This window comes from Rosa rugosa, chromosome 7, assembly GCF_958449725.1.
Source record: "Rosa rugosa chromosome 7, drRosRugo1.1, whole genome shotgun sequence".
In the NCBI taxonomy this organism is placed as follows: Eukaryota; Viridiplantae; Streptophyta; class Magnoliopsida; order Rosales; family Rosaceae; genus Rosa; species Rosa rugosa.
The window spans coordinates 13,146,753-13,290,931 of record NC_084826.1 but is presented as its reverse complement, the minus strand read 5'-3'; the positions used below and the strand labels follow the sequence as shown (position 1 = coordinate 13,290,931).

The 144,179-nt window shown below is 39.0% G+C and overlaps 6 protein-coding genes and 5 long non-coding RNA genes across 23 annotated transcripts; 5 read left to right on the top strand and 6 right to left on the bottom strand.

The window, feature by feature from the left end:
* Positions 1-9,169: 9,169 nt before the first annotated feature.
* LOC133720492 (phenylalanine ammonia-lyase 1) lies at positions 9,170-12,467 on the bottom strand. Its single transcript, XM_062146823.1, has 2 exons — positions 11,892-12,467; positions 9,170-11,058 (listed from the first exon to the last, which is right to left on the bottom strand). Exons 1-2 carry the CDS (start codon positions 12,326-12,328, stop codon positions 9,312-9,314), a joined length of 2,184 nt encoding a protein of 727 aa, XP_062002807.1. The 5' UTR covers positions 12,329-12,467; the 3' UTR covers positions 9,170-9,311.
* A 33,285-nt stretch (positions 12,468-45,752) lies between these two features.
* Positions 45,753-52,360, bottom strand: LOC133722873 (uncharacterized). The gene is made up of 6 exons (XM_062149731.1): positions 52,273-52,360; positions 48,513-48,675; positions 48,199-48,279; positions 47,889-47,945; positions 47,574-47,687; positions 45,753-47,468 (listed from the first exon to the last, which is right to left on the bottom strand). Exons 1-6 carry the CDS (start codon positions 52,358-52,360, stop codon positions 47,429-47,431), a joined length of 543 nt encoding a protein of 180 aa, XP_062005715.1. The 3' UTR covers positions 45,753-47,428.
* Positions 52,361-54,871: 2,511 nt separating this feature from the next.
* On the top strand, positions 54,872-58,068 carry LOC133722872 (uncharacterized). Its single transcript, XM_062149730.1, has 4 exons — positions 54,872-55,577; positions 55,771-55,848; positions 56,406-56,644; positions 57,958-58,068. Exons 1-4 carry the CDS (start codon positions 54,872-54,874, stop codon positions 58,066-58,068), a joined length of 1,134 nt encoding a protein of 377 aa, XP_062005714.1.
* An 819-nt stretch (positions 58,069-58,887) lies between these two features.
* LOC133723338 (uncharacterized) lies at positions 58,888-59,531 on the bottom strand. Its single transcript, XR_009852937.1, has 2 exons — positions 59,370-59,531; positions 58,888-59,257 (listed from the first exon to the last, which is right to left on the bottom strand). It is a non-coding gene; the product is annotated as an uncharacterized LOC133723338 (long non-coding RNA).
* Positions 59,532-60,323: 792 nt separating this feature from the next.
* LOC133721517 (ethylene-insensitive protein 2.1) lies at positions 60,324-68,592 on the bottom strand. 2 transcript variants are annotated; one of them, XM_062148153.1, is made up of 8 exons: positions 68,285-68,592; positions 66,548-67,602; positions 66,184-66,270; positions 65,979-66,089; positions 65,677-65,895; positions 64,743-64,925; positions 61,806-64,637; positions 60,324-61,046 (listed from the first exon to the last, which is right to left on the bottom strand). In XM_062148153.1, exons 2-8 carry the CDS (start codon positions 66,794-66,796, stop codon positions 60,663-60,665), a joined length of 4,065 nt encoding a protein of 1,354 aa, XP_062004137.1. In that variant the 5' UTR covers positions 66,797-67,602; positions 68,285-68,592; the 3' UTR covers positions 60,324-60,662. The 2 variants fall into 2 exon arrangements, with proteins under 2 accessions (XP_062004137.1, XP_062004138.1); XM_062148154.1 differs by having other exon boundaries at positions 64,743-64,922.
* Positions 68,593-93,017: 24,425 nt separating this feature from the next.
* On the top strand, positions 93,018-97,474 carry LOC133720887 (synaptotagmin-3-like). Of its 4 annotated transcripts, XM_062147370.1 has the most exons (13): positions 93,018-93,227; positions 93,514-93,612; positions 93,728-93,784; positions 93,869-93,992; positions 94,179-94,297; positions 94,567-94,668; positions 94,762-94,836; positions 95,265-95,341; positions 95,444-95,696; positions 96,125-96,550; positions 96,731-96,868; positions 96,953-97,108; positions 97,243-97,474. In XM_062147370.1, the coding sequence occupies exons 1-12, from the start codon at positions 93,114-93,116 to the stop codon at positions 97,079-97,081; spliced, it is 1,713 nt and encodes a 570-aa protein (XP_062003354.1). In that variant the 5' UTR covers positions 93,018-93,113; the 3' UTR covers positions 97,082-97,108; positions 97,243-97,474. The 4 variants fall into 4 exon arrangements, with proteins under 4 accessions (XP_062003354.1, XP_062003355.1, XP_062003356.1 ...); XM_062147371.1 differs by having other exon boundaries at positions 93,728-93,778; positions 96,953-97,474; XM_062147372.1 differs by having other exon boundaries at positions 96,731-96,827; positions 96,953-97,474.
* Positions 97,475-97,607: 133 nt separating this feature from the next.
* LOC133720888 (29 kDa ribonucleoprotein A, chloroplastic) lies at positions 97,608-99,947 on the top strand. Its single transcript, XM_062147373.1, has 5 exons — positions 97,608-98,022; positions 98,140-98,241; positions 98,733-99,044; positions 99,151-99,258; positions 99,676-99,947. The coding sequence occupies exons 1-4, from the start codon at positions 97,660-97,662 to the stop codon at positions 99,214-99,216; spliced, it is 843 nt and encodes a 280-aa protein (XP_062003357.1). The 5' UTR covers positions 97,608-97,659; the 3' UTR covers positions 99,217-99,258; positions 99,676-99,947.
* A 2,050-nt stretch (positions 99,948-101,997) lies between these two features.
* Positions 101,998-104,656, top strand: LOC133721311 (uncharacterized). Of its 5 annotated transcripts, XR_009852160.1 has the most exons (7): positions 101,998-102,056; positions 102,136-102,291; positions 102,495-102,567; positions 102,745-102,808; positions 103,619-103,681; positions 103,773-103,857; positions 104,362-104,656. It is a non-coding gene; the product is annotated as an uncharacterized LOC133721311 (long non-coding RNA). The 5 variants fall into 5 exon arrangements; XR_009852161.1 differs by having other exon boundaries at positions 102,004-102,291; positions 102,495-102,546; XR_009852157.1 differs by having other exon boundaries at positions 102,004-102,291.
* A 10,387-nt stretch (positions 104,657-115,043) lies between these two features.
* On the top strand, positions 115,044-115,935 carry LOC133720308 (uncharacterized). 2 transcript variants are annotated; one of them, XR_009851799.1, is made up of 4 exons: positions 115,044-115,080; positions 115,226-115,336; positions 115,460-115,576; positions 115,880-115,935. It is a non-coding gene; the product is annotated as an uncharacterized LOC133720308 (long non-coding RNA). The 2 variants fall into 2 exon arrangements; XR_009851798.1 differs by lacking the exon at positions 115,880-115,935 and having other exon boundaries at positions 115,460-115,858.
* Positions 115,936-130,677: 14,742 nt separating this feature from the next.
* LOC133723349 (uncharacterized) lies at positions 130,678-131,719 on the bottom strand. 2 transcript variants are annotated; one of them, XR_009852946.1, is made up of 5 exons: positions 131,686-131,719; positions 131,318-131,390; positions 131,123-131,221; positions 130,864-130,996; positions 130,678-130,771 (listed from the first exon to the last, which is right to left on the bottom strand). It is a non-coding gene; the product is annotated as an uncharacterized LOC133723349 (long non-coding RNA). The 2 variants fall into 2 exon arrangements; XR_009852947.1 differs by having other exon boundaries at positions 131,325-131,390; positions 131,686-131,714.
* A 2-nt stretch (positions 131,720-131,721) lies between these two features.
* LOC133723348 (uncharacterized) lies at positions 131,722-135,156 on the bottom strand. Of its 3 annotated transcripts, none has more exons than XR_009852945.1 (6): positions 134,976-135,156; positions 134,721-134,838; positions 134,222-134,413; positions 133,350-133,423; positions 132,729-132,825; positions 131,722-131,841 (listed from the first exon to the last, which is right to left on the bottom strand). It is a non-coding gene; the product is annotated as an uncharacterized LOC133723348 (long non-coding RNA). The 3 variants fall into 3 exon arrangements; XR_009852943.1 differs by having other exon boundaries at positions 134,222-134,363; positions 134,976-135,153; XR_009852944.1 differs by having other exon boundaries at positions 131,753-131,767; positions 134,222-134,363; positions 134,976-135,153.
* Between the last annotated feature and the right edge of the window lie 9,023 nt (positions 135,157-144,179).

Here is a 144,179-nt window from a genome sequence, read left to right as displayed (position 1 = left end):
GTTCATGGTAACAAAAATATAAATATGGAAAGTTACCACTGTGGGTTTCCATTTTCGGAAACCCGGTAACTCTCCCTCTCTCTTCACCCCCGACCCCTTCCCCTTTCGGCCCGAACTGGTTCACCTTCGATTTCTCCCTCCTCCGGCCGACCCACGACGGAATCCGGCTATCCCCGAGCTCGTCTCCTCCCCCTTGACACGTTGGCGGTGGTATTTTGCGAAGATTTGGCCGGAAAAGCCTGATTTCGCGCCGGGAAGGTAACGGGTGCAGTTTGCTATTTTTGCCGATTTCCGGCGATTCCGGCCTTCTCCGGTCACTAGACCGGCGTCGAAGGTTGGGTTTTTGCTGGAGATTATTTTCCCTAAGGTCTTGCATTCCAATTTGCAGTGTGGAGGCCGAATCGACGATTTCAAATCCTAGGGTTCTTGAATTTTTCTGGAAATTTTTCACCGGCTAAATTGGAGCTCTTCCAGGTAAAATTGGAACTTCTTGTAGTTGAGAAAGAGGTTGGGTCTGTTGAGTAGGTGGTGCTGCCAAAATTTGGTGGCCATTGGTGGTGGTTGCCGGTGGCGCGTGGGCCCCACGTGCAGCCACTGTGGGTGGCGCGTGGTGGTGCGTAGAGCTGAGTTTTAATTACTGTTTTGGCTCCATAAATCCTTTATTGATTGTAGAATTTTATACATGAAGTTTGGACGAAATTGGAGGAATTACGAATTGAGTATAATTGGTTAATTATCGATTTACGTGAATTCGATCGCCGAATTTCTTTCGAATTCACCTTAGAATTTATATAGCGATAAATGAATATTATTGGAGAATTACGGATGGATTCGATGTGAATTAAGGAGTTGGTTTTTTTTTTTGAAAGGTTTAAGGAGATGGTTTTTGAAGGGGGACGTTATGAATCTCAATTTCTAATTATCGTAAAGTTAATTTTCGTCCTATAAACATATTTTTACGAGTGCTATTTGTACAGGACGAGAGGAGTCCCCATACGAGGAAAATACCGAGCGACGTTAGGATTGACTATATACTGTGAGTGGACTTTTGTTTTAAATAACGATGCATGCATTTATTTTGAAATTATTGATTGATTTGTTTTATCGATTTAATTATCGAGCATTTTTAATTTGGTTTGGATTATTAATTAACTTGGTTTGAACGTTTGAATTAAGGTTCATTATGCTCGATTTGAGAAATATAATTTATATTGATATTCGACGAATTATTTTCTGAGGTGGTTTTCGGAATTAAATATATTTCTATTCGTCGATTTGAGATTTCTGAAAGATTTTCAAAATGGAATTTCGTTGGAGATATATTTTTCTTATTTGTTTATCGACCTTTGGTTTTGGCATTGGGAATGCCTTGGTGATGATTTTGGATTTATGATTTGACCTTCGGAGATTAATTTTGATTTATCTCGGTTAAGATTTTGAGAAAATTTTGGCGTGCGGGGCCACGTCATTGGAATATACTTATTTTTCTCGTGAGATATTGGGGAAGTCTTTTGAATTCTTCGGGATTTTTGAATGTTTTTCTTACCATACCGGGATCCAATTACTAGGTCTCCTCCTCACTTACTTTGTGTTTGTGAGTGGCAGTTGAGGTAGTTTATTCTCCTCCTCACGTGAGTGGTAGTCGAGGTTATTAGTTCTCCTCCTCACACAATCTATGTGTGGGTGGCAGTCGAGGGTAGAGCCTAAGGGCTCCTATACCCGTATGGTGAAATCTCTCTTCCCCATATTATTTATTTATTTACTTTAGCCAGCGGGGCTGGATCATTTCTTTTCTTACGCCCTTTTGAAGTTAAGGAATTATTAACCTTTTTCAAATCTGCATGCATAAAAATTTAGATTAAAAATTAAATGTGGGAAAGCATAAGTCCATTTATTTTCTTTCTTTACAATTACTTATTTTTGTCCACTCACGCTAACGTTTTTCCATGCTTTTCCCCTGGGCCCTTCGGTTTCAAATGCCCAGTTCACAGCGTAGCTGCTCGGCGCTTTAAGAGTGAGCCATAGTGACCGCACCTGCTTCCGTTATCTCATATGTAGGTTACCTGTTTAACCTACTAAACTTTATATAATTTCTGTTTTAGTTTGCTCTGACTACTATGGGAATCGTGACCCGGACTTGTAATGGATTGTATTTGAGGTCCATGACCTAACTTCGGTGAATTGTTGTATTTTTAATTTGTGGAGTTTTCGTTGGACTTTAAGTTTTTAAATTATTATTTCTATCTTTGAGCTTGAGTCGGTTGGAAAATGGGAGCAGGGTGGCTCCAGAAGGATACAGTTGGATTATTAGAAGTGTATTCGGTTTCTTACAGGTTTGGGTTGCCTACTTTTAGGGGAGGTTCTGCCGAAATTTTCGGTAAAATTTTCTTTAAAAGTGGGTCCCGCAGGGCCACTTCGGATTCCAGGGTGGAATCCGGGGCGGGTCTTGTCACCGGTGTTCCTGGGCTTGCCCGTCCTTGGGTACTTTGGAGGGGGTGGCGGGGGGATCTGATCCTTGCACTGATTGTAGATGTCCTCATATGAGGCCGTGAGGACCGTGAACACTGCATACCGCTGTGAGGACTCCGCCTGCTTGTTGCGGTTATCCCCGTGGGTTGGGCGGTTGCCCTTGTTGTAATGCTGGTCCTTCTGCCGCTTGCTCTGGTGGTGGCCCTGCTGCCACTCCCGCTTCTTGTCAGGTGGCGGTGTTGAAGGGGTCTTGTTAGCGGTTTCCTGATGACTGGGGGATGGCTGTGATGATTTTGTTGGAGTTGTTGGTGGCGGTGGGGTTTCTCCATACGTAATGAATTCCGCCTGGGCGTGGATGACCGCCTCACTCATGATGTGGTCGTATGCCGCATTTGGGTGATTGTAGTTGAGGTGATAGAGGAATGGCCCCCTGAGAAGTCCCTTCCTGAAGGCCGCCGATGCCATTGTTTTGTCTAGGTCGCGGCACTGAGATGCTGCCGCCCGCCACCTTGTGACGAAGGCCTTCAGTGATTCGTCCTCCCCTTGCTTGACGCTGAACAGTTGACTTGTGTTGTGGTGCCCGGCGGACAATAGGATGAACCGGGAGAGGAAGGCGTGTGATAGTGCATGGAATGAGTTGACAGACCCCGGCGGACACTCAAAGAACCAGTTCATTGCCTCGCCATCCAACGTCTCGCTGAACAAGTGACACAAGGTGGCGTCATCGAATCCCTTGTTGTTGGTGACTTTCTTGAAGGTGTCCATGTGGACAAAGGGATCAGACATTCCGCCGTAATGCGCCATCTTTGGGGGTTTTTGCAGACGCTGGTCTGATAGCTTGCAGAATCTCAGCGGTGAATGCCCCAGGTCTGGAAGCGAAAAGTGGATTCTGGGTTGGCGCTGGGGCGCCCGACTCCGCCCGGGTCAACCAGTTGGTGCATCCTTTCCAATATCTGGGCGGTTGCATCGCCGGCGGTGTCAGCCCGGGTACTCCGCTGGACCTGCCTGCGCCTTGGCGCAGGCGGATTGCCCTCAGTTCTTGCCCTAGCCTCTGAACGGTTGGTATGCGGCAGTGATTCCGCCTCCTGCTCAATCATTAGTTGGGGGATGGGTGGTGGTCCCATTCCCAACAATTCAGGTGGGTTCAGCGGTACCTGCATTTGTATGACTGGCCCTGGTACCAATGTGCCAGTGCCGGGTCGACTACGCCTGGTGCTGCGTGACTGCTCGCTTTGTGCTGGGCGGGCGGTGGGCTCCAGAGTCCTCTTTAGCTCTTCAAAACATGCCAAGAGCGTAGCCACCTGTCTTTGGGCCTCAGCCTTCTCCTTACGCTCCTCCTCACGCTCTCTGTTTGCCTTATGAAGATCCGCCAGTGCGATCTCGTACATAGTGACGAGATCTTGGCCCGGCGGGCGGCTGCTGCTTGGGTTTGCCTCGCCGCCGGGGTTGTCCGGGGTTGTAAATAGTGCGCGGTTAACGCCTATCGCTGGGTCGGAGGGCTGGGGAATGGCGGACTGGTCCGCCCGTTCCTCAGCGTTTCCTCCGCTACCGTTAGTCATGGTGGATGGGGTGGGATGACCTTTTGTTCAAGGGTTCCCACAGACGGCGCCAATGTTAATGTCTAAAAGTTCGGCGGTAGCTGAACCTTTGTTAACGCTAATCCGGTGGGCGGATTGATACTTGTATTGCTCTCAAAGCTTCCACTACCTGTCAAGTAAAATACAGAGGGTCAGAGGGAGACCGCGCCGGGCGGTCTTCAACTCTCCGATGCCTAAGTTAGACAATGTATTTATGTTGACAAAGTAACAGTAGGTAAGTATTGAATGCGTCCTTAATGAGGAGAGAGGAGAGAACCTTTTATAGGTGAGGAGGAGGCTGACCTCCTCCTTGTTTTCGATGTGGGACTGATGTGCTTCGGTTCCCAGTTTCAGAAGCTTCTGATGCTACTTTGGCGCGGCGCGTCGACGGTGATTTGGGGGTGATCCGACGCTGAGGTTGTAGCCCGCCTGGCGGTGTATCTGTGTGTCATTCCTTTGGTTGGAATTAGTACCTTTATCGGTACAATGAGCGTGGCCCATTATAGCTAATTATGCTTGCAAATGTACATGTATGTACAAATATGAAAAAATAAATAAATAACAAAAACAAAGAACATTATCAACATTTTTTTTATTACATCAACAACTGAGAATTACAACAACTAATTTTTTGTGAGTTGAACTCACGACCTCCCATTTACAAAGCGGAGACTTATGCTACTAGACTAAATGGTATTGTGCACAACACAATCAATGTTAGTCCAACACAATTTTTAAAATTTTTTTTTTTTAATTTTACTTTTGTTTCAATTTTTTTGTTTTTCTTTTTTGTTTAAATGATTAAAATATTATGAATTTATCCTCACATATGATCTGCATATGTATTTTGATTTGTCAAAAATAACATTTCGACTAACATTGATCAATTCAGCAGACCAAAAGGACGATATTAAACATTTTGAAACCATAGTGTCAAGATTAACACTAACTTCAAATCACAATAACCATCTATAACGTTTACCCAAACCATAAGGACCATCATAACCTCTGGATATTAAATTATACGGCCAATGACATGTGTCAAGTTACTAAAAGTGGCTTTATAAGAGCATCTTTAGCGGACTCTCTATTTTGGCTCCTTAGCCATTTTGGAGAGCATGTTTAACTTTTTATTTATTTTAGCAGCTGCACCAGACTCCTAAATGGCTTTCCATTATAACTTTTAGCTATCTCGCTCCTAAATATAAAGAGCGAGATGAGGTTCTTTATAATTTAAAACATTCCTTTTATGTTATTTTATGTAATTTATAAATACATTTAAACTATTTAATATTCATTTAAAAAATAATATAAATTCAAAACTAGCTAAAATAGAGAGCACTGATGCAGACATATTGCTAAAGATGCTCTTACATTTCATTGACCCTACAAATTAAATATCTAGAGGTTATGATGATAACCTAATGAATGTAGAAGAAAAAAAGGAAAAAAATTATAACGTGAACCAATTCCCCAATTATAGCATTGTATTTAAAAAAAAAAAAACTACATTAAAACCAATCACATTAATGTTTTCATAAAAAATAAAAATAAAAAACAATCATCAGAATAAGTTATTTTGTGCAAAAAAAAAAGAAAAAACCTATTGAACGCGCTACACGCGCTTGACAGTTTCCAAAGCTCTTCATGCTCCGTCCAGCGGCGCATCTTCAAGGCGACATCGTCGGGCGGGCCAGTTTTGATGGTGGTCTCCTCCCCTTTTATCTTGGGCGTCGGTGTGTCTGCACTGGTGACCGAAGAGAGGGGTTTCAGTGGCAGGATCTTAACGCTTCAGATCGGTCTCGATCTGGGGCGATAAAGGCTGAGAGCGGTGGCGATGGTGATTGCTGGGTAGAGAGGACGATCTGTGGAGGGGTTTGCATCGGGGTGTGGCTGCGGGGAAGAGAGATCGTGATCCATTTTCTCCTGGCGTCGTCGTGGACCGGATCGATCAGATCTGTTGCGACTCGGCTCACCGAAGGTTCCAGGTCTGGCATTGCGACGTTAAGCGACGCTCATCCTTCCGGAGGTGCGGCGCTGAGCGAAGCTCTGCTTGGCGAGGGTGCGACGGTGGTTTGGCGATCCAGCAGCGGTGGTGATGAGGCGGCGACGACGGGTCGAATTGGGGCGTTGGGTTGGGCCGGACTCTTAGGCCCATGCAGTCACTTGGCCATTTTGCTTGGGTATTGGGCCTGGGATACTTCTTTGGGCCTGAAGTGGTTGATTTTTATAATTTCTGTTTTAATTTGTTTTCTTTTAGTTGAATGTGGCTTTATGCCTGAAATAAGTCCCTACCGAATTGTAGTAGGGCGACATGGGCTCTGTCCTAGACTGCACACCTTGTGTGCCTGTCTGCTCTGGTTAGGCGGCGAGTTCCTTGCTTCGTCAAATTGTCGCAGCCTCCCAGTGGCAGGATGAAACTTAGTGTCACCGAAATTGTTTTTCGGTGGCAACATAGTGGGAAAGCTGATAGTAATAGTACATTATGGCTCCACGTGAGCAAAATCTTTCCAGTATGTCACCATCTTTGTAAAGCAAATAGAGTAGCCAATGATGCACTCTTCGCTAATTGGTGCTTGTTAGAATACATATTTTTTGTAGAGACTCTCGTTATTATCTCAGGTTGTTCTCTTTATGTTTATTGTGATATGGGGTTTAGGTATCATGTCTCCCCCATGTATTCTGAGGTTTCATTAATGGTCAAGGCTTGAGGACAGCCGTACCGGCCCTATTTCAAAAAAAAAAAATATACCAAAAAAAAAAAACACAAAACAAAACAAATTGATACCTGCTCATGCGTGTGTTAAGATGCTAATTTTATTTTAAAAGATTGTTTTTATGTGGGGCAACCCAAAAACAAAAAATTTGAACCGAAATTTCAAAATTGAAGTATTTTGGATACCATAAGGGTAAGTGGAACATAGATGAAAAGTTGTCATTGTTGAGCAAGGGAAGGACCACATTGATGGAAGTGCCGGTATTTAAGATTTTTTATATTTCTTTTTAATATAACCGTAAACTTTTTTTTTTTTAATAGAAATTTATATCATTAGGATCAATAACCGGCAAACTGCCAATGGCTAGAGTCTAACTGTACTTACAACAAGATAGCCGGCAAGAAAATCCGGAAACCCTATTCTAAGCAAAACAGGCTCATTTCAAGTTGATGATAAATTTGCTAGAAATAGCGAACTTATAAACAAAGAAACTCCATGTCTTATAGGGCAAAATCATTGACTAGCATCCCCATTGGTCAGACGCGCAATTGCAGTACTAATAGAAAGCCACTTCCTAACAAACAATTAGGAGCACCTCCTTATTGATAAGCCGCTTGGAGGAAATGCCAATCTTATTCCAGATAATTACCAACTCCTGCAGAAGTCATGATCCGCAAATGATTGATCATGGATCATATATCAGCCCAACTGCCCAAGAAGGTCCACCTCTAAGACCAGGCCCACCCTCACCACTAAGTGATAAATGAGGGTGGCAAGACACCCTCCCTACTAGCCCACAACATAGAGCCCAACAACTCAAGCTTGAGCCCAGGCCCAAACCTGAGCAAAATGAGCAGAAACCCTAGTATGCTTCTGCCCATACATCACAGTCGCTGATGCCGCAAAATTTTCCTGTGGCCGACACTCCAGCATCGCATCTCCTTCAAGCTCCGATTCCTCAACCTCCCTCCGGCACCAGAACCCAGTCAAAAGTAGGAACTAAGAACTATTTCCTACCAAAACTGGCCAATCCAACTCCCAAATCGCCCTGCACAGTGGACTAGGGAGATCTAAGTCGATCGCCTGCACAAACTACCTACACTCGAAGCTGGCTGGATTCTTCCTTTCAGCCCGATGCTTACCGCAATCCAAGCCCGACATGCACCAAGTCTTCGAGTTTCAAGCCCTTGCCTCCAAACACATGTACGTTGCCCACGGACGGCCCAGCCACTGAAACGACCACACCACCACGCTCTACCCTCGCCAGCGAACAAAGGCTACCTTCACCAACGAACAACAGCCAATCGCTACCTTCACCGGCGAACAGCAGCCAAAGCAACCCAGAAACGCTCCACACATCGATGAGGGCGCCTAGGAACAGCCTCATCCGACCTAGACCAATGAAGGACCACGGTCAATCACCACCGATTTACACAAAACCCTAGGCTAGGGTTTCAACTTTTATTTCACATTACCTTAATATAATGGTAAACTTCAGAACTATTGGTGTGAAACTATACGTAGGATACATTGAGAAATTGGTGAGGTGGTTGTACCATCTGTTTATCTCAAAGCAAGTATAAAAAGAAAGGCTAATCTATAGTCAAATTATCTTAAAAAAGATTATACTGAACATAAGTACGTAGACAAGTAAACCAAGACTTATTCATCTCATGCTAGAGAAGATATGGATCGCACATTAGTGGACATGCCATATTTTGTTGCTTTTGTTCGAATAATTTACTCATAAGAGGTGGGTTTCTCAGGACGTTATTGAAGAAGACAAGACCTGATCGAGCAGTCGATCAGGATCAAAGCACAGCAAACTTCCACTACATTTTTATTTGAACATCCACTACATTGGGGCAGAGACCCGGCGGCATATATACTATTGTCAATTTATTTTTCTTTTTCAAATTTAGCAAAATTTTGTGTTTGAGAATCGGAGCTCGACTCTTAAAGGCATGACTCGTGAGAAAAGGGTAAAATCGGTAGAGGCCGACTCCCACGGTCCCTCTCAATTATGTTCTTAAATATGATTGCAGATTGCCCCGTCTGTAAATATGGTGAAGAATCTGATGTGGGATTTTGCATTTTATGATTGTCTCTTTCTGTCACTGTAGTTTGTTTCCTAATGGATACTTTGATCTTGTAGTTGTAGCCAGGTTTAGAACTAGTATTTGTTCTTTTGGATGTAATCAATTCCTAACCTTATCTCTGTATCAAAGCCTGTTGATCACAAGAAGATAGATGATCTTTGTCAGAAGAATGAATATAATTTATGATCTTTATGGGGGATCAGAGATCTGAGAAAAGAGACAGAAGCATTCAATGAATCTTTGGTCTGTTTGGACGCTACAAAAGTTACTAATTGACAAGGAAGTGGTAAGTGAGAGAGAAGAACTATTCAGATAAACAGATGGTTTTACATTTTATTAGGTATTATAGTCACACGATTAAAGCTAGCAATCCTCATCAAGCTTAAGACTATGGAGACAGAAGAAGTTGAATAGAATGACACACATCACAAGAAACGGGCAACGAAAGGCTAGCAGATCGGAAGAGGTTCACCGTTCCAACCACTGAGGCAATTGAGAATCGGATCAATGATTTTCCCCTGGCACATAGCTGTGAACACCTTGTCACATTCCTCCCCGGGGGACCTGAACTTTTCGCCAGTCAGGAACTCTCCCCCCAACTCCTCCCTCACAAATTTGTACAAAGGATAAGACCTGCACTCGATGATTCTGTTTGGAATCGCAGCATTCCCGCTCTCGTATGCGGCCCTAGCGCTCTCAACCTCTTTAGGCAAAATGGTCTTCAGCTCTTCCTCAAATGCCGAAATCTTTTGGAAAATTGAAGTGTTTGCATTCTTCTCATTCTCACCATTTGTCAACGCGTGTTCAACAAGCACTTGCCTTAGCCTCTGCATTAAGGGATATGTTGCGCTGCAAGGATCATCAATGTAGGCGAAAAGGTACTCCCTTTCAACAACCATAAGCAAATCCTTCTCGCAGAATCTTGAAGGGTGAAGCTCTCCATTAACCCCGGTAGTCAAAAGCCTCTTGGCCAATTGACTCACAGTGTTCTTAACCGTGCTCTTCAAGTTCTCCTCCAAATGCCTCAAGTCAATAGCTTGGCAAAGCGCTACCATAAATGTGGAAGACATGAGCTTCAGTATGTCAACAGCTTCTGCGGTTTTTCGTGACGAAATCAACCCCAAAGAGTTGACATCCTGGTTGTGCTGCTCAGCACTCTGGACATGGTTAGTCACTGGATTTGCGAGAAACTGAAGCTCAGAACAATAAGATGCCATGGCAATCTCAGCTCCCTTAAAGCCGTAATCCAAACTTGGGTTCCTCCCACCGGACAAATTGGACGGCAAGCCGTTGTTGTAAAAGTCATTGACGAGTTCCGAAAACTGAGCAAACATGAGCTTCCCAATGGATGCAATAGCCAAACGGGTGTTATCCATGGACACTCCAATTGGCGTACCCTGGAAGTTGCCACCATGCAATGCCTTGTTCCTTGAAACATCAATCAAAGGGTTGTCATTTACAGAATTAATCTCCCTCTCGATAGATTTAGTTGAAAACCGAATCACTTCAATTTGTGGACCGAGCCATTGTGGTGAGGTCCGCAGAGCGTAACGGTCTTGTTTAGGCTTCTGAAGAGGGTCCTGCTCATGTAGCTTCTTAGCAGCTTTAACGTAATCACTGCCATCCAAAATGTATTCCATAATTGCAGCAGCCTCAATTTGACCAGGGTGGTGCTTTAACTTGTGTGTCAAGTGGTCTGTAAACTCGGGCTTCCCTTGCATTACTTCAGCGAAAATCGCAGACAAGATTTCGGAAAGCAAGGCCAAAATGTTGGTCTCGAAAAGAACCGTGGAGGCCAAGCCAGAGCCAACAGCAGTACCATTAACAAGAGCAAGTCCTTCTTTGGGCTGCAATTCGAAGAACCCTGAGCTGATACCGACTTGTTCGAAAGCCTGAGCGGCATTGAGGGTCTCGCCTTTTGGCCCGACTGCCTTGGAATTGGGGCGGCCAGTCAGTAGTCCGGCGATGTAGGACAGCGGCACAAGGTCTCCGGAGGCGGTGATCGTGCCGCGGAGAGGCAAGCAGGGAGTAATGTTGTGGTTGAGAAACTTGGTGATGGCTTCTAAGATTTCGAATCTTATGCCGGAGTAGCCTTGCAGGAGAGTGTTGATTCTAACGAGCATGGCTGCTCTTGTTGCAGAGTGAGGCAGGGTGTGAGACTCTGTTCCATTGCCAAATACTCCAGCATTCAAGAATCTAGACCAAGAAACGAAAAAGCTCAGTTCATAATTCGGTGGATCCAGAAATAATAAACCAAATGCATTAATGCGTATGATTGCACATAAAATTGATAGAATAGACAATACTAATTAATGGATTCAAATCCGAAAGGACCAGTTTAATTAACTAGAAACCCAGATCTGATCAAATTCCATTTAACTAGGTGTTGGAAATCCCAATTGATTGTACTTGGTAAATTCCTTGAACCTCCAAGTACTACTACTCATGACGTGTGTGTGTGTACTAAGTTTGCCGCCCTATGCAATCTTTTGAGGGCCAATTCTTAGGTGCGGGTAGCCGCACCACGTGTACGGTGCGGCTGCCCAATCAAATTTAAGAAATTTTTGTCTTTATTTCGAAATTGTCCCTGGTTTTTAAATGTGAAATACCCAAAATACCCCCCTGCTAGGGGAATGATTGGCCTGCCGCACCGCCACCCCCACGCAAGAATCACTCTCTTAGGTGACAAGCAAAAAATCCCAGGGTAGGGAGATCCGAAACTTTCCTCCCCAGGTCCACAAGAAACTACTCAGTTTTAATCAGGTCCATGTACATTAATGAGTAAACTATCTATCTTGCTTACATGAATTAATTTTTAAATATACTAAAGTGACCCTTAATGAGTCGATAGAAGATAAATTATTTTGTCAAACAGTAACTCCTGTATTATACCATCAAAAAATTAATAAGTGATGTTATTAGGATATAGTAAGTTTTACAGACTAAATTAATTTTTTGAGAACGTAACATGTTAAAGTGACGAAACAATCATTTTCAACAGGGTAATAATCAATCAAAAGGTAACTTACCTAATTAGCTCTTTCTGAAGAGCAGCGCCTTGTTTGGTTCGTCTGTGGGAGGTTGCACCGAACCCGGTGGTGACACCATAGCTGTCCGTACCCTTGTTCAGGGACTCCATGACCCAATCACTACTGGCCTTCACACCAGCCCTGGCCGACTCAGCCAGTTCAACCTTGACACCAGAGTCATGGTTGGCTATAGCTGCCACCTGAGAAATAGTCAAGGATTTTCCACCGAGTTTCACCACCGGCTTCTTGTACTCGGCCACCATGCGCTTCACTTCATCAAGGTGGCTGCCTGCCATTGACTCCGCCGCCGCTCCCCAGTTAAGCGGGTCCGAAACAGAGAGCTCTGCTTTGAGGGACTCTGTTTTGACGCAGAGATCATCCAAGGAACCGTTTTGGATCCCATTCTGGTGGTTTCCATTCTGGGTTATGGTCTCCATGTCAGTGAGAATATAACCCAGAAGTGATTGAAGAAATGGGATTCAGGTTTCGAGAGAGGAGAGGAGGGAGAGAGAGAGAGAGAGGGGAGATGAAAACTTGGGAGTTATGGTGGTTTTCTGAGGAAGTGGAGGGAGGAGAGGTGGGTGCTTAAATAGATATATGGGGGGGGTGCGCCAAGGGAAACGTTACAACGGGGAAGAGTGAAGTGGTATTTTGGTAGGTGAGCATAAGGGTGGCAGAGAACCACACGAGGGTTGGTTGAAAATTCAATGTGACCGTGAGATCGTCAGCTGATCCAGCGGTGGTTGCCTTGCTACGTGGCTGTCCGAGGTGGATGACTAGAGGACCTTTTACTTGTTGGTTGCTTTGTTGCTTGGTGCAAGAGTAGGAGACGACAGGGGGAAGTGGTTGGTGGGGATTGGTGTGAGAACTAGAAAAAGGATTTCTTTTTTTTTTTTTTTTTTTAAAGTATTTGTAGACTCGTATTAGTACGTAATTACCAAACAGGGTTAACTATACTTTTTGAGAAAATTTCAAGAACAGTACATGAGGTATCGGTCATTCTAACCTTTCGTGAATTAACTTTCGAAACTATCAAAAAGGTACATGAATTTCAAATCTCGATCTAATTTTGGTGCATGTCGTTACATGCTCTGTTAATTAATGTGTTTTCTGTCAAAATTTTTAGGGTAAATCCGTCTTTTCAAGGATGATGGAAAAAAAAACCCAACTAAATTAAGCACCCATCTCTCTCTGTCTCTCTCTCCCTCGTACTGACCGCAACCACCACACCACTTCGGCCGAACTGCCACCATCAACTTTCTGCCAGCCACATTACGCCTCGAGGAGGCAGAAACCCTATAAATCGGATCCATACCCAGATCGTAGGCAAACGAGCCAACCCAGATCGAAACAATCTGATCCGAGCCACGACACGCCGCCCCGACCTCGTCCCCATCAGACCGCCTCCGAATCTGCAACTGCACACCACCCCGTCGGCCGGGCATGCAATTAGCTAACCAATCCCAGCCAACCCCTGCGATTTCCCTCTCCCTCACCTTACCGACAGTCACCGCGATCTCCCCAATCCGATCTATCAAGGAGCTCGGTCTCGCACCAGACCCACACGGGGTCGACAAAGGTCTGTCCGACGATGGCGGAAGGGCTCGCCGCCAGATAGGGAACAAAACTCACTCTCTATTCTCTCAGGTGCGTGCAAGTGCGTTCCACTACAATGAGTATTTTGTGTTTTCCTTTCTTGTACTTGCCCAATAGAGCAGCGAAGAACAATACAGGGTAGTTTGGTTTGGTGGGTGTGGATTTGGAAGTGGAGGAGATGCGGTAGTCGCAACATGGAGGAAGAAGGTGGTGAGGAACTGTCGAGCTATGTAGTTGGGCAGAAAGATGAGAGCTTTGTGGTCATCGGAGCTTTTCTGGGTCTGATTGAGAAGTCAATCGCTGGTGCAGTAACTACGATGTCGTAGATGGAGAAGGTGGTGAGGAACCACTTGGAGGCTGTCTCCGATTTGGGAACGACATCGTTGCAGAGTTTGGAATATAATTGATCAAGATTAGGAATGTGGTTGAAGGTTGAAGCTGTGGGGATGAAGAAGAAGAAGAAGAAGAAGAAGAAGAAGAAGAGGGGAGTGAATAAGGATTATGGGTTTGTAAACGAGTGGTTAGGGAAATTGGAAGAGCGCTAACCCTAGATTTGGGCGATGGAGGAGAAGAAGATGATGGGGAATTGGTTTCCATCACTCTGCTAGCAATGAAGGAGAGAACTAAGAGATGAAGCCTAGGAACTTGAAGAAGTTCTTAGCTGTTGAGAAGGAAGAGAGAGAGAGAGAGAGAGAGAGAGAGAGAGGAAACTATAAAAATACTATATTACCCTTTAATAAATGAATAATTACATAAAGTTAACGGAGTCCGTAACGGCATGTACTCAAATTGGGTAGAAATTTGAACTTGATGTACTGTTTTGATTTTAACAAAACTTGATTCACGAAAGGTTAGAATGGCCAATACTTCATGTACTCTTCTTGAAATTTTCCCATATTTTTTATAGGATAAATTTCTTCTATGGTACTTGAGGTATATGATCAATTGGGGATGATGACAGTTGTGCCCCCATTTGCAGAAGGAGTGATCGGCGACTATGTGCCCAGGATTGCGGCAGTGCGATTCCTGTGGCGCCGAGCTACTGCACAAACTAGGGGTGGGCATTTTGTACTGAAAAAGCGGTTACCGACCCGAACCGCACCGAAAAAACGGTTCGGCAATCGCACCGAACTAAAACGGTGTCTTTTTATGATCACACCGCACCGAACAGTATAAAAGCGGTTCAGTTGCGGTTTCGGGTCATAAACCGCCCGATTTAAACCACCCACACCGAATTTATTTTAATTACATTTTATTTATTTATTATTTCTCTATTGATGGAAATGTTGGTTTTCAATATATAAGAAATCCATTTTTGATTAGGTATTCAGTTTTTAATAAGTTGCTATGTTTGCTTGACCATTGATATATATATATATATGTGTGTGTGTGTGTGTGTGTGTGTGTGTGTGTAATAAGTTGCTATGGTCTTTTTGCAAGTTTCTTGATATTTGGGTGACATTTGCCGATTTGTGTGGACTCTAAATGCATTCAAAATTTATTTATGCCTTATTGAAATTGTTAAGTAAAAAAAAAGCCTGATTTTGGCTCTCTCTTTCTAGTTGAAATTAATAAATCGCTCCAAACCGAAACCGACCCGCACCACACCGAAAAATGGTGTAATCGAAATAATCAGTTCAGCCCTTTTGTAATGCGGTTGCGGTTTGATATATAAGGCCAACCGAAAAAAACGGTTTGGTTGCGGTTTGGGCCTCAAACCGAACCGAACCGCACCACGCCCACCCCTAGCACAAACCAGCGAGAGCAGCAGGAGGAGATGGTACGATGCATTTCTTCTCATCTGGAATCAAGGCTTGGGGGCCCCAATTTTGGGTGTCCAAAGCAAATGGAGGGCCAAACCTTTTGGGCTTTGGAAGGTGTTTGATTCAACTCTCGGCCTGTGGCTTTGGAATTGGGCTTTTTTGTGGACCAAACTGATGGGCTCTGGCCCTCTCGAGTTTCAGATTTGGGATCCTGGAGGATTGTCCAAGCTAACCAATTTTATGTTCTTTACATTTGTAGTGGGGCCTATGTACTGTGACACTATGTTTTTGTTTCATAATGTAATAGGCTTGCAAGGAATAAGTGAGCGCGAGTGTACAATGAATGGACCTATTGCTATGTACCACCATGGTGTCACCATAACTTCTTATTTGTCTAATGTCTATCTACATGATGACATCAGAAGGGTATGTAATGGTCATTTTGGCTTGAGAAAAATGAAAATCGTTGTGATTTGATTTTAAAAAAATGATCAATTGGATAATTTGATACTTAGACGTCTTTAAAAGAGGATAATTTGATACCTAAACTTAAGCTCCGTTTGACTTTTTGGTACTTCTGTTAATTTTTCAGTTAAATGTAAGGATAAAATTGATTTAGAATCTATCCATAGAAATAAAATCAAATAAACATGAGTTTTTTGGGTTGATGACCATCAGCCCTAGGTTTTCGTCATTTTCCTGGGTCCTTTGGGAGCAAATGAACATGAATGAATGTTTTTGGGTTATGTTGAAGATGACATAATTGAATTTTATGTTTAAAAATTTAGTCGTCGTGATTTGAACACTCATGAGAGTATTTTTAGTGGATCAGACATAACTCAGTGGAGTAGTCTTATGAGTGTTCAAATCACGATGACTAGATTTCTTAGATATAAAATTCAATTATTTTATCTTCAACATAACCCAAAAACATTAATTCATACTCATTAAATGATGAAGAACGGTCATCAACCCACAAAACTCTTTTTTTTTTTTTTTTTTTTTTCTTTTTACATATATTTTAAATTTCAATTTTATCATTACCTTTAACTAAAAAATTAACAAAAGTGTCAAAAGGTCATACCTCAGGTACCATAGAAGAAACGTGTCCTCTATTAAAAACTATCTACCAAAGTGTCCAATTGATACATCAGGTACCATAGAAAAAACTTACCCTTTTTATATTGGATTATCTTGAGATTAACCCAACTTTGTATTGTTGGATTAGAATTAGGGTATGCTGGAGGTTTGATTTCTTGCAATATAACCACAAAAATATACCGAGTTCTTGGTCAGGTCCACTACCCGACCTCAAGATTTAGGCAAAGAATATCCTTTTTTGTTTTTGAATAGAAAACAAAAAGGAGTCGGTCAAAACTATGGGATTCATTAACCATTTGAGATTAACATAAGTGATAAGGGAAGGTAGAGAGTTGGATTATGTTCAAGGTCATTGGCTTTGTTTCAGGGTACTGTTTCCATTTTCATGTTGGCAAGGGTGCAACAGGCAACACATAGTAAGTCTATTTAGCATCTGCATCAGGGCCTTCGTGTGGAAATCAACTGGTTTCGTCAACTCTTGCAATTTTGATTCATTGTTGGTATGCAGGACAATTTTTACAAACTGGTGATGTGACGGTGGTGGCTTGGAAATTTGGCCATAGAGCAGCAAACTGGAATAATAGACAACAACAATCAGTGTTAGGCGATGGGAGTAAATATAGCACATAGCCTAGAGGCTATCGTAATAGAATTCTTATTTTGATGATGTTACATCTAGGCCTGGGAATTCAAAGCCGAGAAACTGATACCGATCCCGTCCGATCCGAGCCGAAACCGATCGGCTTGGTATGAAAAGATAGTTCTCCGGCATCCCGACCCGAACCGTACCGAAAATTATGTAAACAGGTCGGCACCGGTATGGGTCAAATACATACTGAATTATCATAGCCGAGCCTAAACCAGATCATGACCTCCGGAGCTCCGTTGCTCGTGGCGGTTCTGTCTCAGATTGAGTCGCTGGGATTCGTGGTGAGCCATGGATACGGTTTGACGGAGACGGCGGGGGTAGTGGTGTCGTGCGCGTGGACGTGGTGGAGCTGCCATGACTGGTCTGAGACCAATTATTGAGGGTATGAACATGGGTTGATTCTTCTGCTTCACCTTCTCCTTCTTCTTCAACTAACAATTCCCACATCTCTTTGGCCCAAATCCCAATCCACCTTTGCACCTACAGCAGACCCACCTTCTTCCTTGCTCCAATCCACCTCTGCACCACAAACCCAGGAACCCAGTTCACTAAGTGAGTTCAACGATGAAAATGTGGAAAACCCAGATCGTGAAAATGAAAATGTGGAATCCGATTGGTACCGAAACTATACCGAACCAATCGGTTTCGGAACCAATCGGTATCCTTGACAAAATTCCGGCATCCCGAACAGATCCAAGCCGACTATAAAGTCGGTACCGGTGTCGGTATAGGCCCATTCCCGAGCCGAGCCAAACCGATCCCAGCCCTAGTTACATCTGATTAGATTTGGAAATAGGGCTCAATTCTTCACCCTTGCCGGAATGAAGTGACCCTATTATGGATGTAAGGCCTCCGGGCAAATTGTAATATTTTGCTTTTATTGTAAGAAAATTTCTAGAGTTACATATCCTCTAAGCAAATAAAAAATAGTACCACGCTCCTTCAATCAATTAGACATATCCTCAATTACAAGGTTGTTGAGCTATGAAGGCTCTATTTAATTCTTTTCCAAATCTGATTCCTTCTGCGTTTAGGCCATGTTTGGTTCGTGGAAAGTAAGCATCAGGAAAAAATATTTGTTCATTTCTTGCGTTTGGGATACAAAAGGAAATGAAATATTATCCTGAAGGAAGAAAAAATGAGGGGGAAAGTGGTTCATTCCAAACCTCAAATGAATCATTTTCCCTCATTATTTCCTTGCATCTATTACTCACAATACATTTTATTTATTTTTTGCATTAATTACAAACATTTTAACAATTTTTCTAATAACTTTCCTTATGTTATCAAACATTGGAATGAAAAGTTCTTAGGAAATTTCATTTCATTTCCCTTTTCACAGAAAAGACAAAGGAATTATTTTCCTTTCCGTGAACCAAACGAGATTAGAGCTTCCTTGGCTAGATAATGTACTACTTGACTACACTTTCTTGAAATCTTCTTTAATTAAAACTTCTCAAGTGCTTTGGGTTTCATGAGAACTTGTAAGCAAATTGTTGAATAATAAAAATTCAATGATGAAACATCCATATACTTTGATACACATAAATAACTAGAACATGTCCAATTTGCTTTCTTTTAATGATGCTTGATGGGTTTATGTCGTTATGATTATGAAAAAACTGAGGATTCATTAATTACAAGTAGAATCAAATTTGAATGCAAGACTTATCCGAATTATTAGGTTAGTCTTTTATGAATCCATCCTGTTTCTTTGACATCATGATCTTCATCACATGCATATCATATGTATTCTAGTCTTTTAATGAAGAATATAAAGGTCACTCAAAGTCTTAGATGGAAATGGTTTAGGCCTAAAAGGATGGAAATGGTTTAGGCCTAAAAGGCTATGTACACCGATACACATTGATGATTGACCAGTATTAACACAAAGCAACTAATTAATTCAATCGCCGCTAGAGTAGTTTTTTCGATTGAGGCCGCTAGAGTAGCTTATATCACCAAAGAAAAGAAAAAAAAAATGAATTACAACAAAAAATTTTAAAAATGGAGTAACAAGGATAACTTATCAAATTTATTTTCATAGTCTAGGCATAGTTGATGAAGTGACATACCAGAATGATTTGAGGTACATATCAGAAAGTGAGGATAGTAACACTCACCATCCCCTCATTTTGTAGTCTAATTCCTGAATAAAATAAAAGTACTTATTTTTTGGGTAATACTTAGATTATGATTTTATCAAGCTTGCAAAATCATACTCTCCTTTTGTAGTCTAATTCCTGAATAAAATATTAAAGTACTTATTTTTTGGGTAATACTTAGATTATGATTTTACCAAGCTTGTAAAATGAATATCATTTTTCATTAAAGGAAACATATGTTAAAGTTTAGCTTTCAGCCTTTCAGGATCAGAACTTTCATGATCAAAACATATGTTAATTAAGAGTTTAACAATCTTATATTCACAATTTACAACCAACTTAACTTCATAAAATTGGCCACTTGTCAAATAATAATTAGTAAAATACACTTATTGTTTTTTTTCTTGGGGCATATGTGCGAGATTCATAAAACAATATTATACGTCTACTTCCACTCATTACTCTAAACCACGTTTGGTTTGCAGAAAGTAAGTATCAGGAAAGGAAACTTATTCCTTACGTTACCAAACATTTGGAAATAGGGCTCAATTCTTCACCCTTGCCGGAATGAAGTGACCCTATTATGGATGTAAGGCCTTCAGGAAATAATATTTTGCTTTTATTATTTAGGATTAAATACTTGTTACTCCTCAAACTTTTTCCTGAAAAACAGTTTAGTCCCTCGCCTTTCAAATTAAACTGGATAGTGCTTATTCTTTCTAATTCTCACACAACATGTCCAAAACAGGTATAAAATGACTATTCTACCCCCAAGATCCTTTTTTTATTTTTTTCTCTCTCTTTTTCTAATTTTTCTCTCTTTTTTAATTTTTAATTTTATATTTTTTTTTTCTGGTTCTCTCTCTCCCTCTCCAAGACTATTCTACCACCAAACCAAGCGCCTCTTTTCTCCTTCTTTCTTCGTTCTTCTCTGCTCTTTCTTTTTTCCCCCTTCTTACTCTACTCCATATTCCAATTTAATTTAATCTGGAGCCAATCCTCCCCACAAAATTCCCCCACCTCTCCAAATTCACACTCCCAAATCCAAGAGTAACCCCATACCAAAACACAGTAACACACATTGGCCACCTCTTCTCCGCCAAGGCCTTCTCTGCATGCCTGAGATCGTCAAAATGGACGGTCACGATCCCGTCGCAGGACCTCTCCGTCTGAACCCACCTCACCTGGCCGAACGCCTCCTCAGACAGATCCGAGAACTCTTTGAAGTCGTGGACTGTCGTCGGATCCAAAGCTTGGTGCTTGGCGGCTCTGCATGTACTCCTTTCGCACCGGAGAAGATGAAGGGTGAGGAGTAGTGGCGCTGGAGCTTGCGGTGTGCGTGTGGGGATCGGGATCGACGTATGGTCGTGATTGGCTCGGGTTTCGGTCTGGATTCGATTGGTGATGGTGGTGTTGTGAGATGGTGGCCGGAAGTGGTTGTCTTCGATGATGGCAGAGGAAAAGAAGAAGAAGAGAGGTTGAGGGAGAGAGAGAGAGACCGTGGTCTAGTCCTCTGCTGTGCTCGGAGACTTGAACTTGCGGCGGCTATCTTACTTGGAGATTTGGATTGCTTGGAAGAGTCTTGCAGCGGCGGCGGAGGAGGACGAAGAGACTTGAAGGCTGGGTTCGAATGTTCGACTAAGGGATTGAATTTGAAATCTGGAAGGGGATTGAATCATTTGTATGGGATTGAAGGCTGGGTATGAGTGTTCGACTAAGGGATTGATTCGATTGAATTTGAAATATGGAAATCTAGGGTTCTATTATTCGAAGCTAGAGTATAGAGGATCGGGGACAATTGAGAAAATTAGCAAAAGTGAAAAACAATACCGTATATGAGGATTTTCCGATCTTGAATCCTGGAGTGCAGCTCGGTCCTGGTTGGAAATGGGATCGGAGCTGGAATTGGGGAGAGAGAGAGAGAGCAGAGACCAAAGACAAGAGAGAGAAGCAAAAAAAAAATTAAATTAAAAAATGATTAAAAATAAAAAGATAAAAAAGAGAAAAAGAAAAGAGAGAAATAATAAAAAAGAGGAAGTGAGGGGTATTATAGTCATTTTAGACCTGTTTTGGACCTGTTGTGTGAGAATTAGAGAGAATAAGGACTATCCAGTTTAATTTGAAAGGCGAAGGACTAAACTGTTTTTCAGGGAAAAGTTTGAGGAGTAACAAGTATTTAATCCTATTATTTACAAACTTTTTAACAATTTTCTTAATAACTTTCCTTACGTTACCAAACATCGGAATGGAAAATTATTGGGAAATCTCATTTCCCTTCCTATGGGAAAGACAAAAGAATTACTTTCCTACTATGGTGAGCAAGTCAAACCCACTATGGTGATATATGAAATGGGTCTTTCCATATGGGAGAGTATAAAGCATGCACGGGGTCGCAACCATGAGGGTCAGGTGGATGATTGCGTCATAACTGGGAATGATGTACATTGGGCTCCACCCCCAGGTGGAAGTCTAAAGTTAAATTGTGACGCATCGATGACTGCAAATGGAGAACAGCTGGTTGGGATCGGCATTGTATGCCGCGATAGCGATGGGAATATGGTAGCAGCTATGGGAGAGAGGGTCGCTGGAAGATTAAAGCCATGTGCAGCTGAGTTGTTCTCTGTGATGAGGGGTGTTGAATGGGCTATGGAACGAGGCTGGACTGGCCTCGTGGTTGAAACAGATTGTTTGGAGGCTGTGAGAATGGTAAATGGAAGTGATGAATGCCTTGCAAGTGAGGGTACTATTGTGGAGCGAATCAGAGAGATACTAGGGGCATTGGATATCCACAATATTCAGTATGTTCCTAGAGCGGCAAATATGGCGGCTCATGCTGTTGCTAGAGTTGTAGCCCGGGGTAATGGGCGGAGTAGTTGGTTAGGGGTTGGGCCTTCTTGGCTCATGGATGTCATTGGTAATGACGGACCCGTAACTGGTTCTTTTTATAGGGAGGAGAGTGGGGAGTTCTTGTCCACCACCGGTCATTCCCATGTTTTGTAGTTTTGGTCAGTTTGAATAAAACTTTTTCATTCTAAAAAAAAAAAAATACTTTCCTTTCCATGAACCAAACGAGGCCAAATTAATTGGCTATCTTAGTTGCATTGAAGATGAGTGGTCCAAAAATCCAATTAATTGTTTACACATGGAAGTTTGTCAAGTAATTATACTGAAGACAAGATTCCATAAATTAGCTTGTCTACTCAAAAACTGGTTTGTCCGTTCACTTGCAATTTGCAAATAAATATGTGGAACATGGCAATTTGAACTCTCTGGCAAAAAATGAACGACTTAAAAATTCGATTCCATGTTCAAAGAATTTAAAAGATATATAAGTTCTGTTGAGTGGACTGGCAAGTTCTATGGGACACAAACCTTTGAATTGGACCATCGATCCATTCACACTTGCTGGTTTGTTGCTGGAAAAAATGAAAGACTTGAGGCATGCATCAACAACTAATGGTTGTTAGTTCTTATCTAAAAACTTTTACAAGGAAAAACAAAAGAAAGAACAACATGGATGGTTGTTTGGTCCTCTAAATATATCAAATAAATTATCAATAAATGAATTTAGTTTGATAGAGAGATAAAAAGCTTTGTTTATATTTTAATATTTTGTAGAGATGATCTTTTCTTGATTATTTATTGATTGGACGGCTTGAATTATAAAATTTTATGTTTTGAATTAAAATTTAAAAAATGTTGAAAAGAAAGGTTGCTAGCTAGTATCCCTTTAAATCCCCAAGTTCTACAATTCACATAGCATGCCATGTCTATTTAGTCAATTAGGATGTAATTACTTGTCGTCACATGTAAAAATACGACTGGATCCATCTAAAATCGTTAAAATTAAACTTGTTTGACTCTGATGACTCTTATCTTAACAAGTAAATTTTTTATTTTGAAAAGTCTTTAAAAGTGCTATAGTACTCTTGCGTCACACGTTATAAGAAAGAAAATCGTTGAAAAGAGATTCTCACGATTTTTTGGTCAAGTCCTACTCCTTAGTGAGTTAGTGGGGATTGTTGTTGCCACAAACATATTAAACATTTGCCAATCACGTCAAGTCAAATCTAAGGAATCGTCATGACTCACGATTTGGGGGGGTCAATATATGTGTGGAGAGACGCCAAAATAATGTTTTGTATGGAAGAATTGACTTCCCAGTCGTCTTCATTGTGTAATAGTCTTTAACTTTGCAAATCATGCATGTAGATTTGGTTAAGCAGATGATACAGTGGTTGGAAATATGTTGTTGGTGATCATGCATGGTCCAGCATGGATACCCCAGTACTGTTTGGAAAAACATGTTTCTTTCTGGTTTCTTAATTAAACTATGAGGTTTTTCCATTTGCTGAAGTGAGGCCAAAAGAAATACCTAACCTCATCCGCTAGTACTACTAGCTAATATACAGAGACTGTTGGCTCACTTGGCTGATGCATGCCCAAAAGCCTGTAATTAACTAACCAATTCATTTCTAGCCAAAGAAACTAATATATATATAAACTCATTTCTAGCTACCCTAATAAAGTTAGTACGTTTGTCTCGGATTTTCATTACAAAATGAAATTTACAAATGTTTTCCCAAGGAAAGAAGCGTGTTTGGATGAGGGAAAAAATGATTGAATTTAATTGCAAGTGAGAATTTCATAATTCCTAAAAGCTAATTCCCTCTAGAATATGTATTTTGCCCAAACTCTAGGTTACTTGATCTAGTTGTAATAGAGTTTTGAATTAGAGATATTCTCGGAGATATTCATAGATATCCAATTAATTGTACGATTATCTTTCCTTGTACAACTCTGATTCTATGTCTTGTAATCCTCTATATAAAGAGGCCCCTATTATCAATGAAAGCACGACTCAATTCTCTCCCAATTCAGTTTTCCTTAAACACGTTATTAGCACGACGCCCTAACCCTAAAACCTAATAGCCAAAACACTAAATCCGAATACAAACCATGAAATTAACCCTTTCGGCCCCCGCCGCACATCTTGAAGCCCTCGACACCAGGAGTCCAGAACCGGCCGAAGAACAACTAGAACCGGCCGGAAACCTACCGAACCGGCCACCAGAAGCTCCAAACACCCGTAGCAAATACTCTACCGGGTCACCACATTTCGGACCTCCGATTGCTACCAAATTTTGCCAGCATCGGTGCTTTGATCCCAGAATTCTGGAACTGGAAAAATTTTCTCCGGAACCGGCCTAAAAACACGTGAACCGACCACTTGACTGCTGCTGCACCTTGAACCGATAGAGAGAAGAAACGAAAGAAAGAAGAAAGAAGGAGGCAGCCCAGAGAGAAGAAAAGAAGGAGGCGACCCAAGCATGTGACGCAGCCCAGAAGCCCACAGGCCCACTAACGTCAGCCGCCCCTGCCACGTCAGCAACCCGGTGCCACATCAACTCCAGCAACTTTTCCGGCGACCTATTTCAAAGTATTTTTTTACTAAAAGTTCCAGTTTTTTTAGTTTTTATTCAATTTCTCTTCTTTTTCTCAGGGACTTGCAAACTCCCTTCTTCTACCCCCCTTTTGTCATCATAGAGGAGACCTAATTAAGCCGAACTATGGGGGTTCGTGCTCACTCCAAGCTTGGAGCTTGTAGAATCCTCCAAACTTAGAGTATGTTGAGAAGTTATGATCGACCACAAACACATCATTGTTTCGATCTAATCCAATTCCTCTTGGAATCTGATTTCTTGAAAGCGACTACGCTCAGAAATCCCTAATTTCTTGGAAGCAACTACACTCAGAAATTCTATTGTTTTCGTGGTAGCCTTTTTTTTTGCTCCAAAACTAACCCTAATTTCTTGTTCCCTTTCAGGATGTGTAACCTGAACAAACTAGATTTCATTCCATTGGGAACAACTGGCTCTGGATATCACAAGTGGGTTCGTAATGTCCGCCAGCATCTCAAGGCCGATGGAATCTTGAGTATGGTTCTCGAGCCAAGCCAGGACGTGCTAACTGTTGAGCAAGATCAAGCTTTGGAAGCAAATAGAGCAACCTTAGAGGTAAATAAGGCGAAAACCATCATCCTAATGACTCGTCATATGGATGATTCGCTCCAGTACGAGTATATGAATAAAGAAGACCCCAGAAGGTTGTGGGTCTCACTCAATGAAAGATTTGGCAATGTCCGTGACTCCCTACTTCCTGATCTATAACTGAGATGGTGTGAGCCCCGGAAAAATTATCGAGATAAGGTGAGATCGTTTGGAATAATTTTGACAATCTCGGTAATTATTAAGGTCTTCGGGAATAATTATTGGGATTTTTCACAAGGTGGAATCTTCAAATTTTGGAGTCTATAATAAAGTACGCGACGTTACGAGTCTGTGAGAATTTTCGGGGAATTTTTCCGACACCGGAACTATTTATTTTGAATTTCCGAAGTTTAGGAATTATGGAAATTTATTTTAAATAAAAAGAAATGCTCTGGCGTGATCTGGACTGTTAAAAGTCCACCGCTTGATCAGCACCGTTCGTTTTAATTGAAATCAGGCTATAAATAGCCCTTTGATAGGATCAGCGTCCCAGATTGTTCCAGAACACATCAGAAGCCTCGACCCGTTTCTCCAGCCCGTCGACCCGGCGACTGAACCCGATCGGAACTTCCCTCGTCCGGCGACTTCACAGCGGATCACCGGTCATGCTCGATTCATCTTCTCATCGTGGTTCCTCCTCTGGTCACGGATCGTCCATGCATGGAGTAAGGAGAGAGAATCGAAGCCCGAAAGCTTCGGGTTTTCCGGCGAAGCTTCTGCAGTTTCTGGCGATCGTCGGGGTTGCATGAGGTACCGAAATTGATCCCCTCATCATGGTCTCCACGTTAGTCTAATTAGTTTTTCAGTACGATCGATTTTGACTGTTTTTGGTTTGTGGGTTGTTTCAGAGTAGTAACTGATATCACAATTGTGAAATGGAGTTATGTTAAAAGAATAGTTGTGAATGAGGAGAAATGGTCTAAAATATGTATGGGTGTCCATAGTAAATTCGACAGAATTACTATGTGATGCAAAATTCGAGGAAAGGAATAGAAATTGGTCGATTTTCTAATTTCAAGTAAAGTATCGGGTAATTGAGATTATTTGTCAATGTAGTTGTGATTGGTCAAACCTTGGTCAAATCGGTCAATGTTGGTCAACTCCTTGTCAAACTAGGAAAGATTGATCGGACCATTATTTTACTGTCGAAACGTTAATATTTATCCAATGAGATATTGACGAGCAATATGTCGGAATCTAGGACTCCAGTTACCCGAGGAACGGAAGGTTCGTGACTCTCGGAGTACGTGAAGAAAAGCATCGGAATCCAGGTTGGGGATTCGGGACTCTCCTCGATTAGCGGTTTTATTATATTACGCTTTTTATTAAATGATGCATGTTAAGTCTGTGGTTTGGTTATGTTAAAATGCAATGCGTACTAACCAAACCGTGAGAGATGTGATGGCTTGAGAGCGAAGGGTGGCTCTGACTTCCTTGGGTTCGATCCCAAAAACCTCCGGAGGGTTAGCTACACCGGTCGGACGGTGCGCGATTGCAATGACGACCCGATCCGTGTGTGTAGCTAGGTAGCGGACGCTCTCGCTACGCTTACCTAGTTATAAATTAGTTTGAGGTAAGGTCGTGTAGTGGGTCTATGGGACCGGCCATCAGGTAATACTTGGATTTGGCGCCGTATTTATTTAAGTATCATGCATCGGTTTTCGAGTTGAAAAATATTTTAAAGTTTGTCGTTCTTTAAATGACATGGTTTTGAGTATGTTTTTATACTGTGGCCACAAAGCAATATTACATTGTTTTCAAACCTAGTCGAGATGATTTCCCAATGAGCAACGAGGACGAAAGCTCACCCCTACAACAGTGTGGATGCAGGTACTGTGCACTGGTGACGGGATTGACGGACGGAGCAGGGTGCGCGGAGATAGCTTCGGTGAATAGTAGTAACTGAATTCAGGTTCCGTGTCTAGTCTTGAACTCTTCTTAAGAGTCGTTAAATTTGGAACTTGTTAATTCTTATTTCTTCTTGTCTCGAAATGTACCAACTCTTGTTTACCCTAGTGGTGATCTAGAAGCACTTAGACGAATAAGTTCGATACTTGATTCTAAAAAGTTTTCACCTCAAAAAGTATTTCGACGTTTCCGCTACGCGATTTACGAAAAGGGATTTAACTAAAATGCCTTGCGAGTTTTTAGGATGTAAACTAAACATTCAATTTATGTCTTAGAGACACGCGGCACTGTGACGTGCTCAAGCTGATGAGGTGCAGTTTGGGGCGTTACAGATGGCATAACCTCTGCTTCTGTGATTTCAAGACAGTTCTTGACTACAACTCGGAAGCACTTCGCATTAAATCCTTGATGGAATTCTGTGGAAAAGATATCACAGATGCGATGTTGATTGAGAGGACTCTTTCTACCTTCCCCGTCTCTACTTTGATGGTTGCAAAGAACTATCGAATCAATGTTACTGCAAGACGGATCACAAGGTTTCATGAGCTCATTGGAGCTATGAATGTCGCTGAAAAGCATGACAACATCCTTGTGATAACTATAATTTGAGACCCGTAGGAACAGAGCATATTCCGGAGTCAAATTATAGTCGCGCCCCTAAGGGAGGGCGCCAAGAGCGAAACCCTAAATCTAGGGACAATTCTGGACGTTCTGGTCCATATTCTCGCTCTATTGAGGTAGGTAACCGCCAAAATAGGCAGACACATAACCGAAAAGGTCAACGTGGAAAGAAAGAGAGAGGCTGGCCATGTTGGTGGCGCCACCAACATTAAGAGCCATCCTAATGACGCTTTCAAAGCGCCTCAATCAATGGAGTCTGAGCACAGAGATGTATGTTCCCGATGTAGAGTGTCTGGTCATTGGACACACATTTGTAGAGCTCGTGGAAATATTGTCACCGCCTACAAAGCATATTGTGAGGCAAGAGAAGCTCACTATGTGGAACAATAAGATCAAGAAGATGATCTAGAGTGAAGGGTTGAAGACTTCAAATCTGGCTGGGATCAATAAATGGCCAATTCTATTTAAGTCTTTATTTTTCCAAGAGATGTAATAGGCAATTGCCATATACTTTGTAATGAATGCCATTGGTTTAGTTTTTCTTCACATAGGCTCATCTAAAATGAGTATGATGTCTAGGAAGGTTTTGAGAGATAAGTGGTACTTAAGCGAGCTTTGCTTCACCGACATCTCTCTACTCACCTGGTCATATTTATTTTGGAGTTACCGAAAGAAGTCAAACGACTACCTTTGTTTTGCATTAGCTAGCATTTGGATTAGATTCTCCTAATGGTTAAGAAACAATGATGTACTCCGTTAGCTTATGAATACAATTTCGAGTTCTTTTCATTATGACTCCATTTTGATTCTGAGCATATTACTTTGTGACTACGATGGCTGGGTCATCAGTATTAGTTCAAGGACATGGAATAGCCCAAGTTCCCCTTGCCAAATGGTACCTTGATTACTGTCACAGAAACTCTCTACGCTCCTAGGGCAAATCGCACTTATGAATAGCCAACGGATTCCATGTAGAAACGCATGTAGAGAACGAAAAATGAGTTCCTTTGCAATACCTCTAATGATTGCATCTTAGAGGAGTTTATGTGTCTCTCTAGTGGACTCTATGTCACTATTCGAGCTATTAAATCCAATCAAGTTATGAGAGAAGATCTCTTGGATTTAGAGACATATTGGCTTTGTCACGACAGGATAGGTCATCCTGGTCATGATATGATGATCCGTCTATTAAAGACTTCACACGGACATCCATTATCTCGAGCGAAACGAAGCATGAATCACAAGTAGATTCGTAGACTAGTGTGACCGCCACCGCTGCCTCTAGCACTGCCGTCGTCCACCACCAGCCTAGTGCTGGCACAGTCTCTATCCATAACTCCATGGATGGCGCCCATCATGGTGATGGCGCCCCATATGATGCTGTAATCACCAACTTTGCTTCGAATAGCGTTTCAAACGCTTAGGCCCAACTAAAATCCTCATTGGTTGCTTCTAAGGCCTCTCGCTCATTTTACAGAACCCGTTCTTTAGGGAAATTAGGACTGAGACCATCCTATGCAAAGGATATGACAATACTCATTCTGTTCTTACATAGAATCCGTGGGGATTCTGTGGACTGATTCAACCAACTTGCGGACATTTAAATATCTCATGATGTTGGTTGACACGCAAACACACTGGTCACGTGTTGAGCCATTGTCCACCTGTAAATGCTGCTTATACTACACTCCTAGCACATATCGTATGACAACCAACTCACTCCCCGAATCATCTTATTCCGTCAATTGGACTAGACAATATTAGAGAGTTTACAACGAAGACTTTCGATGGTTATTGCATTGGGACTGATGTTGGACATCATATTCCCATGAACACACCCAAATGGTCTCGCGGAAACGACTATGATGGTAGTCAGGATATTGGTAATGCGCACCCATCTCCTTATATCCACTTGGGGTGATGCAATATCGCATGCAGCTATGCTAATTCGTCTATGACCCACCGCCACTCAATCTACCTCTGCATTACAGCTAGTAACTGGGTACAAGTATCGTACTTACGTATATTTGAGTGTGCCATTTATGTGCCAATTGCGCCGCCACAACGCTCTATGATGGGTCCTTACAGATGAATGGGCAACTACGTTGGATTTGAGACTCCAACAATCGTCCGCCACTTAATGCCCTTGCTAGGCGATCTCCTTACCGCTAGATTTGCGGGTGTCACTTTGATGAGATAGTCTTCCCGTCGTTAGGGGTAGATAAGAACACAGATGTTCAATAGGAACGACAAGAATTGTCGTGGTCTGTCCCTACTATGTCTTATCTCGATCCCTGTTAAAGTGACGAGATCACACATATATGCTGCAAATATGCCTGCAAGGATGGACATCCCTAAGAGAGGACGTAACGCCACCCTACATGGAAGTAGGCATGGCACCAACGCCATAGAGAGTGGCACTCTGGCGTTATAGGCCATGGCCCCAGCTAGGATGCATGGGAAGCCCGTGGGTTCGAATGATACTTTGGCACAACCCAATCCTTGGATCATTGACACTCAAAATCCATCACATGAGAATCTTCCTAATTATGGTTATCGTTGGGGGACGCCTCAACGTCAGAACCTATTCCTGAGAATATAGAGCTCTTTGAAAATTACACTTGTGTACATGAGACGTGGGATAGAAACTCCATCATGATTGATGATGTATTTACGCACTTCATAGCGCATGAGTTTATTGAGTCTGATGATATCGAACCACACTCCGTTGATGAATGAATGCCAACGTAGAGAAATTTGGCCTAAATGGAAAGATGCGATCCAGGTTAAGTTGGATTCTCTAACGAAGAGGAAGGTTTTTGAGCTAGTGATGCCAACACCTCCAGACATAAAACTTGTTGACTAATAGGTCTTCATGAGAAAGCATGATGAGAAAAAGAGATGGTAATCTCGCCTTAGGGTGAGGCTATTGCCACCCTATAATTTTCTTTGTTCACCCTACTTGCTCATTACACCCTACATTTTAATTTCAATTATTAGATTTACTTATCCAACTCATTTCTCTTTCCAGGAATATCCTCCATCATATGACAAATCAAATTAAAAAAGAAATTTTGTTTAACGAAAATTTCTCATTTAATTTATATCAATTAAAAAGACGTCCTAAAATATATTAAAGTTTCCTAATAAAATCATAATTTGATTTACTTCCATTTTTTTATTTTTTCCATTCAATTTCAATGTTCGTTTATTTCAATCCATATTAAAAAATTAGTAAGTGCTACTATGAGAAATGAAAAAAAAAAATGATTTTTTTTTTCGTGTTTTAAATTTTTTACTTTCAGTGTTTATAAAGGTATTATAAAGATTTTGATGAAGTTAACACTAATGATTTTGTGAATTGAATAACGAATTAACGATGAGGACGCAACAAAAAGATAAAAAAGAAAATTGTAATAAATTGAAATTTGGATGGAGAAGATGAAGATTAATGTTATCAGAAGAGAAATTAAGTAGTTTTGTATTTAATTAGTTATGTATTTAGTTTTCCTTAAAGATTTAAATTTTAGAAAATTAGTGTACTTATTAGTCATTTTGCATTTGGGTAATATAGTCTTTCAATAATTCAAATATTTGTAGGGTAAACAAAGAAAATGGTAGGGTGGCAATAGCCGCACCCTTTATAAATTCCTATGGATTTTATAATTTTCTCATCCAGACGCATCCTAAGGCCCCGTTTGTTAGCCAGGAAATCAAATCTGGAATGTGAAATAGTTTCCCATTCCATTAAATTGTTGTGTTTGGTTAAGTCATAAGTCTGTAAAGGAAAGTAAAATAAATGAGTTGACCGGAGTTCAATTCCATAAAAGAGACAGAATAGAAATACCATCTAGGGTGTGGAATTTCAATTCCTTCACTCGATCAATGGAATTGAAAATTCTTGTTTAGCCCCTCATGAAATTTGGCCAATTAATAATTCCTATCTCCACTCATTCATTTTTAATCTTCCAATTTAATTCGATTGGGCATTATTGGAAAATCATTAACAAATTAATTCTCTCAAACCATTTTCTAATCTCAAGTCTTGAATCCTTCCAAACATCACAAATGAAAATGCTAAATCAAGTGGGTTTGGAGAAAAAAAAAAAAAAAAAACTCAAGTGGGTTTGGAGAACGCACCTGGTGTCGTTGAGCGAGAGTGACGCTCCGTCTGGCGGCGCGTCCTTGGGGCGTCGTCGTCGGACGGGCCGGTGATGGTTATGTGCACTCCGGCGAGGGTTTCTGGCTGAGACGTGGTCCAGGGCAAGTGGATGGTGGCTATCTCCCGAGTTGGACAGAGCGATCTCGATCTGCCCTTCTAGGGTTGTGGGCGAGCGCAGGTGAGGAGCAGCGGTACGACGCAGTTAACCGGCGGCGAACTCTGGAGCCATCAAAGTACCAGAGATCTGGACGATGGCAGCGACTTCAAGCTCAGGACAGAGTCGATCCCAACAGGGATCTGTTCCGCCTTGGGATCCGGTCGCTGTTGTCAGAAGGACTCAATCCGTGGTATAGCGATGCCATGCGGCGGTGTGGTGTGGCAAGGCGGTGGCGTGGTGTTGCGTTGCGGCGGCGAGGTGGAGCGAGAGTATGGTGGCGGCGATGGCTGCCTGGGGCGCTAGCGGTCTTTACTAGGGAGAGTGGTGTTTGGGCAAGGCCTTTGGTCTTGGGCCCTTGTTGGTTTTGCTTTGTTTTCTGTTGGTTACGGTTTAGTTGTTCTATTTGTTTAGTTGTTTTGTTGACAATAAGTCTCTACCATGTGTGGGTAGGGCGAAGTGGGCCTTGTGCTGGTCTGTGCACCTTGTGTGCCTTGTCTGCTCTAGGTAGGTGGCGAGTTCCTGACTTTGTCAAATGGTCGCAACCTCCTAGTGGCATTAACGTGTCTGCTCTAGGTAGGCGGCGAGTTCCTTGCTTGGTCAAATGGTCGCTACCTCCTAGTGGCAGGGTGAAACTGAGTGTCACTGGATTTATTTTCCAGTGGCAACATGATGGGAAAGCTATGCGTATGGAAATTATGCTATGCTGTAATCGAGTTGCAGATCGAGTTATCTTTCCGTTGTGTCACCGCTGTGTCAAAGCAAATAGAGTCGCCAGTAGAGCGCTCTTTGCTAGTTGGTACCTAATTGAATACAGTTGTTTAGTAGAGACTCATGATAGTATTTCAGGATGTTCTCTAGTTGCCTATAGTAATCAGGGGTTTTGGCTCAATGTCCCCCCTTTGTATTCGACAGTTTCATTAATCAATGCTTGATGGCAGCCGCACCGCCCTTTATTCAAAAAAAAAATGAAAATGCTAAATCAATTCCATTCCATCATTGAAAGAAAAATTAGTACAATTCTTTTTCCCACCATAACATTCCGGTCAACCAAACGGGGCTTAAGAGAAGAACTCTAAAAATTACACTTTAGAGCAATATTCTAAAAGTTGTTAGGTGGTAGGCGGGTGGTGGGGAGGGGTCTAGCCTCTAATTGTTTATGCGGGGATTAGACGGGCGTTTAGGCAAATATTTTTATTTTATTACATAACATATAAATAAGTGTCTAATTAAAACAAATAACTATAGTTAGTAATAATTGATTGATAACATGGAAAAGAAGTTAAGTATATAATAAGTACTTACAAACCACGTGGTGTGGTGTGTTGGTCGAGCTGCCTAGTCTGGAACCCCCAGGTCTAGAGTTCGAATCCCAGCTCCATCCCGTGGCCAACAGATTTGAGGGACCTGGGTTAGTTAAAACACCCAATGGTTCGTGCGTCTGCGGTGCAGTGATTAGTCTGGCTATGCTGGGATACACTGCATGGGTGTGTGTGTTGGTTCTATTGACGTCTTCCACTAAAAAAAAAAAAAAAGTACTTACAAATCAAAAGTTAATTTGTAAGTATTTATAAAAAATAAAATAAAAAAATATTTTGAACATTTAGCTAGGATATGCTCTAAAGTTAATTTGCCTTTAGAGCTTCCTTGCCTACACACAGCTTAGATTAGTCACCTTATAGCGCCTTAGCGGTCGCACAGAGGAATTTTTAGAACACTGTTTCAGAAAAAATTTAGGTACATAAATTGTATTATTTTCAAAATAAAAAATAGTTACACTAATAGTGTCTCTTTAGGACTATGAAAAGACGGTAAAACGTTCTACTTATGCAACACTACTTGTCAATTTATAATTATCTATTTTGTCTAATAACATTTCAATACTTCAACCAGTGGCGGATCTACATACTGCCTTGGGCGGGCTGGAGCCCGTCCGAAAATTTTGAGCCAAAAAAAAAAATTAGATATATACTTAGTTTTTTTTATTATTATTAGGTATGGTCCAGCTCAAGCCCGTCCTGTCCTAAACCCACTCCCAACTCCACTACTCTAGTCGTCCAGTTCAGTCGACCTCTCCACTTCGTATTCGATTCCTTTTCCAGTTCGTCGCCTCCAGTCCTCCAGCACTCCTCCTCCTCTAAACTCTAGCAGAGCTCCGCTTCTCCACTTCAAGTCTCAGAGTCTCAGAGATCAAGAGTTCAAGACATCAATAGTTCAGTCGACCTCTCCAGTTCGTATTCGATTCCTTCTCCAGTTCGTCACCTCCAGTCCTCCTCCTCTAAACTCTAGCAGAGCTCGGCTTCTCCACTTCAAGTCTCAGAGATCAAGAGTTCAAGACATCAATTTCGTTTAATTGAATGTAAGATTTTGTTTAATTGAATCAATCCAATTTGGGGCAATTTCTAGGGTTAAGGATTGATGTGAAATTCAATTTCGTAGGTTGTATTGGATTGATGATTTCATGGATTGAAGAATGAAGGTTGTCTCTTGGTCTGGAAATCTGGTATGCAGCTCTGATTTCTCTCCGACTTCTTGGTTCTGCAATTTCTGGGTTCTGCACTTCTGCAGTTCTGGGTTCTGCACTTCTACAGTTCACTTGACTTAAATCTGGTATGCAGCTCTGATTTCTCTCCGTCTTCTTGGTTCTGCAATTTCTGGGTTCTGCACTTTTGCAATTTGCAGTTCACTCGACTTAAATGTGATGTGGGTTTAATTGTTTAAATGCAAATATGAGTTTCTGCTGTGCAAATGTGCAATTGTTGTGGGTTTAATTGATTATTTGATTTTCAGTTGAGTGAGTTGAATAGAAGATTCTCAGACCAAACATCTGAACTTCTTATACTTAGTTCAACCTTGGATCCTCGTGATAACTTCAGTAATTTTAAAACTGAAGGTGCATGCAATCTTGCAAAGAAGTATTATCCTGAAGATTTTGTTGATAGTGATATGTTTGCTCTAGAATTAGAGTGTGCATATTATGAGAAGGATATGCGTAGTGATCCAAAGTTCCAGAATTTGGAATCCATTTCTGATTTGTGCAGAATGTTGGTTCAAACAAGGAAGTCAGAATTTTTCCCTATGCTTTATAGATTGATTTGTCTAGTTTTGACTATTCCTGTTTCTACGGCGACCACTGAAAGGGCATTTTCAGCTATGAACATCATTAAGAATAAACTTAGAAACAAGATGGAGGATGAGTTTCTTGGTGATTGTATGGTCCTTCACATTGAGAAAGAATATGCTGAATCTATTGACAATGAATCGGTGATCAAAGAGTTTGAAGCTTGTGGAACTCGTAGAGTTAGATTTAGTTAGTTTAGGTTCTTGTATTGCATTGCACGTTTATTTTGTTGTTGATTTTGTTTTTTATTTTTGTATAGATATGCATTTGAGGGGTAAGGCTCACTACGTCCCCCCCTGACTAGATGTACATTTTTTTTTAATTTATAAAATTCTCTCGCACCGTCGAGATTCTCCATAATATATATATATATATAAATTTTTTTTTTTTTTAAGAAATCCAGCCCGTCCAAGGTTTCAATCCTGGATCCGCCACTGACTTCAACATAGCATTAATTTCATGATTAAGATCGTGAGTCAATGATACTTTAGCAACTATTCTCAAGCCAAAACATAAAAACTCATTCACCAGATCGTTTTCCCAAAAAGAAAATGACGTACAAGTGTGATTTATGAAAGCTAATGAAAGTATTGCAAATCATGTCTTAATAATTAGTAGTATGTTACATTTGTGGGTTTCGTCTCTTTAAGACAGGCGTGGGTGGTTGGGTATCAATTAATGGAGAGGTTATGGTAAATTCCCTAGTTGCATGTAGCATCATGGACCTAACGAAAACCCGTAATCAAAACATGCATATAGTGATATAGTAGAATTGACCATTTATAGCAGTGAGAATCAGAACTTGGATGGCCACAGTTCTAAACTAAATTGCCAACCCACCAAACCCTCAGAGCTTCCTTCTCTTTGTATTTGCACAATTGTCGGAGGTATTATTGGTAGTAGAGAAAGAAGAGCTTAATTTGAGTTTAAGCATTTCGATTTTTTTTTTTTTTTTTGTAGCGAGCGAACTAGGCTGCTGCATGCCGCCACCAACCCTCCACTACTATCCTTTAGTCCTTTTCTTGCTTTAAGCTAGCTAGCGTGCTTACGTTGGTGAACAAAGTTAGAGGCTGCGAATTGACCAGCCCACGTCATATGATATACTAGGGTTTTGACTCTATATTCCCTTGTTCAATCTAGGCCTGGCCGCCTGGGCACATGTCGAACCGGTTCAGTTTTGGGCCTAAACTGAATCCGAACCGCATTAGTCGGTTGGGCAAGATTTGAAACCGACAACCGAAATCTAACGGGCTAGGCTGAATTGATCGGTGTAACTGAATTCTGGGTCAGGTCGGTTCCGTTTTGGTTCCATTTTGGGCCTAAATACTTCATTTTTAGGCCCAAAGTTCTATTCTTTCTAAAGCCCAAATTTTGTTACAACATTTGTTTCAGCCCAAAATGGCTGTTTTCAACACCCTGCAAACTGAAAATGCACAAACTTGGGTTTTCAACACTCAGCAACATTCATATAATCACACAATCACACTGTTTACATAACTCTACAAGACTACAACAACCTGCTAGTGGCAAAGTATTCAAATTTTCAAGTTTTCAACCTGTAAATGTTCAAACTAATGAACTATGTTCTCAATAATCAACATTCAACACTTAAACATAATAATCAACATCACCAAATAAACACAGATGTAAATAAGTAAGTTCATCCCATCACAGTTCAAAGTTTAACGCATAAACATAACCAGCAATCATAACTAGCAGTCCAACACACATCCAACAATAATTAAAATTGAAAATTAACGTAATAAAAACTAAAAAGTTGTAGACCCTCATGAGACATCTGCAGCATGCGCAACATCTTCAGTTCTTCCTTTTTCACTCCTCAGAAACAGAGACTTGTGTAACTCCAGACACATCTTCAAAAATATATAAACAAGCAGAAATCAAGCTCAGATATTGAAAGCAACAGTTAAACAAAATTCCAGAAATTCACAACAATCTAACACTTAAACAGAAATGAAAAGTTCCAACTACCAAACCTGATTCAAGCTTTTCCAGTTCTGCATAGAGATCAAGCTCAGTCTTTGTTGGCTCTTTGTACAGTGTAGACACACTGTTTTCCCTTAGCAAGTAACTGCAGTAGACTAGACATTCCATCATTTTGGGAGTTAAGCTTGCTCTAAAAGGACCGATGACCCTTTTTCCAAGAGAGAAGGCACTTTCAGATGAAACTGTGGTTACAGGAACAGCAAACACGTCTCGTGCAATCTGCAATAGAATGGGGAACCTAGCTGCATTTTCTTTCCACCAAGCCAATAGGTTGAAGTTTGGGTTTGCAGGGTCTTCGGCAACTTCAAGGAGGTACTTGTCAACCTCTGTTTTTATCTCGACAACATCTTGTTCTTGTCTCAGCTTCATGAAACCAGAAATATTGTGAGCATGGTTGTCCTCCTCCACACTTACTGCATTTGCATAATCCATTTTAGGCATAGTGGCCTTAATTGAAGCTTGGGCAGCTTCTGGATCAGCCTCAGCATATTCCTCGTATAGCTTTATAAAAGTGGCTTTGACCTCATCCACCATCAACTGCACCATTGCCTTGTCTTGCTGCAACTTGGGGAAGAAGTAGCTCAGATATAGCAACTTGTATCTCGGATCCATCACAACAGCAATTAGGCAGATCTTGTTCGTGTCCTCCAGCTTTTTCCAATACTTATCAAACTTCTTCTTCATTGATGTCCCAATGTTCACCAAGAGAGGGTCTAAACTTTGGATGCATTTATCTAACTCCCCAACAATGGTACACATCCAAAGAAGGGCTTGATTGGCTGTCACAACTTTGGTGCCACTGAATTGAATCGTTGCATCATAGAAAATCTTCAAAAACTTTACAAGTCTTGTTGCCTTCTCCCAATCAACAGAACTAGGAGGCCCATCCCTTTTCTTCCCACCAACTCTTTCTTGAAAATATCCCTCAAACTGTGTGTCCTCATCCTCTTACCTCATAAAAGATTTCTTAAACTTCATGGCAATATCAAGCATGAAGTAAGTTGAGTTGCACCTGGTGCACACATCCAAAGGAACAATGCCACCCATATGCTCTACCTTTTCCTGAACTGCAGCCTTTCAAAATTTATCCAACCTTGAAGGAGACGATCTAATGTATTTAACACAGTTCCTAATTGCATCGATGGAGATGTCCAACTCCTCCATGTCATCCTTAACTATCAAGTTAACGATATAGAAGCAGCACCTAATGTGCAAAAAGCTACCATTCAACACAAGCTCTTTCCAATTTCCTATCTTATCCCGCATATAATCAAGTGCAACTTGCCTTTTCTATTCCCCATCCTATCAAGCATGACTCTACAAGCTTCCCAATTGTCTTGCCTTATGATTAGGGATGACAACAAAGTTAAGGATACGCTTATGCAATACCCAATTGTCATTGATAAAGTGGGCAGTTAAGACCATATAATTGATATTTTGGATCGAAGTCCAAGTATCATTGGCCAAGCTCACTTTCTGAGAATAGGTAGCTAAGATATTCCTAATCCTAGTCTTCTCACATTGATACAGATCCCATATATCTCTCCCTATAGCCCTACAAGAAGGTGGACTAAACTGCGGCTGAGTTACCTTCATGAAGCCTATAAACCCTTGTCCCTCCCCGAAACTAAACGGAAGTTCATATCTAATAACCATCCTAGCACATGCAATCCTAGATATATCAATATCAAAACCAAAAGCTTTCAGGTTTGCACCATTTTCAACTAAATCAAATGCTAGGAACTTCTGTTTTTTATTTTTTATTTTTTAAGGGAGGTAGAGAGGACACTTCTTACATTCATAGAGCATGTGGTTCCTCATGCTTATAGTCTCATTTGACTTCGAGTGCACAAGGTATGTCTACAGACAGTAATTGCACTTGGCTCGAGGTTCTCCATCTTCGTACCATCAGCATTCAGAAGCTTTGTGAAATGATCCCAAGCAATGCTCTTGTTCTTTCTCTTGCTTCCAGCATCAGCAGGAGGAAGTTGACTTGAAGTATCAGTAGCAGTGGATTGAACAACTTGAAGTTGAGCAGCAGCAGCAGTTGGTACAGTTCCTGATGCAGCTGCAATGGGTGCAGTTCTTAATGGTGTGCTTGCTGGTGTAGTTCCAATGCTACTCCCGGTGACATCAGTTGGTGTTGCAGCAGGCTTCGAATTGCCTTCCATCCTGAAATTAGTGAACACAAAAGATAAAACCCCAAATCATAACATAATACTATTTCTATGAAAAATACCATTTATCGGTATTTCAATCGAAATATCGGGACGGGGCATCTGTTCTTTCTCTTGTTCTTAAATCGATTGGAACGGAATGATGAATCTATTTCTTGTATCTTCAATGAACAAGCAAATCAATGAACACAGAACACTATTGAAAGCTGAAACCCTAAAATTGAAAGTTTGAAACCCTAGAATTGAAATTTCATTCACTTGAACTCTTGAAGTGCGATAACAATCATAACATCAACCTAAATTAAGTATTGAACATTTGAACCCATATATATGAGGTTAACAACATGAATGGAAATTGTAAAATGAGAGACCCAGATTGAAAAATGAAACATACCCTTGAAGAGAGAGTGAGCGGTTGAGTGGTTGAGCCGGATTGATCGAGCGGTTTTCAATTTTTCACTTTCAGAGACTCAGAGAGATAGTTGAGAGAGAGTGTAGTGAGTCTGAATGAAATGAAGTGCAGCCGAGGGGGAATTAAGGGTAGGGAAAATATGTGACCTAGGGTTGTCATGTTATTCAGTGTCATAAGAAAATCTAAGCGTATCAACTATTGACACGTATTTATAAATATATATAAATTCGGTCAGTTCGGTGTAAATTCGATCGGAAAACATCCCAAAACCGTTTTCAAACCGTATTCATTCGGTTTCGGTTCGAGTCCAACACCTTTTTTCCTTCTTCTTTTCAGTTCAGTGACCGACCTGATATTTTCGGGGCGGTTCGGTTGGAAAACCGGTTCCAAATCGGATGTGCCCACCCCTAGTGCCACTTCAATCCAATACCAAGATTCCAAATTTCCATTCAAGTATTCGATCCAAGCCTTCAACATAATCCTTCTTTTCTCCTTTTCACTTTTACCTTGGACTGCAAAGTTTACTATAACCTCCTCCTATGCAGGCGTCTCTCTGTGTCGTTAACGTGTCATCTTTATGAATTTCTTTTTCTTTATTTCATTTTTTTATCTTTAAATTTTTTTTTCTTTTAGTTTTTATTTATTTTTATTTTTATTTCTGTTTTAAGTTTGTAGAGGTGCTTTATCCTACTATGGGGCTGCTAGTTGTTTTTGACAAACTTATTGAATGTTGAGAGGCTAACGTCAGATTCTTAGAGGTGGACTCTGATTTTGTTAGAGTTTCATTTTGTTGTTAACTTGTTATTAATTGGTTAGTAATTAAGCCTCTATTTTTTTAAGTTAAGGTTTTAGGGTTTGTTTTACATATAATTTGCTAGCGGAGATCTTACCTTGTCATGGTCTCACTGTCGTGTCATGGTTATAGTATTGTTCTTGAGGATTAACTGCTTTATCATCAATGTGTTCTTATTTTTCATTGTGTTGGTGAGCCGTCTTTATATAATCTGAAACTTCTGGGGAAAAATGTGGAAGAGAGTGGAGTTTGTCTTGATATTGATTATGACGATGTATCGAAACTCTTGAGATTGATTGTTTACTTGTTTATCTATAACTCGTGGAAATGAGTGATTATAGTAGTTAGCCTTATTGGCTCATAGTCTTTGTAACTGTTGTAACTATATTAGAAAACGAGTGATTATTGTGGTTAATGTTTAGACCTTATTGGCTGATGGTGTTTGTAATTGTTGTAATTATGTTAGAGACAACGTGAATTTACGATGTCAATCTCATCTATGAAATATTTTTGATTAAGGAATAAAATTTATTCTTCATTTTAAAATAAAAGAATTAAATAATTTGAGAACTAGGAATTTATAAAAACATGTGTTTCATACTTCCTAGATTGGTACCAATTTTTTTTTTTTTTTTTGTATGGAGTGAGCATTTTCTCATTTTCCTTTACAATCTTCACTTTGGAACTCAAATTTTAGAATTTTCTGCACCTTAAATTGAGAATCTGAACCCAAATATGAAGCTCGATCACATTTTAAAACTTAAAATTTTAAACCCAAATATCAACCATGACTTGAGAACTTAACACTTTAAACTTAGTATCTCAAACTGGAGTACTCTAGTAATTATCTGACAGGACCCGCCTCTAAATGATTTGATGAAGGTGAAAATAGAAACTTATCTTTTATAGTCAACTTGACTAGTAAACGGGTAATTATGGGTACGACGTGTAACAATTCCCCACTTCATAAAAATTTCATTCTCAAAATTTTCACATGCCATACAAAAAGATGGATATAATCACCATACCTCTCACGCAACAAATCAATTGGATCTGACAACCTAAGCTCTGATAGTAAATTGACAGGACTCACCTTAGGAGAAATTCTACAAAAAACTTGGCAAAACTTCCCCTAAAAATGGACTACCCAAACCTATAAAACAACTCAAGACTCCTATCACACAAATCTAACCTCCAACTCCAGAAGCCTACCTGCTCCCATAATAATAACCAACTCCAACAAAAATACATATGGGTCACTGTCCTTAAATCTCGATCATCAAATTCAATACGAAAAAGTAATACTGATTAAAGTAATCTATTTTAAGCCAAAAATTGATAATACGGAATAAATATCTAGCACTTCACCTGTAGCTCTCACCAAGTGATTACTACCCGAGCTACCTCATTCGCAGCACTTACCAGATGGCCACTAGGATCATATCACCAGTTGTACTCATCAGACGATCACTAGGATCATGTCACCAGTTGTACTCATTATGTCACCAGTAACACTTATTAAATGGTCACTAGGATCATGTTACCAATATCACTCATCAGACGGTCACTAAAATCACATCACCAGTAGCAATTATCAGGTGGTCACTAGGGTCATGTCACCAGTGTCACTCATCAGACGATTTCTATGATCATGTCACAAGTAGCAGTAATCAAGCAGCTACTAAGATCAGTTTGCTAGTAGTACTGACCAGGCAGCCACTAAATGGAAGATGCTGAAAGGACTAATTACACTATACACTACTTAGTTTAGCTGAAATATGTATAGTTTACTGCTGGCTAACCCATAAGAAATATAGTATGACTAAAGGGTACTGCCAACTAGTCGTCTCATGTCATCTGGAGGAAACTGCCAAACAGATGACTCATCGGATAGTAGTGCTGACCGGAATACTCTTCTCACTCTGGTTAGAATATCTGAATACTACTGCTCACTAACACAACAAATTCGTAATGACTAGAGGGTGTTGCCAACTAGTCGTCTCATGTCATCTAGAGGGTACTACCGACCAGATGACGTATCGGAGGATACTACCGATCAGAACACTCTTCTCACTCTGGCCGGAATATTTGAATACTACTACTCACTAACGCATACAAATGAGTGATAACTATAGGGTACTGCCGACTGAAATACTCTTCTCACTCTAGCTGGAATATCTGAATATTCTTCACTTTGGCTGGAAAATCTGAATACTACTGCTCACTAACGCATACAAATAAGTGATGACTAGAGGGTACTACCGCCCAGATGACGCATCGGAGGACACTGCCGACCGGAATACTAGGAGGCGATGGCTAGAGAGCACTGCCGATTAACCATCTCATGCCATTTGGAGGGTACTACCGACCAGATTATTAGGAGGTAGAGGTTAGAGGGTACTGTCGATTAACCGTTTCCTGCCATCTGGAGGGTAATGCCAACCAGATGATGCATCAGAGGATATTGCTGTACCAGATTTATATTCTGGAGGATACTGCCGACCAAAATATTACTTAGAAGGTACTGCCGACCACATAAGGCATGCATGCACTTGATAATATAAACCTCCTTAATAACATTCACTCATAGACCTGAATTTTTAACTCCTCATAAAAAAAAATCTTACATCTCAATGGGAGAAATATAATCATAACTCAAATCACATAATTAATATTCTCTCTTTTACTCAAAATTTCAATCCGAAGTATTTAGTGAAAAACCATAACTCATAATTAATACTCGAATCCAACATTGCAATCGGATATAAAATAACGCTAAATTAAATCACAAATCATAACATTCATCTCCTATCGGAAATAAACTAAAATCCATAGTCTAAATTCAAGACAAAATCTCTTTAATTAATTTGTTATAAACCTCAAAAATTCAAACCCGCCTCGGAATTGACCCAAACTTCAATAGTTCTGTTAACTTAATAGTTCAAACAAACTAAGAAAAAATCACGACGATCCAACGGTCGGATCATCATGAAACGAAATCCTTAATCCCCAAAATTTTAAAATTCTGATCGCTCACGAAATGTTCTCTAATGACCATGAAAATCATATCAACATGTTCGTAATACTGAGCTCTACTTAAGCTAACATAGGTGGCCAGAGGAGGCTGCACGCGCCTTCATGCGCTGCCAGAAGTGGTGGCGTGGGCGTCCCAACCCCAAATCCCGAGTTGGAATTTATATCAAAATCTTCCCAACAACATAAACAACAATATCTTCAACAACGGTAAAGCTAGAAAATGAACAAGGGATCGGGACATCACCTCGAAAGTTCCGGCAGCTGAGAATTCAATCCCTCAATTCTCCGTGTTCAGTGCGAATTGGAGTACGATGCAAGTATCACTAGAAGTGTGAGGAGAAGGTCTTCAAAGCTCAGGTAGTGGTGCTGCATGAAACCGACAAAAAATTAAAAATCGGTAAGGCATCGATGTCGTGTGTGTGATTATGTCGGCTTCTCAGCCTCGATTCTCTCTATATGCTTTGAATCATTCTAAAACAAGACCATGGATCGACAGGGGAGATGAAGGCCATCAATTTCCGACCAACGACTAGGTTGGTGGTGGTCGGAAAACTCAGAATCTGTTGGGTTTCCATTCAAGTCGAGTCGGGTCAAAAATTTGGGTTGCACAACTCTCTCTAGGTGTATCATCAGATTAAAGGGAAGATGCCCTAATTAGTAAAGTCAGTTTTGCCCTTTACAAATTCCGAAAAACTCTGACGTAGAAATAAACTTTCGTAGACCGTAACTTATTCATACAAAATCCAATTTCAAGGCACCGCATGTCCATGAACTCGGTGTAAAGTCTTCTACAACTTTAATGAAAGAAGTTTCCTAAAGAACTTAGCCGAAAGATGTCCCGTAAATGATTTTACGAAGGTGAAAATAGAATCTTATCTTTTATCGTCCAATTGACTAGTAAACGGGTAATTCTGGGTACGGAGTATAGCATCATCCTAGAGAAGATTTTGCTTTTAATTTCGGTTTGCTATAGAATAGGAAGGAAAAAAAAAACCCTTTTCGACCAAATAATTAGTGGAACAAAATATATGAATTTCTTTTTTTCGATGAATGGAATAGATGAATTTCAGGGTTTGCTACATTAGTCCATTCCCATTTTTATTCTTATTTAATTCTATCTACAGTCAAGCACGGCCTCCTTTACACTAAAATGGCTCGTCTCCTCTTTTTCGTCCTTGCTCTAGTTCTCGTCTCTTCTTCTGATGGCAGTGGTGGGTATGGGGATGGCGGCGGCATGTTCAGTGAAAGCAGCCTTGGCTGGTTTCAGGCATACGGGTGGTCTCGACCTCCCTTATTTCTTCATTCTCTTTCTGCCGGTGGTGGATCTAGGGTGGTGACGAAAGATTTTCTGGTTTTGATTCCCCGAGATGGCGACCTCTCTTCCTTCTCTTTGGGCTGTTTAGAGCTGGCTGGGTGGGGGTTTACTCTTGAGGCTGTTGTCTACGGCAGTGATGGTGTCTGGTCTGATGCGATAATGATCAGCTACGGTGATGCTAGCAACGGTCCAAGCCATGGCGGCGGCGTTTACTGTTTGGATGAGCCAACTCGTTTTCAACGGTGAATGTTATGGTGACTGGTCAAAGGAGTTAGCAGGCAGGGCGCTTTGGTTGCCTGTGGGAGGAAGATCGAAGCGGTTGACGGTGACCTGGTTTGGAGGGATGGCAGCTAGGGTTTGTTTGGGTTCTTTGCTATTGATTTTTGGCTTCTGGGCCTATTTTTTTTGTTAGGGTTTTCTTTTTTTGTATCGGGCTAGCAACTAGCTAGGTTGGTGGGCCGGCAATTTTTATTTTTTATCTGTTCATTGAGCCTGGGGAAGGCCCCTCCATGTAGGGTGATTTTTCGGGTCTTTGAATAATATCGGGGAACACTCTTGACCGCGTTCGGAGGCTTACCTGGTAGTATCAAGGTTAGTGTTTCCTTGGAGCTTATTCCCATGGTTACATTATGTTTGAGTAGTCTAGGGCTTGCTTTAGATTATTCATTCATGGCTCTCTTATGTCGTTGCCCAGAGTCCGAGTGAATCATACTTGTAATGTTTCCTACTTTACTATCAATGGACTGACACCCCTTGCATTTAAAAAAAAAAAAAAAAAAAAAAAAAACCAGCACTGCCCTCTTTCTTTTGTTTTGTGTCGTTTAGCCATATATAATGTCAGCTGGTTTATTAATCATATTGTCTAGTATAGACAATTCTAACAAACAAAACGATTATGCAACGATTTGTAGAGAATAATCGAGCCCAAAAACTCTAAACCACATAGAGTTTTTCTAGTGAGAGAAACTCTGTCTTCTCTCTAGCAAACCCAGCTTTCCCCCTCCTCCCCCCCTTTCTTGCCAGATCTAGATCACTCCGATCTGGATCTTAGGCTTGAAAGTCGAGGGAGATATTTTCCCTCTTCGTGAGGCTTTCCCCTACTCTTCTTGTGGTAGCTCTCCGCTGCCTCGGTGGTGGCAAGTATGATTTCCCTTTTACCTTTGCTTTTCTTTCCTTCCCAGATCCCCTCTTCCAACCCTTCCTAATCTTTCATTTTCAGCATACCCATCTCTACCATTCCTTAGTTCTTCTATTTTCTTCACCCTCCCCACCATCCCTCTTCCTTCTCATGTCTTTTCCATCATTTCTATCTTTACTTCTTCTTTCGTACTCTTTGTCTCAAATCTCTAATTCTTCATGGTTAAGATGCACATCCTCCTCACCCATCGGACTCCACTTCACCGATAGCTCCTTGGTCCATCGAAGCTCCGTCGTCGGCATCGCTTGGATTGTTTGTTTAAACGGGGTTTTCCCATTACCACACGTAAACCCGTTAAATACGGTAGTGCAACAAGGGTCTGCACGGTCTTCAGCTATCTGTCCCTTTGATCTCTCAGCGGATCACTCTCCTTCTCCTCTTCTCTTCTTCTTTTTTTCTTCTATTTTGGTTTCTGTGTTTGTTTCTGAGGATGTTTTGTATGGTTCAGAGATTTGGGTTATGGAGATCTTTCGATGGGTTCTATTCTGCTGTTCTTGCACGGGATTGTTTTGGTTGGACTCCAAGTTTTCACCGGCCGATCTGGTGACGTTTCTGTGTCACCTTTGGGGTTGGCTAGTGGCAGCATCGTTACTACGTCATCTCTTTCCTGGTAGATCTGCACTGTGGTTGAAGCTTGTAGGGCTGTTTGTTTTTGTCTGTTGGTTTTTTTCTTTGGACCCTTTTTGGGTCTTTTCCTTATAATGTAGTTCTAGTTTGAATAAAAATCTTTCCATCACCAAAAAAAAAAAAACGATTTGTAGAGAATTGTCAACATTAAAGACAAACAAATAATGAAGAGGATCTTTTTATTATTATTATTTGGTTTCTTTTGTACACACCACAAATTTATTTTCTATATGCATCGAGTATATATGCATTGAGTATGTGGGATTATCATTTGTAATGATCCTTTGCCGTGTCATTGGTTGGTGAGTTGTTAGGAAAAGTATTCAGCGAGAAATTTTGAGATTGAAAGTCAAACCACCGCATGGTAGTATCATGTATTAATCTGAAATCTGAGAATAATTGCTCGTATTTATCTGAAGTTCTGAACAGGCGTGTGACGCCGTTTAGGGCTGGGCACGGTCCCAGACCGGCACTGCTTTTACAGGGACCGGGACCGGAACCGGCAAAGCTAAACCCGGACCGGACTTGCAGATGCAGAGAATGGGGACCGGCCTAAACCCGGACCGGTAATTGTTTTACAGGAACCGGGACCGGAACCGGGACCGGCATTCTTAATTCGGGCCGGGACCGTTGTTGCAAATAACAGGGACCGGGATAAACCCGGACCGTGACAAAACATGCCCGTTTTCGGGTTTCCGATTCCAATTGATTTGTGGAAATTTGAATTCTGTATAATTCGGGTTCATGCATTTGATTTCCTCACGAGTTGGGGTGCCGAGTACCTACATACAGAGAAAAAAAAAATGCAAACTCAGTTGAAATGGCATAAGCTCAGTGATCAACTTTGAGTTGATAAACTAACAAACACAAGGCCAAAGAAAGTTTACCTTAATAATCTCAACAAGCTGATCAACTCCACTCTCACCTGGGAAGAGAGGCTACAAAGGCCAAAACAGAGGGTAAAGAAAGGACTTGGAAGTTGGAAACACCTCTGATAAAACCTAAATAAATTAAGTGAAATTTCTTATACTGCATAGAGAACCTGAATCACCCATGCTTGAACAGGAACACAAGAACAACTATTCATTTAAAAATGTATAGGGGAGTTTGTGGATTAAATGAATCACCCATGCTTTATATATTGTTCTATCACCAACAAAATGTTCTACTTTAAGATATGAAACACTGGGAGAAGGGAATACCAGAACTTTTGCACTTCCAAAATCACACAACTTGACTTGATGAGTATGGGGATTAACCTGAAACAACGAATTGTAGTGGTAAATATAGCTGTTATGACCAAACTGAAATTCTAAGCCTTCACAGCAAGCCCAGTAAGTAATCGCTCCTAACTCCAATCCCTAATCAAGAGCACAATTGCTACCAGAAAGATCGAAATCAACAGGCACAATTTTATATCTGTATGAGTGCAGAATGGGGCACACCAAATTGAAGATCATGACTTGATAATCCAGCAAAATTGAAGGTCATTCTAGAAGAGGAAGTACTTACCGGCGCCGGAAATCAGCGGGATGCTGCTGGAGAAGGTCGTGGCGAAGCTGAACACGACGTCGTCGTTTTGGCCAAGCAAGCCGTTTACATAGAAGAAAACCCGGATCCAAATCAATGAACAAGTTCCACTGTTCCAGTATCAGTATGTAAAAGAAAAATAGCTGATGAATATGTACCTGAATGAAAGAGAGAAAATGGCAGAGAGTGAGTGATGAAGAATCAAGAATGTGAGAGAAACCCAGTTCATTTCAGAACATGGGGGTTGTCTGTACTATGTGTACTTGATAACTGATAAGTGATGAATGCGAAGTACCTGGGACAGAGACGCAAGAGACCGATTGTGAGAGCTGAGAGCTGAGAGGCAGAGCCGCAGAGGTGAGAAAGATTGTGAGGGAGAGAGCCAGAGAGGCGGCGTCGCAGAGTTGAGGAAGTGAGGAACTGAGGAAAAACGATTTGGGATTTTAGAGTTTAGGTTTACTTACTAATCCATACTAACACAATGGACTTCGGTTTTTTCGGTCCACGCAGTCACCGCAAGTCAAGAACCGGGACCGGACCGTCACATTGAGTACAGGGACCGAACCGGCCAAGCATTCAAGCAAGTCAAGAACCGGGACCGAACCGGCACACTGAATATAGGGACCGAACCGGCCCGAAATCACTTATTTTTAGTCTAAAACCCGACCCGAACCGGCCGGTCCGGATCGGTTCCTTCCGGTCTTTCGGTCTTTCGGTCATTTATGCCCACCCCTAACGCCGTTAACATGGTCACCTGATGAGAAAATAATACATTATATATTTTCATGATGTCCCTATAAGATGTTTTCTTCCCAATCAAAATCGATTGTTATAATCCGCTTCATAAGAATACGGAATGAAATGGCATAATCAGTAACACTTCTTTTTCGTTTTCTTTCCTTTCAAAGCCAAACACTGGAGTCCACAATATTAATTTGGGAATAGGAAATCTAAAGTAGAGGAGGCAAGGCGATGCCTTATGCCCTTATCTTAGGCCTCTTTCTAAACAAAAATGCCCCACTCCATTCAAGTAGCAAATATATACTATACTAGCATAATCTATAAAGAAAAATGTACAACGTTCTAATAAAATTTGATCACTCTCCCCATTTATTCTTTTGGAGTTTTGGAGCTTTCCAGGGGTCATTATGGGCCGGGCCAGGGCCGCCCCTACCTTAAATTTTAGGGCTTAGGGTAGGGCTTAATCAAAGTCAACGAAATTTAAAGTCGGGCCGAGGTTTCAATATGTAAGCCCTTACCCGCCCTTAAAGCCCTTCTCGTAAGGGCCGGGCGGGGCCGACACTCCAAATAGGGCCAATTATAGCTGACAAGGGCCGAAATGGCCTTATTTTGTTTGACAAAAAAAAAATAAAAAATACATTATCTTTGTTTTGGCAAAATGTGGCTCAATAGTTGTATGACTTGTATTGGTAGGTAAATCAAGACTCATTTTTTGTTGTTGACCCTATTTAATATATCGACCCTAGAGCTTTCTTATTGAATATGATGAGAGAGACTTTCGTACGGCACCCGCACCACGTGGCAGTGCGGTGGCCCAATCAGTGCTCAAGCAGGGGGGTATTTTAGGTATTTCACATTAAAAATAAGGGGCAGTTTCAGAAAAGAGAAAAAAAAATTCTTTCTTCTGATTGGATGGGCCGCACTGCCACGTGGTGTGGCAGCCCCTATGCAAGAATTTCTCGAATATGATAGACTTTTAGCTTTAGAGGATGGCCTACACTCAAATTGTCAAATCATGACTAATAACTAATAAGTTCGAATTGAATTTCTTGTTTTTGTAGATGAAGAAGATGGGATGGAATTTGCAATATGCACGTGTTAAAGCATATGCATTCTCCTATAGGATAAGCCTAAATCTCAATAGCTAGCATTGACCTTTTCCCCGGTGGTTCTGATATTATCTAGTTATGGAATTTATGGGGATAATTTCCATTTATAATATGCATATATTTTTGCCTTTTTGTTATCCAGATCTCTCTACGTAATCCGTAGTTGAATAGTGGAATAATTGTAGGAAAAACTTAAATAAGCTGGATATCCATGTTATAAATAAAACCTACCTACCAAAACCAACCTCATAATTAACAAAGCATGCATCACACCATCCCTTCCACAAATTCCACTTACCACCATACGTCTAATAATTATATGGAAGCGAAGTAGGCTACGCATGTGAGTTTGATACAAATACAAATGGTTTAACAGTGCTAAAATTATCAGTTGTGTTCATCAAATTAATATTGAAATTTAAGTATGCTATTATTATTATTTTTTTTAAAACTGATATAGTTATTGAATTTCCCGCTGATATACGTTATATTGTTGTATCCTTACTGTTTAGATATTAAAATATTGATACTTATATATATCGTATAAATTTGGTGACGATTGCATTATTATTGCGACAGCAATTATCTATTAAAGCTTATGCATGCCCTTTTGTTCATGAGATCGAAGAGTCTTTACTTTTCTATTGTGTTATGATAAAAAAAGCGCCAGTCTCGCTCATCGCTATCTTCCCATGAACACAAGGACGGAGCTGGATATAGTGATATAACCAAAAGGAATTTAGGAAATAGGAAGAGACGACCAAAGGAGAAGGAGTGGTAGATTTGGAAGCCATGCATGCAAGGTCGACTATGCATGGGTCACGTGGCTTGGCGGCCTTGCCTACCAGGCTACCATACTTGCAAACCAAACAAGGTCTTGGGGGGTCGATAGCACGTGACTAGTACACAGGACAGTCTGATGGGTCAAGCTAGCAGCTCATTTCGTTTCTTCACAATACATTATTCATGGATGGCTCTGAAAATACCAAGAACACAGGTCAAGCTCACCCCATTTTGAAAGGAAATTATTTCATAATATCCGATGATAATTTATCATGATCTTTCAAATTAAAAGGATACATATCTTTATTTCAATAGGTGTCTTTAGGAATTAGCGTGTCTCTCAAAGAGATAATGAACAGACATATTGATTTACTTAGAGTCTGTATAAATCCATAGTCATATCTCCTCCAAAAAACATCATCATATACATATCAATATAGAGATGAAAGATCAAGAGAGTCAAATCACTGAGATTACGGCCCACAGATCTGGTAAACTCGTGATCGATCAAGTTCAATGTCGATATGTATACGTTGTTGGTTTCTGAAAATAGCTATAGCTAGCTACCTACAGCTAGCCCACAGATATTGACAGGGGGTGAAGGTCGAAAGGAGGTCGATATATACACATAAGTATACAACCAATATATCTAAACGATGTCACTCAGATGTGGATGGACTGGAGATATTTTCAAAAGATTTCCATGAAAGATATATAGCTAATCCATCATCCATGTTAGTTTCAAAGGCCAAATGCCGAAATGATCAAAGAAAGGCTCATTTTTGGGAGTCTTCCTATCTCGGATGTGGTTACAAAACATCAAAAATCCTGTTTGTGCGTTCTGGATAGGCACTTATTTGATGAGATGTGCTCATCTTGGATGTAATATTGGAAATGTTTATGTATTTATACTTGTTCCCTACATTCTCTACTTCCGATGAGCTAATATCGCCTAATCTCTTATTTCTTAATTAAAAGAAAAAAAGAAAAAAAAATTGACGATGGATACTAATTTCCAATTTTTTATGTAACTGATAGTGATGAGATACAGATACTGTTCCATGTTAACGTCAATCGAGGGCTAAATGAAAGTATATATTGCTCTTGAACGTAAAGCAAGTTAATAAGGTGGCATGGTACTGATTTCTTTATATAAGGACATATTGCTCTTACGAGTTTGCTTTCTATATATAAGTATATGTTTCTCCAGAGATTGTTATGCTGCTTAGTTTTATATAGTGCGTTTTCTAGTGCATCAGCCATGCCATTTGCTTCTCTATAGATATGTGCAAGGAAATCATATCAAACTTGGCAGAAAGAAACTTATCTTATCTTATAGCTATATTTGTCTTCATTCTCCCGGGGGGTGGGGGTGGGGGGGGGAGTCGAGTTGTTGAGGTAGTCGAGAGGGTCTTTGAATCACCTTCAATGAGTAAATGCTTGTAGCTTGCTTGAACAACAGCTTTTAAATTAACCTGCTTCCAAACCTTCAGTTTCTGCTTGCAGGACATTGCTTGAGCCAGTAAGTCTGCTTGAAACCGATACGGGTACCAAATCTAAATCAGAACACAGCAGCTGGGGGTTTCTTATATATATATATATATGGTTGCTTTATAACATGTGGGGTTTCACTTAAATTGGATTTAAGATTCCACTTGGTTTTGGAATCCGATGTATAATGAATATGTTTTAGAAATCCAATGTATTGTTGATCAAGCTGATGAAGGGAGAAAGAAACGTCCTACTTCGCCAAGGAATTACTGGAATTGGTCAGGCAATTGACATGAATAGTAATTGATTGATAAAAGAAATGTCTTTGATTGCTGCACTATAAAACTGAAGACGATAGGTGATTAACATGAATAGTAAATTAATTGTCTATAAGGAATAAGTAGTAAATTTGGTTCAATTATATATAAAATAAGTATCTGATAAATCTCTCAATATCATTCTCTGATAGGAATCCAGCGAAATTGTTTTTATTTCAATAATCGTTGCCTCACTGGTTTAGGATACTGGTCAGCTATGAGTGTATGACTGACACCTGGTACTATTATAACTCGAATAAATGTGTGCAATTTTTTTCATCAGAACAAAGTCAGAGGACTCGAAGTCAACTGCAGCCAACTAAATAAATCTTAATTCTATAGTTCCGGCCGGTTTGATGGTGAAGGTTGTGGGTTTCATGAGCCCAGATTAAATTGGATTTAGGTAATTGCACTTGGTTTAGGAAACCAATATTTTTTTTTTTTTTTATCAATGATCTTGCAGTCTGTTAAAAAATTTTTTTTTAGGGCAACGGAAAACTAATCCATTGATGGTAAATCATACGACCTCACTCGACCAAGCATGAAGGGTACAGAACACTCCTCATATTACAATGCAAGCTCACAAAGAGAACTAAATCCAAAAGAAATCCATACTTCATAAAATCCTAAAGGAACTGCGGAAAAAGAAAATGCAGAATTTAAAAACTCTCTAATTCTACACTGCCCTAAAATGAAACCAATGTCCTGAACATCTTGACGCCTAAGACGCTTTTGGTGTACGTCGCAACATTCAACACACCTATAGCAAACATTCTAGGAACAGATGCAGGACAGACGACCCCCAAAAAGCCCAAACCCGACCCAAGTGTGAGAAAAATAGGGGAATTGGGCTAACCTAAGCCCAATTCTCTAGATTGCATTTCTGCAACCCAGGAAGGCAGAGGCCCAAGGCCCACTGCCCACACCCTACGCTCCTCACACCCAACCGCCGAATCCGGCCCTTCCGAGAAGTCTCCAGCCACCGCCCAATCAGTCTGGCGGCCTCCCCAGGCAGGAGACCACGGCAACCATCTCGCCTCCCACCAAAGCCTGTGCTAACGACTGTACTTGTTGCACTAGGCTGGTTCTTCAAGCACGAAACAGAAGCCTCAACTGACGATCTGAACACCAATCTCTAGTAGAAATTCTCCGACCTCGCTCCTCCTCTAGTCCCGAAACCGTGACTCCGATCTCCTCCTCGTCAAACCCGATCCCACCAAAGCAAAACGTGGTCTCGTTTGCAAACCCACAACAAAGTCTGTACTTCGCCTCTTTCCTCCGGCCAAAATAGCCTCCGCTTACCGCATGAAGGAGATGAAGCCCTATCCTCTTACCGCTTGCAACGCCGGAGTGCCCTATTGCATATCGGAGCCAAGAAGCGTCGCCGCACTGCTCACGAAACCTAGGTTTAGGTTTAGGTTTAGGTTTCGGTTTCGGTTTCGGTTTCGCTCCGACTTTTCGGGAGCCTCAATGAGTTGAGTAATGGTTGCAACTTACAAAAGATCGTTTTGCAGTCTGTTAAAATTGGTTTGATACTTCACAGGAAAAGTTTATGACATAATAGATGAGGGACAATTCTTAGGTTCACTCCTAGGGTGAACGAGCATACTCACCATCTTTTGAGATTAATGCATAATAACGTAATAATTGTCTAATCCAACCATTCATGTTGTATAATGTAATACAAAGATTAACTTTGTAAAAAATCAATCAAATTAAAGACTTTTTAGTTATTCATTTCTATGAAATACATGGACGGTTTATCATAATAGTAGTAAGTGTTGTTAGAACCATCAATTTGTTTGATTTAATTAGATAATTAAACAATTTTCGATTCAATTGATTTTTTACAGAGATGATCTTTAAAGGCCAATTTAAGATATTGACCGTTGAATTATAAATTTATTAAGTAAAAGTATATCAATCGATAATGGGGTGAATATGCTCGTTTACCCTAGGAGTGAACCTAGGAATTAATTGTCCATAGATGAGCAATTGCAATTTCAATTATTGTGGTGTCATATATTTTTAAAAGGTCTTCCATTGGTTCATTTCATGGAGAGCAATGGCAATAAGCTTAATTTCAAAAGATATAAATGATTTAATTAAAATTCTTGTTCATATCCACAGCCTAAACAATTACATTTTTGGTATTATACTTGAACATAACGTACACAACCACTTTGCAGTTTGCATATATATCATCTTGATAGTATGCTATATGCTCAAGCTACTCCGGAAGCTTGTTTTCAGATCAAAGATGTTATACAGACATATGGAAGGGCTTCAGGTCAAGTTGTTAACTTTCATAAAAGCTCTGTTGTGTTTAGTAAGAATGTTGCAGATTGTGAGCAAGATAGAGTGGCTAATCTGTTGGGTGTTGAAGTGGTGGAGTCCCATGAGAGATACTTAGGTCTTCCTACTTACATAGGACACAAGAAAATAGCTACCTTCCTTTATATAAAGGAGCGGTTAGCTGAAAAACTGAAGCATTGGCAAGGCAAGATGTTGAGTGGTGCTGGTAAGGATATTTTGATCAGGGTGGTGGCTCAAGCTCTCCCTAATTATGCTATGAGTGTGTTTCAATTGACAAAGAATTTTTGTGAAGATCTTGAGCAGATGTGTGCTAGATTTTGGTGGGGGAGTACAGATGATAAACGTAAAATACATTGGAAGAAATGGGATGATTTGTGTCATGCCAAGGAAGAGGGTGGCTTGGGTTTTCGGAGCTTATCAGAATTTAATTCTTCGATGTTGGCGAAGCAAGCTTGGCGGGTTGTCTCTAACCCAGATACTCTTGTGGCACAATTGTACAAAGCTAGATATTATCCTAATGGTTCTTTTTGGAATGCAAAAGAACATGCTACTCCTTCTTATTCTTGGCGTAGCATTTTTTCTACTCGAAATTTATTGATTGAAGGTGCTCATTGGCAAATTGGGAATGGAAATAATGTTCTCATGTTGCGGGATTCTAGGATTCCTAATACTATTACTCATAAACCACAGCTGTTGGGACCGGTGCAAGATAATTAATTTGGCCAAGGTGAGTGAGTTGATTATTCCTCCTAATTCTTGGGATGAGTATAAAATTCGTTCCACTTTTATACACTCAGATGCAGAAGCTATTCTAGCAATTCCTTTGAGTGCTAGAAGTCTGGATGATAGATTGACTTGGCGTTTGGGGAAACAAGGTATGTTTACTGTCAAATCTGCATATCATCATGCTTTCTCTAAAATTGCATATACTCTTTCTCCTTCTGTTGTGAGTAATCAAAGAGTGTGGAAGAACATTTGGCATGCCAAAATCCCTAGCACGACAAAGGTTAATGCTTGGAGGATTTGTCATAATATTCTGCCTACTCTAGACAGATTGGCATCAAAGAATGTTATTTTAGAATCTCATGAGAGTTGTGTTTTTTGCAATGAGGTGGAGACAATTATTCATCTTACCAGAGATTGTGCTTTCACTAGAGAAGTGTTGTCTACCAATTTAATTTGCAAATTGCTGGCAGTTGTTTTGGGGGGGATTCTGATCAGATGGATGCTCTTAATTGGTTGAATTTGTGTGTTGGGAAGTTATCAAAAACAGACTTTGATCAACTGTTGCATTTTATTTGGGGAATTTGGAAAGAAAGGAATGATAGGGTATGGGAAAACAAAATCACTTTAGCTCATGATATAGCTCTCATGTCTTCTGTCAGACTGAGTAACTTTATTTTTCACAATACAAAATTACATGGTTCTCAAGGAACTAGGAAAATTTTGAAGTGGCAGTGCCCTCCTGTGGGTTGGTTGAAGGTGAATTTTGATGGAGCTTTTACTCCGAGCTCTGGCAAAGCAGAAATTGGTTTCTTAGTCCGTGACTCTCAAGGGACTTTTTTGGGAGCAGTGGGGAAGGTAGTTACTCGAGTTCAGTCTGTTGAACATGTCGAGCTCTTGGCTTGTAAGGAAGCATTTGGTTATGTGATGGAACATGGTCTATGTCCAGTAATTTTGGAGACTGATTGTTTGGTTTTGAAGCAACAAGTGTGTCAGGAGGAGCTGCAAAATTATTATATTCACTACAAGAAAAAACCCTTTTAGAGACAAAATTATTTGTGACAAACCTAAATTTTGTCCCCTAAACATCTGATAGGCGACGAAATCCTAATATTGTCACCAAAATTTTTGTCTTATATATAAACATAATTCACCGCTTTTTCAGTGACGAATTATTAGCATAGGGGACAACTATTTTTTGTCACTGAAAGCGGAATAGGGGAGGCAATAGGACGTGTCTCCTATTGCATAATTTTTTGTCGCTAACTCTATTTTGGCAATAAGATACGACGTCGTAAGGTTTCTTGGTGTTGAGAAAACAGTTAAATAAGTTTTCTTTTTAGGAAGAGTTGCCGCGCCCATTCCTCACGTCTCCCACTAACACTGCTGAGTGTTGCCTGCTCTTTGACGAATCAACCTCGAATGCCCGTTATTTCTGATTTTCCATGTTGCCGTGATCGTCAGTTGTCTTTCCTCTCCTCTCCTCTCTCATGCTCATTGATTGTGTTGATCTTTGATTATAATTTAGTATTGTCAATTGTGCGAATTTGATTCGAAGTGGGGTGGATTTCGTTTGGGTCTGTTTAGGGCTCAAGATCTAATTTTGATTTGGTTTTCTTTCTGGGTTTTCATGGTATGATTACACTGTTTCTATGGCGTGGAAACCCATCTTGATCAAGCTCAAGGATTTGCAGAAGGATCCCCTACCTCGTGCAGTGCTTTAGGATTTGGCTCATTTGATGGTGATGGCTGCTGGGGTCTACAGCAAGTCGTTGGGTTATCGGGTTTATTGGTTTCAGTGATCAAGTTACTCCTTTTTATAATTTTATTCCTCCAAATCTTCTTGATTCAATTAGAATAATGATGCATCATGGTTTTATTGATGTGTTTTAGGATTTGGCTGGTGGAGGCTGCAGTCCGGAATTGGAATGGGTAGAGCTTCGGCTTTATTGGTTTCCACTATCTAGCTTTCAAACTTTTTTCTTGTACTTGCCTTTTTGGCAGCCTACTATGATCTGAGTTATATTGATTTGTGGTGGTGATGATTTACAATAGTTTTTGTTCCAGGTTTTATTGGCTTCACCATTTCAGTGATCAACTCATTCCTTCTCATTTTATATTATGCTTCCTTATTTTGGGCCACATCTTAGATTTCAGTGGATTAAGTTTCCATTGCTCTGTTTTATGCTGTTGGTTATGGTTAGTTCCATGTGCTGTGGCTTTTTTGGTTCCATTCGATAGAATTTCATCTCCCTATGCAGGTAAATATCTTGGCGAATTTGGGTAGAATTTGGTCTATGATCCTAGAGGCAGAGATTTCTTCTTCTGAGCTGACAAGTACAATGGAAAAGCTTTCGAGGAACATGGAGTAGATTGAGGGTCAAGTTGCTACCGTTCAAGGCTATGCTGTATATAATTATGGTGATGGATGATGATATGCCTAAGGATAAGGACGAGGAAGAACACGAAGATGAGGAAGTAGTTTATAAGGCCACAATTTTAATATTTTGACTTGGTAGTATCTTTTAGTGAACATGTTTATGTTGTTGTCTATTTAGTACATTGATGTTGGATATTGGTTAATCAATGCTACATCTCCATATATTTTTTCTTGGAATAAAAGTGAACGCTTCAATTTGACTGTCATTTGATTTCAATTTTGTTAATGTTTCAAGTTAACATAAATACAAAAGTATATATGTACTGAATTAAAATATTAAAAAAATGGCCTTCAAATTCAGTTTTCCCGCAATCTAGTTTCCCGCCATTTAGGATTTCCCGGTAATTGTGAACAATTTTAGGAGACAAAATATAGGTGTATAGGTGACAAAATGTATTTTGTCGCCCTTATGGTTGGGTGACAAAATTTACTTGTCGTGATAAGAATCTGTCACGCACTATTAGAGACGAAATTAGAGACAAAATGATTTTGTCACCCATACCAATGGGTGACAAATTTGTTTGAATGGGAGACAAAACTGGTTTGTCATTAAAGGGGTTTTCCCTTGTAGTGATTCTTGGAAGGTTATATGACGACCTCAGACAAGATTTGAAAGAGGTGAACCAAGTTAGAATTATTCATGCTAGAAGAGAGGCAAATATGGCTGCGCACAAATTGGCAGCTCATGCTACAGATTTTGATCAAGCTTTCTTTTGGTCTAATATTCCTTCCTTCATTCAAGATGTAATAGAATCTGAGAAATGTATTCATTAATCTGTTTATTAGTTATCAATAAAGTCTAACACCATTCAACTCAAAAAAATCTTGATGAAATATAACAAGGGATGGAACTAATTAATTATTTCAAATCTACAACACAGAAATTAACAATTAATTCATTACAAAGGATATTTATCCCCTAGACCTGCTCGGCTGGCTTCTCGTGGGGTTGGAATGGAGGCGCCGGAACCGGAGGACGTCCAGCAATAACTGCTTCTCTCCGGCCATTTGCCCTACCAAGAAGGTAAAAGGCAAGAGCTACGATCAGGATGAACAGTATCACCGGCAACGATAGCACCACTATATATCCCATTTCCGACTTTGATTTTCAGGCTAACAAACTATGGATCGATGTATATAATCAAGTTAATGAAAAACAGAATCAAGTAGGTTTGTATATCTATATGATTCATCGATCAACTGAGAAATGGATACGAGCTAGTACTTGGTTACCTTTTGGTCTTGGGAGTGCCTTTGTTTTTCAAACGAAGCGAGTACACCTCAGCCTGGAGTTCAAGAGAGCAAAGCAGAGAGTAAAGTGGGAGCGAAATGCGCTGATGAATCAGTGCCGATGATACTGTAATGGTGAGGAGGCCTATAAACTCTCCACATGGCCCCGCGATGACCTTGGATGCTGGATACTTGTTACTACTTTATTGGTGACTTGTGAATGACAAGTCCATTTTTTGGTCCAAACTTTTTCTTACCTCCATAAATTGAGTCATTAATTAAATTAAAAATCATTTAATTATCCGGAATAAAATAGATAATTTACGTAAGTTAAAAAATCTCATGTTATATTTATGACTACCTCATTTCTTTTGATTAAATTTGAGATCTAATCACAAAAAAAGAATAATTCTGATCAAGATACTAAAAACGTGAGACAATTGCGTAATCGATTTGAGTAAAAATATTATCCCTTTGAAAAATTTTAAATTAATACCCAAGTCTCTTTGCAGTTTGATCCGTCTTTTGGTTCACTCAAAATCTTATTATATGTTTAAGCAACATATTGTCATTATTATGACTAAACCATACTTATTGGGAGTATACTGATGTTATTACTTATTACACACCGACCGAGCACTATTTTGAAGATGTCTCATCTTACTTTACTTGCTTCACCAGCATTTGTAAGTTTGTCTGTTTCCCAGATAAATCAACCTGCTCCAAGTTGTTTAAGCTTGTGAGCTTGTCTTTAATCCAAGCGTCAATTATTAGTTTCATAAGATCTGTTATGCTACGAAACTTTTCCACCAAATGATATGACAGTGATAATACTTGAGATCCTATGAACCTCACAATATGATATGTTTCGACACAGTGATGTTTACTAGTTGTAAGAGTCCAAAATTCCAAAAGGAGCATACTCGAGGCTTGGATTGAGATCCCCATCATGCCCGATCGGTTTTAAACTTTCCATTTTATTAGAACAACAGAAGCAAGCAACACAAAAATTGCAATAACCAAATTTTTCACCTTCTACCCATTTTCTTTGATGAGGCTGCAATTACAGATTCAGCTGTTCTTACCCTATGTATATGTCAACATACAAGGAAATACAATTTTGCAGCAATGGCTTTGATACAATGAGAGAATTTGAAATGACTAAGCACTATGATCCAAAAGAGCAGCCCTTCTCTGCTTCGCCTGAGCAATTTGATCCTAAAGATGAGCCGTTGTCCCAAAATCAAAAACAGCTCAATAACCCAGATGAGATAAACTGTGATGTGTATGTGAAAGCTATGACCCATAAGGAGCAGATGTTGGAGCACCCTTCCGTGAACCGGAAGGCCCCTCCTGAGTGCCAACAGGTTTGTTGGATAATCGCCGCTTGTAGCGTTTGAGGACAGATGCCAGATTTTCTTTTCCCTTCGGGAAAGCCACATCACCGGCTGCTGTCCCCGTTCGGCCCTTTCGACAAGAGATTGCAATCTCCACATCCTTGATTATGTCCAGGAGCGTTACAGCTGTAGTGCATTTTCCCCTGGCTGGTTTTGCAGCAGGGGGTAACATTCCATTCGAAAATGTTGGACTAGACTTCTGCTGCTGTGCTGCTGCAATTTGAAGGCAGAAGCATGGAGACATTGGAGAACGAGGCCTTGAAAACGCAGAATCAATAATCCCCTGTAATTAAGAAGATAGACCAGTCATTAACATCATTGAAGGACAAGCTTTGCAAATAAAAATAAACATAATAAGATGATCTACTTGTATACTATAGGTGGCATAGTGCAATGCCAGGAGCAACAGTCCTGTCTGTATATAACCAATAAAATAATACACTCCATAAGTAGGCGTAATAAAAAATTGAAAATTTTTAGACAGAAGTTCTACCTCATCTTCAACAAAGTTTGTTTTCTGAGTTGTGTTCAGGGGGACTCCATTTAGCTCTTTACATTAATTGGTTTAGGAACTTCTAGGAATCTTTTTATGGGGTTATTTTGTTATATCTGCTTCTCATCTGAGTTGGACTGGCCACTATCAATGGGACTTAATATGAGATTTGTGTTAAGACGATACTGACAACTGTAGAGAACAAAACCCTAGCCAATTTCCTATTTTCCTTTCTTCTTCCCCTTTCCTGTCTCTTTTCATCTAACTTTGTCACTAGACAACTCTAAATTCTCAAGGAGTATTACTCATAAAAGAAATAAACTGTAAAAACCCATAGTAGTAAAATAAATACAACAAAATCTCCACAACAGTCGGATCAAGGATCCAATGCAGATGTTGCCTCGTCAAACTCAAGTTGGGCATAACCACAAGTCATAACCTTTTTCTGATTGGTTGACCAGTCTCGACCAAGACAATTAACTTGAGTAGAAACCATATTTAACTTGCAAAAACTGGAATCATATGTAAGAAGAAGGCTTTAGTGTTTACCTGAAGTCGATTGAGAACGTAAGTATATTTCCCCCAGAGCTCTGGCCGGCTTTCCATAAGGGACAAATCAAGAATCCGATGGATACACCAGACCCCAAAGCTTATTATTAGATCAGATCTCCAGATACAACCTTCCCCACAATTAGGAACTGAGGAAACCATGAGATGGGTGAGATTTGCATCATTCATTTTTATTGCAGAAGTTGACTTCCTGTCAGAAGTGTACTGAGATTCACCCATGTGAACTGTTCGATTAATCTCTCTAGTTTCAGCTTCATAAAGAATTTTCTCCCTGGCAGCCACACGATCTATTAGATCCTCATCCACTCCATCATTCTGTCTAAACAACCAGTCAGACCCTTCCAACTTCAAAAGCTTCACAATGCAGTGTCTAAAAGACTGAAGAAGCTTCGCCTCTGAATCTGCAACTGACATAGCGTCCTGACCTGCAGAACCTGCTCTACTACCAACTGCAGTCCCAATAGAACAATTATTATCAGCTACACCAAATTGCTCAAAAGGCTGTCTAGACCAGAGGGATCCAGTGCCAAAATTAGAATTCTGTTGCGATGATAGAACATCTCTATAGACTGTTGATGGAGAGAGTTCATCAAATGCCAAAGGACCTCCTGTCCGTGCACCAGATTTTGGATACAAGGATGATTCATAATTAGTTTTCCCAAACCCAGGGGGAGCATCCCGTTGAGCACTTTTATTAGACATGTAGAGATCGCGGTGAATGTCAGGTAAACTGTGGTATTTCTTTGCATTGGCTGAATTTACCACATTCTCAGAAAGTCCAGAAGAGTGTACATCATAATATGGTCTTTCAGATTGCAACAGACTATGTCGAGATACCATAAGGTTCTGAAAACTGGAGGCCTGTCCAGAGCCCAACCCATTTTGCAACTTCTGCCCCATGGTAAATGCAAGTGAATCTCTGTAGTTTCCAGCACCCAATGAAGAAGCAGAATTTAGGGCTGGTGACTCCATTTGACCATTCAAGTTACCAGAACTTCTGTCATTACGATTAAGATACGATGAAATCTGATAACCGTGTACTGTGGCTGGCTGGTAATCCCAGCTCTCAGCAGATGGTATGCTGCGGACACTTGAATAGCGCCTCTCACCCGAGTCAGAAGTTGGTATACTGCGCACACTTGAATAGCGCCTCTCACCCAAGTCAGAAGATGGTATACTGTGCACACTTGAATAGAGCCTCTCACCCAAGTCTGAAGATGGTATACTGCGCACACTTGAATAGCGCCTCTCACCCGAGTCAATAATACTGCGGGTTGAATTTTGTACATACGCATCCAGCAACGGTATGTGGCCAGACCATAATGAGGAAGATCCCCTTTGAGCCCCATATGATGATTCTAAACTGTTTTGCAGCCTCGGCTGATTTACGGAGTCGTATAAACTTGAGTTGATTAAAGGATCAGATCCTCTGCCTCCTACAGATGGAAAGTATCCAGAAACTTCCTTTGCAGTGGTATCATCTTTCAGCACGGAGGAAGCGGAGGAAGCGGCAGAAGAAGCCTTTGAATCAGACCCCAACAACAGATCCAGTTTCCTAGCCTTTGCTTCTTGAATTACATTACCATGGAAATCATACAGCTGTCCCCAAAACTCATCGAGTACTGCAGCTAGTTGCCGTCTAGCAGCACGCCCCAACCCTGCTAATCTTGAAAGGCTTCCAGCACCACTCCCCCCTTCATCACCTTTTCCACTGAGACTCCTGAATGATCCTGGACCCTCAGATGTCAATGAAGTGGGGCCCCCAGAAACCTCTTTCAAGGAATCTTCAGGTTCCCAGGTATCTCCCTCATCATCATCTTTTTCAGTTGGTAAGTCTCCTTCAACTTCAAGAGTCTTCTCAACTGGCTCTGTTGATTCAACTTTCACAGTACTGGTGCCCAGTGATGTAACATCAGAAACCTCACTAGCCACAGTTGGGAGGCGAATTGACTCCACCACAGATGTGGGTTCCTCCTTACTGCATTTGGCGGAGCGAGGAAAGGTATTAAGAGAACTATTTTCCTCTGAGGTAGTTGATTGAAGCTCCTGATCAGGCTCCAAGAGAGTTTCGGGCAGAACAAAATCAAAATTTGCAACCGCTGTATCTGAATCTCTATCCAAAGCCTTCCCAGAAGATGGTGATGGTTCATGCTTCTGAACACTTGCATCTCTATGATAATTAGGTTCAGCTATATCAATCTCCTCCTTATTTCTAAATGGCTCAGATACACCCTTAGGCATATCCCAGTTCCACACCTGGTTCTCTAATCGAGCACTTGCAGATTTTAACGGTGTAGCTGCCAGCCAAATCATCAAACAAAATGATGCAGAAGCAGTGATGAGAAGTGCGGACATACTACTCCCAGCATCCCATCTCAAATTATCCACCCAATCACTATTCCCAAAAATCATTTCCACTACAAAGACAAGTTTTAATCCAAGCATCCCAATAAGTGTAATGAGGGCTAAGAATTCAACGAACTGAGAGATCTTATGGGCTCCCATTATTTGTCTTGAAGCAGCAACACGAAAAAGAGGGATCACAGAAGACGGCAGTAGCAAGGCTGCCAACACCTGTGTAGATATAAGCAGTTGGTACATCCCCTCAGCTCCTGAGCTCCAAACAAAATACAGAGCAGGAACAATGGCAATGATTCTGATTGTAGCACAGTGAAGCCAACCAGGAAGGTCTAGTTTTAAAAAATCATTCAAGACTACTTGTCCCCCCAGACTCCAGCTTAATGTTGTGATTTGATTTGATAAAAAGAGAACTAGCAAGAAGGCAACAGGTACTATTGGACCCCAAAAGACCTGCATAATTTGAAAAGACTTAAATTTGAGAGTGCAGCATGGTATTGAACGATTATTGTAAATTTAATTCATCAAAAGCAAGTGATCATGGAGAGAAATTAAAACCTGTTCCATTAGGGACATTGCATCCTGAAATGTAAGCAAACCACGTGAAGTGTAGAATACATTTGCTGCTAAGGTCATGAGGGCATAATTCACCAGATAAATACCACTAAAGGTGCAGAAGATGGCAACAAAATGGTTCTGACACAAGGCATCCTTAGAAACAGTTGGTTGTTGCTGCTGCTGCTGCAAAATTACAATAATGGAAGTTGACAGATATGAACGTCACCGAAATCAGCTATAGGTGAACATGTTTAGTTAAAAAACAAGATGGAGAGGAGGGAACAGAACTTCGTGGTGCAACAGGGATTAGTTGATGGTTTGATGCTCATGTCTTAAGTGTTAATTTTCAGACCCAATCCCTTTAGCAAGAGAATCTCATATTCTCCTATTATTGGAACTTTCTTCTTTTTCTAGTCAGAAAGAAAGAAGATTTGTGCCTATGCGGCTCAGTGGTCTCTATTGAAGTGCACTGACTATTGAAACTGGAAACATATGACTTTCTTAATCAAATTAGTTTGTCAAAGCTCTTTCAAACTAGAAGCACATATGACTCAGTAGGAAAGTGATTTAAGAAACAATACAAATGCTGGGCACTGCATATTCTATGCATGTCTAAATAAGTCAACTTGTGAAATCCATGAGGCATCCAACACACAGAAGAGTGATTTCAAGGATTTTATTAAACAAAATTCCTGTATGAATTCACTATGCAATGAATAATTGTGTGTAAACCAAAAGCCGTAAAGACACAGATATGCAACAACAAAAAAGATACAACTATTAGCTAACTACTAGTAAACAAACAGTACATAGTAATACATAATATGTCTCTGTGTGTGCGCGTCAATGTCTCCAGATAAAACAAAGGTACACATGCATGAACTAATATTCAGGAATATATCCAAAAACAAAGGAGCATTAAAAGCACAAATACCTGCACAATAGAAGAATGAAGATAAAAACTGTGGGGCATTATACTTGCTCCAAGAAGACTCATCAGTGAAAAAGCACTTTCCCCACTCAGTTTTGTTAACATCCCAGTCATGGAAAGTGGCACTTGTGGTTGACTGATAAATACTCCAAGAACAAAGGAAAGCAGTAGAAATCCTGCAATGTATATGCATACGCAAAGGAATTTCGCCTTGCAAGTCTCCTGAAATAAGGAAGCTAACTATTTTGTAAACGATAATGCAACCGTATGTAAAGTAATACAAGAAAGCAAGTTCCAATACTTACCAGGAGGGTGGAAAAAAGAGGGTATAAAACAGCATTAGCAGCAGTCAAAAACACACAAGTGAACAAGTCCCACCCAAACAGAAGATTAAGTCCATGTGCGATACCAAGGATCTAGAAAAACAGAGCAACCATATAACACGAGTATACCAACTTTGGTTTCAACAATGATACTACAGATTATCACTGATGAGGAAAGAGAAATTACCATGGTAAGGTCCAACACAATCACCGACATCTCTGTTTGTACTCCTAAGAATATGCACGTAGCCTTGTCATACTCCTCACTGCAAACCTACATGCATAAACAAAAATTAAGAAGAAAAAGAAGTGTTAAAAACTTGCCCAACTAACAAGAATCATATGAAGATGTGTCTGTCTATAATATCTGTGTGTGTGTGTGTGTGTGTGTGTGTGTGAGAGAGAGAGAGAGAGAGAGAGAGATAAGACTTGAAATAAGAAGATGCAATGAGGAGACAGTGTATGCTAGTACGCATTAGAAGTAGCACTTCTACTACTGACAATGATAAGAATGATAAGTTAACAAAACCCCAAATAAGAAAGAATGGTACCTGAGCAAGATCTCTTCCAGTGACTACAGCAATCCGTGCTGACAGATAGTGACATAAAATAGCAGCCAAATTGAATATAAGCATTACTGCAGCCAGATCAGTTCCATAACGGGAACCTGCTTCAACAGTTGCCGCCCACTTTCCAGGGTCAAGATATCCAACTGCAATCAGAAGCATGGGTCCAACAACAGGAAGCAACTGATGGACAACGCCTGGCATATTGTTAGTGTTAGAGCTAGCAGATTCCATATGAGCTATCAGACTCTTGGACAAGCGAAATTGGCAGTGCAATGATTTTCTTTTGTGGGAATAAGATGGATCTGTTCAGCTTGCAGAGGGACTTCCTGAATTACTGAACCAACTAGAATTGCCAACTGAGCTAGCCGCTCCTTGTGAAGAAAAGGAAAGATGGAAGAACTTTAATGATGAGATAGATGAAGAGTGACAAGAGCAAAACAGGGAAAAGAGGGCCTAGAATTTGGGCACACTAAAGAGGAGGAATGATGAGGGCATAAAGAACTAATACAGGAGAACTAGTGATAAACACTTTCAAGCCACAGGATCGCCAATTGAGTACAACCCTAGATAAACTGCACGACTGTTGGATTCTCAGTGTTCCAACCCATGTGACAAGACACTGCTCACTAGTAACAGCTACTTACACCACAATACATGAACTAGGTTACTGTCACTGGATAAGATAAATGCCTAAAGAAAGTACATCCAATGAAGGTCCTGATAAGGTGGCCGCGCACTCTATTCCAATACACTTGCGCAGATCAAACAACTTTTTCATGACTACTACATGTTCAATCATTAAGAGCTAACTGTAATCATCAGATACTAATCTGATGATTTCAATCATTCCCAATTGGATGCCACTGCAGAGTAGAATGTTTACCCCATCAAATTCTCTTTTTATCTCCTCACTATAGTTAGATGGTCAATCCAATCCTTGAGAAGCAAGCTACTGGAAATTACAAAGCACAACTAACAGACACTCAACAAACTCCAACTAGTCCAGTCACTTGATACCCTGCCTCAGATATCCAATCCTGATTCAGAAAACCGCATTAGTCTGATACACCCAAAAACAAAAACAGGGCAAATAACCCAAAAACAAAGAACAAAAAAAACAGGGCAAGTATCAATATCAATGCATCTTAGTAATCTATTGCTTTGACCAACTCAAAAATTAAGACAGCCATAATAGTACTGAAGCAAGTTCATTTACACCATGTAGTAAGCACATTAACAGCAATGAATTCCATGTAGAACACATGCTTACCTTTCTAAAATTTGATCAAGAGAGAAACTGGTACAGAGAATATTCAAACTTGAATAACAAGAGTCTAATAGCAACCAATCAAATTCCAAAAACTATTCCCAGAAGAACTGCAAAAACCCGGCTCCAAACCCACCTCAGATCTTTGCCCCCAATATTGGAAAAGAAAAACGACCCCAAACCAGAATCAAGAGGCAGATAAAGGTTTAAACTTTAACAGAAGGTGAAGTTCAAAGACAACCCAAAACCCTTAAGGGAATCTGGGTGCTGAGAAATTTACCAGAATCCATTGCCATGGATCTGAAGCAGAACCCAAAAGCCCATTTACACGAATACCAAGGATGATGATGCATATGGGGTTCAATTAAATGATCAATCAAGCCAAAAGAGCATAAAAGGTCTCTACTTTATGAGTAGGATTGGTTTTTAGGGTTTTCGAAATGCTAGCTTACCTTCCTCTAAGGCTCTGAGCTTTCCTTTTCTGTTATATTGTTTGTGTTCAGTTCCTCGGCCAATCTCTATCTAATCCAAGTCTTACACAAGCAGTAGATCTCAGAGGACCTCCAATGAAAGCCACAAAGCTTATATATTTTATGCACATAGTTATATCTTGTATTGGATAGAGAGAGAGAGAGAGAAAGCTCAAATTTTGTTGGTAGAGAGAGAAGGAGAAAGAGAAAGAAGAGTGTATGAAAATTATGGGTAGGCTTTCAAGGCCATCTTCAAGAGAGAGAAAGGAAGACAGATAGTGAAAGTGAGGGTTGAGCAAAAGGTTCACAAAAATGTGTTCTTTTTATATTGGGTTTTATGGAAAACATAGAAAAGAAATGTCGATGGAAAGGTCCAAAGGGCAATTAACAATTTTCCTAGTCTCTTTTATAGAATTATGTATCTCCTATTTTGTCAAATTTATTCCCATTTTCTGTACACTTTCTTTTGTTGCCTATGTTTGAAAGAAAGAAAAAGACCAAGGTTAGGCAAGAATGAGATTGCTGATTAGACAATTTGTGTTAAAACTCTCGTAATTTTGCTTTTTGGAACGATGACTTTAAATGAAATTGAAAATTTATGAAGTTAAACAACATCGATGTGTTTATGAACCGATAATTATATTTATGATGTAATTAATTATCTCAAATAAGTGGTTTCTTAAAAGAGTTTTTTTCCGTTAATCTTCAAAATCATAAATTTATAACAAGTCATTACGTAATCTAAGTCTGACAAACATTCACACGCATATAGATAACTTACGTAAGATTTTGTATTCTTAATAAGTTTCTCATTCAAAAACTAAACCGAATTTAACAATTTTATTGATCCACAATTAAGAATGTCAACGTTGCTTAAATACTACTTAAATTACTCTTATTGTAATTTTGTTAAAATATCGTTCTTCATATATATTTGATAATAACACCAAGTCACTAAATTATCAATAGTATAAGTAAATTTTTTTTTTTTTTTTTGAAAAGTGAATTCATTGAAACTGTTAACGATTGCAATCGTTTAGAATGACATCCCGAAAAACCTTGGTAGAAGACACAAGCCACAAACGGCTTGAAGCTAGAGCTAAGCTAGAACAAACTAGAAGGTATACTACACCAACAGGTTGTTCATGTACAATAAAATATTGCTATGAATCACTTATAGAGAAACTAGCAAAAAGCTGAAGGTAAATTCCCAGCCTCCTCAAGATAATTACCAACAATGAGACCATTGCCACGACCTTGAGATTTGGAAACCAAACCATCAAAATCTGCAATCCGGGCATGCAAGAGATCGGTAGACCAATCAAAACTATATTCGTCCCAGCACAAGTAACATTGTTCGCCAGGCACGCAATTGTGGTACTCATAGCAATATTGTACTGAGATCTCTTATAGACTGTAGAGATGAGCAATCTACCTGCACATAAACACGGTACACCCGAAATAATATGGATAACCAAGATACCATACGGAACACCTCCTGTGTCCCAAATCCAAATGGTCAAGCCCAACTGAGGTATACCTTCGGCCTAAAAGAAGCCCAATCATACACCCCAGCTATCTGATCTGGACACCCAAGCATCGCTAATCAAATCCGGCCAGATCTGTAACACCAGCGTCAAGCAAGCCGCGGCCACCTGTAGCGTCGCCTCCAGAAGAAGAGTCGTCGCCATCAGACCTATCGCCACCATCAAAAGCATCGTCTGCAGCCGCAGGTGCCCAATCACCACCAGAAATTTATTCCATCGAAATTCCAACGTAAATCCACGCCGGCTTCTACCAATAACCTCATCTCCCATGCTTATCTACGCCAGAAAAATGACTCCCAACAGTCATCGCTGGGCGCGACCCATGCCTCTGTGTCGAACACCGCTTCTCGCCTTCGATGGCGCTAATTTATACTGTCTTAAGTAACTTTTTTTCTTGAAGCATCCCGACCCAGTAACAATAATCAGAATTTACTAGGCCTTTCAATTAATAATTTATAGTCAAAAATGAAAATATGACGTAGATTTTCATAAATGATAAGGTCTCACTTCTTTTAGTAAACTGAGGACCAAATGCCAAACATAAAAAGATCATCTAAAACTTCTCCAATTATAAGGCTAACAAGCATATTGGCAACTCTATCTGTGCAAATAAATGCAGGAGACTTCACTTTTACAATTACATCTCCAAGTAACTTGCGTGCTTTTAAAAGAGAGGCAAACGGATGAAGATGAATATCATCTTACTACAAGACTGAAATAAAAGTTATTGAATCAGACTCCTCATGCAGTTTCTTATACACCCCCACCTATCTCAATTAAGTTACACAAAATCCATGAAAAAACTTGACGTCAAGATGCAAACCTCTTTTAAGATCGGTAGCAAAATGCCAACCGACAAAATGGCTCCCAGTGGCACCTCCAACACCCTAATCACCTCTTTAGTGTCATCAAACTTTATCTTGACTACTCCTTTTAGCTCCGGCCAAACTACTCTATTTTCAAACTAATTCACCGATCGTAATTGCCTTATCTCAATTATAATCAAATTTCTCAAATTTTCATCGTTGAACTTAATTATGATGTTCAATTTCGTTATCTCTGTTGGTTAAAAAAAAATTCGTAATTTTATTTTATTTCAAAGACTTATTTATGATTTTGATATTATGTTGACTACCAAAAATTTTATAACCAAAAGAGGAATCCTTTTTTTGGTATGAAATGACCAGAAATTTTTTTTGGTCAGAAAATATGGGTTCATATGGAATTAGAGCATAGGCTGGTACGCCACCATCAGCCTTTATTAAATATATGGCAGGAATTGAATATTTTACTCATCTACCGTAACGTACTAGATTGCTTTTTCCATATTAATTACCTGGAGCATTTATGCAAAAAAACAAAACAAAAAGGACAGTTCAACTAACAAAATAACAGAGTCTGTAAATTCCAATACTGACAAAGTAATGAGAGGTCCCCAATTCCAAACCCCAAATCAAGATAATTTGTTGGATAGAGATATTAATGGAGATTAAACCTCGAAAGAAAGTATATTATTTAGTTATGTAAGGCTGTTACACAATTAAAACGTAAAAGTGAGGAGTCACATCCGCATACTACGTGAAAGAAAAATTAAGATTAAAGATATAGAGCCTTTAATTGAATTTTGGCCAATGGTTACGTGCCGTATTGGTGTCCTCCATTAGAAGGAAACTGCCCTAAAAAGCCTAGTTTTATAGGGGTGGAAAGCTCGTGATCCTAGAGACAAACTATTGAACTTTGGCGGACTTTATCATCATCAAAAATCTTATCTCTTTGGATATAATTAATTTTTTTTTTTTAGGGAAACGGAATCTGGTTCCATTAATATTAACGACCTCACTCAGTCAAGCTAGAAAGATCCGAAAATTCTTCATAGTACAACTCAAAGCGCAATACATAATCTAAACAAAGCAAAAACCGAACTAAAAGTCCAAAAGCAAAATCCAAACTAAGAAAACAAACTAGAGAAAGCAAGGAAAAAAGCATAGACCTACACAACACCATGAGTACATTATTATTTCTGGAATTCAATAATTAGTTTTAATTTTTACTGCAGGGTTCAAATTTAATGGGATGTCAAAGAGACAATTTGTGCTGTCTAGTCTCCAGGTCAAACTCTTTGGAGTTCTGAATTTTCCTTTTCAACTTCTTTTTCGTTATGCATGAGAAGGAAGCAAACCCTTTTAAAGTCTTAGTGAGACTCATTTTAGTCAGTTCTCTAATCTTCTTCGCTACTTGGACTATTTTTTGTTTTTGGCAATGTTTGCTACTTGGACTTGAAGGTACGCATTTGACTACAAGAGTTCATATCACTAATCGAATACATTCGAATCTCAGCATAAAATTGTGTAGTGGCAACACAACGATAGTGTTTGGTTGTATATTGGTAATTTTCATTTTATGTATGGAAAACATTTAGTACTCCACCCCGTGTCGACCATAATATTCATATATATTCTCTATCTTTTTCCTATATGGCTATATATAACAATTGGTTAACAGTGCAGTTTATAAACTACAAATATTTCATAACTTTCATAAATATCAACTCGATTCCTTCATAAAAAAAAAATAAAAAAATAAAACTCGATTCCTTTCACTTACGTTTTCAATTTTAAAATTTATGTCTAATTAAAGAGTTCTTTTATAATATAATTAGTGGTGGATCTAAATGAGAGAAACGCTTGCTCTCTAGTTTTCAAATTAGCAACACTCAACATTTTTTTTCTTTTTCTTTTTCCGTGAAATGCATGAATATGCATACATTAATTATAAGTAAAATGAGCTAAGAGTGTGAATGATGATAGAGATATCTAAGCAAGGTGCATATCAAGTTGCTTTAAGAAAACTAAAACAAAAGTTATTAGGCAGTCAAAACAAACTAGATTTCTTTCATATCATTCTGAGAAAAAAAATTTCTTGCATCCGCCACAAATGCGGATCATTATTGCTCATTGGTAACAACTAACAGCTCACACGTGAGAGCGCACAGAAAAATGGGATCAAATATATGTGAAATGAAAAAAACAAAAAAGATGGTGGAATGTACATTAATTTTGTCGTTCTAATTTGCTATCTCTCTTTCCTACTTGCTGGCCATGCAATGCATCAAACTGCAATATCCCTATCCCCAACTCTATAATTTATTATAGATTGATCAGAAGCAACAAGATGGCTCCAACTGAATTTATGAACATGTTCATTGAACTTCAATAATCCAAGTTATTTAAAACTAAATTATGTTCATTAATTCATAGTATTTACTATTTAGCTCGAGATTACACTTGACTATTAATATTCCTCTATCACTTCTGCAGTTAAAGTTAGGGTTGAAGGAGACCAATATCCCACATAACCAACATGGCCAAGAATCTAGTTTGTGAAACTCTAATTTACTAGATTGAGATTTTTGGGGTTTTGTAGCACAAATTTATTATAAGAGGGGGTTTGAGCAAGCACCTTAGCCTTTGAAGAACTGGTTCATTGTATCTGCAATTGAGAATATATTATAAATTATACTCACTTTCAGTTATGAATTTGTAACTCTCAAAAAAAAAAAAAAAATTTATGAGTTTGTAGTTTTTAATGAGCTCAAAGTTTCAGTTGAACGTGCTTGATTTCATTTATTAAAGATCTGAAGCATTGTTCCCTATATTTTTTTTTATTTTTTTTTGGAATAAGCATTGTTCCCTATATTGGTGGCTTTGGATTCGATAATGTTCGATGAATGTAACAACTAATAACAAGATGTTCACTTACCTCTAACGGAATAAGTAATTATGGTTGTAAACCGGTTCGATATGATCTGAGTTCACTTCATGTCCGTAAAAGATATAAACTAAGCTATGAATTTAATACCAAGCTTGATAAGAAAAACGACCCGAATTTAAGCACTGATATATTTAACTAGCTCATAAAACTGGTGAACAACTGATTAACATTTAAGAACCGGCTTGAACATATTCGTACTCAGCTCGATCGTTTGTTAAAACTTAAAAGTCATTTAGTTATTAATGGTTGAATATGTAATAGTATAATTATAATACCTTTTGAAGAAATGATTCATTGCATCTGCAGTTGAGAATATGATACTTTATCGTCAGCTTCAGTTATATATCATTTTTTATGAGATCAAAGTTTCAACTAAACGTGCTTGATTTCATTCGTTGAGGTTCCTAAGCGCATTGTTCCTACATTGATGCTTTAAGTTTAATGGTCTGCCATATATATATGACAAGATGTCCACTTTACATGAATGACACCAATTAATCATGAGTTTCGAATCATTTACTGATGTGCTTTTGATTTTTGAAGCATGAAATAACTGTCTCATAAGAGCAAATTGAATTGGGCCCGAACCTATCTTTTGAGACCCTTTCGCGTGCTCTTGAATTGGAGAAAGTTGCTTAATTTGAGAAATCCATTAGACAATAGACAGTACTTTTGCTTTATAAAATTTGGAAATGGAATGAACACTTAAATTTGGTATGAATTGAAATCCCAATATTATTGATAAAGTTGGTTTGCATGCCTACAAATGCTTTGGTCTTTGACATGGTTCTATTTGGTGTTGCCCTATTTCTTCTTGAGTCTTGACCCTGATTTAGTATATGAGATTATTTGGTTACCTTCAAGATGCATGAGGCACTTCCTTTGCTGGTTCGGTTTGGGATAAACTGATATCCAAGCCCCCATGTTCTTTTGGAGTAGACTAGTTTGGTTTAGTAATAATATCTCAAAATCTTGTTGGCCATCAATTTGAATCTTACTACATGGACAAAATCTTGTTCTACGCTCCTCAATCTTCTATTACTTGTGTTCTAAGCTCCAACTCCATTGAGAGTCACAATCATCTCTTTATTGATTGCATTTGGTCTTATGTGCTCGTCAAATGTGGTATTCCTTGGTTAATGCTCCCTTGGCTCCTTTTTGTTGAATGAGATGCTACTAGCTGGAAGGAAATTAAATTCTCTTCGTACTATTGTGTTAAAGCTGTGTCTTTAATTCGGTCTCAGTGTATGTCATTGTAGATTCAAGAATGGTAGTCAACATTTTTCTCTTGTTCGATCTGAACACAATGATATCCATTACAGATTTAGATGGAATTCTTTGAATCTCGCTCATTCCTCTATATATTTTTGGCAGGAAAAACTTAGATCCATACTGAGTAGGACCGTGTATCCGAACTCTATTTTCATTGCATACATTCAGCAGTCTACATTCATAATTTTACTGTTCAAAAGTTAATTCCAGAGCTGGACCTGACATGAGGCTCGTGAGTTGGCCGTCTCAGGCCCAGTGTCTCGTCGAGCCTAATTTTTTTTTTCTGAGGGTATTTAAAAAAATTATTAAGTAAATAAAATGTATGTTTTCTTACTAAACAATAAGACTCGTTTAGTTGGCAAGTTGCATTCCTTTCTTTTATGTTACCCCTAGTCTAGGTTTGAATCCCCTTTCGGTTGTGTATTTATTTTTCTTTCTAATTTTTTTTATTTTTCTTTTCAATATCTTTTTTGTAAATATTTTTTTTTCTTTTCTATAAAAAATGTAGAGGCCCATTTTTTAATTTTCGCCTCAAGCCTCAAAATCTCAAGTCTAGGCCTGGTTAATTCAACCATTCAAATATCATCCATGTAAAAAATCATTATAGATTGAAGTTGTTTACTCACTCAATTGCATTAAATAAATAAACAATTCTATTAAAAGTTGACGATCTCAAAGGCAACCATCAATTTGTTTGAAACAATTGAATGAGTAAACGATATTTGTTTACATTGATATCGTACAGGGATAATCTTTAATGATTGGTATACCTTTTGAGCAGTAAAATTGCCGAATGTATGCAAATAAGAGAGAGTGTGGACACCTATGTCCATACCGATATGGACCTAAGTATTATGCATATCGGGCATGAGTGGAACTTCTCCATATTACTTGACCAATTAATTAAGGGAGCTGAAATTTGCACACCCACTTTTACATTCTACACACCCTTTATTTTTTTTAAATATTTCCTATCATTTCACTCCAAAGCTACCCTTCTCTCTCCCCCCCCCCCCCCCCCCCCCCCGTGTCTTTAATTCGGTCTCAGTGTATGTCATTGTAGATTCAAGAATGGTAGTCAACATTTTTCTCTTGTTCGATCTGGACACAATGATATCCATTACAGATTTAGATGGAATTCTTTGAATCTCGCTCATTCCTCTATATATTTTTTTTGGCAGGAAAAACATAGATCCATACCGAGTAGGACCGTATATCCAAACTCTCTTTTCATTGCATACATTCAGCAGTCTACATTCATAATTTTACTGTTCAAAAGTTAATTCAACCATTCAAATATCATCCATGTAAAAAATCATTATAGATTGAAGTTGTTTACTCACTCAATTGCATTAAATAAATAAACAATTCTATTAAAAGTTGACGATCTCATAGGCAACCATCAATTTGTTTGAAACAATTGAATGAGTAAACGATATTTGTTTACATTGATATCGTACAGAGATAATCTTTAATGATTGGTATACCTTTTAAGCAGTAAAATTACCGAATGTATGCAAATTAGAGAGAGTGTGGACACCTATGTCCATACCGATATGGACCTAAGTATTATGCATATCGGGCATGAGTGGAACTTCTCCATATTACTTGACCAATTAATTAAGGGAGCTGAAATTTGCACACCCACTTTTACATTCTACACACCCTTTATTTTTTTTAAATATTTCTTATCATTTCACTCCAAAGCTACCCTTCTCTCTCCCCCCCCCCCCCCCCCCGTGTCTTTAATTCGGTCTCAGTGTATGTCATTGTAGATTCAAGAATGGTAGTCAACATTTTTCTCTTGTTCGATCTGGACACAATGATATCCATTACAGATTTAGATGGAATTCTTTGAATCTCGCTCATTCCTCTATATATTTTTTTTGGCAGGAAAAACTTAGATCCATACCGAGTAGGACCGTATATCCAAACTCTCTTTTCATTGCATACATTCAGCTGTCTACATTCATAATTTTACTGTTCAAAAGTTAATTCAACCATTCAAATATCATCCATGTAAAAAATCATTATAGATTGAAGTTGTTTACTCACTCAATTGCATTAAATAAATAAACAATTCTATTAAAAGTTGACGATCTCATAGGCAACCATCAATTTGTTTGAAACAATTGAATGAGTAAACGATATTTGTTTACATTGATATCGTACAGAGATAATCTTTAATGATTGGTATACCTTTTGAGCAGTAAAATTACCGAATGTATGCAAATTAGAGAGAGTGTGGACACCTATGTCCATACCGATATGGACCTAAGTATTATGCATATCGGGCATGAGCGGAACTTCTCCATATTACTTAACCAATTAATTAAGGGAGCTGAAATTTGCACACCCACTTTTACATTCTACACACCCTTTACTTTTTTTTAATATTTCTTATCATTTCACTCCAAAACTACCCTTCTCCCCCCCCCCCCTGTGTCTTTAATTCGGTCTCAGTGTATGTCATTGTAGATTCAAGAATGGTAGGCAACATTTTTCTCTTGTTCGATTTGGACACAATGATATCCATTACAGATTTAGATGGAATTCTTTGAATCTCGCTCATTCCTCTATATATTTTTTTTGGCAGGAAAAACTTAGATCCATACCGAGTAGGACCGTATATCCAAACTCTCTTTTCATTGCATACATTCAGCAGTCTACATTCATAATTTTACTGTTCAAAAGTTAATTCAACCATTCAAATATCATCCATGTAAAAAATCATTATAGATTGAAGTTGTTTACTCACTCAATTGCATTAAATAAATAAACAATTCTATTAAAAGTTGACGATCTCATAGGCAACCATCAATTTGTTGGAAACAATTGAATGAGTAAACGATATTTGTTTACATTGATATCGTACAGAGATAATCTTTAATGATTGGTATACCTTTTGAGCAGTAAAATTACCGAATGTATGCAAATAAGAGAGAGTGTGGACACCTATGTCCATACCGATATGGACCTAAGTATTATGCATATCGGGCATGAGCGGAACTTCTCCATATTACTTAACCAATTAATTAAGGGAGCTGAAATTTGCACACCCACTTTTACATTCTACACACCCTTTACTTTTTTTTAATATTTCTTATCATTTTACTCCAAAACTACCCTTCTCTCTCTCCCCCCCCCCCCAATCCACAGAACCCCATTTTTTTTCGATGACACCACATAACCCCATTTGTGGAAGAGAAGGGCGCAATCTATGGCCTGGATAGTCTCCTCCTCAGCACTCTCCCTCTCCTCCTTCTATCCATTCAAGTCCATTGATGTTCTTCAACACGTCTGTTGGAATACGCCTGGTGAAACCCGCCGGGCATGAGACTGGGGCAGTGGCGGGTGCCCTCGTCGCCGCCGGAGACTCCCATGCCGAGGTAGAGGCGGCCCTTGGCGGAGGCCTCGTGGATGCGGCGTTCGGTGTTCTCGTACCACTCAATTGTCGCCGTCGATGATGGCATCGTCGAGCTCCATGTAGACGGACAGGGCGGCGATGGTCTAGTCGACGGGGGTGTCGGCCCTGACGAGAATCGTCATCTGGGGCGCTTGAGGGAGAGGACGAAGTCTTTGGGGTTGTACTGACCGGAGAGAGGGAGGTTGCCTTTGGGGTTCTGTGGATGTGGAGAGAGAGTCTTTGGGGTTCTGGGTATGGAGAGAGAGAAGAGAGAGAGGGGGGGGGGTAGTTTTGGAAAAGAAATATTGTGACTTGATAAGAAATATTAAAAAAAAGCATAGGGTGTGTAGATCGTAAAAGTGGGTGTGCAAATTTCAGCCCCCTTAATTAATTTGTTTTTGTGGTACGTTGGTCTTGCTAGCTTGTTTAGACATTAAGAGTTTCTTGTTTTGCTTTTAAGTTGGGCTTGTTTTCCTTTTTCTTTTTGTTGCAACTTCAATTCTCTACTTCCGTGTGTTGCAACATTTGTTGCTTACTTGTATAGTTCTTTCTTGGGAAAATGTTCACTTGTCCAAATTTGAGCTGTATTAACCCTATTTACCCAAACTTTTTATAAGATTGCCAACTTATCCAACAAATTACATATTTTTTGCCCTAATACCCAATTAACTTATTTTTTTTTATTTTTTTGTTTATTTTTTAGACAATTTTGCCATCTCTCCCTTTGTCACTTAGAGAGAGAGAGATTTCGCCGAACTCCGGTGTCTGGTTTTATTGCGTCCCAATAATACCCAATAAACTTTTTATTGGCCCCCAATAAAAATTTATTGGCGGGTAATAAAAGTCTCCGACGACCTCTTTAATTGCGAACTTCCTGCAACCTCCGGACAGGTAACGGGAGTCCCGCGTCCTGTTTTATTGTCCCCCCAAATAATACTCAATAAACATTTTATTACTCTCCAATGAATATTACAAGCAAACAGAGCCACCCGGAAACCAACCAGAGTGCAAAAAGCAATGGCAAACCTGTAATTGAGAGAAAAGATCATGGGCAAAAGCGTCACTCCATTTCAGGCCCTTATGAACAACAACTCTCCTTTAGTATATAGTAAATTGTCTCCCAATAAAAATTTATCGGGGGTAATAAAAATCTCCAACGACCTCTTTGAGGAACTTCCGGCCGGGAACCGGAGTCCAGCGAAGTCTCTAATGACTTTTTAATTATTTAAAGGACAAACCTGTCTTTTTATATTTAAATTGGGTAAGTGGGTACATAAATATTTTAGTGGAGTAAATGGGCATTTGTTGAGCCCAAATTAGATAAATGGTCAAGAGCCTATTATTTCCTTTATCCAATATAATTTTATTTACTACTAATAATAATAACAATAAAGAAAATAATAATGCTACATATTTTGCAAAATCTTTGATAGGTGATGTAGTGTTCAATATGTACGTATGACTCCATTTTTTGAGTTTTCTTTTTTGAAATTTTCATTAACGCACCTAAAATTTGGGGAGCAAATACAAGACCCAAACCAAAACAAAAGTAGAAAAGAAAGCCCAAAATAAGGCCCATATAAAATAAAACCTTACTGAGACTAGAGAGTTTCTATTGGAACCTCCAAATTTGCTCATCTGACCTCTCTACTCTCTACACCTCCTTCTTGCTTTTAAATACCCAATGTTTGCTCACTAGACCTCCTTTTGAATTCCTAAAATAACCTTAGTTATATTATTCACATACAAAACAAGAAATTACTCATTATACCTCTAATTCACTCACTACACCTCCATTCCTTGATTTTTTTATATATTTTTATTTTTTTATATTTTGCATGCAAACACAAACTTGGACCATATTTTATTACTAAACAAAAAATAAATTATGATCCTAGCTAAACCATACTTGCAGTACGCACACATAGTTTGACTACAATATTTATATATAAAAGTTAACTCATTAACTCCTATGCTCCTATTAATTGAAACGAACTCATATGCTCCTATGTGGTGATTAAACACACTGAAGGCCATTAAGAAGATTGATAATGTTAGAGTCGAACACAAACGCAGAAGAAAAAAAAAAACAAAGCAAGAAACACCAGCAATAACCAAACGCGGAAAAAAAATAAAAAACAAATAAAATAAACTAAAAGCCATCGTCTCCCATCCAAAAACTCTCCTCCTCCAACCAAACCTTAAACAAAGTCTAGATTAAGAACTTAATTAGAGTTCTGAAAAAATTTCTTAGCCTTTTAATCAACAACAAACTTTATACTAGTATTCAAATAATACCTTGCTTGGAGGCTCTGAAACATTGAATTGTGTATCCATTAATAACGTTATTTCAAATAGTTGCAATAGCTCTTATGCACGTTGCTGGCTTTGACGTTGTGATCAGAACGGGAACGTTATCATGGATGAGAGTGAGATCACAGGTCTAGGGTTTAAACCACTGTATCGTGAAAACTAGCCAGGTAGAGAGGTTTGTAAAGAAAATATTAGTTAATTAAATTCATTGTCTATAATTGTCATTTTATAAGAGGATATATATATAATTCAATAATTCAAAAGGGGTAGAGGTTAAATGAGCAAATTGGGAGGTCCCAATAGAAAATCTCCTAAGACTAAGGCAAGCTAAAGGAGACAGCAGCCGCCACCCGCCATCGCTGACTACCTGCCACCATGCTAGCTGGGAAAACTTGTTTTGATGGCAAAAAACCGATCCAAATCTAAAATATCTACCCTAAAAAAACTCAAAATATCTAATCCAAGCAAAATTGAAACCAATACCCAAACATCCAACACATATCAACAAAAGACATCGCCACTAGCGAAGCAAACAACGACAAAGTCGTTGGAAACCAATAAGGAACTTGTACATACCTCCACTATTATGGAGGATTTGCTATGTCACCAAGCATGTGTAACACCCTCTCTTGGAGGGCCCACAAGCCATTGTGGGACCCAACCGCGACATGCATCCCATAGCCCGATATCCAAGCTACGCCACGGTAGTCGGAAGCGGCCAATACCTCGCCGGGAAGCCACCTTCCCGGCCTTGCCAACATGCTTTCTACACTAGCATAAGGACTCTTAGTCCCACATAGAAGAAAATGTAAAGGAGAGGGGTTCCCTTACCTATAAAAGGGACCCTTCCTCCCACTTAAACATCCATCCCATTACATCTCTTGTAATCCCTTTGGGCCGCAAGGCCCAAACACACTAGTTAAGCTTTCAAGTGGACGTAGTCTCCCACTAAGGCGGGAGACGAACTACTATATACTTCTTGTGTCTCGCTCTCTCTCTCTTTCTTTAACATTAATTAGACCCCTCGGTCACCTACATTAACATTGGCGCCGTCTGTGGGAAGGCAACACAAAGGCTTCGTCACGTACCATGAACTTTGACCTGTAAGCGTCAAGTCAACGCTCGGTCAACATCAAATCAGGGTTGGTCAACGGCCATTAGGGCCGGTCAACGCCAACTCAGAAAAGTCAATGTTGCACAACTCCAAAAAAAAAAAATGTGGGTGCCAATTTACTGTGGACACCCAGCACTGCCAATCTTCAAAAAAAAAAAAAAAAAATTCACCGCTAGCGAGTCTAGCAGCAAGCGACCTCCGGTCACCGCTAAACACTAGCACCAACCATGAAGCTTTGACGTACCGCCAAACTCCACAATATAAGGTCTTACACCGCCAAGCTACATCATCGGTGCACTACCGCTAGCGAGCCCACCGCCAAGAACCCATGCGTCTTCAATGTTCAATCGATCAAAGCTTGCGCTTAGAGGCGGAGCCACGTGGGGACCCAGTGGGTCCCGTGCCCCACTCAACTTTTCAACATAAAAATAAAATTTAGTTACCTACAATCATGTACTATAAGGTTGGTGGAGTGGTTAGGCTTGGCTCTGCTACCATTGAGGTCCCCAGTTCAATTCTCCTTCACAACAATACCTTTTATGCTATTTTTAATTCTACTTATACTGTTTTTCTTGTTTTTATGCTATTTTTAATTCTACTTATACTGTTATCCTTGCTTAATATATTCATTTAAAAGAAAATCAAATATTGTTGTGATCTTTTTATGCTATTTTCAATTCTACTTGTACTCTTTTTCTTGCTTAATATATTCATTTAAAAGAAAATTAAATATTGTTGTGATCTGACAAACGATTTTTGATTTCATTTATTGCGAAAAAATATTTTGCTAATATAGGGAATGAGACTGTGTTAAAACAATTTTAAAACATGAAATTATGTCGATGACAATAACCATTTTGATTGATAGAAATTTTATTTAGAAATTTTGTATGTTTTATACAAAAGTGCCCCATAAGCTTAAAGTTCTGGCTTCGCCACTGCTTGCGCTCACAGCGCCAATTCATCAATCAAAGCTTGCGCTCACAGCGCCAATGCTCGCACTCAACGACAATCATCAGCTCATCCAAAACGAGCTCTGTCACCGATCAATCAAAGCAGCGTCACAGCAGCTAACGCACCTCACCGATCAAACTTGTGCACCACCAGCCACAAAACATCAAACCTGCAATTGATCTGAACACCCAGGATCAACGATCATCTTCTTTGTCAAACACCGGCCACCGACCAGTAACTTCAATCAAATTTCCGTCCTATTCGATCAATTGCAGCGCTCAAATCGCAAGGCATAGCTCTAGGCGTTAGCACTAGGTGTAGCTGCTCTACCAAGTTGCAAAACCACAAGCAAAGCTCCGCTCCGCCAACCAGCATCACCGCTGGGCAACCACCCCGCTGGCCATCCACCGCTGGCCACCCTCCGCTGGCCATCCTCCGCTGGCCATCCTCCGCTAATCAACCTCCGCTGGACATCCTCCGCTGGCCAACCACCGCTAGCAGACACCAACGATGGCATGCCAGTCCGCCAGTGCAGCATCCGCCAAGCTCCAGTGTCAACCGCTAAGCACCAACCTTCAACCTTGGCTTCTGGCTTCAGGCTTCGAATTCAAATTTCTCTCCGGTCAAAACTGCGGACAGAGCTAAGTCACTCCTATACTTATTTCTTTTCATATTGGACATTTACTCTTTGTGGTCTTGCTCGTGCAAGCAAATCCACCTATTGCTTAATCTCTATTTCACACTCGGTGATATATATTCAGAGTTCCAAATAAAAAAAATAAAAAAAATGGGGAATGGTTCTGCTCTGGGCACCCATGACAGCTGCTGTGGACACCCTCAGTATGCACCAGGTCACATACAGGGCAATGCTTCTTCAAGCTTCAGTGGTAGTCGACAGATAAGTCCGCTAGCTTTTATCCCCAGTTCTGCATAAGCCAAATCGCAGCTCTATATATGAACTCAGTCTCTCCGAATATGATGTGTTTATCCAATTAAATATGGCTGCTGCATAAACATGCTCTAATACTCTAATGCACACTTCGCCAATAGCAGTAATACACACACATACTCTAGGCCTAATGGCATGTGTCCGCCATAGTAATTCTATGAAATATGCATAAACCTTAAGCTGGACACCTCACTTGCATCATGCTCACGTCTTAGCCCATCTTTGACATGTGTACAAACTTATCACTTAGCTCTATTATTATGCAAGTACAATTATTTTTTCATTCTTTCACGAATGGAGCTCGCAGGCTCCGTACCAAAATACATTAATCCAAAGCATGTATTACCTCAAAACAAAACAAAGAATGAATCATCATCTGCATTTCAAATAGCGTAATACACGGTGACACATAGTCTACCTGTGCAAACGCCAAATATATCTATGTCAATGCTTTAAACATGCTTCTTCATGCATTATTTGCTGGTTTACTAATATGATACCACGTATCAGTAACATGGTACACTTGCGTACATTTAATTGATACCTAGCTTTTATTGGCCTTCCTCATAATCAAAATTCACATTTACTTACATCCGGCTTTGATTTTCCACCAAGTCTCTTATAGTCTGTTTTACAAACAACTTAGGCCACCTATTCGGATCATGGCTCGAAAGCATTGTCATAATTAATACTGTTAGTGGCTACTAGACCAACCAAGATGTGTTAATTCACCATGTGTATAAATTGCATTGCACCCATCAAATGCACTATCATTGCTCTCCGGTCAATGCACTTAATGCTTGTCTGCCAAAAATTATATGCTAATCGTTTATCTTGTTAAGGAGGCATATCGAACACCATTTCAATCAGTCAATGAAAACGTTGGTCATCTACCATGATGTTCTTAATGGAGCATCATGTTTGGACAACTCCAACATGATTTGGGTACCTATGCCAATTTCAACTCCAACCTACTCCAAATCGGCATAAGATAAGTAAAATGCTATATCACAATACACGCTCATACAATTAGAGCTATTGCCATGCCTTTACATGCTTTTACTACTTCTAAGCATGCCTACAATATATCACACGATATGCATTTACATGTCTCCATGATCCTTAGCATGTTTACAACAATGCAAAAAATGTTATTAGCAACTTTACTACAAGCACATGCTATATACATGCCATGCTTCTATTTAAAAGCAATCTAATTAAATAAACATGTGACACTAGCTCACTTAAACAAACTATGTCATGTCTAGAAGCTTGTGACACTTGTGACTTAATTAAACATGCTCGGATAACGATTTGCTCGGGTTACAACTCGCTTGGGTATCGAGCATGGCCACGACTTGTTTGGGCCACGCCCCGCATGCTCGCACAGCGCTTACCCGCTCAATTACACCGAACTTGCTCAAACATAACCCAACTTGCTGAAACATGTCCAACATGCTTTAGTTAAGCTCCAAGTTCACAAACGCTTCATACTATTTCACCAGGAGCTACTCCCAAAATTTTATATGGACACCCATCACACTTGCAATTATCTAATATGCATGTCACATGGCCATAAGATCCATATATTATTACTTGCTATACTTATTTGTCATTGTTCATACAATTACAAACTTTTCATATACTCTATATGTAAACATATGGTCTAGCCTCCGGGCACCATACTTTGTCAAATTATCCCCACGAAAAAAAAGACCTAAACCGGTCTAGACTCCACGAGTCTGTGGTCCACGACCAACCACCAAGCGGTAAGGCAAACGCCTCATAATGACGATGACTGCTATGCGGCATTGCAGTCAAGCTTTTCTCCTCCGGGAAAGAGTAAACGGACCGGTTAACGTAGCCTACGGCAGCCATTGATCCGGCAGTTAACCCCCGACGCTTGGGTATCAAAGATTAGGTTCACTACCTTACGCCCACTGCTTATACGCAGCTCCCCTCATCAAACAATTTTCCGACCATACGGAGGTCTATAGCCAGGAGTGGGGGACTCCTTGGAGGGCCTAGTAGGGGCCCACCCGAAAGGGCATAAGCGCTCGCTCCGACCAATTCTAGATGGACGACGCACTTGCACAAATTATGCTCGCAATACGGAACAAAGCTACGCTTTGGTATCAACCCTGCAAGAAAACCCTCATTGACTGGAGACTTCGGGAACTTGTACATACAACCCAGCAAAATTAGCAACGGTTACGTTTACGCCTCAGGGCATCACATTCGAGCTTCCCGCTCACGAGCTCTAACGCTCACACCTTCGCGGCATCCTCGAGCTTTCACGCTCTTGCCTTAGCGGCATCCCCGAGCTTTCACTCTCACGCCTTCGCGGCATCCCCGAGCTTTCACGCTCACGCCTTCGCTGCATCCCCGAGCTTTCACGCTCACGTCTTCGCGGCATCCTCGAGCTTTCACGCTCTTGCCTTAGCGGCATCCCCGAGCTTTCACGCTCACGCCTTCGCGGCAACCCCGAGATTTCACGCTCACGCCTTCGCACCATCCCCAAGCTTTCACGCTTACGCCTTAGCGGCATCCCCGAGCTTTCACGCTTACGCCTTAAACGACAACCCCGAGCTTCACGCTCAAGCCTCCTTGACACCCTCGAGCTTTCACGCTCTTGCCTTCCAGGCAATCCCAAGCTTCAAACTCACTTCTCCTCGACATAATATACATTAATGGAATATTGAATTCTTCTACCATTTGTCGTTTGCAACAAATCGAATTCTTTTCGCGTTCCATTAATACGAGCGAAAACCAAACAAACACAAGCGTTCGCGTATTCATCGTTCACGAATTACAAACGTTTGCCTTCATGGCACTCATGCAACTTACACCGAGCGTAACCTCGTCAACTTGACTCGTTCGTTTTCTTGCGACCACCACGCGCAATTCATATGCTTATTCGTGATATGTTCACACAACTAAACGTGTTCTCGAGTTTATACGTCATAATCGATCGTACTCGACGCCATTCACATGTGTAAATCAACATGTATCATGCACCTCGTACATTCGTATATGCCAACGCATATCAATGCAACTCACATTTGTTGCCCAATACAACAAGCATTCTACATATGCGTGCTTTTGTCTTTGTTGTGCAGGTTAACGAGTCCCTTCTTCCTTACGGAGTTCGAGGACTTGTTGGGGCTAGGCGCCTCTCGGATGTTACTTATGCTTGATGACATCATGTGTATAACTCCCCAACCAAGAAGCTTCTCTTACTTGGGGACTTCGGGGACTTGTACATACCTCCACTATTATGGAGGATTTGCTATGTCACCAAGCATGTGTAACACCCTCTTTGGGGGGCCCACAAGCCATGGTGGGACCCAACCGCGACATGCATCCCGTAGCCCGATATCCAAGCTACGTCACGGTAGTCAGAAGCGGCCAATACCTCGCCTGGAAGCCACATTCCCGGCCTTGCCAACATGCCTCCACAACATGCTTTCTACACTAGCATAAGGACTCTTAGTCCCACATAGAAGAAAATGTAAAGGAGAGGGGTTCCCTTACCTATAAAAGGGACCCCTCCTCCTACTTAAACATCCATCCCATTACATCTCTTGTAATCCCTTTGGGCCGCAAGGCCCAAACACAGTAGTTAAGCTTTCAAGTGGACGTAGTCTCCCACTAAAGCGGGAGACGAACCACTATATACTTCTTGTGTCTCTCTTTCTTTAACGTTAATTAGACCCCTCGGTCACTTACATTAACAAAACTAGATGAAGGTGTCAATGATTGCACTAAAGACGCTGCTATGTGTGTCCATTACCCAAAGGCGTTAATCTGATGATGAAGACGAATGACTATGATGAGGCACGCAAAGCTTGACTTAGAGGCTTTCAAAAGAATAGATTGAGAACATATCCGGGAGAGGCGGATATGAGAAGACAAAAAAGAAGAAGGAAAAATGACAGACTCCACAGTTGGAGAATCAGATGGAGCTATTAAGAGGAGGGACAGAGCCATCAGGACGAAAGACGACGCCGTGAGGGAGGTAAAATGATTGACATAAAAACTAATGATTTGACAAGATTGATTAAATTGGAGAGCACAGGAGTACATGTGATGAAACCAGAAATGTAAGAGCACAAGTAATTTTTTTTTTTGATTGGGGCTGGTGCAACTGTCCTCAAACCTTGATTAATGAAATTCAGAATACAAGGGGGGACATAGAGACTGAACCTCAAATTACAATAAGCATCAAGAGAACATCCTGAAATAATATCAAGAGTCTCCACAAAATCTATGTATTCTAACATGCACCAACTAGAACAAGTAATTTAAGATGTAAATGTCAAGGAGGTAAAATGAAATTAGCTATTATATATCGTAATATTTGCTACCCACATAATCTCAATCCAGCCCAAAGTTCATCACTTCACAGAGTTATATACACCGATTAAATTGAAAATCTGGGTTCATTAGCTATTATATATCGTAATATTTGCTACCCACATAACCTCAATCCAGCCCAAAGTTCATCACTTCACAGAGTTATATACACCGATTAAATTGAAAATCTGGGTTCATTAGCTATTATATATCGTAATATTTGCTACCCACGTAATCTCAATCCAGCCCAAAGTTCATCACTTCACTGAGTTATATACATCGATTAAATTGAAAATCTGAGTTCATGATGGATCGATGTAGATGAGATTGCACTAGAAGTTAAAGAAGCTAGTCTGAAACGTCAACTTTAATTTGTGCATATTCTAAGGTCATGATCACGTTGTCATTTTCTCTTCACTCATAAAAGTCCTACATCAAGCTTCAAGATAAGTTAAACAATTCCCAGTTGGATTAGTTTAGAGATTACAAGAGAGAGAAAGAAACATTAACAAAGAGCATGGCATTCACACGATGACATGAAATTTTAAGAACTTAGAGTCTCCAATCTACATTGTCTATCAAATTCACTGATATTATCAAAACTGGAGTATATTACCCTTGACGTAGTAAATACTTGACATTAATTACCAGCTGAGAAGAACAAGAAACATCGAGTGATTAATTCTTGTACGTTATATGTATTATGAAATCATAATATTATTTAAAAAAAATAGAAACATAAAGTATACAATTAGACAACGGCTATAGTGCTCCAACCTCATATAGCATAAATATAAAACTGCGGATAATGTACAATAATATGAGGTTAGCATGATAGTTTTTTTTTTTTTTTTGACTTTGTTAAGGGGAACTCAAAAGCTTCCTAAGCCCAAGATAAACCCCTTCGGCGCATGTGAAATGCTCTAACTGTGCATTGCAGCACAGTGCCTGACCATTTTGACAGCTTCGGGGTTCGAACCTAGGTTGGGGAGCACACCCAACTAGGCAAGAACCACTAGGCTACTTGCCATAGCATGATAGTTTCTTGTTCAACTCATATTCATGAGATTATGGGTTCGAGCAATGATTGGTTCACTTGTTGGGAAAATTTTTATTTGATAGATTTGATGAAATTATAAGAGCATGGACTGAAGTAATTTTACGTTTTAGACCTTGTTTGGTTTGTGGAAAGAAAATGGTTCCTTGTTATTTCCCATGAGCATGGGAAAATAAATTTTCCACTAGTTTCCTACCAATGTTTGAGACTGTCGGGAAAGTATTTGGAAAATGTATTTTATTTTAATTTCCGATGTTTGGTTTGTATATGAATTGGCATCGATTTTTCAATTGTGATGGTTTTAGTCAGATTTCCAAATTTGCTATTTAGACCTCTTTTTTTTTTTTTTTTGAAAAAATTTAATCTTAATTGTACCCTAAGTAAAATAGAAAAAAAAAAAAATCAATTTCAATTTCCTTGCCTCATTGCTTTCCCCGCGCATATCTTGATTTTTTTTTTTTTTTTTGAAAGAGGGCCAGTACGGCTGCCCTTAAGTCTTGATCATTAATGAAACTGCAGAATACATGAGGGGACATGATATCTGAATCCTAAATTACAATAAGCATCGGGAGAACATCCTGAAATAATACCGAGAGTCTCGACATAGAGTATGTATTCTAAATTGCACCAATTAACGAAGAGTGCATGTATGATTACTCTATTCGCTTTACAAAGGTAGTGACATACCGGAAAGTAAATGCTTATTTGAAGCCATAAGTTACTAATAAGATCAGCTCTCCCACTATATTGCCACAGCATACAAATCCAGTGACCGCTAGTTTCATCCTACCACTAGGATGTTGCGACCATTTGATGAAGCAAGGAACTCGCTCCCTTATTAGGGCAGACAAGGCAGACAAGGTGTGCAGACCAGGACAAAGCTCACGTTGCCCTAACACAAATCGGTAGGGACTTATTGTCGGCATAAAGCCACGTCTACTTAACAGAAACAAATAACATAAATGAAAATTAAAATAGCTTTGGCCCAAAGCAGAAGCCCAGGCCCATAGAAACCTTAGCCCAAGCCCGTGTTGAGATTTGCAGATGCCACAGGACCAACAGCTCGATTGGAATACCGGCGCCAGCCTTCCACCGTCCACACCCTTACCTCCGGCTTCCGCTATCTGGGACGACCATCCGACACCGAACTGGGGCAAACAGAATCCGACACGCCACCGTGGCCTACACCTAGGCCAAACCAACAGCGATTAGGACCCATGACTGCCTCCCACCCACTCCGGCCGCCGGGATCGATCCCCATCGCCAAAACCCACAGACAATGGGCAATCAGATCTCGCCCAGGAGACCGTGATCTATTCTGCCAACCACTGAACCAGCGCCAACCTTTCTCACCTTCCTGTCCGGATCCCAGCAAACCAAAACCCGATACCAACGGCACCCAATCTCCACTCCGACTGGGCAACCTTGAGGACCAACCCAGATCGGCCCCAATAACTGAAAGGCTACTGCCAACGAAGAGAAAAGCTACTACTGATGAACAAAAAAGTTATTGTCGAACTACCAAAAAGCCACTATTGACAAATCAAAAAGCTACTATCATTTTTAGAAAAGTTATTGTCATGCGTCGAAAAAGTCATTACCATCTTTCGAAATAGTGAAATACTATTGTTGATTAACTAATAAGTTTCGATTATTTTGAAAGAAAACTATTGCCATTTTTACTATAATTTTTTGAAAAGTTATTGACATCTTCCGAAAAACTATTGTCCACGAACCAAATACTACTATCAACGAATTGAGAAGCTATTAGGAAAGAACTGAAAAGCTACTAACTCGTCCTCTAGTCAAACCCGACCCAGTCGGATAGAGTGATTTTACATAACATATATATAGCAGGTTTGGTGCAGCTGTGTTTAGAAGATAAGTTGGCATATGTTGTGCTATGAGAATAAGTGTTTGGGGCCAGTCAAGTAAAACAGCTAAGTGTTTCGTAAACTGAATTTTTAAAAGTCTTTATAATACGAAACAAAGTGACAAAGCATTGGGTAAACTTGAAACTAAAAGTGCTATAGTAAAAATAAGCTACTTTCATAAGTTAGGCTAAGAGGACTTTTGCTTTTAGCTATAAAAGAGTCTGGCTTAAAAAAAAAAAAAAAAAACAGTTGTTTTTAGTTTTACCAAACATGTTATTGTCCATTATTTTAAATTTAAGCTGCTTTTAAGTTTTTCCATAATCATTGATATATCTTGCCGAACTAGGCATTTCTCAATATATTGGAGACAGTGGTTCTTGCTCAGTGTTATGATTCCAAACGTCCTGATGACTGAAAAAGTCTATTCTAATTCTACCATTGAACAGCTGTATATATACGAATACTTAACAAGAGTTTATTGTTAATCGTCGGACTTTCGCACCGAGAAAACAGGAGAGAAAACTAGGGTTTGGAAAGAGTGAAGGAGCAGTGGTCGCTCGTCCGGCGGCGCCTCATCGTCGATCTGGGCTTCCCGCCTCAGAGACGAATGGCAGGTGTTGCCGGACGGGAGATGGGGGTCTTGGGACCTTCGATCTTGTCTTCTTTGCGGTGGTCGGGGCTTGGCATGATTCTTCTCTGCTCTCAGGCAGAGGCGCAGGGGGGGAGGAGGAATTCGGCGGCGGCGCAGGCTTGGAGCAAGGGGTCAGAGGCCAGATCGTGGCGGCGGCTTGCCATGGATCGTATGGCGCTGATCTCTGTTAGGAGGTGGGTCGATCGGCGATGTATACGGCTGTGGGTTCGGGCTCCCGGGAGGATGGGCACAGATGGGTGGAGCGATTTCGTTCCGAGGTGGAAGTGCTCGGCGATTCCATTCTTGTTTCTCGGTGGATTGGATTGGAGTGGATGTGTTTCCAGATCTGGATCCGGTCGACGACAGGCAGGTGAATCGGTGTGGCTTGCGGTGTTGAATGGGTACCTCTGGGGTGGTGAGCTCGAAGGGCAAGAGTTGTGGCGGTGGTCTGCCGGCGGGCAAATTGGAGAGAGGGAAGTTATTTGTCATAGCTTTGGTCTGGTGCTTGAAGGGATGGTCAATCATGGTAGTTTCTTTCAGTTTTTTACTAGGGTTTTAGTTTCAAGTTTTTGGTTAGGTCGAATAAATCGTCCCTACTCTTTTGAGCTAGGGTTTGGAGGTTCTGGTCGTGTTGTGGAGCCATCTATATGGTGTTACTCCTGGGAACAATATGTTATAATTTCGATGCTGGTTGGTTATCAACGGAAAGGTGGATTTCCCTTGCACGTCGTCTGGCGGTTTATGGACACGGTGTGGAAGAGGGTGGAGTGGTTCGTCTAGATGTTGGTGACGAGGTTGTATCGTGACGCTCGGGATTGGTTATAGTTCTTTGTAGCCTGGGGTGATAGGCGGAAAAATTGGTTAGGGGTTGGACCTTTTCGGTTCATGGATGTTACTATTAGTGACGGACCCATAACTATGGATCTTGGTAGGAATATGTGTCGTGGTGTTGATACCACAACCGGTTATTCCAATGCTTTGTAATTTTTTTGGTTATTAATGGATTCTTTTCTGCTAAAAAAAAAACTAGGCATTTCTCAAACATCACACCATTGTACTATATTTTTTAGGGTAAAATTCTATATATGATTTTTGGGGGGCCAAAAAATCCACATTCTCAATTGTCCAAGTATTGTTGCTTCCACATATAATATTTTGCTAGCCTCAGTTAGTCACTAGAGAGTTGACAATGGATTGTTTGTAGGTATTAAGCTCCTTTACAGGGTCCCCCACCAATAAGTGATAGCTTTTAGAACACACCCCTCTTAAGCAGCTTCCTTTTCTGGACAACTTCCCACTCCCAAAAAAGAAGATCATGTTCCACCCTCTTCAGTCAAGATCCTACGTGGACAAATCATACACCGTCCACGTGTACGAGCATCTGTCACGTGGTGCGGGTGCCCCTGCGCAAGAATTTATCATATAAATGAAAGCAAAGCCCTCTTCGTTTTCTGACACGTGGATTGTACAACGAAACTCTATTTTGGCAGTTTCTCCCTTGCGTTTTCCAATCTCGTTCTCTATCAATGGATTTTCCGGATTTTAATTCCTCATATTTTTGAAAAAAATGAGACATCTGTATTTCATATTCGAGTTTATTGGATTTCTTATTGGGTTTCCGATCGGTCTTCTACTGGGTTTCTTCATATTCATATACTCATCACAGCCTGAGGATGTGAAGGTCATGATCATAACTTAATCCTTTTCTCATTTTTTTTTCCATGTTCAATGCCAGTTTTAGTTTTGGTCTGCATTGGTTTGTAGGGTTAGTTTAATTGGTTCATTTTTGTGTTTTCAATATTGTAATGTCTAACTTTTCATGGATTACCAAAATGCACATACCCAGATGGTTAATACTTTTTATCTGAGATACCCAAATGGTTCATTAGCTGGTGTTTGCTTCTTTTGACCCATTTTGGTTAAAGAAAACCAAAGTTTTTATGGTCATTTTGATGTAAAATGTGCAGGATCCAGATATAAAATCACTAAATGAGTGTGATCCAAACTCTCTGGTTGATCTTTTCTCAGAGATTCCTCCATGGGTGAAGCACCCTGACTTTGAAAGAGTGAGTTTAGAGAACTAATTAGAGCCTCTTGTTAGTTGTTATTTACATTGCACTGTCACATTTTATTTCTAGTCTAAAATTAGTGTTGTGAACCATTACTTGTATACTTTTGCAGATTGACTGGTTGAACAAGGCTTTACATGATATGTGGCCTTACCTTGATAAGGTGATTGTAAGTTTTCCAATACATATTCCTTTGAATTAATTGGTAAGCACGACCTAGCTAAATGTGTCCTTTGTGTTTTTTCATCTGAAGGCAATATGCAAGATTATCAGAGAAACAGCAGAGCCAATATTTGCAGAGTACGTTGGAAAATATCAGATAAGATCCATACGATTTCAGAGCTTGAATCTTGGAAGTCTTCCTCCTACAATTTATGGCAAGTTTTGTGTACATTTAAATATGTAGGCATTGTGTAGTGAACTTGTGCATATATACTAGAAATTATCCTGGTGTAGGCTACAGAGAGATTTCAATGAACAGAATCATTTAAGTTGGTTTTTCTATTTTTATTAATGTTTATTTGTCTGAGGGATCTTATTAATTATTTCATCATATCTTGCAGGTATTAGAGTGCACGAAACCAATGAAAATGAACTAGTAATTGAACCTGCTATTAGATGGGCAGGAATTCCACACATAACTGTTGTGGTAAAAATATTGTCAGTTCGACTTATAGTTCAGGTTAGAATTAATTTCAGGTGCAAATGCCTTTTCTTTACAAGAAAAACCTCCATGACAGCAATGTTTCTTTGCCAGACAGCCTGAAAACATGTGGTGCTTATGCTTCGACTGAATCTGAATTAAACAATATATATATTTAAGTAGAAATCAACTTCATCAATGATCTAGATCCACATTTGGGCAACATAACAGTTCCTATTCAACCATAGTTTGGAAATGTGTTTGAGATGCATTTGACAATCAGATTGTTTCATTCTTGTTCTTATCAGCTGATGGATGTCCAAGTATTTGCAACGCCAAGGATGATCTTAAGGCCTCTTGTACCAACATTCCCATGTTTTGGAAACATTACAATGACTTTGATAGACAAGGTAAATTGATTCAAATTTATGCACAATAGTTTACAACGCTTCGTGTAAGTGCATGCTCTTATGGTGGCAGATATGTCATGTATGTACATGCAGCCACATGTGGACTTTGGACTCAGATTACTGGGAGGGGATGTTATGGCAATCCCCGGTTTCTATCAATTTGTTCAGGTCACTCACTCTCTCTCTGTAATCTGTAAGTTGGAGTTGTTTAATTAACTTATATTTCAAGCTTAATGTTGATTTTTTGAGTGAAGGAGAAGTAGACAACATCATTCATAGTGTTAGCTAGATACGTTATAAACTATACTCCAAACTATTTTATGCATGTTCTGTAGAAATTATAAGAATAAAAATATAACCATATGTCTGGCGAATTCATAAAGTTACAATGCTTTAATGGGAATTTGAGAATAACGTAGGCAAGTATTCTAGTGTATATTCATTAAAGTTCTGGGTTTCTTTTATAGAAAATGAAATTTCTCATGCTACCAAACAAAATTATCTGTTAACTTTGTTGAATTACCATATATGCATGTATATTGTCAAGAGTTTGATACAATTTATAATTGTTTGCTTCTTTTTTTGGTGATAAGCAGGAATATATAAGAAAACAAGTTGCTAGCCTTTATTTATGGCCCCAAACTTTGAACATACCAATTCTTCAGGGTTCATTGTAAGTTTACCTGAAACTACAGTAAAGATAAATAATGACAGTAACTAGTTTCCAGAATATATACATATATTTGTCTACTCTTATGATATATTTTTTCCCCAGATCAGGAACTATAAAGAAGCCTGTAGGCATACTGCATGTCAAGGTTGTAAGAGCTAAGAAACTCTTGAAGGCGGACATCATAGGAAGATCTGATCCTTATGTTAAAATCAAACTAACCGGGGAGAGGCTTCCATCAAAGAAAACTAGCATTAAGATGAGGAACTTGAACCCTGAATGGAATGAGAATTTCAAGCTTACAGTCAAAGATCCAGAGTCCCAATTCATTCAGTTCAATGTTTTCGACTGGGATCAGGTTTGATATACAATATTATTAATTCGTAATAGTGATAAACCTGCTAATCAATCATCCAAATTGACGGTTTGCATTCGACTGTATCAAATCAATGTTCTGTTAGACCTTCTTTGTTGCAATATAATACAACGTATAAGGGTGATCATTTTTTGGTAACCGAGTTCTAAGTCTTTTGTTGTCAATGATGCTCATTTTTTGATTAACCAAAAAGTCAACTATGGAGTAAATTGCCCAAAATATGAAGACATTTAAACGAAACATACCATCTTTACCAAAATCTTGGCCTTGGTTACCCAAAAAGATGATCACCTCAAAACATGCTGTATGTTATACTAATTTTTTTTTTTTTTTGGGTATGTTATACTAGATTGCATAGTATCATTTGAGCTCAAAGCAAACTTAAAGGTTTATCACGTCTGATTTCACAGATTGGGACGCATGACCCTTTGGGAATGCAAATTCTTCCACTGAAGTTGCTAACTCCATATGACACACAAGAATTTACGCTTGACTTAGTAAACAGCACAAACCCTTATGATCCTCAAAACAAGAAAAAAAGAGGCCAACTTATGGTGGAGTTGACATATAATCCTTTTATAGAAGAGAGTGGTAGTGGAATATATAACAGTGGACCTTTGGATGGAGATCAAGTGGTAGATGGAAAAAAGCTTGGAATTAAAAGCCAAATTAGGAGCCGAAAGCCATCCATGTCCGTAGACAAGTCTTCACAAATAGATGCAGCTGGTCTGCTTTTGGTTACAGTTCAAGGAGCAGAAGAACTTGAGAGCAAGCTTTACGATAACCCTAATCCTTACGTACTGGTTCGGTTTTCAGGAGAAAAGAGGAAAACCAAGGTGAATATATATGTAGTTAATGAGGTTAATTAGAAGAAATGATATCATTAATAATGCATAATATATCTGAGAAGAACACATTTCTATTTGATTTGATATATTGTACACACACTCACTGTGTCTTTGTGACTCGATTTAGTTCATCTCTCATGAGTTAATGCATACAATTTTTGTGTGTAGATGATAAAGAGATCCCATCGGCCATATTGGAATGAAGAATTTCAGTTTGTGGTAGAAGAGGCGACTTTGAAGGAGAAGATTCGTTTTGAAGTAAAGAGTAAGAAAAGAACCCTTTTCGCTTATCGTTTCCGAAAAAAGGTTTGGTCATTTACCATAAACTCATCAACTATTTGTTCTGTTTATTCGAATCAAAACCATCTGAATATTATCATCTTTATCTAGGAATTGTTGGGGTACGTTGACATCAATTTTAGCGATGTGGTATACAATGGACGCATTAGAGGCAAGTACAATTTGATTAACTCGAAAAATGCAGTCATACATATCGAGTTGCAGTGGAGCACCACGTGACACATGCATCAAAAGTTTTGCAGTAATGTAATCTTGAAACTCTAAATTATCAATGATAGTCATGTATAGATATGTACATCCACTAATTATGAAATTCATAGCCATTGATAGTTGTCAATCGCTTACACTGTCACAGTTGACGTTAGTCCTTTTCGTAACAGGAATTCTTCTCGACCACAATAGTGTTTTAGGATGGATACTACTGGTGTGTTTGTATTTTGACCTCAAATGAAAAGAACATATAAATTGATATTTTCTAGTATACATTGATCTTTATGGGCCAAGCCAGAGAGAGTTATGGCCCATGTAATAAACATGATAGCAACAGGGCCCATCTTCTTCCACAGAAAATATCTCATACACTGCGCTTTTGTCCCCAATCTCATCTCTGATTCAAATGGATGCCAACTGGCACCGCAAACCGACGGCTGTGATCAAGCAACAAGTGGGCAAGTGTGTGATCTGCAACCAGGGGTATTTTCGTCAGTGAAAATATCCTAAAACTTTTCTTCTTCTTAAAACCCTGAGAGAGTTTCTGAAAACCTTATCTGTTTGAAGCGAAGCAAAGCAAAGCCACCATGACTACCTCTACGGCTTCGCTGGTTCTTCCTTCCCTGACCCCCAAAACCCTAGCCCTCTACACCCCCAAACCCACTTCGCTCTCGCTCTTCTCTCTGACCTTCTCGTCCCTAAAACCCGTTTCGATTTCGGCCTCATTTCTCAGCTCCGGCAAGGGGTTTCAGTCGTCTCGGTCGGTCGTACGACGCGTCGCTGTTTCGGACTTCGAGCAGGATGAGGAGGTTCTCAGCGACGACGGCGGCGGCGGCGAGCCCAATTTCTCGCCTGACCTCAAGCTCTTCGTCGGAAACCTTCCCTTCACCGTCGACAGTGCTCAGCTAGCTGAGCTCTTCGAAGGTGCTGGAAATGTTGAGATGGTCGAGGTATGGTTTTGTTTTTTCGTTCGAAATTTCGAAGCTTTTCGTGAATTGAATGGAGATAAAAATTGTGGGTTTGATGTTTATTTGGGATTAATGGAGGTTTTTTAATGGAATTTGCAGGTGATATATGACAAGGCGACTGGGAGAAGCAGGGGATTTGGGTTTGTGACCATGTCGAGTGCTCAGGAAGTTGAAGCAGCTGCTCGACAGTTCAATGGCTATGTAAGTCACTATATTGTGTCTATGATTTGTGTGTGTGTGTGTGTGTGTATGCGAAAATGTGAAACAAAGAGTTCAAGATATGAGAAAATTGGATTGGTGTTTGAGACTTAGTGAGAGCTTATCTTGAGGTTACTGTGGTGATTGCTTAATGTGCTTATGAATTGTTCCGAGTCTTGGATTCATTTGGTTATCTTTCATGCATGAGAACTTTGAAGCTATGTATTGTGTATAAGCAATGACATTTTCGCAATTACAAATTAGTTGATTGAGCTCATGAGAACACTTTTTTATTTGTAGCTACACGACAGGGTGGGTAATGTAGTGATTCTTGTGAAGATTAGTTTTAAGTTTTTAACAAATAAAAGGAAGTTTGTCTTTAAGCTTAATGATACCTTTCTTCATGTGAATCTTATACTATATGCTTAACATCTATATTGACTGTTCTGAACCCTGTTCATTGTATATAAGCAACACTTTCTGACTTTTTGCAGGAACTTGACGGAAGGGCATTGAGGGTAAACTATGGACCTCCCCCGCCTAGGTCTGAGGATTCTTTCAGAGGTGCCAGAGGTCCCCCCAGAGGTGGTGGAGGTTATGGTGACTCTTCCAACCGCCTTTATGTGGGTAACCTTGCATGGGGTGTTGACAATTTGGCACTTGAGAACTTGTTTAATGAGCAAGGAAAGGTTTTGGAGGCCAAGGTAGTTTTTGACAGGGACAGTGGCCGGTCGAGGGGTTTTGGTTTTGTGACATATGGTTCCGCTGAAGAAATGAACAGTGCCATTGAGTCTTTGGATGGCGTTGTACGTATATAATCACCTTTTGCTTATCAGTATTTGTATTATATCTTCTTCCCATGTACATCACCATTTTTGTATTCCTAATGTTTTTATCTGTTTAATTTTACAGGACTTGGGTGGAAGATCTATTCGCGTAACTGCGGCAGAACCTAGGCCGCCAAGGCGTCAATTTTGAGTACTAAATCCTTGAGAGTCATTGGCCAACAGAATATTCGATGTAAAGTTTTTGACCCATATATATATATATATATTTTTTTTTTTTGTATGTGATTATTGCCTCTTCTTTTTTGAAGCCTATGACAGTCTATTGCAGATGTATCAAAGTAATCATAAAGTTTTGGATTCCAACTGATATGACACTATTTCATTTGTTCATATCTAGACCCATTTTGTAACTCATTCATTTATCCATGTTATTTGCCTCATCATTTGGTGACTAATCCTCCGGAAATGTTTTGGCTACTAGTATTATTGTTTTGGTAAATCCTGTGCTAAATTTCTGGTTTTTAAAGTTGCATGTCCAAATGCATTTTATAATCTATTGTATTATGGAGTGTGTGCATGAAACTTTTACCTGGTTCTCTCCTTTTTTCTATGTATTTGTTATCCTAATACATGCTGATCTTCTTGACAGGGAGTTAGGAGCTAAGTAGCTGTATGTCATTGCCTTTTGTCAAGAATTCCCAGATTATGCTCCCTTGCACCACAGTTGAATTCGTGACTGATGGTTGTTTTTGGCATCGGCCTGTAGAGATGGATAAGAGCGAATGTTTTTTGAAAGTTTAAATTCTATGTTCTGAGTGCTGGGTTTAGTTAAGGAACTGATTTGTGATCTATTTTTTCTTGTAACAACAGTTTATAGATTCGGGCATATGAATCGTCATCTAATAGTCTGCTTTACCTTGATATGTTACTGAAAGAAATCCTGATTGTGTAACGATTGCAGGAGAAATGTACAACCAGATCAGTTTTTTCAGCCAATTGAGATCCAAGCTAAAAATGAATGTGGTCCAAAAATTGTTTGGTCTCCTGTTCAGAAATGGTTTTTTCTTTTTCTCACAGATGAGCAGTTTCTTGGTTTCATTTTCTAAAACAAAAATTTGTTTTCAGATAGAATAGAAAACAGACTTATTGTTGAGGTACCATCCACCAGGATTCCTAACCCAGTCTGGACGACTTCATTCATTTGTTTCTGGTATCTAGAGCAGAAGTTCTTAGTTCTGTTCTTGCTAGTGAATGATGCCGATTAAGACTAGCTTTTTGATTTTATGAATATGCTCTGAATGACTGAATGGATGGATTTGAAAGAACAATGCTAGTCCTAGCTCCTAGGCCAAGGGCATGCATAAACAGTCTTTTGGGCTTTATAGCATTTTAAACACAAGCTATAGAGCTATATACTAAGACCGCTATAATGTTGGATGCTGCGGAGGTTCTTCCATACTAATCCTGTAAAACTGAACAGACAAAGAAAGTGTTAGCCCATTGGGCAGCCTGCAGTAGTTGGATGCAGGCCTGGTCCAAGAGACGTTTGCATTTGTAATTAACTACAGGCAAATTGGAGAAATAGTGGTTCTAGTTGGATCTCCAAATTTGATATTTGGACCTCCAACTTTTTTCAATTATTAATAGACTTTGTCAAACTATATGAAAAGACAAATAAAGATAAAGAGAGCAAAATGAAAAAAAATAAAATAATAATAATCTTCTTACCTCCCCAAATATAACATTCAATAAAAAAACTTTTTTTTCCCGGAATTTCCTTATATTGCTATATAGTTTTATAATTGATCTAAAATAATTAAGTAAAAATAATAATTTCTATACATGGCCCATCATTTAATACAAAAATAAATTCAAAACAATCTGATTTGGAATTTCTTTAAACTAAATTCATTGAATATTATGATATAGTTATTACTCGATCTTCCAACCCAAAGCCCTTGAAATCCTTCTTTTAGCAAATTCAAAGGGATTCCAGCAACATATCAAGATCGAGAACCAACCCTTCGATTAATTTTGATGGATGAGAGACCTACTCATAAGAGCAATATCGTGTGATTTTAATTCATTCTTCTTCTCATGGTTGAAGATAAAGATAAAAAGTAGAGTAACTGATTATTGTATCTCATGTTTAAGGGTGTTTTGGTAAAAATAAGGAAGTTTACTTAGCTTTTCAAGTATTGTAAAAAGTAAATTAGAGGTGTACTAAGTATGAGAAGTCCAAATAACAAATTTAAAGATCCAACTAGAACCACATTTGGAGAAAACACAGAAAAGCACAAGGACAAGAAAAGGAAGAGAATTTGACACCCCTTCTCCATTTTCTTTTGTTTTGTTTTTGGGGGAAGCAAAACTAAGATAAAAGGCAAATGCCAAATCACCCAAATGGGTTTCTTCCTTTTCTTTTTTAACAAACAATATCAGTGGAGGGAGAAGATAAGAATATAAAATTTCGGATGTAGCGTTAAATTCTCTTCCTTAGCAAAAACAAAACACCAACACTCGAATTATTTTTGGTGTCCAAGATAGGTAGTTGAATCCTATGCAGACAGGCACTCATTTTGGGTGCTTCCCATCCTCTCTAAAATCACTAATCAAGTTGAAGCAATCATGGATTCAAGTCACCTAGAGATTAGTGGGTTCACATGTGTTTCTTCCCCCACATTGGTTTCAAATAAAATAAGCATACGTTCATTAAGCTTATGGCTTTTTACTGCAGCTTTTTGAATTGTAATGAAAGACAAAAGTTTGTGAGCATAATGATTCTACTAGAGCATTGTAGTTCGTAATCTTTGACTTGAAGCCTAAGTGTTCTTGAGAAGTGATATAATTACTCACTTTACACATTTGAATTTTTTTTATGCGCCCGTTTAGATCAGATATATCTTATATGGAATAGGAAAATATTTACTTTGTCTCTATTCTTTGTGCATCTAGAAGCAAAGCACAAAAGTGTCATGACATTTACTATAAACCAAAGATGAGTTACTGTTCACTCAGGCCTGAAATGAAGTGACGCTTTTGCCCTTGCTTTTTCCTTCATTACAATTTGCCATTCTTCTATAACGTTCTTATCCCTTGCCACCTGTAGGTTTACTGAGCCTTCACCTGCACTCTATTGACACAGACACAGGGAGAGCGACGAGGGCCTCATCTTTTGCGTTTTGGTTATTTGCTCGACACAGAGAGAGATGGAGCGAAGTAAACAGAGGAAGAAAGGAGAGAAGAAGAGGCCATCCCTTCAAAAGTAAGCGAAACCCTCACTCCCCAAAGCTTAATTTCACTGCAAATCACTCATCTTTTTGTTTTTTTTTTTGTTTTTTGTTTTTTTGTTTTTGTTTTTTCTGGATTGATTAATTGATTGGGAATTGGGTTCCTTAATTTCTCTGCGAAAAATTCATCTTTTTTTTTTTTTTGGATGGATTGATTGATTGGGAATTGGGTTTTCAGTGTCCATCGCTAGGTGGAGTTTGCCATTGGAGGCTTAATCGTGGACACCAAGGTGTTCTATTGGCCAAGAAAGGTCTTTTACTATGGATTTCCGGTATTTATGTAGATTTGGATCCTTCTCAGCTTTGCTGATTAAAATTTTTCGGTGAAGGATTGGATTTGGGTTTATGTTTTGGTGAATAGATATTTGGTTCTTTCGCTTTTTCTTTCTCTAAATTTTCCTAAACGATATGTATTGATATTTTTGTAGTGTGCTTAGCTTTGCTGATTGAAGAAGATGAATGGAAAAATGAGCTCTTCTTCAGCATCAGAAGGTATTCTAATTGGGAAGTTTGTTGCTTCCTTCTGTTTCAAGCTTTTACTGATATCTTAGAATTTATTGGGTGTGAATGCTTTAGTAATTGCATTATTATTGCTTTTTAACTTTGATTTTATGCTTTTGGTTTTACTGTTTTTTGCTTCAAGTTTGTTCCTTTCTTTTATCACTTTGCTTATGATTTGCCAAATGATAATTCACACTTTTTATATTACATTGTTGGTATCAAAATGACAGAAGGGATTGCTTATGTTTAATTGAGTATTTTATTTTTCGAGTCTAACATGGAAAGTAATACACAAACTCAAAGGAATGAACACGGGATTTTTTTTATCCCGTACTGAAGGAATAAAGGTTAAATAAGAAAACATGGTATAATTGAAACTTACTATGAATTCAGTTGAAGGACCATATATGTTTCCAAAGAGTTATACACAAGATGCAACAATGACCAAGTTTCCTTAATTCATAACAAGTGAAATTTGAGAAAAATGTTTAGATTGTTAAATCAAAATAACCAGAGGAGCAGAGGTACCAATGCGCAGAGAGTATCAATGTTGACATACAAAATTGAACATGATGAGTTCATAGGGAACCTAAGTTTGACTGGGTCAAATTTCAAAAAATTTGAACATGATGCATTCTTATGCTTAAAACGGTTGCTACCTTGAGGAGAGGTAATTGATTTTTGATATAGTAAGGGAATCAACCATTTGAATTATGAAGATTGTAAATAGTTAGAGTCTAACTGAACTTTTGACATGAATGGTTTACCACATGTTTGACAAACTATTTTTTACGATCTTAGATGCTGCTGCTCAGGAGCTGATGTGTGCCTGGAGTGCTGGCCGCTTATGACAATTGCTTTGAGGTAGGAATATTTTTTCCATTGGCATCTGATCTATATGTTGTTAGAACTTAAAACCCTTGAATATTCACTTTTGTGAACTTCTTTTCTGCAGATGACTTTGGTTTCAATGACATTCTTTGGGTATACAGTGGCTGACATGGTGTTCACTATTGGGTTTGTGATGAGAAAGCTGGAAGGTAAATCACTCGGTAGTACTTTTGGTCTCTAAGATATGTTATGACACTTAAGAGCTGCTATTACTGACTATTTTTGTGTCTAAAAGGTGGTATTGTACTTCAAACTCTTTTGGGTTAAAAGACATCTGATATGTTATCCGATTTTGTAAAAGTTGTTAATGATTGGCCCTGCTCTTTATCCATTCCTTTAGAGTTGTGAGAATCTGTATTCAATATTTGCAATAAGACTTGCTTATGATTCACCTTGCATTAGCTAAGATTTTTGGGGTAGACCAAGCTGTAGCATTGAAAGTTTGAAACTAATGAGATATGAAAGATCATTCGAACCTCTCGAAGATAAGGCTCTTACACAGCCATTAATTCCTACATCGAAAAAATTGATGCTGATGTTGTGAAATTAAGTAAAAGAAAGAAGTACTACATATAAAAAGACTACATGCTCTGATTGAGAAATTGAATATGTAGAGGAAGCCAAGACTGTAACTTTCTTTCTATTTGTTGCAGGAACACAATGTAGAGAGTTAGAGAATTAGTTCAGCGGGGGATTTTCAGATTGTGAGCACATGCAGAGGACGTTAGCCAAGGAATTTCAACACATGAAGTCTAAGTATGCAAAGGTTTAGAGAATTAATTACTATAGCTTTGGTGATTGTTATCTCCCTCTCTTATGAATGTTGGATTCTGTTAGTTATGTCATCAATATATTGAACTTCACAACTTATTGTTCTCCCCCCCCTCTGATTTTGGTTCTCTGCTAATTTTTAGATCGGAGTTTTTGGTACTTGACATTTTTTTATTACATCTGGATTTTAGGTGCTATTGTTTTTTGACCATAATTCCGTCTTTGGATTTGTTTTAGATTGGTTTCTAGGTATAGGTACTTCCATGTACTTTTTTGAATAATCAGTTACATTATTTTTGTAATCTTGGCTTCTACATCATCTTTTTTCCTTTTCTTTTTCTTTTTGGGGTTCCTATTTCATTGTACACTTGAATTCAGAAATATGTATAAGAAAATTCAGAGAAAAAATAATAATGTTGGATTAGAAACACCGTGACAAGCAAACAAACCCGCAGCATCGCGCGGGCTATCTTGCTAGTTTCTTTCATTGGTCGATAAACTTCTTTTTCTAGGACGGTAAAGATAATTCCATTTAACTTAAGTAGAAATTTGACATGGTATGCCAAGCTGTCTATGCTTACATTCATTTCCACTACTGTACTTGATGATATCACTGGAGCTGCTTGTCTCAGAAGTGTTAAGACTCCTGCCATATCTTAGCTTGTTCTGTTTCTTTTGTTTTGGGTCTTGGACCCCCATTGTAAAAAAAAAAAAAAAAAAAAAAAAAAAAATTAAAAAAATTAAAATTAGACATAGGATGATTTTTTTTTTTTTTTTCCGAAAAAGAAATAAACATAACAACTAAAAATCCCTACAACACCCAATACGTAAGGAATATAAAAAGAAGGCTGAAAAGGCAGAGAGGGGAAGAGAATTATATATGCCAGACTCTAGGTAGCGCAGAGTGGCCAGTTTTTGCAAGAGCTTTTGTCAGAAAGTTGGCTTCACACGATGAACATGCTTAATCTGCGGGTGATGTAGGAGTGTACAAAGAGACCATATATCATTTACAATAGACCTAAGCCGCCAAGGAATCCGAGCAAAGCCGTTTAAGGCATCAATCAAGGTTTTTGAGTCACCTTCAATTACCAAATCAGAGAATCCATGTAAAACAGCTGCACGAAGGCCTACACAAAGAGCGAGACCTTCAACCAACAGGATATTAGTAGTTGGAAGTTGATAGCAGGCTACTAAGAGGGGTTGCCCATCAGCATCTCTGAATACAAATCCACCAGCTGCATGGGAAGGAAAGGACACTGAACCATCGAAATTAAGCTTAATTGATCCATGGTTGGGAGGGCGCCAAGAAATAGCAGAGGAAGTGATAGATTTTCTAGTGATGTTGGTGTTAGATTGACAGTACTAGTGATAAGAATGAGCAGCATCAATGAGAATGGAGGTAAATTAGACATAGGATGATACAAAGAACTAAAACTTTGAGAAAACAACGGTTACAAATATTATTATGTTATAATGTAGAAAGAAGATAAAGAGAAAATAGTTGGGAGGAAGTAGAAATGTTGTCATTCAGTGTTATTAGCATTCTTTATATAGAGGTAGAGTTTACATCAAAGCACATAACTAATGAGTTTTAAAAGTGGACAGCTACATAGATAATAATATTTACAACACTCCGCCTTGGATGTCCACCAATGAATGATGGTATTTGACACGCTTATTGTTGCCTCGTTAAAAAACCTTGCCAAGTAACAAAAACCCATTGGGACAAAAATAAACCTGGTCGAATGACAAAAAGAGCACAACGCGCATATGTCTTAGGTAACATACTTCCAAATGCCCCCCCTAATGAGAGTCTTCCTCTGATTGTAGCAAAGCTCAATTATGTATGCAATAAGCTACATGTACCATGTATAGTAGTTTGATGTGTCTATCACTGAAGTGAGACCATGTGTGCTTTGCATATAAGGGCTCATCACAAATTTTCGTACCTGCAAAGTTAAAGTAATACCAACAAATCTAGACGATTTTCAATAAGCCTTACCTCATATAATAAGGTTAGAAACAACGACACATGTTCAAATTCATACACTAATTAAGTAATAGCTAAACAATATAAAGAAATTGGCATGTTTAACTTTGTATAATTTAAAACATTGAAAAATCATTATGGCATACCTAGCCATACACATCAATATCTTTTTGTGTATTGATATGTCTCATATAAGCTCTTCAATAGTTCCAAGTAATTCATAACTTTGCGAAAGTTAAAATATGTTGCAACATTATAATCATAATTTGAATTCGATTTTGTAGTCTTGTCATATGTCATGGTACTTATTGAGGCAATTTAGGTCGCGTTAACTAAAACGGAATGAGTATATATGAGCTAACTTTAGACTTTTTGATTTCTTGAGTGAGATTCAGTCTCTTTCAACTATTTATGGACTTGCATTTGAATCATTCATGTATTTGAATCACTCAAGGATTTGATAAGCAATATGCTTATAATGATACTTTACTTTTGAGATTTTGCTTTTAGCAAAATGTCTTTAAGATCTTCATAATATACGATGACAATGTGCCATAAATCTATCGTCAATATAATAGCTATATATAATACTGTACTTATAGAAAATTGTCATTTGTATAGGGGAAGATATATTCTTAAATCATAATCCTATGTCTCTATAAATAGACACTGTGTCATAGCGATTTCACTTCTTCACTTTAATAAATAGCATTTTGTAACTTGTAAGGCTAAAGGTAAAAGTCTTTCATCACATTTCCAATATTTAATTTCATTGGAATTGCCTCTTTCCAATTTTGGCCAATAATATACTTTGTTGACATTCATGTGAAACGTACGTCAACGTACGTCAATACAGCCCTTAATGATTTTTGGTAGCTACCAAATGTAAATTATAATTGATGATCAACAATCATAGATCCCACATTCTTATATGCATGCATTAGCTATAATAAAATTATTGATATTGGGTACCCATACCACTTCTGAGTCATACATTGTTACTTCCAGGACAATCATCTCTCATAGATGAATTATGTAGAATGTGGATCTTTTTACTTATAATCTCATGTAGAGCGCTATAGGGCTTGTATGATCTTCCCTTTTTGGGAGTTTTTTTTTTTTTTTTTTTTTTTTTTTTCTTATTTTCAAAAAAATGATCAAAGGATTTCACCCCTACCCCCATAGTGACTCGAACCCAGGATCTGGATCCTAGGTAGTGGGCGCTCTAACCACTAAGCTAATACCACATCTTCCCTTTTTGGGAGCTTAAAACTTTAGATCTGGTGGATATAATCCACACAAATTCACGCCATTCTTTTAATAACATTAGTTCTCTTTCTCCCTAATGGCGGGAATGTTGTCTTGTTGTGACCACTTGTAAACATGTTTATGATAAAATCACTTCCTTAGAGTGAAGAAATATATTGGTTGGCGGGAAATCCATACCAAGTTTTAGGTCAAAAACATTTAGTTCATGAACATCGACCATATTGATAAATAGTCTGACCAAGACATATCTTTAATGGCGATTTTACAAGGAACCAACATTGGTCTATGTTATTCTTTTCAAACTAGTATATCATTTAGACCAACATGTCTGCTACCATGCATAGTTGGTATATATTGTCTATGCAATCATGTTATGCTTTAAGGACTTCAATCCAAGCAAATTCTTTTGCAAGTAATATCATTATCACTTTAGGTAGAAAGCTCAAGATGAGACATGGTGGATAAGTCTCACACCAATTCACGCTGTTATTTAAAGACATCAATCTATTCTCCCCATAATAGTGGGAAGACTGTCAATAACATAACTTAGATTTAATAAAAATGCGATAAAGATATCACTAATCATGGGTTTGCACGTCAACAAACTTTTGGTGTATGAGCCTTAATATTGGAATAGCAGGAAAATTCTACAAAATGTTAACGTATGACATGCATACAATTGCCTTAAAAGTGGTAATTTGAGTCCTCAAAATAGTAATATTAGTCCTCAAAGTGGTAACATGAGTCCTTAAAGTGGTAAATTTTCTTAGTTACCACATGAGTCCTCAAAATAGTAATATTAGTCCTCAAAGTGGTAACATGAGTCCTTAAAGTGGTAAATTTTCTTAGTTTACCATATGAGTCCTCAAAATAGTAATATTAGTCCTCAAAGTGGTAACATGAGTCCTTAAAGTGGTAAAAATAGTTGATGTATGAGAAATGTTAACATACCATAGCTTTACCCGGAATAGCAAACTTCATGCTCATTCAACAACTAAGATAATTTAGAAACTTCATTGAGGTTTAGCCAAATTTCAATGATCTTGTGGTTGTATGAGACAATCCAAATTAAGAGCAAGTTCCTCTCATAATTGTTTGGCAGTTGGCACAATATTCTGGCTCAACTATGAAAGCCATTAGATTTAGCAAGTGATCTCATAGAATATGGTATATCCAAAGACAATGGCTCTTTGCTAGTTGGTGCTTGTTAGAATACATGTACTTTGTAGAGATTCCTGATATCATTTTGAGAAATACTCTAGATGCTTATTGTAATCAGGGGTTTAAGCTCCATGTCCCCTCCTTGTATTTGACAGTTTCATTAATCGAGGCTTGAGGGCAGCCGCACCAGCCCTTTATTAAAAAAAAAAAAAAAAGTAATGCATTTGGCTCAATGAACTGCTAGCTCATGATATATATGTCTGATAATGCAATGCATATTTCACAAATTGGTAACATAAAGCTCTTCTAGAGTCATTTGTTAAGGTCTTTAGGAACGGAGAAGCTTGTTACATAAGCTTAATTGTGAGAAATATCAATAATTTCAACAAATCATGAACATCCATTTGGTCACATCAAAGCCTTGATTTTTACTCAAGTATATATGACACTTCAGGGTCTTGAGCAATTCATATATATCCAAAATTTCTAGTTTGGCATTTTATACTAGTCTTTTTTGGAAAATGGGGATCAATTAAGCTGCCCCACAGCTAGCCCAATGGGCTGAAAGTAGAACATACAATCAATCTGTTGGACAGGCCCAAACAGACATAAAACTAAAACGGAAAATTAACTTCCCCCTGGGCTTCGAAAGAGCCAGTATCAGGAAACTATTCCTTAAAACAATAATATCTAAAACATAGGCCCAATAAGTGGCCCAACCCACTACTGAAACCCTAACTACTGCCGTCCAAACCGCTCCGCCGCCAGCCACGAACCTTCGCCGAAGTGACGCCGTAAACTGAACAACCAGAAAATCGGTAATGGTGAACCGATGCCATCCACCTCCCAATACACAAATCAAAAAACAAACAACAACCAAAGGGATGAAATCCCTCACAACAACATCAATTCCTCCACCATCAATACGAAGAAGAAGCCATGCCTGCCGAACAGGATCAGAGATCCAAAGCATAGATCCAGAACAAGAACAGTAACAATGGAGAATGGGGGGTAAAATACCCATGCGTGAGCACTCATACTCGCCAAGGTAAGTGACTTGCACTTTGAAATTGCAGCCATAGGAAACCTCCGAGAGTTTGAGGATGAAGAAAAGAGATTTGTTGTGGGGTTGATTGAGTTTTGACCCGGAAACGTGAGGGGGCGTCTGACAATGAGAAGAAAAAAAGAGGAAAATCGAGGAACTAAGTCCTCCCATGGACAAAGCCAGGAAATACACCACGAGGGGAACAATACCACAAAGGGAACAAAATCACCACAAGGGTGAGGAAAAAGCTGATAACAACTTGAGGAAGATGATGAACAGTGGAGATGGAAGGAGAAGGAGTTGAAACCTTTGCTATTGTGGCCTCCCCCAGCTCTCCAACCATCAATCTAGATCCGGATGGATCAAGATCGGGGTGAGAGAGTTGGGGGGGGGGGGGTTTGAAATCTCAGATCGGGTTTCTCTCTCTAGGTTTTAGAGAGAGAGGCTCTACAGCTTTTTGTATATAACGAGACGGCTTAATATAGGTTCATTTCAAATTCATTTTGAGCTTTTGGCCAAAAAAAAAAAAAGATGTACTCAAAATGTCGAGTTTAAACTTCATGATCAAAACTTTTAAGTGAGAAACTTCAGGTGGTCATCTAGTCATTATGATCATTGAGGAACTTCAGGTCCTCATGTAATTAAGGATCTAGAAACTGCAGGTTCCGATCTCTTTTAATTACAAAATTCACAACCACAATTTGAGTTCAATGGATCACTTTCTCCAAACTTATGATGAGGGAAAAAATGATATTAATTAAAAAAAATGACATGCCTGAATTCAAAGGATATACTCGTTGTACTCGTTAGTTAAATAAATAACCAACAGTTGATTATCTGCTTACTTCTGGTTCAAAAATTCTACACTTGAAATTTGTATGTATGAGATATAGAGCTGCTGACTCATATGAATAACAAAGGATTTTAAAAGATAAAGCACTGTAATGAAGGTACATAACAAACTAGTAAAGCGGGGAAGAAAAAATAATAAATAAATTAACAATGGAAACTTCTGGTTCTATGAATGAAGAAAGTACACAAAACTTTTGGTCTGGTTAACTTCATATGATAATATTTTTTTCTCTCTCCTCCAATTGTACAAGAACAAAAGTATATCTTGTGGTGAACCTCAAATTCTCTTTATATAGAGATGTAATCACAAGCTTCTGGCTTCGATTAAATTTCCAACTTCGAACTATAGACTCTATATAAGGGTGGTTTGAGTTTCAAATTCACACAGTGACAAGGAGGAGGAACCCAATTGGTCATGCCAAATTTTCACATAATGAAGAAGTTGAGAGACTGCATGCCCTCATATAATTGGGGATTAAGAAACACGTGATTTCATATACTTTTGTATAACATCGAGGATCCTCTGGCCCTCATTAATTGCATAAGCTGTGAGGAACTCCATGTCATAATTTCTCATTGTATAATTCTAGAGAAACTTTAGATCCTCATGTAATTGAATCAAGAAATAGAGATTTCGATCACTTTTTATTACAAAATTCAAATATATATATATATTTAATCAATCATAAAGAAGAGTAAATTGAACTCAATTGTGAAACTAGAACATACCTGAATTCAAATGACTTACTCTTTCACGTACCGGTGATAGAAATAATGCATGGAAGCTTTGTTACCAAAGCTGAGTATACAACATGTACATATGAAGAAAATCGAAAGCATTACCAATTAACTAGTTTCTAGGCATAGACATCTTGTCTAGTTCATTAATATAACAACCCAGTACACTATAGCTAACAAAATTATTAGAAGATGGACACTCAAAATGTTGAAACGTGCACACCAGTATAAAACAGATTCAATTATAAATCAATTTAAGTGGTATGTGCAACAGTGTAATAGAAAATATTCTAATATGTCAAGGACAAGATCAGGAGATTAAATCCATATCGCAGAACGGCTCTAGAACTGGGCAGGTCACAATAGGTATAGCAAACCAACAATGGCGACGAGTAAGGAGAAAAGCAATAATACTAAAAAAAAAAAGGGAAAAACCTACGGGGCTCGCCGACTTGAAGGGAGGTCGTTAACTGGCAATCAATTACTGGTCAAAGACATTGAATCCTACTCTCATAGCAAACGGGTGCGGTTTGGGTCTCATCGATTCCACATCGGACAATGTAAATAAAATATTATAAACGCTTTTGAATCAAAAGTTGTGTATTTCATGGTGGGTTTTGAATAATGAAATCGAAGGACGAAGTAAAACTCGTAGATCATAGATATGGTAAAAACAACAGTGTTGTTGCACCATAAAGTTTTAGATCATCATAGAGTTTGAGGAAAAAAAAAAGTGTTCTCATTCAGTCTCATTATCCTTCTTTATACATAGATGGACCCAAATAGGGGCAAGTGGGGGCAGTGGCCCCTAGTTAATTTAAAAAAAGAAAAAGAAAAAAAGAGGTTTATGTTTAAGGAAAACTAAAATCGGGAGAGAATTGAGTCATACTTTCATTGATAATAGGGGTCTCTTTATATAAAGGATTACAAGACATAAAATCAGAGTTGTACAAGGAAAGATAATCGTACAATTAATCGGATATCTATGAATATCTCCGAGAATATCTCTAATTCAAAACCCTATTACAACTAGGTCAAGTAACCTAGAGTTTGGGCCAGACATATATTCTAGATTTACTTGAACACTCCCCCATGTGTCGCCCAAACGTGGTGTTCCTCTCGTTGCCTCATTAAAAACCTTGCTGAGTAACAAAAACCCTGTGGGACAAAAATAACCTCGGTCGAAGGGGAAAAAGAGCACAACACACCATTCACGTTTCGAGACCATACATGTAGACATCTCCCCCTGATGACTACGGTCATGGGAGTTCGGATAAATTTCGCAAACGATGCTACCAACATGTTTCTCGAAAGCGGAATTTAGGCAATGACTTAGTGAGTAAGTCTGCCACACCATCCTCAGATTGAACCCAGTTCACTTTGATCTTGAGGAGAGTCTGTTGTTGCTGATTATCCTTGGTGTTGTCGCTTATGATGTAGCCTTGCTTCATTTGTTCAAAACAAGCAGCATTATCCTAAATGCTCGTAGACTCATCTGTGGTAGACTTTAAACCACAATTGTTCGAACATGCGTAACTATGGATCCAATCCATATACATTCACGAACCACTTTATGAAAAACAATAATCTCTGCATTGTTCGAAGATATAGCGACTAGGGTCTGTTATGTAGACCTCCAAGATATCGCGGTCTTTACCCATGGTGAACACTTAACCAGTTTGGGAAGACTTTTGTGTGGGTCAGAGAGATACCCAATATCAGCAAACCTTCCAAAACACATGTCGTTTTGGGATGGGGATAGTGGACGCAGGCCAGTGTTGGCGGCGTTCCTGGTGTGTGATGGGTCCGAATCCATCATCTCTCTGTAGGGATAGAATAAGCCCATATCAATCGTACATCTCAAGTATTTCAAGATATCTCTTTCCACCAATCCAATGGCGTCGCGTTGGCGCACAGATTTACCTAGCTAACAAGTTCACAACATATGAGATGTCCGGTCTTGTGCATTGGGTTAAGTACAATAATGCGCCTATTGTACTTAAGTAAGGCACTTCTGCCTCTAGCACATCTTCGTCATCATCCTTCGGATGAAGAGGATCCTTTTCAGGATCAAGACTACAGATGATCATGGGGGTGCTTGAAGGCTTGACCTTGTCAAAATGCCTAAGCATCTATCAACACGATGCTCAAGTTCCAAACTGAGACATATCGTGTTCTCCCAAAATCCTTCATCTCAAAATCGGATTTCAAGTGTTCAGCGGTTTCCCTTAACTCTTTAAGGGCTTCCAATGAAGATCATGTCCAACATAAACCGCGATGGAATCCCAAACTTCTTATGGAAACGCGTGGGCACACTACTAAAAAAAATTGCATTTGCGACGGTTTTTTACTTCGGCAGCGATTTTCGTCGCAATTGATATCAATTGCAACGGCAAATGTTCCGTAGCGAATAATTTTTATTATTAGCGACGGTAAATCTTTACCGTAGTAGGATTAGTTATTAATTACGACGCATTTTCATGTCGCCGTCGCAAACATATACATATCTATTTTATTAAAAAACGACCTCCTTATCACTCCTCTTCCTCACTTAACCACCACTCCCTTCCCAAACCTCAACTTTCGATCACACCCTCCTCTCACAGATCCATGCCCAAGCTCGACCTTCACTGCGCAGCCACCGAGCCCAAGGAGGCCAAGCTCCAGGGAGGCCGCTTCGAGGAGGGCATCACCGACGCCATCGAGCGCTTCACCGACGCCGTCGAGCCCTTCACCGAGTCCATCTCCTTCGACAAAGTCCTCTACAAGCATGACATCATGGGCAGCAAGGCCCACGCCTCAATGCTCCCCAAACAGGTCCTTCACTTTAGTTTCTCCATTTTCAGTTCTCTCAATTTCTCAATTTCTCAATTTCTAGGGTTTGATTTGGCTACTATTAGGGATTCATCACTGTCGATTTGATAGTTATGAAATGAGTTGGATGGAATTGATAGCTCATTTACTGTTTGTATCTGAGTCTTTAGCTTCCAGATTTGATTTGATTTTCGTTTTTTTTTTTTTTTTTTTGATGTTGAACGTTTTGATCGCGATTTGTAGTGGACTGCAGAGGTTATCAGTATCTTTTTGTCGTCGTCGATTGGTAAGTCAATTTGTAATTGGATCTAGTTATTTTCGCCTTTGCATGTTCGTTCTCTCTCAACTTGCCTTGGGTACAGTTTGTTGTGTTGGCTCTCTATTCTATTGTTGTTGCAGTCACCTTGTTTCATTCTCATCTATGTTTTTTTTTTTGTTCCTCCACCATTTTATCCTTAATTAGTCTTAGTTGTTTTTATTTTATCCGTGCACACGGCTTTAACAGCGGAAGAATATGAAGCTGTAAGTGCCAATATCGTATTCATTAGGGAAACAAATGTGATATTTGGGAAAGAAAAAAAAAGTTGCTATGAAAGATAGATAGCTGGAACGAAAGAAGAAAAGTGATGGAATTATTACATTTGAATTTGTTTGGTTAATCTATTTCTCTAATTAATCTCTTAAAAGTGATGGAATTATTACATTGGCTTTCTCTCAAAGGCTGCTCTGCAGGTTGAATACAATGTCCAAATTCCTTGTATAATGCGAGCTTTTCTTGTTTCCTTTAGGAGGCATATTTTGTGCCTTTTCCCTTTACTCCTGTTCTTTCTTAGTAGGAGCCCTCCATTTAACCCAATGACTTGTACTTTTTCCACAGGAGAGTGTTGATGCTTTTATCAACTGTGTTGTGAAAAACATAGGATTCAGCTAGGGAAAGCACGTTGCCTGTTTGATCAGAATATGGAAGGACCAGTCACATATACAATTGGTATACAGCTTCCTCCATTTTCTTCTATTATAGCTTCTGACGTTTTTTTTTTTTTTTTTTTGTATTTTTCCCTTCACATATGCTATGTAATGATTGTTAAACTAGTTAATGAATCTGTTGCAGTTATACTTTCGATGAGAATACTCCACTTGTTGATGTCCATAGTACATCTCTGCATTGGGTGAAACAATATTCAAGGGACTGCAAAGCGGAGATAAGGATGTGGTCTGGCTAATGCAGGTAAAAGGAAGGATTTAATTGAGTCTTACTATTTAACTCTGAGTATCTCTTTTAAGAGAATGTAGCTAGTTACATTGACATCCCATTTGTAAATAGTAACCATGCCTTCTTATTTATGTTTCTCTAGATATTAGCACACGATACTTGCGCCATTTTCATTTTAGTGCAAGAAGCATGCATACTATGGAATAGTTTTTATACCCTCATATATTGTTTGTGCATTAGTCCCTAAGCATGCATACTCTGAAATCATAGTGATTATTTCTAGCCAAGTAAGCTGATTTGCCCTTTTGCTGCTTGCAGGAGAGATATTTTTGCAGTTCAGTGATGGACCAAGAGAGATGATATACTGTTCTTATCACCCCAAGCGGATATAAGGAGATTGGTGCGCATTACCAATGTCCTGACTACCATCGTAGTCGTTTCCGCGAGACCATTTGGGTGTGTATATGGGAATATGATGTCCAACATCAGTTCCATTGCAATAACCATTGAAAGTCTTTGATGTAAACTCTCTAGCAATGTCAAATCAAATTGACTGAATAGGATGATCCAGGGAGTGAGGCCGTTATCATATGATATGTGTTAGGAGTGTAGCATAAGCAGCATTTACAGGTGGACAATGACACAACACGTGACCAGCGTGTTTGCGTGTCAACCAACATCATGAGATATTTAAACTTCCGCAAGTTGGTTGAATCAGTCCACAGAATCCCCACGGATTCTATGTAAGAACATAATGAGTATTTTCATTTCCTTTGCATAGGACGGTCTCAGTCCTAATTTCCCTAAGGAACAGGCTTTGTAAAGCCAGCGAGAGGCTTTAGAAGCAACCAATTAATGAGGATTTTGGTTGGGCCTAAGCGTCTGAAACGCTATTTGAAGCAAAGTTGGTGATTGCAACATCACCTGGGGCGTCATCACCATGATGTATGCTATCCATGGCGTTATGGATAAGGACTGTGCCAGCCCTAGGCTGGTGTTGGAAGGCGGTGGCTCCGGAGGCAGCTGCGGCGGTCACACTTAGTCCAGGAATCAACTTTTGATTCATGCTTCGTTTAGCTCGAAAGAAAGGATCTCCATGTGAAGTCTTTAGTAGACGGATCATCATATCATGACCAATATGACCTATCCTGTCGTGACAAAGCCAATATGTGTCTAAATCCAAGAGATATTCTCTCATAACTTCATTGGATTTAATAGCTCGAATAGTGACATATAGTCCATTAGAAAGACACATAAACTTCTCTAAGATGCGCCTTTGTTCGCAATCGGTAGAGGTATTGCAAAGGAACTCACTTCCGTTCTTTACATGCGTTTGTGCATGGAATCCGTTGGTTATTCATAGGTGCGATTTGCCCTAGGAGCGTAGAGAGTTTCTGTGACAGTAATCAAGGTGTCATTTGGCAAGGGGAACTTGGGCTATTCCATGTCCTTGAATTAATACTGATGGCCCAACCATCGTAGTCACAAAGTAATATGCTCAGAATCAAAATGGAGTCATAATGAAAAGAACTCGAAATTTTATTCATAAGCCAACGGAGTACATCATTGTCTCTTAATCATTAGGAGAATCTAATCCAAATGTTAGCTAATGCAAAACAAAGGTAGTCATTTGACTTCTTTCGGTAACTCCAAAATAAGGATGACCAGGTGAGTAGAGAGATGTTGGTGGAGCAAAGCTCGCTTAAGTACCACTTATCTCAAAACCTTCTTAGACATCATACTCATTTTGGATGAGCCTATGTGAAGAAAAACTAAACCAATGGCATTTACTACAAAGTATATGGCAATTGCCTATTACATCTCTTGGAAAAATAAATACTTAAACAGAATTGGCGATCTATTGATCCCAGCCAGATTTGTAGTCTTCAACATTTCACTCTAGATCATCTTCTTGATCTTCTTGTTCCACATAGTGAGCTTCTCTTGCTTCACAATATGCTTTGTAGGCGGTGACAATTTCTTCACGAGCTCTACAAATGTGTACCCAATGACTGGATACTCCACATCGAGAACATACATCTCTTTGCTCAGACTCCATTGATTGAGACGCTTTGAAAGCGTCATTTAGATGACTCTTAGTGTTAGTGGCGCCACCAACATGGCCAGAGGCGTTGCCTCCCTCTCTCTCTTTCCACGTTTACCTCTTCGGTTCTGTGTTAGCCTATTTTGGCCGTTACCTTCCCAAATAAAGCGATTATATGGACCAGAACGTCCAGAAGTATCCCTAAGATTAGAGTTTCGCTCTTGGCACCCTTTCTTAGGGGCGCGACTATAATTGGATTCCGGAATATGCTCTGTTTCCACGGGTCTCGAATTATAGTTCTTCACAAGGATGTTGTCATGCTTTTCAGCGACATTCATAGCTCCAATGAGCTCATGAAACCTTGTGATTTGTCATGCAGTAACATCGATTCGATAGTTCTTAGAAACCATCAATGCAGAGACGGGAAAGGTAGATAGAGTCTTCTCAATCAACATCGCATCTATGATCTCTTTACCACAGAATTCCATTAAGGATTTAATGCGAAGTGCTTCCGAGTTGTAGACAAGAACTGACTTGAAATCACAAAAGCGGAGGCTATGCCATCTCACTTCTAGGTCAGGAAGCAGGGAGTCACGGACGTTACCAAATCTTTCTTCGAGTGAGACCCACAGCCTTCTTGGGTATTCTTCATTCATACACTCGTACTAGGGCAAATCATCCATATGACGAGTCATTAGGATGATGGCTTTCGCCTTATTGGCCTCTAAGGCTGCTCTATTTGCTTCCAAAGCTTGAGCTTGCTCAACAGTTAGCACGTCCTGGCTAGGCTAGAGAATCGTATCCAGGATTCTATCGGCCTTGAGATGCTGGTGGACATCACGAACCCACCTGTGATATCCAGAGCCAGTTGTTCCCAATGGAGCGAAGTCCAGTTTGTTCAGGTTACTCATTCTGAAAGAGAACAAGAAAAAAGGTTAGTTTCGGAGCGAAAAAGGCTACCACGAAAACAATAAAAAAATTTGAGCGTAGTCGCTTCCAAGAAATCTGATTCCAAGAGGTATTGGATTAGATCGAAACAATGATGTAAGTGGTCGATCATAAATTCTCTACAAACTCTAAGTTTGGAGATCTCAACAAGCTCCAAGCTTGGAGTGAGCACGAACCCCCACAGTTTGGCTTAATTAGATCTACCCTATGATGAAGAAATGGGAGTAGAAGAAGGGAGTTTGCAAGTCCCCGGGAAAAAGAAAAGAAATTGAAATTATGAAAACAAAAGAGAATTGAATAAAATAAAAATACCTTTTTTTTTTTCATTGACTTTGACTGTGGGCCTCTTCCTTCCTTTTTTTTCTTTTTCTTCTGCCGGACTGCCTCTTCCTTCCTTTTTTTTCTTTTTCTTCTGCCGGACTGCCTCTTCCTCCCTTTTTTTTCTTTTTCTTCTTCTCTCTCTCTCTTTTCTTCTTCTGGGCACGTGGGTTTCTAGCCCCTCTTTTTTTTTTCCCTCTCTTCCTTCTTCCAGAAATGGGCCGCGGGGCCTACTTTATTTTCTTTTCTCTGGGCGTGGGCTGCAGGTCGCAAGCCTCCTTTTTTCTTTTCTTTGCACGTGGGCTTCAGGCTGCAAACCTCCTTTTTTCTTTCTTTTGTGCTGGGCTGGCCGGACTGTGGACTGGTGCAGGTGTAGTAAATTGGGAAGGCTGACCGGTTCAGGAATTTTCAGCACTTCTGCAGGCCGGTCCGGCAACTTTCCGGCCGGTTTTGAACTTTATGTTTCCGGTTCCGGGATTCTGGGGTCAAGGCGCCGGTGGTGACAAAATATGATAGTAGGAGACGGACTGGAAGAGTACAAACCGGGCAGGAAAACTTTTCTTTCTTTTGGGGACCGGTTCGGTGATTTTCCGGCCGGTTCTAGGGGTGGCGCCGCCGGTTCTGGACTCCTGGGATTAAGAGCTTCAATATATGCGGCGGTGGTTGCTAGGATTTGAAGGCTACGATTTTAGGGTTTCAGGGTTAGAGCTTCGTACTGATAACGTGTTTAAGGAAAACTAAAATTGGGAGAGAATTGAGTCATACTTTCATTGATAATAGGGGCCTCTTTATATAGAGGATTACAAGACATAGAATCAGAGTTGTACAAGGAAAGATAATCGTACAATTAATCGGATATCTATGAATATCTCCGAGAATATCTCTAATTCAAAATCCTATTACAACTAGGTCAAGTAACATAGAGTTTGGGCCAGACACATATTCTGGATTTACTTGAACAGTTTCATTTTTATGATATTTCTTTGTTTTGCCCTCAGTGGAAATTTTTTATTATTTTTTTTTTGGTTAAATGAGCTTCATTTTGATATTATTTCTTTGTTTGGCTCTCAGACTCATACACCATACATCTAATGAAATTTTTATTTTTGTTACATGAGGCTTCATCTTGATGCTATTTCTTTGTTTTGTCCTTAGACTCATACACCATACACACTTATCTTGACCCTAGTAAAAAAACAAAAAATCTGCAACCCCCACCACGATTAACCAAAATAGTAAGTCTGTAACTCCAATTACCCAATTACAAGAAACTTATACTTTGTCATTTCTATAGATTGAATTAATGAAGAGTACGTCACATCTTTATAGATTTTTTTTTGAAGGGATCTCTATAGATTTTCTAATTTATTTTTGTTTGATGCTTGTTTTTCTTGGAAAATACTAGTTTCTTCCATAGGAAGGCAGCGAATAGGAAGAGGAAAAATGCTCTCTTAGGCTTATTTGACTCGGAGGGGAAATGGAGAGAGGATGATGATGGGATGGAGCAGGTGGTTACTTCCTATTTTTCAAACATGTTCACTGCTACTGCCTTGGATGTGGAGGAAGTTGATAGGACCCTTGCGGCAATTCAACCTTGTGTGGATAGTGCAATGAATCAAAGGTTGTGTGCTCAATATTATGAGGAACAGGTGCGGCAGGCTTTGTTTCAAATGTATCCAACAAAGTCTCCAGGGCCTGATGGCATGCCTCCCCTATTTTTTCAACATTATTGGGATACCATAGGGGCAGATGTTACTGCAGCTGTGCAAATTTTTTTACACACGGGTTCACTTCTGAAGTAAATAAATTTTACACATATCTGCTTGATCCCGAAGGTGAAACAACCAGAAACAATGGGAGATTTGAGGCCTATTGCACTTTGTAACGTTATTTACAAACTCTGTTCAAAGGTAATTGCCAATAGACTGAAAACTATTCTTCCTGATATTATATCACCCTTCCAGAGTGCATTTGTACCAGGGTGACTCATTACAGACAATATTCGAGTGGCCAATGAAGTTGCACATTTTATTCACAACAAGAGAGAAGGTCAGAATGGTTACATGGCATTGAAGTTGGATCTTAGCAAAGCCTATGACCGTATGGAATGGAAATTTCTACGTAAGGTAATGCTAAGGTTTGGTTTTGATCGAGTTTGGATTGATATTGTTATGCAATGTGTCTGTTCTGTCAGATATTCGTTTCTTGTTCGAGGGAAACCTAGAGGCTTTGTAGTCCCATCAAGAGGACTGAGGCAGGGTGATCCACTCTCACCTTATCTTTTCTTGATTGGGGCCGAGGGCTTTTCTGATTTGCTTCAACAGAAACAGCAGATGGGTTTATTACCTGGGATAGCTATTTGTCGAGATGCTCCTTCTGTTAATCACCTATTGTTTGCGGATGACAGTATGTTGTTTGCTCAGGCTAGCCCAGAAACTTGCTTTCAGATAAAAGAGGTAATTGAAGTGTATGGTAGAGCATTTGGTCAAGTTGTGAATTTTCACAAAAGCTCGGTTGCTTTCATTAAATGTGGTGGCCCAAGCGCTTCCTAACTATGCTATGAGCGTTTTTCGGCTTACGAAGAATTTTTGTGAGGACCTTGAACAGATGTGTGCAAGGTTTTGGTGGGGTAGTACCACAGATAAGAAGAAGCTTCATTGGAAGAAATGGGATGATATGTGTCATGCTAAAGAAGTGGGAGGATTGGGTTTTACAAGTTTGGCTGAATTCAATATGTCAATGCTCTCAAAACAACCTTGGCATGTAGTTTCACATCCGAATTCTTTAATAGCTCAGTTATACAAAGCACATTACTTTCAGGATGGGAATTTTTGGACTGCAAGTGAACATGCAACTCCTTCTTTCTCTTGGCGTAGTATATTTGCTACTCAGGATTTACTTAAGGAGGGTGTATTATGGCAGGTTGGTAATGGTGCTACTGTGTCAATTTGGAATGATTCTTGGATTCCTACACTGCCTTCGCATAAACCACAAGCCCTTGCTGGTTTGCAGCATGATGTGGAACTAGTTAGTGAGCTAATTGTACCTCCTAACTTGTGGAATGAGCAAAAAGTGCGTGTTTCTTTTGTTAATCATGAGGCTAAGGCTATTCTTTCAATCCCTCTGAGCACTAGAGGTCCTGAAGACAGGTTTTCATGGCACCTAGAACGAAGAGGTATGTTTACGGTAAAATCTGCATATCGTCTTGCATTTTCCAAAATAGCTTCTTCTCTTCCTCCTTCGGTGGTAACGAACCAACGAGTCTGGAAAAAGATCTGGCAAGCTAAAATGCCAAATTCGGCAAAAGTGAACGCTTGGAAAATTGGGCAGAATATTCTTCCAACACTGGACCGACTGGCTGCTAGGCATGTTCCTGTGGAATCTCAGGTTTGTGTACTTTGCAATACTGAGAATGAAACAATTATTCATTTGTGTCGCAATTGCTCTTTTACTAGAGAAGTGATGGTTACAAACCATAGTCTGAGTGGAAACTATTTTGGTATGGATTTTGATCATCTAGATGCCCTTAGTTGGCTTAATTTTTGCTCGGAAAAATTGTCAAAAACAGCTTTTGCTCAACGTACTTCTATTCTTCATTTGGAGTATCTGGAAAGAAAGGAATGTGAGGGTTTGGGACAATAAGCTCACTTCATCAAGTGATGTTGCTCTTATGTCATCTACAAGGCTAAGCAACTTCATTTTTCACAATTCTAAGTTTCAGAAAGTGACGGCTAAGCGAAGGGTCCTTAAGTGGAGAGCTCCTCCACAAGGGTGGTTGAAGATTAACTTTGATGGTGCATTTGATAGCGGTACTGGCAGGGCAGCAGTGGGCTTCGTTGTGCGAGATGATATTGGTACATGTATGGGTGCTGTTGGGAAAGTTATCTATCATATTGTTTCAGCAGAACATGCAGAGTTGGTGGCTTGTAGAGAGGCAGTTGGTTTTGTTATCAATTATTTTCTACATGCTGTTATTTTTGAAACAGACTGTTTGACTTTGAAGCAACAATTGTGTCAAGCTAGGACACAAAACATTTCAGCTCTTGGTAGGCTATATGACGATATTAGTGAAGATTTGGTTTCTATTCCAAACTCTATTTTGGTTATGTTTGGCTCCAGTTTTGTTGCAGCTGGTCAACAGTCTCTTTTCTGCGTGGGCGTGCCAGCACCGTTCGGGTGCGGTCGTCGGGGGTGTCCCTTGACCTGACTTTTTTTTAGCGATTGTGGACGAGGAGAGCACCAACCTCATCGCGGGATTCTTTGTGCCTCGTGGTGAGGACTTTTGCTAAGCTTCTTCAAAATCACATAATAGATTGGCTTAAGGGAAACTCGAGTGAGGAGAAATCTTCTCAAGGAAGATCCGAGTGAGGAGAAATCCCTTTGAGCTTGATGAAAATGTTCTTCGCGAAAGCTTCGCTGGCTTTCTCCTTGGGCTTGGCGAGAATCCTATCTCCATGTTCAAAATCACACAATCAATACTCGACGACGTAGATCAAGCAGAGCGAAGATCACTGGGAAGTGGAGAGAACTTGCTAAAGCGTGACTTTAGCTTGGTTGGTTTGCGAGGGCGTTACCCTTGCTTGGCTGGTTCCATAACCGTTGCGGTCGCGGTACTACAGTCGGCTCCCGAGGAGACTAGGACCGAAGCACGTTGACAGAGGGTTTGGTGGCACTGACAGTCGGCTCCTGAGGATTCTGGGACTGGAGTGTGGTCACCGATAAGAGAAGGAGAGGGGTTGCTCCGGAAAGGATTGGATGATCATAGAGATTAATTGATGAATTGTGTCTTGTTACTTCGTCGTAGCCTCTATATATAGGCTACCAGACCACAGTGGTTGGCCTTAAACAAATCATGATAGGTTTAACAATTAAGCACTAATGGAATCATGATGGGTTTTCCAATTAAGCACTAATGGAATCACGATGGGTTTTCCAATTAAGCACTAATGGAATCACGATGGGTTTTCCAATTAAGCACTAATGGAATCATGATGGGTTTTCCCTGTTGGCCACCATGAAATGTAGTTGAATGCTTCCCCACGTGCATGCCATATTCCTTAATTGAATGGAGTATGAATATTCGCATGGGCGTGCCTTTTCTTGCAGCTTGCATAATCTTCCATAATTCTGCAGGTAGGCTTTATTTAGCCTCTAAATAATATATTTCGAACTTGTCGACAATATATAGCTTGAGCCACTGACATTGGCTCAATTTCTCCAAGACACGCCTTGTCAAGCCAAAATGCTCATTTTGGGTTCAAACAGGTTCATGCTATCATTGCTATGAGGGAAGCCAATAAGGTAGCTCATCTTCTAGCAGCTCATGCTTCTGCACATGATCTAGACTTCTATTGGTCTCATGCTCCTTTCTTTATACAAGATGTAATAGATGAAGAGAAATTTGTACCCGAAAGTTTTTTTTGATTATCAATAAAGTCTAACCTCCTTCAACTCAAAAAAAAAAAAAGGAAAATTTATTGAATGTTTTCTTATAACTGATTGCAAAAAGTTTTGTGTATTGAGAAATGCATTGATTGAAAAAACAATCTTTTTATTTGCTAGGAAATATGCAGATTGAAACTTTGTCTCATTCATCGAAGTTTTGTTTTGTTATCTTTCAATTTTTTCAGCTAGCTATAAAAAAACTCTGCGTTCGCCACTGCCTTTATATAGAGGTAGGGTTTACATCAAAGTACATAACTAATGAGTATTAAAAGTTGACAACCACATAGATAATAATATTTACAACATATTAGTCAAACTCAAATTCTCAGTATTAGTCTATTTTAGTAGCCTCTGAAATAGGTCTTTACTGTAGTTAAAATTTGAATTTGGCTCATAGTGCCTGCAATGGTTGAAAAAAGAGAAAGTTTCTTTATGGTTGTATGGTTATAAAAGCTCTCAATTGATAAGAGCGTATTTATGCAATGTTTATATTGTTAATCCCTATGTTTTCTTTTTTAATCTATTTTATTTTCGAGCAATTTTGGTGCATTTGTGTTTTATAGATTTTCTGGAGCAAAGAAGGAAATATGAGTTAAATGAGGGAAACTCGCATGGAGTTATGAAGATTCAAGGATTCCTGATGACCCGAGCATAGCCCAACCTTTGGAAGCTACGCAAAGATAGAGTTTATTCAACAATTTTAATGATTTAAGGAGCTTTTATTGGATGAGTGATATCAACTAATCCTAGACCAATAAGATAATTCAATGTTTAGCCCACGAGTAAAACATTTGACGCATTTCTCGGAGCAGAGTTAGTCCACGAGAACCTGTTAAAGGAGGCATGCCCTAAATGTGCTATTGCATCAGCTACAAAGTTAGCTTCTCTTAAAACATGTCTGAAGGAAATTGAGGAAAATCTGGTCGCTAGCTGTCGAATATCTTGAACAATCTTTGTAATTCTCCAAGGTGGTTGGATCACACCTTTGACTGCATCAATCACGAGATTTGAATCTCCTTCTACTACAACATGTGAATAGTTGAGTTGTAGTGCACTAGCAAGGCTGTTTCTCAAGGCAGTCGCCTCAGCTACTGGAACTATAGTACTCCCAAAACCTTTGGTTGCCGCAAAAAGGGGATTTTCATCAGCATTACGGATTATGAAACCTCCAATAGTAGAGCTTCTATGGCCAGAACCATCAAATTTCATTATAACACAGTCTGAAGGAGGGGGTTGCCACACAATGGTGGGGGAGATGGTTTGAGAAGAATCCCCTCCGGAGGACTTTATTCCATCAGTAATGCTGTTTAGGACAGCAGCCGTAGCTGCCACAACTGAGTTTGGACAGCAAATGGTATTAAGCAATGCAAATTCAAAATTATATGTTATTAGTAAAATAGTGTTACGTTTAGATCCGAACATTGGCCAAATGAAATGATATGGAGAAAATCACTCTCAAAATAAGCTTGAAAAAGGGTCTTGTTATTTGGTGATTTTCTATTTTCAAGTGTACGATGGAGAAGAAAAACTATAATGAAATTTTGTTTTCTTTTTTACTGTTTGTACTAAAGAAAAACATACGTTAAATCTACGTTACAATGAGTAATTTTTTGTTATTTACTCAAAAAGTTGGCAGCAAGAAGAATATAGAATCACATTTTGCAAGATGGTGGGTAGGGAAGATAGATTCATTCTGTCAAAATGGAGATAATTACCGCAACTTGAGTGTTCCCACCTTATCTGGTAATTTTTGTAAAGCTTTGATGATTCTTAAGCATGTGGTTGTCTTGTTTTGTTTAGTTTAATTACTACCCAGTTTGAAGACTTATTCTCATCATGCATTTTGGTAAGTAAGAGGACTATTGAGCCAATGAGCTTCTCAACCTATTTCCCCATACCAACATGTGGAGGGGTAATTTGTCATGATAAATTTGGAAAAAGTCCCGTTCCCAGGTATTCATTAATCTATTGCCAATTTCTGAAGAAGAGAAAGTAGAGGTGCATGTGAGAGGCCATCACTGTTGGTTTTAGACAATTGAGTATTTGATTGGAATCCCAAACCCAAAAACGCACCCGAGTTATATCTATGAGTACCATTGACCAACAGTCCCACAGTTGAAGACCATTCACCTAAAACTCTAAAAGCTTAATGGTACGTTGATGCTCGCTTTCTCTATCCAACATTTTGAATTTTTGTGATAAAAGTGGTTAAATCTGAGATAATATTAGTGCAATATTTTTTTTTTAACAAAAGAATGTGTTTATTCTCTCAAAATTCTTTCAATTCATTTCCTCTTCCCCATATTTCGGAGAAACAATGATGATGGTGATAAGATCATTAGACTCTACAACTTTTTATTGTTTTTCAACATCAATAATGGTTCACAATAAAAATCATAATGTCTAGTAACATCCTCTTATGAAAACATCTAATGCAAACATTATGAGACTCTCAATTTGAGATGCACATTCAAAATAAATGTACTTGATTTCGTATAGGAATTGAGAAGAGCTTGCTGATCATATGAGAGCACCAAGTGAAAGTGAAACAAATTATGATGGGAAGTGGGTTGGACGATCAATAGTGTCCTAGAAATAGGAGACATTTGAGCTTTAAGGAAACCAAATCATATGCTCTTCATGTTCCAATGCCCCTTCACTAGGTCACTATGTCTTCTCCTCCGAAATAGTCGGGCTACTTTTGTATGGTGGAAATCTGTCGAGGACTGTACTCCTTTCCAAATGCCCCAATTATATGATCTTAAACTGTGAGATAAGAACTTGCATGAACTTAAAGAGTTTCCATCCACCACCATAAAAAATTAACTCGTGGTTGGTTGTGCCACATTAGCTACCATGTAAGATGTAAGATGGAATGTAAGTGATACTAAAAAAAATGCATGATTAATATAACATTACTCTTTTTCATATATATTAGTTTAACAAAAGAAATTAAAGATACTAACAGTCGATCTTGAATACTGTAAATTACGTCATCTTGAGCCTTTAAATTCTTAAGATCGTCCCTCTTAGTATATTCGTTCACTATATGTATCCTACACTACACCCTAAGCATGTAACTTGTTAGATCTCTCCACTCATTTTGAGTATCGAGTCGATAGATTATAATTTCTACAAGTTTACACCCCTTTATCCACAACTTAGTCATGGCCGCAATCCACCTCTACTTACCATTGTCATGACTTTTGCTTCAAATTCAAACATTGTGCATATTCTGCTACTTTATTAAGACACTGGCTTATGGGTTTTGTTAATTGGTCACTAATCTAATGACGTTTGATTAATTAACTAATTAACAGAACATGATCAGTTTGGACATACATTAACTATATTAACCGTCAGATATATAAAAGTGCATGGGGTCATAGAAATCTCTCGAAATTGTTTACACTACTATTCTTTGATCCAAAAAGGTCCATACAAATTGAAAAAGCCATCCAAATTATTCAGATTAAGATTTGAATAAGAAATTTTGCTTTTCTTTTTTCTTTATTTGCTGTCGGCATGTTAACAATATAATTAAACTTATATATTGATCAGTAAACAAAAGTAGTCAAAAAGCTAGCAGCTTATAATTCTAGTCTCTAAACAGGGTTAGAGTCTATTCAGATATAAGAAAACAAAATATTATCAAACCCCACATGAAAACGCTTCCTGATTCGAAAATGAATCCATCTTTTGGTGTAATCCATGCTAAAAGTCTCTTTATTTTGTCTTTAACAGATTAACAATCCTGTACTTTTCTTTCACTAAAACACAAGGATGGGGGCTCTATCAACCTCCCACATTCATACAAGCAGACAGAACTTGATTCTTTTCTGTTTTCTTTTTCGTTTGTTTACTATTTAATTTGCTGGGGAAGTTAACAAAGCTTGTTGATTTGAGATTCCAAAAAGAAACCAACCAAACCACAATATATAGGTAAGATGTCTTTAAAGCGCGTTTGCCTTCTTATAGATCCTTTTGCTTTCTTACTTTCTTATTATGTTGGCCTATGTTAGTCAAAGAGCACACCATGCAATTAGGCTTTTGAAATGCCCAAATTAAGATGCACCGTCCTAGCTCGATCAAGTCTCCCAAGTAAGTCACTAACTAACGTGCATGTCACCATTGATGTGGAATTTGGAATGTGAAGCCTCCAACATTCAAAAAACATGCAGACAACAATCTAGAGTCTAGATTAGTATATGATAAAGTTTTAATTACGAGAAAACTCTAAGATGTCAAACTAAAATATTCTTCTTCTGTTGGCAAATAAAGTTCGATTATGTTATTCAACAATCACATTTACTTAGAACATTTGAATTTACTCAAAATTAGTAAATGACCGTGGTAAATTGGTAATACATGTCAAATGTGTTCAATTTAGCATGATTATATTGACCCACATAACAATTAATACACATACATTTTTAAATCAGGTGCTGAATTAGTCTGGAGTTTAAGTTGTGCACTCTTCATGTCGAAGATTAGTGCTCACATCAAAAACTTGAGTCGTTACTCGTTAGACGATACCAGTGCTGACAGCAAGCATACATCGATCATGATGTGGATTGTGGAAATATCATGATATTATTGGTTCGAAGAAGATGTTGGAGAGGAAAGATCCCACATTGAAAAAGTGACAAATAAAATATAACTTATAAGTGGGTGGATCTCACCCAATTGTACCGAGGCCTTTTGTGATTAAAACCCAACACCTAAAGGGTGGTTAAGTTGAGACAGTATCGGTACAATGGTGGGCCACGAGCCACGCTTGTCGCTGTTTAACATGGTATCACAGCGGGTCCTTCTCCAATTGCGTCTCCACGTAGGCACGTATCATGAGCCCAAATTGGAGTTCCCTGGATTGTCATCGAAATACCAAGTCGGGTGGATCTCACCCAATTGTACCGAGGCATTTTGTGATTAAAACTCAACACCTAAAGGGTGGTTAAGTTGGGACAATATCGGTACAATGGTGGACCACGAGCCACGCTTGTCGCTGTTTAACAAAACCCAACACCTAAAGGATGGTTAAGTTGGGACAGTATCGGTACAATCACTATGTCAAAAAGACCTTCAGACGACAGAACTGTTCTGTCGTCTGAACGAACGAAAATGTGTCGTCTAGTACGATGTCGTGTCTTGGGCTTATCGAACGACAGAAGAGTTCTGTCGACTGAATTTTCAGACGACATAAAAAATGTGTCGTCTGATGAGTTTTGCATTTTGGGAACATTGTGATCTGTTTCTTTAAAAGCATTCAAACAACGGTTTTGTATTGTCTGATAAACAAAACAATGACATATTTTTTGAAATACTATTCTGTGAAGCATATTGCAAGACTTATTTGTGTGGTCTGAATGCCCTTAAATAAGAAATATGAAGACTCATATGTAGTGTCTTCTCTCATACAACAACACTTAAAGGTTGTGCTAATTTACTTTACACGACAATTATATGTGGTCGTAAAGTGTATCAGAGGACAATTAAGTGTCGTTCTATGGTTGATTTGTATGACATTTAAGTGTTGTGTGAAAGATTTTTCAATTATACATATGTGATGTTGGGAAATGGTTTAGACAATAGATTTCTGTTATGTCAATTTCATTACGACGACAATTTACTGTCGTTTGAGATTATTTAGACGACAAATTTTTGTGGTCTGAATATAACAAGGACCACTAATAGTACGTTAAAATTTGCAACCACACATTTTGGTGTGCTTTTGTTGTAGCTTGCAGTTTGTAATGACACATTTTAGTAGTCTCCTGTACAATTGGTATGCATGCATTCTGGAAATTAAAATTTGGCTATTTCTGAAACCATAAAATCCACATCCAAAATCATTCATTGCAATTTCCATTAATCCACCATTGTCTCATGTACATAGTTCTAATCATCAACATCAGAACCTAATCATCAACATCACAGTTCTAATCATCAACATCAGTTCTAAACGGCCCATATATACTAAACTGGGCAGCCACCAAAATATATGCATGCAGTACTGCTTGCTAATAAGCCAGAAGCACAACACAATGTGGGCAACCAACTAAACAACATAGCAAAATAGCTAGCAGTATTGCAATCAAAATCTGGCCTATATATATATATATATCAACTATCCATGTCCAAAAGTTGATGCACTAGTTAATAAACCTACACATGCACTAGTTATCTTTGAACTTCATAACATACTTTGCCCACTCTGCCCGGACAACATCAACATTCTCCATTGTGTAATAGTGATTTGCTTTTCTTTCCCACTGCAAGGACAGAAGCTTAGTTATGCATCACAATGGATAATTAATCCAATAAATCACTAGTACAATAAATTAGTTACTGATTACCTTAACACTCCACTCTTGGTTTTTGTCCTCTACTATATCCCTCATGTAATGCATAATCCAATATCCACAAGTCTTATCACCCATCTGCTCCGGAATGCCCTGAAAGAAATAAATATTTTCAGTACCTAATAAACCTTGCCTGAACTAGAAAAATGCAAATATAAATAGTTAGCTAGATGGGGAACACATACACTGATAAACATGAGGGAGTGAAGAGGATGGGTATACACTGATATGAACTTCATCTTTAAACCCGGGAAGCTCAGTTACTCTATTAGCAGTACATGGATGCAAAAAATCCATATTCGCCTTCCTCATGTCTACCTATAAAACATAATTATACACCATTAATGACACTGACTGGGTATACCCGATTCTGTCAGTTTACCAATACCCCAATTTATTTAATCATTAAATAACTCATGTTGTTGACCCAAGCATGGAACTTACAGAATTGTTGAAGCAGAGGAATCTGGCTTCATAGGTGACACAACTAATACTGTGCATTCTGGAAGTTTTCAATGCCTGAGATGTGAAGCTTCTTAACACCTGTTTGACAAAGAGACTATTGTTAGAAACAGAGTTGATCACAGAATGACTATCGTAGGGTAAGCAAAGTTGGTAACTAAATCTATGTATAACAACCTCTTACTTGTATTAGTAATGTGCTTCTAAATCTTCAAACAAAGACTTCCTGTTTTTGATGACAGTGAAGGGCCTAAAAATAAAGATATAAGTTACTTGAGTCAACTATAAAAAGAGACACCGAATCAGAGGTATAGTATAACAACAAAGGGTGTCCAGGTGAGTTCCCCAGCTTCTACAAATGCAGTAATATAGTCTGATCTAAAATTGAGCCTTGTGGGATACTTTGCTAGAGTCGAAATATTAATTGAAAACTCAGATATATTGCTTGACCCCACATACAATACTCTTTTGTATAGTCAGCAAACAAAGATTAGAGTGTCCAGAAAATGAAGAAACCATAAAACAGGAATAGATCCAAATTCTACCTTGTACTTGGAGGCCTCTTGCACTTGATAAATTACACAAGCAAATCCGAGAACCAAAGATGTAAGAAAGATATATGACTGCCTGCACTTTTGATGGTTAATTAGCTTTCTCAAACCCATATAGGACCAGCATGCCAAATCTCCCACAAAGCATTTCTACGTGCAATTACAGAATTCCAAGTATATGATTAGAAACTTTGAAACAATACAGCTTAACAAATAATCTATATTCAAAAGACATTGAAATTAGAACTAATATAAGGATCCCATCTCAGAGAGTTCTGTTACAGAAATATGAAGATGATTTTCATGAGAAACTCTTTTCTGTATATTGATGAATATAAAGATAGTTGAATATAGCAACATGCATTGTTAATAGTCAAACCTAATATATTGGCAACAATAATAGGGAATGAAATTATGCTCTAAAGAAACCATGCACCAAAAAAATTTCACTTCACAGAAAAATTGAAGCTCAATGAGAACATATTAGTTTAGAGAAGTGATTTATCTTTTGAGTTTCTAAAGCTATTAAAAAACCAATACCATAGTCCATCAAATTAAAACATTGCACTTTCATACAGCACCAGAGACAAACTTTTATTATTTGGATAAACTCATAGGTGTAACTTTTCTTAATATTCCTTGGGGAAAAAGGATACAAATCATATATAAATAAACTAAAATTTTGGTTGCATGGAGACTGATCAGTTGGAATGAGGCATTAGCAAGTTGGTAAAGGATTGGTAATTTCACCGAACGCTCTTGTTACTATCAGGCTAATCCTAATGTGGGGGGATACTATCACAGAGATGGGTTAACAATCACATAGGCAGAATACGAATAAAATAGAAGGCACAATCAAATAAGAGGCAGAGTATGAGATTAATACAAAATACACTGGAAATGAAATAGAATATATATATATATATATATATATATATATATATATATATATATATATATATATCAAATAAGAAGCAGAATCTAAAATATATGTATATATTATATATGTATATATTGAAGACTGATATGTTCGATACCTGATGTTGTGTGTTATATCTCTCTATGCCTACTTGAATTTGGAATTAAACTTGTTTTCTAAAGAATATACTTGGTTCCTTTCTTCAATTAAATGCCCTGGACAAAAAAAAAAAAGAACAAAACAACATAAATGCAGAACTCAAACGCCCCTACGTGAAAGAGTAGTTATGATATGTTCAAGCATACGTTATTAAGAAAAATAATAGAAAAGTTTGGATCTGAGGTCATGAGATAAAACCATGACTACCCAATATTTCTCATGCCAATGCACTTTCAGACATTAGAAATAGACTAAACTTGCATTCTATGCAGACATGGGTGTTCACGTTAGCAAGTTAGTCCAATCATTCATCATTATGGAATACACGGATCAATTCTGATGTAAAGTATGACTTGCATGTATTTGACATCAAATCTGATAAGATAAATGAATTGGTATTTCAGTGAATTTCCATGTTCAAGTGCATTAACATGAAGTACCATATAACTCAATTTTCACTGGTCTCACGAAACACGACATGTAATCTGTACATGTAAAAAGACTGCAAACTGAAGGTGCAAAAGTGGTAAAAGCTAATCAGATTCAAAATTGCAAAGCATCATAGATCCAGGGAAATTACCAAGCACGAAATGCTTTCACTCTTTATCAAACAACAATTAATTTCCTTCTTACCAGCTCCAAGCTCTCAGCTACCTGCAAAAGGAAGAGCATGTCTAAGGTATAGCACTAAGCAAGAGAAAAGAGGTAATATTAGGCACTTCTATTAAAAAGAGCATGAAAGGTATCAAAGTGATAACAGGATTTTCAACAGCTAAAATTATCAATTGAGAACAAAGAAATATGACTTCTTTTTTTCCTTTACCAACAGTCATAAAAAGTAAGAACCTCTATCAAATCAATAATGACAGGTTGTCAAATATAAACATAGCTCATCAATCAAATTGAAGCAGATCCGAAAATCTGAAACAATTGAGCCAGGAATCTGCAATTTCAAATTCATAGATTCAATATCTGAAAACATAAAATCGAAGGGGAAATGAAAATCCTTGCATACTCATTTATCTCAATTTCAATGTCAATTTATTTTTTAACCACTCAAATTCACACTACTCCTTTTCATTTACAGTTTCCCACATAGAGACAACGGTCATTACCCTTGAGTAAAACTTCTTTATGTTTGTAAACGCAATGATCATTATATTTGATTTCACAGAATTCAAACAACATCACTAAAACCTCAAAAATAGCAAACCAATCAAACCCAACTCACTCGTGTAATCTGAGTGTTCCTACAATCAATTCCAACTAATGCATTGCTTGCCTAGACCACGCACATGTCCATACTCTAGGCTATTGTTGTTTCAGAATATCAAAAGCCACAGCTCTTAGGCAAGTGTAATTCAAAAAACAAAGCTTTAATCTTTTGGATAATGAAAAACTGAAAACAACTATAGTCATCAATAACATCCAAAAAAAAAAAAAAACTCAGACCTCGAACACAGATCTTCGAAATTCTGGGGTCTCGGTAGCAATCGCCCAAATGGAAAGCTCTCATTCACCTCCTGCTTCAAATTGTTGGGCTATAATGGGAGTGACTTTAATTGTTTTGCCTCGTCTAAACAAAGCTTTAATCCTTCACCGATCAAATATAGAACCCAGAAAGAAATTCAATTAGACTTTAATCTGTATTATCGAAACCAAAAAGAAAAACACAAAAAAGCATCAATCGGGTGCAGGATATCACACTTACACTGATAAACAACAATCTAAATAGGACCATAACTAGATTACTGACATACACAAATACCATTCCACTGCTGCACTAATTCAATTCATTGGGCAACAAAATAGACCATAAAATTATTTCAATCACCAAACTCAATTCAGTTTTTGGTTCTTCAAAAAATCAACCATGCTTATCGGGACGGTGTCCTCCCCATTCTTAATCTGCTATTAACAAAATCAGTTCAAAAGTGTACAAAGGACTAACCTTGCTACAATCACACCAACCAAGCCCCAATGGTCGATATAGCAAACTAATCTTTCTTGTAGGGAACTCTTGTGTTGGCTCTTGATTGCTTCGGGGTGAAGAATTTGAAGGTATAGATCTGCAAAACAACCGTGTTTCAATTAAACTTATTTCATCTATTGAGAAACAAAACACATGCATTAAAAACCCAATAAAAACGAAATTGAACGAAACCCAGATCATATAAATCCCAGAAAAATTGACTAAAGCCAATACCTTTCTCAAAACAAAGCTTCAATGGTGCAGTCGAGCTTCGAGAACAGAGGGAGAGCTAGGGCTAGTACCGGCGACCGTCCATGAGAGATTGAGAGAGAGAAGACGATGACTCACTGAGTGATTGACTTCGGATTGAAGGAGACACCAAGCAAAGTCATTGAATGCAGCCGTTTCGCCGCCGTCGTCTATCAAGGAGGCTGAGAGAGAGAGAGAGGTTTGGGTTTTAAGTAATCGGAACGCTGAACGAGGATGAAAGGCACCCCTTCCCCAAATTGAAAAGAACCGAATCGAAATTGGCTGAGAGAGAACCGAGATCAGAGAGAGCTAAGTGAAAAGGACAGAGAGAGAGGCTGGTGTTTTAGGTTTCACGGGTTCTAGGTCGAGATGAGACTGTTTCGCCGTCGTCGTCTATCAAGGAGGCTGAAAGAGAGAGAGAGAGGTCTGGGTTTTATGTAACCGGAACACTGAACGATGATGAAAGGCACCCCATCCCCAAATTGAAAATAACCGAATCGAAATTGGCTGAAAGAGAACCGAGATCGGAGAGAGCTGAGACAGCTAAGTGAAAAGGAGAGAGCGAGGCTGGTGTTTTAGGTTTCGCGGTTTCTAGATCGAGATGAGAGAGCTGACTGATCGAGCGAGAAGGACAGAAAGTGACTTAATTGCGAGGGATATATGTCAAATAGCACAAGTCAAATAACTTAGGAAATTTTAAAACAACCCCCACATTTAGACAACAATTAAATATTGTCTAAATGTCACAACATATTCCAGTCAACTAAGGCATACAGCTATTTGAGAGGGAAAAGAATTAATCAACTTTTGGATATCCCTCCAAATTTGAGATAGGAAATCACCACCTTCTACAACTACACAAATGTGTTGTCTGAATTCTCACCATTTATCCAAATTTGAGATAGGAAATCACCACCTTCTACAACTACACAAATGTGTTGTCTGAATTCTCACCATTTATCCAAATTTGAGATAGGAAATCACCACCTTCTACAACTACACAAATGTGTTGTCTGAATGCTCACCATTTTTCCAAACTAAACCAGTATGGTTTTAGTGTATATTCAGACAACCGAAAAAAAAATTATGTCGTCTGAAAAACCCAGACGACATAAAACAAAACTTATGTCGTCTGATGTGTGTCGTCTGAAGGCCTTTTTGGCATAGTGAATGGTGGGCCACGGGTCACGCTTGTCGCTCTTTAACAGAAGAGTACTGACAGACGAAGGTGCCCGCATACCACAGGGACAAATGTCTCAATTCCATTGCACTGCAATTTGCAATAACTTAGTCAAATTGCACGTACTGCTTACCCTATTCAAAGGTAACCACTAATTGCCTGCAACTTGTAACTTGAAGATGCCATGCATTATAGTGTACTAAACCTCAAAACCCTAATGCAATTGGTACTAGACTACTAGCTAGCTAGCCAAGTTCCCCATTTCCCGCTAGGGTTCATTCACGAATCTATGGACCACGTACATGATGTAGAAAACCACTATGTCTAGGTCTGCCTTCAGTCACACGCAGGCTGAGAGCAGTGAGTGAGATGATGATAAATATTATATATGGCCGGCTAGCTCGATCTGAGTTTTCTGAGATTGTAGCGGTACGTTTTGTCATTTCCTGAGTCGACTTGGAAACGCATCTGTTACTTGCAGAAGAAGACAATCACTTGAGGACAATTGCAACTTGGAAAGGTTGATCCTTATCTTGCTCCAGAAATTTTGCACTCATGTATGTACGTATTTTGTGTTTGGGATCCGTGACAGTGTGTACCATTCTTTTCTTTTCTTTTATTCCTGTCTGACTAGCCATGATAATGTGTTTTCTTCTTATCACTTCTCTTCACCAAGAATCGGAATTCTTCTTATTAACAATCGGTTAGCGTGGTCCACTGCTAATTGGTTTGATTGGCGAGAAATATTTAGTATATTAGCAAAAAGCTAATTTGATCGAACACGTTTTAGTTAATTTCCTTTCCAGGGGTTTTTCCTTTTTGTTTGTCATTAAGAACATTACGTGGAAACAGAAAATAGGGAATGATGCATGTCCAACCTCTACAGGAAATTTTATTGCTCCGAGCAAGTTCCTAGCACTTGTGTCTCCAGTCTTATCTGTACATATGGAGTAACTCTTATTTGGCCATTCATGTCAAGGATGATTTGTTACTAGAATACACATTAACAAAAAGTTAAAACAACAATGACATGCATGATGCATATTGCTACGAAGTGAATTGGTTCCACTTTAATTTTACTTTGAAAAAGTTGGGATAGTTTCATAAAAAAATTTCCTATTTATTCATTTTTTTTATTCGACATTGAAAAGTAGAGGGAAATTTGAGCAAATAAAAAAATTAAGATAAAAATACAAAGATCTAACCATCAAAATATGAGGGTGGCCACAGGGGAGTTTAGAGGGTTTGAGCATAGACAGTTACCTTAATCATAACGAGCTTCAAATATCTTCAATCTCTTTTGCAAATAATGGAGACAAGGTGTTCAAAAGAATGTTTCAAAAAATGCGGTACAAATGAAATGATTAAGATCAAGAGATGAAGAGCAGCGAATTTCAATTATATATGCGACAAATCTTAATTTTGCCAATACAAAGGAAACTTTTTGAATATTCCATTGAAGATGAGCATGCCTCTTCAAGCCTTTGAACTCCATAAAGCAAACAATCTACTAGGGATTTGTACCAGTTTGAATTGTGGTAAGACTTCTAAATCCCTCTTCTTTCTTTCTTTCGGTGAATCGGTGAACATAGATTTAAATTTTTTTTTAGCTTTTTTTTCCTAAAAGAAAAGTACATTTTGTTCTGAAAGTAAAAGAAGAGAGAAAAAGAGGGTCAAAATGACCCTGAACTAACAGTTTAAGCATGATGTTCTTAATCATTTCCTTTGATCGATCCAATTTTTCCCTCCAAGCTATTAGACTAAATTCCAACTGTTGCTTGAGCAAAGACCCAAAAGGGAGAAGAACTTGCGAAAAGCAGGAAAAGGTAAAAATGGATTGAGTGCAGTCTAAGTAAGCCATTTAGACTAAAACTACCAGTCACATGAAGCCTTTTGAGCCTCAACAACTTTTGGCTTTTTGTTATGAATAAAGTTCACAAGGGACATTACCAAAACTTTGGAAAAACTTAAGCCAATAATCACTTAAGCTCAAGCTCAATTGGTAGTTAGGATTGAAATTTGTGCTAAATAGGTCTGCAAAACAAGTCAAAAAGGACCCAATGACCATGAGAGATTTAGCTGTTATTTTTCTGGAAAAAGGGCAAAGGGTCTTTGTTGTGCTTCAACTTTTAGAGACCAAATAAGAAAAGAGATAAACACTTCCCTTCCAAATTAAAACTCAAAAGGAAGCTCAAAACTTTGGGTGGATTGGAGAGAAAGACTTGCGTGGGGCACCCGCACCACGTGGCAATGCGGCAGACCAATCACTGTCTAGCAGGAGGGTCTTTTGGGTATTGTACATTTAGAGAGCAGGGGCATTTTTAGAAAAGAAGAAAAAAATTCTTTGTTGTGATTGGGTGGCCCTAAAGCCACGTGGTGGGGAAACCCCCACCTAAGAATTTCTCTGGATTGGATATGAGTCATGTACATGTTCATGACAGACGGCACCTGCAGTTTGGGGCAAGGGCTGCAGGCAAAGTATGCAACTTTCATGAGATCTCAGCATATAATTGAATCAAACCTATCCAATCACAAGAGGCCGTGTGTCAAGCAATTCAAGGGAATGTTGTAATTATAGCACAGGATAATGGGGTAGGCAGGCTTTACCACAAGAGATGAGTGCTTCTGATTATGCATTGCAGCAAGGTAAGTTTTTATGCAGAGCATCATGGCAGCTGCAAAGACCTGATGCCATTTACCCGAAATTCCAGATTCCACTTCAGACTGGGGGATTTATCTTGTAGGAATATCTGAAAATTTTATAAAGGTTAATTAATATGAAATTTACATAATAAATAGGGACAGATTGAAGCTCTACCAACAACTGCTATAACTCTGTCTCAAATCTATGAGTAACAAGATATGGGGCTTTACAACAAATTATAAGAGTACGTCATGGCAGCATTGGGAAATGATAGGTAATAAAGGGTAATGTTAGGTGGTGACAGATATTAATCCAACCCTAAGAGCAAGTCCACCCGTTGAGGTTGGCAAGTCAATACTGTTCACTGCTTTTTGCCTTTCACTTTCACCATTTTTCTTGACCAGTTAGATACTGTTCACAAAAAGTCACTGAATGTCAGTTGGCAGGTCAAGAAATTGACCCAGAGTGACTTTTTGTGAACAGTATCTGACTGGTCAAGAAAAATGGTGGAAATGAAAGGCAAAAAGCAATTAATAGTAGTCAATGCCAACCTCAACGGGTGGACTTGCTCTAAATGTTTTGGATCAAAAACATCTTCAGCAGTCAAAGAAATTCAAAGCATATACGAGAGAGCGTTCAGAAATTTTTGCATTTGTTCCTCTAGTTATGTATATACTATATCTCACATCTTTCAATTCAAGTTGTGATGCAGGCATTTGTTGCACCAAATGGTATCCCATTCCCATTTTTATGGTTTTTTATTGGCTGGCTGTGAAATGTTGGAAAGACATAGACAGGTTTATCACTTTGTTTTTGTCCCCCTCCCACATTTTTTACAAATGCCATTGCCACAACCCTAACTAGGGCATGTGTATGGAATACTAACTAAATTAGGGTTCTCCAAGACGGAAGGCAAATTAGGGTTAATCTCATTTTGGAACAATAAAACACTTCAATTATGTCAAACTCTTCATAATTTAGATTCCTCTTCAATAATTATCACTATAAAATGGACAATAGAGCAGACTCAGGATCGATCTATTCAACCGTGGATATCTCAAATTATGTGGTTATTTAAACTGCTAGAAGAATAAAATTTTATGGTAAGGAACTAAAATATGATGATAATGGTAATTGGAAGACTAAGAATTAACTTATTTGTATGAATAATTCTTGCAGAACCTAAAATATGGACAATTACGATTATTAGATTACAAATGTCTCTAGTAATAAATTGCGTTTTATCAGTTGTGATTAACCTTATTAAAGAAGACTTGTTACCGTAATAGACAAATCAAATTATATTATTGTGTGTTTTTGTTTACCAAAGGGGTCTAATTGAAGAATATTCCATAGACTAACAGCAGTGGGATCTAGTCAAGTACCGATTAATTAGTTTATGTTTGTATATGGTATGTAGTACTTTTATAAAATATTCAATTGAAGAGGGAATTTTTTTATCCATAAGAAGAAAACCCAAACCTAACCACAGCAACTAACAAACACACAAAACAATGCCTTAAACGCGCATGCAAGCATGCACAAGGCCATAAATAGTAAATTAGTGTTATGCTCAATCCCCTATTAAGAATTGTAATTATGAGTTTATAATCTCCAAAAGGCCAATTCTTAGGTGCGGGTAGCCGCACCACGTGTACGGTGCGGCTGCCCAATCAAATCTCAGAATTTTTTTTCTTTGTTCCGAAATTGTCCCTGATTTTTAAATGTGAAATACCCAAAATACCCCCCTGTTAGGGGAATGATTGGCCTGCCGCACCACGTGGCGGTGCGGCTGCCCCACGCAAGAATCACTCTCTCCAAAAATGGGGGACTCAGGGAGTGGGCAAGAAGTAGACAGACAAAATGGTAAAGGGAAACAGCCAGAAAGGCCAGTTTTGGGGATTGAGGATGTAAAAATGAATTAATCTGATGCATATTATTTAAAGGGCATAAGGGTACAGTTCCTGCAATCCAGGCAATGAACAACACTAAAATATAAGGCTCTACTATAATTATTTTATGCAAATGGTACTGCAGAACCTAGCCCACAACATAATAATAACTAATTACCAAATGGGTATTAATATAGCAGGATTGTAGGACTGTCAATTTTGACATGATCCGATAATATGACTCAAAACTCGCACGAAATAAATCGGATTGAATCCGTATTGATTAAAAAGAGGGCCGGTCGCATGTCAACTCATCATAACCTATTTAATAAACGGGTCGACCTGCCAATATAAAGTGAACCGGTATAACCTATTTATTAAATGAGTTGGGTTATATATTACATATAACCCGCGTAGACGACCTATTAAAAAAAAGTAATATTATATGTATATAAGGGTTGAATAAGTTTCTTTTTTTCTCACTTTAAACTAGGGTTATAGCTTCACTGTTAATACTATAAATTCTCTAGTAAATTTAATCAAATTATGCATTTTTTTAGTTAAATTGATCATAACGTTAACATTTAAATATGTCATTTTGTCCAACACAACACGATTTATTTATTAAGTGGGTTAAACGGGTTGGAAACGGGTAACCCATTTAATAAATAGGTTGGGTTTGAGTTTAAATTTTTGACACGATTATTAAATCGGTTAGGTTTGGGTTTGCCTTTTGTGACATGACAAATACCTTGACCCGATACGAACACGACCCATTGACAGCCCTAAGCAGGAGTAATGTTAGAAAGACTATAGGTTTAAGATCACTTTGAGGCCTCGTTTGGTTCACATAAAGGAAAGTAATTCATTTGTCTTTATCATGGGAAGAGAAATGAAATTTCTCAAGAACTTTCCATTCTGATGTTTGGTAACATTAGGAAAGTTATCAAGAAATTTGTTAAAAAATTTGTAATTAGTGCAATAAATAATGTTTTGTGAGTAAGAAAATAATGGGAGAATTCCTTGGTGTTTGGAAGAAACCACTTTCCCCTTTTTTTTTGAATTCACCCAAGCTGGGCGCCAATATATTCATCTGAAGTCAGAATAGGTCGTTACATACCCTTCCGCTATTCATTCAGAGACAGACAAGAAGCTAGTGGTAGTACCCACAAGTGGTACATACATATAGTCCTACTCATTATACACTCAAAAGCGAAGAAATAGCGGATATCCTCCTTCGGTACTACTCCAGAGACGCTAGAAAGACATAGAGTGTTCCTAATACAAGGAATTTATTGTAAATAGATAAACTAAAAACATAGAGATGGGCCTAGGGCAAAACACCCCAGCCCAACATAGAAGCCCAAAAAGGACAGCCCCATGAAAAGAGGCTCAAACTTGGGTTTGGCAAAGATTGGTTGGGCCCAAGCCCAAACTTCATCTTCCTCAGCCGACTGGCCATGCATACAACTCCGGCGTAGTTCCAGCGGTCTCCCCCGCCGCACCCCTGCGTCGTCCCAATCAACCCACGCCGCTACACCCTCCGCCGCCACGCTCTGAGTCGCAAAGCCCTACACCGAGCTACGCCGCCACAGAACCCGCTGCACCACGTCGTGCTCCCCGATCCAGGATCCTCCACCGCCGCCCAGTCACGTCCGACTCGCCGGATATGGAAATCCCTCGATGAGGTGCCCCTTCATGTACACACAGCCACCCGGCCTAAAGCTCCGTCGTTCGGACTCGCCGCCAAGCCATCCAACCCAAATCCCGAGCCAAAACCTTCTCCAAGAAACTCCCAGGCATAATTAGAATCCCTGTCCGGCAGCAGCCCTTCACCGGCGAGGCGAACCATCGCCAACAATGAGCGCCACCAGACGAGAACAAGTTTTCAACCCTAGACGCCGATCTGTCCGAGTTTTGCGGAGCTCTGCAACCCAAAAACACTCAAAAAAAAAAAAAAAAAAAAAAACCTAACCACTTTCCCCTTTATTTTCCATTCCTTCATGAAAGTATTTCCTTTCATTTTGTATCCCAAACGCAAGAAAGGAACAAGTTTTCTTTCCTGATGCTTACTTTCCGCGAACCAAACATGACCTAACAGCTCACAGTTGTGGAATTGAATTTATCATACTCGTATATAAGTGAATTTTACTTACTTTTTAGGTCAAGTAAAGGCGATGACCTCACTCACTATTTTTCAACACATAAGATTGCCGGTATTTCACATGTTTCTTTGAGTTTTCTTTGCAAAATAGATGTCAATAGTTTAGAAAACTGTGTTAAAGTAATAAATGTGAAAGCAATCGGGATTTCCTCACGTGTTGAGGAAGATAACAAGATAACCGAAACATATACAACAAATTATCTCAAACATGCTCTTAATTTCGCCATAGAAAGAAAAATTTGTGAATTCGTCATCAATTTTACCTTCCGCAAGATGGGATGAGCTAATTAACATGATCATATGGAATTTATTTATGTGGAACTAATTTAAAAGGAATATAAAATGTGGGTTTTTGGACGGGGTAATTAAGGCTATGACATGTTAATATTTCTCATACATCAACTATTTTTACCGCTTTAAGAACTCATTTTACCACTTTAAGGACTCATTTTTTCACTTGAGGACTCATGTGGTAATTAAGAAAATTTACCACTTTGAGGACTAACATTACTATTTTAAGGACTTATTTTATCACTTTTAAGACAATTGTATTCATGTCATTCGTTAACACATTGTAGAATTTCTCTTTTGAATGAGGCTAGGGGATGTTAATTACGTGGAGAAGAGGGCAATGGAATTAGTGAGTATAGATGTGTTGGGGGACAGCATGCTTGGAGAAGTGAAGGAGTGGTGAATATGGGGAAAGGTAATAAAAATGAAATGTTTCCTATGCATACAACAAGTGTGTCGAGGGAGGGAAGTGGATGAGGGCACAAGGGAGATAGGTCATAACCCACTTATATATGTTTCTATTCTCAATCAAAAACTCACTCCCATACGCACAATGCTTCATATATAGCTCACTCTTCTGGAAGTTTACCCATACTTGCTCTCTGTTACTCTCATAATTTATAATGTCAAATTAGTTAAATGAGTCCGTGATGCCCATCTTGGGAATTTTAAATAAATAAACCCTCCTGGGATTGTCCATGTTTGGACTTTTTCGAGGTTGAAAAATGAATGTTTGTCTGGATTTTCAAAGGTGCAAGTACTATAGTATAAATGACCAGATAGTGGCTAGATTAGTGTTCAGTACTAGTTAATTATTAACTATTTTGTGAGGTAAGACAGAGGCTTTTTATTTTATTTTTTTAAACAAACTTTCATTAAAGAAATAGGAATAGTATAGTAGCTAGGGCAGATACATATGACAATGGCCTGAGCTGGACTAGGTTTCTAGTACTCAAGCCCGAGGCTTGTTCTGCTATTATAGGGTTTTGCCCCATTAGCTATAAATTTTTCTCTTTCA

Excerpts from the sequence above, each read along its gene's own strand:
- LOC133722872 (XM_062149730.1), top strand. The coding sequence starts at position 54,872 with ATGCTATATGCTCAAGCTACTCCGGAAGCTTGTTTTCAGATCAAAGAT. Across the intron at positions 55,578-55,770 it reads TCGAAATTTATTGATTGAAG|ATGCAGAAGCTATTCTAGCA; the intron begins GTGCTCATTGGC and ends TTATACACTCAG. Across the intron at positions 55,849-56,405 it reads TTGGCGTTTGGGGAAACAAG|GAACTAGGAAAATTTTGAAG; the intron begins GTATGTTTACTG and ends ATGGTTCTCAAG.
- LOC133722873 (XM_062149731.1), bottom strand. The coding sequence starts at position 52,360 with ATGTCCTGCAAGCAGAAACTGAAGGTTTGGAAGCAGGTTAATTTAAAA. Across the intron at positions 47,946-48,198 it reads CCCGCTGATTTCCGGCGCCG|GTTAATCCCCATACTCATCA; the intron begins GTAAGTACTTCC and ends TCGTTGTTTCAG. Across the intron at positions 47,688-47,888 it reads TTGGAAGTGCAAAAGTTCTG|GTTTTATCAGAGGTGTTTCC; the intron begins GTATTCCCTTCT and ends TAATTTATTTAG.
- LOC133721517 (XM_062148153.1), bottom strand. The coding sequence starts at position 66,796 with ATGGAATCTGCTAGCTCTAACACTAACAATATGCCAGGCGTTGTCCAT. Across the intron at positions 66,271-66,547 it reads CTGGAAGAGATCTTGCTCAG|GTTTGCAGTGAGGAGTATGA; the intron begins GTACCATTCTTT and ends TTATGCATGTAG. Across the intron at positions 66,090-66,183 it reads TTGTGTTGGACCTTACCATG|ATCCTTGGTATCGCACATGG; the intron begins GTAATTTCTCTT and ends CTGTTTTTCTAG.
- LOC133720888 (XM_062147373.1), top strand. The coding sequence starts at position 97,660 with ATGACTACCTCTACGGCTTCGCTGGTTCTTCCTTCCCTGACCCCCAAA. Across the intron at positions 98,023-98,139 it reads GAAATGTTGAGATGGTCGAG|GTGATATATGACAAGGCGAC; the intron begins GTATGGTTTTGT and ends TGGAATTTGCAG. Across the intron at positions 98,242-98,732 it reads CTCGACAGTTCAATGGCTAT|GAACTTGACGGAAGGGCATT; the intron begins GTAAGTCACTAT and ends GACTTTTTGCAG.
- LOC133720492 (XM_062146823.1), bottom strand. The coding sequence starts at position 12,328 with ATGGAGACCATAACCCAGAATGGAAACCACCAGAATGGGATCCAAAAC. Across the intron at positions 11,059-11,891 it reads CTTCAGAAAGAGCTAATTAG|ATTCTTGAATGCTGGAGTAT; the intron begins GTAAGTTACCTT and ends TTCTTGGTCTAG.
- LOC133720887 (XM_062147370.1), top strand. The coding sequence starts at position 93,114 with ATGAGACATCTGTATTTCATATTCGAGTTTATTGGATTTCTTATTGGG. Across the intron at positions 95,342-95,443 it reads CCAATTCTTCAGGGTTCATT|ATCAGGAACTATAAAGAAGC; the intron begins GTAAGTTTACCT and ends TTTTTTCCCCAG. Across the intron at positions 96,869-96,952 it reads CTTATCGTTTCCGAAAAAAG|GAATTGTTGGGGTACGTTGA; the intron begins GTTTGGTCATTT and ends ATCTTTATCTAG.